Source organism: Quercus lobata, chromosome 10, assembly GCF_001633185.2.
Source record: "Quercus lobata isolate SW786 chromosome 10, ValleyOak3.0 Primary Assembly, whole genome shotgun sequence".
Lineage (NCBI taxonomy): Eukaryota > Viridiplantae > Streptophyta > Magnoliopsida > Fagales > Fagaceae > Quercus > Quercus lobata.
This window is the reverse complement of record NC_044913.1, coordinates 3,720,016-3,864,194: the sequence shown is the minus strand read 5'-3', so window position 1 is coordinate 3,864,194 and position 144,179 is coordinate 3,720,016. Positions and strand designations below refer to the sequence as shown.

The following is a 144,179-nucleotide window of genomic DNA, read 5'->3' as shown; positions in this document are numbered from 1 at the left end:
TACCAAAAGTAAACTGGTGAAAGACGTATATATTTTGATTAGGCTTACTAGTAGTTATTATACCTTTCTTTCATAGTTTGCCTTCTACTTAATCTCATCGTGTGAAGATTTTCTCCATGATTTACTTAGGATTTGAAATTTGAACATTGGCATGTTATTTGGCTTAATGGATGATATATCATTGTGATGATTTGATATGAGAATTTTGGCAATCATGATACCTATATCAGTTGCCTCTAATTCCTAGACCTAACACAACATAAATTCACAATGCCCTAATTTGTCCATGATCTCATAGTTGGCCCATTATAATCTGCAATTTTTTTTTTTTAATAACCCATGTGTGAGGTGGTAGGAAAATTTAAGACTGTTGTAATTAAAATTGTTGTGACCCTAGGACTCTTAAATTTATATTAAATTTTTTAATATATAATGAGAGGCTTTTAAATTGTGTTGTAGCATTGCCAAATAGAATAATGTTTCTCTTTTTAAGTTACGTCGCAGAATTTTAGATGGGCAGTTTTCCTATGTGGCAGCACGACCTTAATTTAAAAAAAAAAAAAAAAAACTTCTACTATTATATATAGTATATTAAATACTTTGTTAACAAATCAGGTCAAAACTGGGTACAAAGTTAGAATTAGATCTGACTAAAACAGTTTATTGTTCCTATTATCCATACCTATCTATTCTTTGTGTGTGGGTGAAGATGGATTAACAAGTCTAATTTTCCCAATCAACCCTTATCTTGCTTTCGATTTAAAGGCGTCATTGTCAACATATTGTCATGAAGGTGAAGATGGCATGGTGTCTAAGAGGGTAATTACCATTTTCAATATTTTGGATGCTAAAACTAGGGTTGTAGGAGAATTAAACCTAGGAATTTTGGATAAGTCTACTTTTGGGGCAATGCCACCTTCGAACTTTCTCCCTTGCTCACATAATTTATTAGACATGGAAAAATTGGACCCAACTCAAAGTCAAAATTTTTTGACCTAAAGTAAAAACAGGTGACTTATGACCCGACCTTTTTTATGGATTGGTTTGGGTCAACCCGTTTCACCTATGGCTCGACCCATTTTTAAAACAAATTTTTTATTTTATTTTATTTTAAATATCACGTGACCTCAAAACCATTGGCCCTTGAATACACATGCATGGTAAAACAAAAAGGGGTGCTTATTAGCTGATAATGTTTAATGCTACTGCAAGTGTGTGTGCATATAATATATGTTATATGTAGACTATAAATAGTGATATAGGGCAAGGTACATATATGAAATAAGAGGATTAGTGATGCTATCTTGATTGATAAATTTAGTACATATGAAAAAAGGAAAATTATTAAATATTCCAGAGTACCATAAATGCTTACTCTCTTCTCTCATATTAATTGTGGGTCTCACCATAAATTAAATTAGTGAGACCCACAGTTATGTGAAAGGAGTACGCATTTATGGTACTCTAGGAATACTTAATAATTACCCATGAAAGAAGCAGAAAGGTAATGAATTTTTTTCCAATTTTGTAATATCTAACTCATAACATGTGCGATCTTCCTAATGAGACATCATTTATTAGTAATGAGACACGCATCATGAAATAAGAGGATTAGTAATGCTATCTTAATTGATAAATTTGGTGCATATTAAAGAAGCAGAAAAGTAATGAAAAATTTCTTCAATTTTGTAATATGTAACTCATAACATGTGCGATCTTCCAAATGAGACATCATTTATTAGTAATGAGAGATGCATCATGAAATTAATTTTTTAGTTTAATTATTTATGGTGATGACATCATGATATCATTACTGAATAGTAAACTTTGAATTGTTTAAATTCAAGAATCATTTTATTTTTTAAATTTTTTTTTAAGTATTTTATTATTTTTATTCATTTATTTATTTATTTATTTATTCTATAAAAAAATAAGCGTCAACCCAACCCGCTTACAACCCATTAAGGATAACCTGTTTTGACCTGAATCTAATTAACCTGACTCATTTGCCTTGACTATAATTTATTAGGTTGGACAATAAGGGGATTTTATTTAATGAAAGAGTACTATTGTTTTTGGACCAACAAATGAGAATAAGCTAGGGGGCCGCAATAATCTCTTTCTAAACCTTGGGCCACAGAGAGTGGAAGACTAAAGATGGGTACCGATCCAGTCAAATTAAAAAACAGACCAATGGGTCACAAGATGGGCAGGAACATCAAATTCTTTAATAAAAGGAAAAAGAGAAGTTATCAAAAGTATCAAAAGAGTTTAAGGTGAGTTAAATATTAGCAATTTAAGCTTTATGGTATGTTAAGATTTGGTAATTCTTGAATAAGTTTGAAATTTTTTTTTTCTTTCAAATCTTTATAGGCAAAAATGAGAATTACAACTAAAATTTTTTTACCTATTCATTTATATTCATACAAATGTTTAGTTATTAAGTTACATGTAAACCACTACGCACATTTAGCATAATAATCACTCTACAAGTACAAAGTTCCCGTGGGTTGGAGGGGCAAAGGCCAAGACTCCTGTTTTATATGTAATTTATAACATATTATGTAATAAATCACATATGTGATTTTTTCCCTTAAAATAATCATATATGTGATTTGTTTTTAACTAAAGGAATAATATAAAAGCAGTATGTTTAGTCACATATGTGATTTATTTTTAACTAAAGGAATATATATATAAAAAAAAAAAAAAACAAGTTTATACATATTATTATCATGCTAACAAATTTAAATAAACATTTCTTTTATATATATACTAGTTTCATCACACGTGTGTGAGGTTTTTTTTTTTTTTTGGTTTAGTGTCATAATTTTCAATGTATAACCAAATTTTCTATAATCCCTTTCATATAGTTCACACATCATACAATGTCATAGAGTTACTAATTCACAAAATATGTAGTTGATAAAGTACAATACATAATATAATTCAAATGCAAACGTAGTATATAAATTTTGTTTATAGGCTTACCAAATTTGAGAAAAATGTTTGACCATTGAGAAGAATTCAGTATATTAAATAGAGAGTGCAAAACAAGATAGTGTCAATTAGAAATAGAATGAAAGAATAAAGAAGAAACTGAAGAAATATTGTGAGTTTTCAGTTAGAGGGATTTAACGTTATTAGAATTTTTCCTTGAGCATTCCACTATGTTGAGAGAGGGAAGAGAGGAACAAATGAAGTAGGAAGTTTTTTTAGGAAGTTGCAATTGGTTTCTCCGTGGGTTATTTATTTTTATTTTTTGAAGTGATGCAGGTAGTTTTCTTTTTATAGAATGTGAGATAGTTGTTATTTTTGATAGGAGCATGGGGTCTTTTTTTATAGGACATGGTTTTTTCTTCTCTTTTTTTTTTTTTTTTTTTTTTTTTTTTGGAACATGGGGTAGCTTTTTTTTTAGGAATTTGGGGTAGTTATCTAGTGGGAGGCTTTTACTCTGTAAGTTTTTTATTTTTAATTTTGAGTTTGGTTTACCTTCAATACTTTTTTAATTGGACATGTTATTTTGTTTTAAATATATAATGGCAAGTGGTAATGGGTTTTAATCTCCATATTTTATTTAGTTATTGGATAATGTGACAATCTCTTATTAAAACAAAATGAGACTCCTTTTAAAAAAATACTGGAGGTAAATCAAACCCTTTAATTTTGTCTATTTATAGTTTTAATCTCATTTCTTATGTTTTAGGAATAATGATAAATTAATTAAATTAAGGATTTTTTGGAAGTCAAAAAATGTAATACATAACTTTCCAAATCCTCTTAATATATAGAGTTATACACACATCACTAGTAAAAAGTGAAAGCTTTTTTTAATTATTTAAATATTAAATAAAATTTCAGATGAAAAGTATAGGATACATTCAACAAACGTATCAATGATGTTTTAGCAATGCTTTCATCCTATGATCACATTTAATAGGCATATTAGGTCGTTAGTTACCAGAAAAACAATATGAAATTGAAATCATTAGCTAATTTGAAATAAAATATGCTGATCATACCACTTCAAGCTTGTCCTTAATGTGTTTGATACAATCCATAGAGAATATCATGTTTGATACCATGATTGGCTGATATTCGACTCCTTCAGCCCCAGACCTTATCGGTGTTCGATCATCTTCGACCAATGTACTCTTTAACATGCTCCAACCAAAATCAGATACAGAGTTAAAGATGAAGGAACAAAGTTGAGACACTCTTCCACAAACACTTTTACTGCCACTTTCTGGCTCTGAGCTTTGGTGTGAAGGAAATGTTAGGGGAAGAGAAGGATTATCAGCCCTTTGAAGACAAGAAAGAAGTGCACCCATGAGAGAGTAGCCATCACCAAGCGCATGGTGAAGCTTGAATATGATAGTACCAGCTGCATTGCTTGTTGGATATTTAACCATGTGAATTTCCCATAGTGGTTTGTTTTGTGGAAAATGCTCCATTGCAATGTTTGATAGATAATCTTCAAGATATTCATCATATGATGGGGGTAACAAGCCAGTAGGGAAAATAGGAAAATTAACGTGCTCTTCAAGCTTCACCTCAACCTTTTTCCATTGTTTCTCACCTTTTCTATCCTTAACCTGTTTACAAATTCTCACTACTTAGTGCCAGTTTTAAAGGGATTAATGTAAGAACCTTAAAAAGCAGCATCTGAATACCCATTTAACCTTCCATGCATTTATGTTTGTGTATTTCATAAAAGAGGAAAAAGAAGACAGAATCATATTATTTTGCAAGAAAAATAAATATTGAGAAAAGTAGATAACATCACCATGATGGAGGAGAAGCGTGTATTGATGGGCAGGAACACATCATTGAGCAATGATATGGCACGCGCTTCGTTGATTTCAATTGGTACCTCACTTTGCATGACACAGATAATAGATACTGACAGCACAGAGCTGTTAAAGTATTGTGCATTAGGACTCGCAGGCTCTAATCCTTCCCTTAGCTCCATTTTAAATTGACAACAGTTTAGTCGCAGATTTGTGGCGTTAAAAGATTAGCTAGAATGTTATATTTATATTAGAAATTTAGAGCACTGACGATAAGTTCCTACAGAAAATAATTTGAAAAAGTGTTTGGCTAAATTACAATTTAATCCTTATATTTCAGTAGTGATTTGAAACTAGGAAAATTCTTATTTTACATTGCGTAAACTTATACGGTAGACCTATCACTTTTTCTACGTTACTTACAATTTGCCACGTGAACATTTATTATTAATAAAAGTTGTTATTTTTTATGTGGTCCCAAATTTTTTAAGAAATATAACCAAGAACAAAAGGAATTTATATTGAAGTTACATCCAACCACCGGATGGGGTTATTGGTGATAATATTATTGAGGTGGGTCTCCCCTCCCTATTATTAGACCCTCCTCCCTCCTTGTTGCTAAAAGAAGCTGATAGGTAGAAATTGTTCCTTGAAGGACCACATCATTAATGTTCAGCGGTGCTCCATTCCAATAATGTTATGCCATGTGCCAAAATTAATTTACTAAGCATCCTAGTCACCTAAGAAAAAGTATAATACTCGTACCACATAAAGGGGCACAACTTACCTACGTGGACCTACCATCACCTCTCTACTACACACAACTCGTTACGTGGACAAATTGTGACACAAGTTATGCCACTTTATGTCTCTAAGAAAAATAGAAACATTGCAGTTCTGAATTCTGATTGAAAAAACATTGTCTTCACCCGCGATATTCCTTAATCGTTTTTTTTTATCAAGGCCTTCTGTTAACAGTAGCCGAGTCAACAAGATTGAACAGCCCTGATTAATTTTTCAGTAGGAATATCGCAGTCATCCAAGAGGGAAAAGTAGTACACGACAATGCTCAAAAGATTCACGAGAGAAAGCACTGGATCCAATTCAGATTTCTCATATCTGGACATGACCGAGAAGGAACTGTTCAGAAGGTTGGATTTTTAGCAATTGGGATTTTTGGATTGGGTAGCATGGGTAAAACCACACTAGTGTAAAAGAAATTTAACAGCCAAAGAGCGCAGAGGCGTTTCTGATACTGGTATGGATTTTCAAAAGGAAGATAAAGATCTACTAGGTAAGATTATGAGTTGCATCATTGGTCACATAGATGTGTTGCCCAATAATTTTGACATCTTAAAGTTTCTACAAAATCTTAAAAGTTTTATTTTAATCTTTACAGAGTACTTCATATTATTGGATCTGCCACAGTCACCGAGGTTCGAATAAAATTTCAGGCTTCAATTGACATCACCGGTGATGGAATTATTGTGAACCTTTTTTCTTTTTTCCTCAAATGACTAGGATGCTTTGTCAATTACTTTTGGCACATGGCAGAATATTAGTTGCAATGGAAGACCACTGGATATTGATGATGTGGTCCTTCAAGAGGACTGAATAACACTGAAATTTCAGTTTTTTATTTTTACCTTTGCTGAATACACCGAAATTTCAGTTTGGACAATAATAATGAAGATAAATGAGAAAAGTGATAAGAGTTGTAATTAGGGGCTGAGTGGTGAGTGGGAGTGTTACCTGTCAACATTAGTGGCAGTTAGTTAGTTGTTGTGTTGATGTCATTGGCTATTGTGCTGATGTCATGTAGTTAGTTAGCTTAGCTGGTAGTTAGTTAGTTGTTATATTGAGTCAAGAATCTTATTAAGAGGGTGGAATTGTAATAGTATAAAGGGGGTAAGAAGGGTGTACTCAGTTTTTGGATGCATAACAAAGAATTACATTCTCATTCCTATCTTCTCTCTAATCCTCATCTCTAACTCTCATCTATCTCTCTAATGTTTTACCTCTCCTCTAGTTTACTCAATTCAATCCATTTCTTCAAAAGTTACTAAAATCTTAACAAAAAGAGAAAAATAGCTTTACAATTATAGAGGTGGTCTTATATAATGATTTAAGGAAAAGTGCTAATCAAATTAATTTGTGTTTATAATCCAAAAGAACTAGTCAAATTGCAATTAGGGTTCCTTGTAATCATTTATAAATCCAAGATCCACCTAATAAATATTACCTATATAGAACTCAGAATATACCCACAACAAACTCAAATAATCCAATCCATACAATTTAAGATATCACATCTTAAATGTCTTTATTTTTTGCCAAGATTACTATAACTCAACTAGAGCTTCCTAGTATTTTGCATGAAGATGTAAATGGTTCAAATTTTTCCACCCTAACTATCAAATTAAAAAAACAGTCTTTGTTTTTATATAAAAAAATAAATTTTATTTATTTGAGAATTATTTAAAAACAAAACTAAGTACATATCAAAGCTACAATACAATGTCTAACTATTTTAGGAAAATGAATAGTTTGTTTTTTTTTTTTTAAGAAAATTATTTTCCTTTGTTATTCACTTTTCTTTTCCTTTCTTCACATATTTTCTCTCTTTACAACTTTTTTTTTCTCTCTTTTTCTTCGATATCATTATATATTAGTGGTAATTATTTTATCCAGCAATGTGTGCTTGGACATGACTTAAAGCATAGTTATGCCTAAGAAAAATAAAAATAATATATATTTTTTTACATAAGCATATAAGATAAAATATTATTCATAAAAAATGTTTAAAAAAAAAACTTTGTTCCCAAACATACATAATAGTTTGCTGGTTTCAAATTAGATCCAATATTTTTTAAAATTTAATTAATTTAAATGTTGGATTATTTTATTTTTTTGGGTTTGAAATCAAGATTTGATTTTTTTTGGTTCAATTGAATGGTTTAAATTGATACTGTGGGAGGACTTTCGTCTCGGCTTCCAATCAGGTATTGTCCTCTTTGGAAATGCATTGAACCTTAGTCCTCAAGGATTTGTTTAATCCCACATCGGAGAGAGACGCCTCTCACTCATGCCTTATAAGCCTTTGGCCTAAGGATGAGCGTACCACTAATACACATGCGAAGTAGAGCAAATCTCAAAAACTGCCACCTCATGTTGTGGTAGTGCACTCCTTCACGTAAGACCTCATTGGCAATCTAAAGGGGGAAGGTGGGGGTTTCCCCTTAAACCCTAAAGATTTGTTTAATCCCACATCGGGGAGAAACGCCTCCCATTCATGCCTTATAAGCCTTTGGCCTAAGGATGAGTGTACCACTACTAAGGAATTGAACAAATTCTTGAGGACTAAGGCTCAAATTGAGATTTGTATAAATGCAATAGATAAGTTCATGCATTCTCAACTATACTACTTTAAAAAGTGGAACATTCTTTAGGAAAGTGAGGTGTGAGAGGGTATGGATTTGTCAAAAGCATTTATAAGAAGCTCAAGGGTGGAAGTATCATTTCTTGAAATGTTTGGAAGGAGTGTCATTTTATGAAATCTCAAGCAAGATTGGTGTAATTTATTCTATAAAATTTCATGGTTCAATTTGAAATTAACAAAACTATAAGATTTAATTTTAAACCATTTTAAAGTTCATGATTTAATTTTAAACTTCTCAAATTGTAGGTTTGACTTTCTCACATATTCCTTTGTACTCACATCTCTTTTATTCTTTCGGGTCACATCATCACCATTGCATAAATAATTTTCTTTTGTGATTCAGTAAACATGAACAACAAACATATATTTTAATTTTTCAATAAAATTTTTAACCAAAACGATTGAAAAAAGTATAAGCAATATAGATTTCCAGGTTGTGGTTTTTGATCATATATTTTAATTTTCATAAATTTTTTATCCAAAACGGATTTTCATGTTGTTGTGATTAGTCATTATCCATATTGTTTATTTTTACCAATTTACTTGTGGCCTTCACTCAATGAAAAGGCGAAAAAATTTGTGTGCTTGGAGATAACACATAATTTAATGGGACTAGAACAAGTTTTGACGCAAGGATATTAGCTTGTAAAACTTGAAAACTCGTTTGATATCAGTTGCGATTTGTCCAACATTATGTGCCCATTTGTTTAAACTTTTTGGGCCCAAAAAGTCACGTTTTGACAACAGCCAACCCAAAAGTCTGTTTGGTGAGTATAAAATGCAACTTTTTCCAAAAAGTTACGTTTTATAATTGTGAAGAGAACGCACAAGTCTAAAATGGAGCACCTGAGGTCCATTTTTGCGAAAAGTCTGTGGGCGTTTTGATATATCCGTTGGGGTGATAGGGAAATTACGAAATTGCCCTTCAATAATCTCAAGCATAATCAAAATACAAACTCAAAGACATAATCTTAAAATTAATCAAACCACAACAATAAAAGCAAAAAAATTCTTGCTCTCATAAAACTGATATAATTTAAACAACAAATCTAAAATCAAAACAACAACAACAGCATATCAAGAACAGAAAATAAATAAATAAATAAATAAAATAGAACAACAATAAATGATCAAGAAAAAAAAAAAAGAAGCCGATATGACCCTTGGTTGCATGCACTCCGTAGTGAGGAGGAGGAGTAGCGGTGGCGGTGTGGTGGAGCAAAGGTGATTTCTCCTTTCTCTCCATGCGTGTCTATGTGTGTTTGAAGATAATGACACCAAAAGGCAAGCAAGATTATGTGAGATGTATCACAGAGAGAGAGCTAGAGAATTTATGGAATCAAGTAGAAAAAGAAAAGAAAAAAAAATGAGTAGAAAATGAGAGAGCTGGAGAAAGAAAGAGTGAGGGAGCTTCTAGAATCAAGTGGAAGTAAAGAAAAAAAAAAGGAGAGGATGTACTAATGATGGGTATACGTGTGCGGTGGACAAAATGCAAGAGAAAAAAAAAAAAAAAGGAAATGCATGGATGAAAGAAAAGGCAAAGACTAAGAAATCACAATTTAAAAATAATACCACAATATTTTCACAATAAATTTTAAGTAATTAGCTAATATTGGTGGGTAAAAATATAATTTCAATGGTGGGTTCAAATTAGAATTAGTAACAACTTTCCATATAAGATTTTGTTATGATTCTTGTGAAAATATTGCAAAAAATATTGTGAATGTAACATTTTTTGTTGAAAAATATAATTGTTGAGAATGAATAGAAAAAGAAAAAATAAAGAATAAAAAAGAATAAATTTGATTAAAAAATAAAGATTAAAAAAGTGGGTAGGTAAAAGGTAAATGTCACTATTGATTGTCCAAACAGTACAAAAATTTGCCTAACTTGCTGGAGATGCTCTTATATATACATTATCCTTTTTGGTAATTTACAATTCAAACAGCAACTTTTATAAATTCTAGCCAAACACTCAGCTTTTTTAAAAAGCATTTTTTAACAGTTTTTACCAAACGCTCAACTTTTTGAAAAAACACTTTTTCATTATGTACTTTTTGAAAACTCAACTTTTTCAAAAAGCACAACTTCAAAAAGCTGAACCAAAGTCACCCTATATTATATGCATATATAAGAGCAATTCATTAACCTATTTCATTCAAGTGATCTCACTAACCTTTTGTATGCATTCACTCACTCGTAAAGAAAGGGTGACTTGAATTTGATGCTTGTAAAATCTGTAAGTTAGGACTGTCTACGAGGAAAATTAATCAAGTCCTTTTGGTTATTTGCACTTGAAACAATAGTTTTAGACCAATATTATATTTTTCTTTTAAAAAAAATATCAATATTATCCAAACACTCATGGATAGAAACAACAGTTTTTCATAGGTTTTACCAAATGCTTAATTGTGAATTTAAAATTCATCTTTTCAAAACGCAAAATTTTTTTTTTTAAACCACACTTTTGCAAATACCTAACCCAAACGAACACATAATCAAGAACTTCTAGAAAATTTTACAATGCAATCACTAAACCATATATCATTATTATTCATAATTTTAAACAATAAATATAATTCTATCACAAAAGTGACAAAAATAATTTCAAGAAAGGAAATATGTCTTAAGAATTAAGATTGGAATGGAAAGCTCTCGTTCTCTCATGCTCTCAACGGAAGAGCAAGACAAACTCTCACGTAGCAACAAAAAAGTGAAAAATGTTGGTCATGCAGGCTTCAAAGAAGGGATGGATATACCCTCCTCGTCAACGGGACATAGCAATGGCTATTGGAATCAGACTGTGACCTTTAAGGGTATACTGGTGGGTGAGGTCCCTGGTGCCTACACCCAGGCTTTCAGTTTTGAGGACTTCATGGAGGCTGATATAGAATCGGATGACGAGGTGGAAGCTCTCCAAGAAGGGCTGGTAGCAGTGAAATTTTCTAAGGATCTCAAGCATGAGATTCGTACCCCTTGGACACGAGCTCTCATTGTGAAGGTTTATGGTAGGTCTGTGGGTTTTAATTTTATCCAAAACAAGCTCCTTGCTATGTGGAAGCTTGCTGGAAGATTAGATTGCGTAGGCTTAGGACATAGGTTCTTCCTCACTCGGCTATCACTCAAGGAGGACTGCGAAAATATTCTCAGGAAGGGACCATGGTTTATTGGAGAGCATTTTTTATCCATTCGACCGTGGGAGCCAAACTTCCATCCGGCGACGGCCAATGTTTCCTTAGTGGCGGTCTGGATTAAACTGAATGAGTTGCCCATTGAGTATTACAATGTGAAAGCTTTGCATCAGATTGGCAAGTCGATTGGTAATGTACTTAGAGTAGACACGCATACAGCCACTTAAACCAAAGGAAAGTTCGCCAGACTTTGTGTGCAGATAGACGTCAATAAACCTCTAATCACGGTCATACTGATAGGGAAATTCGAACAACTTGTATGCTATGAGGGTATTCAAAAACTTTGCTTTGAGTGTGGCAAAGTGGGGCACTACAAAGATCGCTGCCTGCACATTATCCGACAAGACTTACCAATTGAAAGAACGGAGACGACGCCTGAAGGGAGCATGCCTTCCTCTCCATGCGAGATGCATGCACCTGACAAGGCTAAGAAAGGACAAGGTAGCAAGGAGAGCGTGAATGGGAGTGCAAATAAGGAGGCCTCAGCAAGTACGTACGGTCCTTGGATCGTGGTGAATCGTAAGCGCAATGGGACAAGGAATCAGGTGAATGGTGGGACCTCCATGGGTCAGATGCATGGCTAGCCAAGGCATAGTCCAGAGACATATGGGAGTGTGATAACAAATAGCATGAGAAATGTTCAACCCAGTCACAACAATGGGCTTGGGAAGGAAGTAAAGCGAAAGCTCTCGCCCATTAGGGATATTAATGGGCCATTATTGGCCAGCTCCTTGCAGCGGCTAGTGAAGGCACCAAATACTTGGGCTCAAAAGGAAGTGGAGGGACAGTCAGATAGCGTGGGAGTGGATAAGGGTGTAGGCCGGACTGGGCTTGGAAAAGAGAAAAAAGGTTCTAAGCCTAACCAAAGTGATTCGGTCAAAGGTAAAAAAGCACTTGCACGTGCTAGGGCTCTTCAAGCAAATTCCTCTGGCCCCGCTAGAGTTGAAAGGGGAAAATCACCTTCTCTGATTCACCACACTCAAACCCGACCTGCCCAAAGCTATAATGGCGACCAACAACCACAGGTGCCACCGGGTTTTCAATTCACAGCAGCCTCTTGCCCAGAAACGGGCTGTAAGGTTGAAGGGAGTGACCGTCGAGAGTTTAGAAATGGGTCTAGCCGTAGTTCGTGTGACTCCATGCTGCATCGGGGACTGAATCAATATGCAACTCCACAAAGCAAGGTAGAGTTGTGCTGGCAGTGAAGATGGAACAGTGCCTGGTACCGTAGAGCCTAACGGACCCTGTTGTATGCAAGATGAGCCTAGCGGAACTATTATCCGAGCTGATCAGTCTTCATGTGGCTTTGAAGAAGGTGAAGTTGGGGGTGCTGCTATGGAACTTGAAAGAGGAGGCGAAGATGTTGCCGGCCTCTGATGTATGCCTCATCCCAATTTTTATTTTTATTTTTATCATGAATACTATCATATGGAATTGTAGAGGTGCGTGTAAGCCCTCATTTCGAAAACATGTTGGTGAGCTAGTTCGGAATCATAATCCAGCTATTCTAGTAATTATGGAGACCCGTGTTGGGGGCAATAGGGCAAAGGGAATCATTGACAGATTGCCATTTGATGGCTCAATGCATACGGACTCTATTGGGTATGCGGGTGGAATTTGGATGTTGTGGGATTCAGAGAGGGTGGATGTCTCACTACTGGCTAATACTGAACAGGAAAATCATGCTTCAGTTAAGGTACGAAATGCTAACTCTAGCTGGCTTTTTATTGTTGTGTATGCTAGTCTTAGAACTGTTGAAAGACATATTTTATGGAATAACCTTATTAAAACTGCTGAGTTACATAATATGCCGTGGATTTTGGCAGGTGATTTTAATGAACCACTGTCAATGGAAGATAAATTCGAAGGAAGAGCAGTGAGTGTCAATAGATCACTATTATTCAAGGAGTGTCTGGATAAATGTAATATGATTGATATTGGTTTTTCGGGGCCCCGATTCACTTGGACTAATAGGAGAGAAATCCAAGCTTTAATCCAAGAAAGAATAGATAGGGTCTTTGTTAATCCCAGCTGGTGTTTATTGTATCCGGAAGCTCGGGTGGTCCATCTTACCAGATGCCATTCCGACCATTGCCCTATTCTTTTGGAGATGCAATCGAGAATTAATATGGGGAGAAAGAGGCCTTTTAGATTTCAGACCTGTTGGCTGTCTAAACCATCTTTTCCATCTATTGTGTCTCGAGCGTTGAGTGATTCTTCCGCTCTAAGAGATGCAGTTAACAGATTCACTCAGGCAGTAATTCGATGGAATGCTTCCCATTTTGGTAATATCTTTAACAGAAAAAAGAACATCATGGCTAGGATTAATGGGATTCAACGGGCTTTGTCTGTGAGACCTTCTGCCTTCCTTGTAAATTTGGAAAATGAGCTTCTCAAAGATCTAGATAAAGTGTTGAACCAAGAAGAAGAGTTGTGGGCTTTAAAATCCCGTGTTAACTAGATGATACAAGGTGACCGTAACACTACTTTCTATCATGTCTCCACCCTTGTTAGAAGAAAAAGGAATCAGATTTTAGCTATCAAGGACTCTATGGGGGAATGGGTTCATGAGGAGAGTGATATAAAGGAGGTTGTTAGAAGCGGGTTCAATGGTATTTATACCTCTTCTTTTGTCTTGGCCTCTCGGGCTGCTCCCGTTATATCCCAGTGGCAGGCTAGCTTAACTAATGAAGAAAGGGAGAGTATTGGTGGGGTTGTTTATGAGGAAGAGATAAAATATGCCTATGGCCTTTAAAAGCTTTCAAAGCCCCTAGGCCAGATGGGCTGCATGCAGGGTTTTTTCACAGATTTTGGCTGATTGTTGGTGATTCAGTGGTTGATGTAGTAAAGAAGGTTTTTACGGAAAGGGCTATTCCGGAATAGTTAAATAGAACTCTTATTGCCTTAATCCCGAAGATACAAAGTCCTGAAACGTTGAATAACTATAGGCCCATTAGTTTGTGCAACACTATGTATAAGATTATTACTAAGATTATTGTTGCTAGACTTAGACCATACTTGGACAAGCTTATCTCTCCCCTTTAAACAGCTTTTGTCCCGGGAAGGAAAGGCATTGATAATGTGATTATAGTGCAGGAAATCATTCATGAAAGGCATTGATAATGTGATTATAGTGCAGGAAATCATTCATACTCTCAGTAGAAAGAAAAGGAATGTGGGGTACATGACTATTAAGATCGATCTTGAAAAGGCGTACGACAAACTTGAGTGGAGCTTTATAAGAGACATGCTCATTAGGGAAAATAGACCAGCTGACCTAATTGACACTATGATGAGTTGCATATCCACGGTATCAACCTCTATTTTGTTTAATGGGGAAGCTCTGGATCCGATCTATCCTACGAGAGGCATAAGGCAGGGAGACCCTCTATCTCCATATTTATTCATTCTATGTATGGAGTTTCTTGGGCATCTCATTGAAGAGATGTGTAATGCTAATCTTTGGTAGCTCGTGAAGGCCTCGTGTGGTGGGCCGGCTTTCTCTCATTTATTTTTTGCAGACGATTTGGTGCTATTTGCCAAAGCTAATCACATTAATTGCTCGGCTATGAGGGATGTTATTGATGATTTCTGCAGTGCCTCGGGTCAATCAATGAGTGCCGCTAAGTCAAGAGTCTATTTCTCGCCAAATGTGGATAGGGACTCTAGGGAGTCTTTTTGTGATATTCTTGGATTTTCCTCAACTCCTTCACTTGGCAAGTATCTTGGAATTCCTATTAAGCACCCCGGATCTTCCCCTTAAGATTTTAACTTCATTCTTGATAAGGTTAAAAATAAGTTAGCGGGGTGGAAAGCTAACTTGCTCTCTTTGGCTGGAAGGGTCGTCCTCATTCAAGCTTCTTCGGCGGCTATCCCTACATATGTCATGCAATGTACACACATTCCGAACAAAATCCTAGAGGGAGTTGATCGGGTGAATAGAAATTTTCTTTGGGGGTCGTTGGAGTCGTCCAAGAAAATTCATTGGGTTGGGTGGCAAAAGGTTACGAAGCCAAAGGAGGAAGGTGGTCTTGCTTTGCAATCTGCTAAGGGCAGAAACACTGCTTTGCTGGCCAAGCTTAATTGGAGGTTGCATGTTGAAAAAGAAGCATCACGGGCCCAAGTTCTAAGGAAAAAATACTGCAATCAGAGGAGGACCAGCTCTGCCATTGCGGATAGGCTGCCATGTTCGTAAATTTGGAAAGCAGTTAAGAAAGGGAGGGATACTTTCAATGAGGGTAGCATGTGGACGGTTGGAAGGGATAGTAATCTCAGATTTTGGTGGGACAATTAGACGGGAAAGGGGCCTCTCCGCTGTATGATACAAGGTCCACTAATCCAAGGAGCTAAGCAATGGAAGGTATGTGATTTACTTTCATATTTTAGTTGGGATTGGGGGCGGATTCCTTTTGATCTCCCTTCTTAAGTAAAGGCCATAATCCAAGCCATTCCCATTCCTATCACGAGTAGAGGTCAGGATAGGCTTGCTTGGTCAAGTAATCCGAGGGGCACTTTTGATCTTAGGAGTGCCTATTCTATTGCCACGGCTGATGAAGATACTCCTCCCTTCTATGATGGGTGGATTTGGAAGCTTGAAACGTTGCCCAAGATAAAAAATTTCTTCTAGATGTGCCAACATAATAGCATAGGTGTAAAGAGTTGCCTTGCTAAGAGAGGGATGGCAATTGATGACTTATGTCCAATCTGCCAAAGGGTTCCGGAATCAATTAAACATGCCATTAGAGATTGTGATTGGGTTAAGGGAATTTGGATGCAGCTAGGTGTGAGTATTTCTAACTAGGATTTTTGGATGAGTAATCCTCAAGACTAGATCAACCTTAATGGGAAAACCAATTGCAGCCGTGCCCAAGAGAAACCCCCTTGGAAAATTACTTTTTCTTTTGCTGTGTGGTGTTTATGGAAAAACCGGAATATGGTTGTCTTTCATGGGAAAAGGGTGAACCAAAATCTGCCAAAGGAGATTATGAACCAAGTCTTAGAGTTTATCTACTGTGTGCAATCTCCCAGGAGCCCGAATCATAAAATCAGTAGGAACCTTCGTTGGGAAAGGCTTCCAACGGGCTGGAAGAAACTTAATACAAATGGCTCATGCTTGGGAGGGTCGGATAGAGCTGGTTGTGGTGGCTTAGTAAGGGATGAGCAGGGAAAGTGGGTTGCGGACTTTACAAGACACATTGGCTCAACAAGTAGCTTCATAGCAGAGTTATGGGGGCTGAGAGAGGGTCTTTTACTTTGCTGCAATTTAAACATTGAATCCCTTGTGGTTGAATTGGATGCTCAAGCCGTGGTGGATGTATTGAAGAACAATGCTTATGAAAATAACGCTGTTTCTCCCATTTTGGATGACTGCAGACACTTGGCAGTGCGCTTCCATCAGATCCAATTTACCCATTGCTATCGTCAAGTCAACCAGTGTGCGGATTTGCTTGCTAGAATGGGTGCCGTTCAGGAGCTTGATTTTATTTCCTTTGTAAGTCCACCTGTGGACATTTGCAATGTTTTTGAGGATGACTTGGATGGTGTATATTATAATAGGATGTGTGCTGATTCTGTTGTAAGTGCTTAGTTTTGTTTAATGCATCATCTGTTTACCAAAAAAAAAAAAAAAAGATTGTAAGAAATATTGCAAAAATAATTTACTTTTATGATTCTGTAAATATGAACAACAAACCGAACAAAACTGTAATGTATTATGCAAAAAGAATAAAGATTAATTAAATATACTCATAGATTTCTTCTCAAAAGGCTAAATATACTCATAGATTTCTTCTCAAAAAGCTAAATATACTCATAGACTGGATGAATACATAATGATAAATGCAAATTTAATTAAGGCTAATGTTTAACATTATCTCCTTAAGACAAATTTTGTCTCTCACACTATTTTTTCACTGGTGCTTTGTGTTTTTCGAGCATTATTCTTGCAAAATACAATGCAAGGGATTCAATTTCATATTGAAGATTGTTTCAATGTGGTCAAGGGAATGAAATATTTTAGTATTGATTGATACCAGTATACCGTTCTGAGACTCATATGTATAGAGACTCACATATATATACTCACATGTGGGTCTATATGTTTGTGTTTATTTATTTATATATGTATGTATTTATTTATTTTCATTTTTATAAACATATAATTTAAAATCGACATATTTTATGAGTCCAAATATTGGCCTAAGTACATTAACCCAATGTATTAGCTTAAACAATAAGTTTTTAACTTTTTAAATATTTTTTAATTGCATTGGCCGAAACATCAATATCTAGGGATGACAATTTTGCCCCGCTCCGCTTGACCCTCCCCTCCCCTCCTCGCTGCCCCGTGCGAGTTTTTTGTGCCCCGCAAAGGTGGTGGGGCAGGGATGGGGCAAGATTTTAGACCCGCACCACGAAGCGGGATGGGGATGGGTTTACACTTTTTAGACCCACCCCGCCCCAACCCCGCCCTACCTCACTAATATAAGGGTTAAATTGTAATTTTTTCATCCCCTAAAAACTCTACTATTTAAACAAAAATATCATCATCTTATTTTATTCTACCTAACGTGGCTTTCTACCTCTTTTTTCTCTCTAGCAAAGTTGGAAATAAAGTACCAATTTTAACATTTTCCTTTGTCTTTATTAGAAACAAATTTACATACTATTCAATTATTGATTTCATTCATGCGTCTTTCTCAACTTAGATTTCATCATGAATATAATATAATTTTTTTTTTTTAATGAGGTACGAGTCTGAGACTCGGAATGTTTGTGTTTGTGTCGTGTGTGTGGGGGCATTTGGCTGTTATGAGGTACAGGTTTGAGAAGGTAGCTTTAGTCCAGGTCAATGTTATTCATAATATATTTAATGGTTTAATGACGATATTCAGACCCAAACGTCTCATTCTTATAGACTTTGAATAGTCATCTAATCTTTGTTGGTATGGCACAGTAAGGCATCTAATTCAATGCTTTAGGGATTTGAACAAATTGGAATTTGGAACAACTTGTACGGGTCTATAAATATATATAGCTCTAGATTAGGTTCAAATATATAGCTCAAGATTTGATCAAAATATATATAGTCCAGATTTGTTCAAATATATATGATCCTAATCCGGAGCTATAATTTGTTCCAATTTGCTCAATATATAAACTCTTAAAATTTTAAATTCATTTCCCATGTGGGACACAAGGATTTCACCCCTAAAATCATTTTTTTACTTGATATAGAATTCTACTATAACTTAATCTAAATGTATGTCTGTGAAACTCTCTCCTAAATACTTAAATCACGACCCTTGCTCTCCCTCACACACCACGAGCACTTATACTTGTGAAGTGCTTATTTACTACATAATGTTCTTTGGCAAATGACCATATAACATTACTCTCCTCAAAAAATAAAATAGGTTCCAATTTAGACCCATCACATTGGACATACAGGCCCTACTTTAAATTTGGCTAAAAAATAGCCACCCAAAACCATTTTTTTGAACCACCCTTAATTAGGGCTGACCACAGATTGGTTCGGGTTGGGCTTGTGCCTAACCCTCAACCGACCCAACTAGATTGGGTGGGGAGATCTTGAACCTACAGTTGACTAGTAAGATTATCAGGTTGGGCGATTCAAGTGAATATCGGATGGTGGTTGGTTTCGGGTGAAGCTGAAAATTGCGAAAAATTGGCAAAATCTCTTTAGATTCGGCTAGTTCTCACTATATCCATCCAAGATCCTATGAGATCTAGCCAAATCTGGTAGAGATCTCGTCGGATTCAGAGAGATTTCTGCCAAATCGTATGGAGAACTCGTCGAATCTAGTTGGAAAAGTTGCCAGATCTAGCCGGAAAAGTCACCGTACATGATGTTTTTCGGTTAGTTCGGGTTTCATGGGTTTTGGAGTATGAGACCCACAACCAACTCGTTGGCATCGGCTTTTGAATTTCAAGACTCACATTCAATCGCCAGAGCAGTCAGATCGGGTGGCTGCGAGTCGTGTACGATCGGGTTAGGTGGGTTTGTTAGGTGGGTGGGTGGGTTGGACACCCCAAGCCTTAAGCATCACAACCATCATGCAACCTGGATTATTTCCACCATTCCTGACATTATTGTCACCATTGTCATCACCACCTTCAATGTTGTCACATTGTGTCACAATAACTAATGACATCTTGATCAATATCATTTTTATAAATATATATAATTATATGAATGAACTAAAAATAAAAAATAAAAAAACAAATTGTGTGTTTGGCTAATATTTTTGCATCTAACCTATTTGTTTAATTAATGTTGAGAGCTGAGATAAATAAATAAATAAATAAATATAAACAAATAAGTTAGTTTATTTTAAAAATGCTAATTTATTTATTTAAAGTTGTTTTTTTTATTCCTTAATAAAATAAACTAAAAACAAAAAATTGCTGAACACACAAATTTGAGAGAATAATTCATTTTAAAAAAAAATATCAATGTAGGTATAAAATGAAGCATAAAATATAAAGGATAGATATAGTGATATTTTATATTTTCGACTATATAAGTTTTGTTTGAGTTCCTTTGTGGTTATGTAATTTGCTTTGGTAGAGATATGATGATAAGCAATTACTTTAAAATGCATATATTATAAAATATTATTTTTTTTCTTTTAGCATCCACTCGGCAAAAATTCTTTAAAATTAATTTTGTTGTGAATAAATTATTGGTCTTATTTTTTCTTTTAATCCATCTTAATTAATTTTAAATGATATATAGAAAATTAATTTTAAATTAAAAGAGGATGTAATATAGTCGTAATATTTTTTTTTTTTTTTTGCTGAATAATATAGTCGTAATATTGTTTGTATAATAAATTTTTTCTAATTATGATTTATATGTCTTGCACATACTTTAAAATTAATAATAATAATAATAAGTTGAGAATTCATCCTAAAAAAGATTGAGGAAGTAATGTGGTTTTTTTTGGATACCAAGCAAAATAGATCATAGTATTAAGATAGGTGTGCTTATGCCACAACCACAACTTTTTATTTTATAGAAAAGTGCCACAACCACAACTTCGTACTTGGTATCTAAAATGTCTTTTACCATTCAATGGATATTGGGGAGACATCTCTTTAATGAGTAGGGACCCATGTTTTAAAATTTTAATTAAAGCAAGATGGTACACATGGCCTAGGACTCACTTGTTAAGAACAAATAAGTTACCACACACCTATGACTACCCTATAGGGACTCACCACTTCCAACCCCCCGAAAGGGATATTAGTTTAACAATATTACATATATTTTGATGTTATAATTTTTTTCACAATATTTTATGTAGCAAATTGTGATTAATGCAGCATCATATTTATATGGATTATGATTGACATGATTTATAAGTTCCACATAGTTCAACTAGTAAAATCTCTCATTGCCATAAGTAGAATTTCATCATATCTATTAAAAAACTAGTTGACATAATTATTCTTGAACAAAGTTTAGCTACAAAATTGATTATAGTCTAAAACAATAACCTTATTCAATATCTTTTTATTGAAGGTGAAATTTTGACAAATTCACTATTGGATTACATTTTTTTCTTATATTCTCCATGCTTTTAAAATTTCTAGAAAATTAAAAATTAATAGCTATGTAATCAATAAATTGTTTAAATTGCTAGTTTTTGTAATTTAAAATTATGCATAAAATATAAGCTTATAGATCACATAGTAAATAACATTTGATTGACACAAAATTTGACATATGTAATAAAAGTGTAAAGAACATGCAATACATGGTTGAATCTTAAAAAGGAAACTTAAAAAACAGCACTTAAATACTGTGCATAAGCTTTGTCCATATATATATATATATATATAACCAAAACGTATTGCCCAAATATTTTATTTTTGTGATTATGTAAAACATAAACAACAAATAGTTTAATTTTCCAGGTTAGGGTTTTTGAGTTTATACGTGCCTTGCATATGCTTTAAAACTAATTATAAACAAAAAGGATAAAAGTTCAAAATAATACTAATAAATAAATAAAAGTTGAGCAAGTAACGTGGTTGTACTATGGCACAATCATAACTTGTTCAGTTAACGGGTGTTCTTAGGCATTTATTAATTAATTATTTTAAGAAAATTTTAATATTATTTTTAAGATAATAAATAGAAGAAGTTGTCAAAAATCAGTTGCTTTTAAGTTTTATTATTTTTTCATAAAGACTTTTCTAAAATGGTTTATTAATAAATGCTTTTAGTGATTAACAAAATCCAAATATGAATATCAATAAATGAAGGTTGACAATACATTTGTTGTTATAAGGATTTGACAAAGCAATCAATTTCTAATGGTTACTAACGGCAATAAAAGGCCGCATAACTTTACTGGAAATACATGCTACTAGGGAAAAAGGATGGCTATTAGTTGAATTATGAAGGGTTGGGATTGGCTTATCAAAAAAATGAAGGGTTGGGATTGTGTCCAGTGCACTAAGGCACTGGACACCAGCCATGACCCTAAATGAATGGAAACAACATTTATTCTTAGAATATCAAACCCACAAACTCATGCAGCGCAGCACATCACTAGTTTACTGTTGTTGGGTTGGTTAGGGAGACGACTGTGGTCCCATTCCCCCCCCCCCCCCCCCACCAAAAAATATAAATGAACTAAGCCATTTATAAATAGCTCGAGTTCAACTTGAGAAAAAGCTTATGTAAGTTCGTTTTAAATAAGCCAAGTTCAAATATGATAGTGTATTTATGAGTGAGCTCATAAACATGAGACTTGATTTAATTATATATAATACTAGATTTTTCATTGCATACTTGTTTCAATATACAATTTATAAAAAAAATAAAAAGATGTGTCTCCCACATAAATTAATGTAGATTTTTTTTTTTTTTTTAAAGAAACAAACATATACACATAAAGAAGAGGCGAATGATTTGAATATAAAGTCACACCACACATCACAAACTTCGAATGTGTGACAGATGGACAATAACAAGTTATACCTCATAACACATTCACTTATGCAAGTACAATTACACATTTTTATTTCTTGAGAAACAAACGAAACACATATGTAAATGTGAAGTGCCATAGATGCATGGGAGTGAGTCGTAGTTCGGACAGATAGTATGAAGATGAAATAATGAGAGCTGTCTTTGTGCGAAACTAACGTACATACGAGCGTTACGGTCATGCATGCATGGTTCATTGGTTCATCCATAATATATATTATATGTTGTGCACGTGGGAGTATAGGACTGTAGTGTGCTAACACGTGTCTATAGGAAAAATATTAGGTATATTATGAGGTATATATATACAGGAAAATTATTAGGTATATTATGGGTAGAGTGACATATATTGTTGGTGCGTTTTAATATTATACGGAGTAATTGAAAAATAAATTGAAATATTTATTTCTATACTATTTATTTATATTGATTTGTGTGGTAATTGAAAATGTGCACAGGAGTTTCAAATGTAATGAAGAGTTTTTGTATTAGAAATTACATCAATCTTTAATTCTAGAAACTCCTACAATTAAAATAATAAAAGTTATTTATATAATTATTTATATTATATTTTAACTGCAGATCCATCATTTTTAAGCCAAATTCGCATAGAAAAAAAAAAGCTTACAACAAAATTATAATTTGACATTGTTACTTCTATGGAATTAGATTTGGTCAATATAGGAAAAAATTGCCAAATGCCCTTTTCGGGCAAAAATAGCAGCTCTTTGCCTATTTTCCCAAACTAATTAGGGAAATGCCCCTCTTTTAAAACTCGATTTGTGATAAATTGAGTTAGGCCCTATAGCGGCATTTTTCAGGAGTCTATAGTGACGTTTTCAGGACCTATAGTGGCGTTTTGTAACTCGACCTCTATGAAATCGAGTTATAGGTAAAAAAAAAAAAAAAATTAAAAAACTTGCCTATAACTCGATTTCATGGAGGTCGAGTTACAAAACGCTACTATAGGTCCTTAAAACATCACTATAGGTCCTTAAAAACGCTGCTATAGGGCTCCAAAATTTTTTTTTTTTAAACTCAATTTATCTCAAATCGAGTTACAAAAGAAGGGCATTTCTCTAATTAATTTGGAAAATGGGGCAAAACGCTGCTTAGTTTGGGAGAAAAGAGCATTTGCCCATTTTCTCCGGTCAATATACCATTTTTAAATAATCGATGTACATAATGATGCAATATGAAAATCTAATGATTTTTGTATACCAATTAAATTGGTATTTGTATGTGAATAATTTAATATACAATGTCCTTGCATTAGATGTAATCGAAAATTATGAATAAAAAATACCATAAATTTATTTATGAATAAAGTTTAGTTACAAAATTGGTTGTATTTTTTTTTTTTTTGAGTAAATGGTAATACTTATTAGAACACACACAAAAATGGTAATATTAGTGTTTTAAATTGAGTTTATAATATATTATATAACTAGAGTACAACTACAAAAAGGTCTAAACTTTGTAGTTGTAGTTGTAGGCTGAGGTTATAAACAACTGATTGTAGCCTAAAACTACAACCTTATTCAATATCTTTTTATTGAAACTGAATTTTAACAAATCTACCATTGGATTATATATATTTTTTTCTTATATCCTCCATACTTGCAAAAATTATAGAAAATTAACGATCAATAGCTATGTCATTAATAAATTGTTTAAATTGTAATTTTTTATAGTTTAAAATTATGTATAAAATATAAGATTATAGATCACATAATAAATAATATCTGATTGATATATAATTTGACATGTTTATTAAAAGCATAAAGAATATAAAATTCAACGGTTAGATTTTCAAAATATATATTAATGTTTATTTTATTGAATAAGGTTATAACCTAAGTTTACAATTAATTTTGCAGCTAAATTTTGTCTTTTATTTATTATTTCCATCCGAATGTTCTCGTGGGTATTTGGTGATCTATTAGTTTATCAATCATGAGCGACAACCGGAGAAGTTTCATTCCATGTGGTAGCTCATGTTGCTTCCTTTTTGTTTACTTGGGATGAGATAAAAGTTGGATGGCCTAGCTAATGAAATAACTGGTGGATGAAAAGCGAAGCACAGGCCCAAGTTTATGACGTCCACCAGGAAAGTCTAATCTAATTCTTGTTTTGATATTAAAAACTTTGATCGCATGAAGGCAATTATTAAATTTGGTACAAATAAAGTTTAGAAATAACACCTTTTATCATTTTTGTGTCTTGAACATTAAAAATACTATCACTTTTCACGTGTTTTTCGCAGAAGAGTGATAAATTGTTTTAGAGAAAAGTAACTGAGATGTAAAGATTTATTTTTTATTTTTTATGTTGTTTTAGATGTACATATGGCGATATAAAACTACATCATTTTTTGGGTTTGTGATGTGATTAAAACATGCATTTGTGTCATATACCTTCTTTTTTAGATAAATAAGCAATAATCATTAAAACAAAGAACCAAAATACAATAATTAAACCTCAGCAAGACAGCAACACAGTTGCAAACACAATCTGCACCAGAACAAGCTGCTGTTGGCCAAACGTACGTACACAACAGAACTAGAAACGAAGGGACAAAACCATGAGTAAACCCATACCCAGAACTAGCACTGACCAAAAGCAAACAGAAACTACGTATAGCCCTTAAAAACCATGTAATGTATGTCCTAATTAATCGGCAGACAAATTAAGCTTTTGTTTTGAAAATATAAATACATAGGTATGTGTATTCTGTGTGATGTTAGGCATATTATAAAATTTTAAAAAATAATAAGGGCCTTTCTTTCTTGTTACGTCCCTTGTTCCAATTGGAATTCCCAGAATTTCCTTTGCAATTGGCATAGATTGCAACTGCGTCAGGCTGTGGTGAAAAAGAACTTCCATGACCAATGCTCTTGTGTGATTTCTCTTGAAGAACAAGTAAATAAACCTTGCTAATTTGGGGAAAAGGATCAAACATGAGACTCTGTCTGCGAAGAGTGTCAAAATTCTCATTCAACCCCATCAGAAACCTCATCACATAGGCTTTGTCATGTGAGGCACTCAAAGCCTTCATAGCTCCACAAGAAAATTCTGGAAGTGGATCATCATTGAGCAATTGATCCAATAAGCACTTGAACTTTGTGAAATAGTCTGTTGCAGACATCTGATTCTGAGAGATATGAGAAATCTCCCTTTGTAGATTATAGATCTTGGGAGCATTACCTTGTGAGAAACGATTCTTCAATTCAATCCACATTTCCGTTGCAGTTTCACAGTAAATGATGCTACAAGAAACATCTATGTGCATAAAATTGATCATCCAAGAGAGAACCATGGTATTTCAGCTTAGCCAATCCTCATACAAAGGTGAATCAAGATCTGGCGTTGGAAATCTACCATTTACAAAGCCGATCTTCTTCTTTGCAGTGAGGGCTAAAACCATGGCTCTAGACCAAGCGTGATAGTTCTTCGTCCCAAGCAGAGGTTGAGTAACCAAAATGCCACCTGGACTTTCTCTAGAACTGAGAAAATAGGGAATAGGACTAGGCTCATCTCCAGAACTCGAACCTGGTTGCGTGGATTGATTATTGGAAGGATTAGAGGGGTTGTTTGCTTCAGCGAATGCCATTGATGAGCTCTGAAGCTCTGATACCATGCAAAAACTTCTAGAACTCACACTCTCTAAATAGAACTCAGATTTTATTGATTGAAAAATGGAATACAAGCAACTGAGTTAATAGATAGCATCTACACCCTTATATACACTATCCAAGGAGAAGAAAGGAAAATAACAGAATAACAACCTCCCATGTTTTAGCGGGAAAAACTGTTAGATCATCTACCTATCACTGACCAACACGTGGAACTAGTTGTTAACAGAAATTGGTTCTAAACTCTCTAAATGAAACGGCACCGCTTCAATTAAATCCAGCAGCTCCGTACTGACCCAAAACAACCCCGCAGCTTGGTCTCTGTTTAAGCTGTTAACAATGTAAAGTGAGAAAGAAAGACTGAATAGTCTGTATATTTGATGTGTAAAATAATGTACAATAGAGAGCCTTTATATAGGTTAGGTATGTGTGCAGTACAAGTAAAATAAGTAAATTACAAGTACAGTATATTGGGCTAAGCCCAATGGACTAAACTAGACTAAGCTATACACTAACATCCCCCCTCAAACTCAAGGTGGCAAGGAGGAAGCCAACTGGAGTTTGGATATAAGATCTCGAAGACGACCAGGCAGATGAGTCTTAGTAAAGATATCAGCAGGCTGGTCAGCAGAGGAGATGGAGAACAACTTGAGATTTCCTTTCTTGAGATGCTGGCGAGTGATGTGGCAGTCGATCTCAATATGCTTGGTGCGTTCGTGGAAGACATCATTATGAGCAATGTAGATAGCACTACGATTGTCACAATAAAGAGGAGTGGCAGTAGGCTGTGGAGCATCCATGTTAGCCAAGAGCCAGCGAAGCCAAACAAGCTCACAAGTGGTGTCGGCAAGGGCACGATACTCAGCCTCAGTACTGGAACGGGAAACCACATCCTACTTCTTGCTGCGCCACGAGACAAGAGAAGTACCTAACAGGAAACAGAAACCTGTGATAGAACATCGATCAGTCGGATCACCTGCCCAGTCAGCATCTGAATAAGCATGAAGCTCGAGAGAAGATCGAGAAGAGTAATGCAGACCATGATAAAGTGTGCCTTTGACATATCGGAGAATCCGAAGAACAGCAGCATAGTGGACAGAACGAGGTGCATCCATGAACTTACTAACCATACCCACAGCATGTGAAATATCCGGACGAGTAACAGTGAGATAGATCAAACTGCCAACCAACTGACGATAGCGAGTAGCATCGGATATAGGTTCACCATCCAAAGGTGTGAGCTTCGCATTGTATTCCAAAGGAGTGGAAACAGTCTTGTTGTTAGTGATACCGGCTTTAGAGAGAAGATCAGAAGCGTATTTAACCTGGGAAAGATAGTATCCATCAGAGGATGAGGTAACCTCGAGCCCAAGAAAATAGCTGAGAGTGCCCAGATCTTTCATCTCAAAATGCTGACTAAGAAAGTGCTGAAGAGAGCGGATACCTGCAGAATCATCTCCAGTAATAATCATATCATCAACATAAAGAAGAATGAGAGTGATACCAGCAGAGGATCTTCGGACAAACAAAGCAGTGTCATGAGGACTCGAAGTGAAACCCTGCTGAGCAACAACTGAGCTAAACTTTTCAAACCAAGCTCGAGGAGCCTGCTTGAGGCCATAAAGAGCACGGCGCAGGCGGCAAACTTGACTGCCTGAGTGTGGATAGCCAGGGGGTGGTTGCATGTACACTTCTTCATGGAGGTCTCCATTGAGGAAAGCATTCTTCACATCCATTTGATAAAGAGGCCAACGGCGAACAGCAGCCACAGCAATGAGACATCTGACAGATGTAAGGCGAGCAACAGGAGCAAATGTTTCCTCATAGTCAATACCATACTCCTGAGTAAAGCCCTTAGCAACTAGGCGAACCTTGTATCGTTCAACAGATCCATCAGCCTTGGTCTTGATCTTGTAAACCCACCTACAACCTACTACAGACTGACCAGGAGGCAAATCAACCATATCCCAAGTGTGATTCTTATGAAGGGCATCTAGTTCTTCGTTCATAGCTTGCTGCCAAAAAGGGTCAGTATGGGCCTCACGATAGGTGTGAGGTTCATAGAGGGTGGCAAGAGCAAAAGAGCAGTGATAATCAGTGAGATAAGAGGGAGGAATGCTTACCCGAGTGGAACGACGAAGTTCAGGACTAACAGGAGACTCAGGAGAGGGTGGTGCCACAGGATCCAAGACAGGCGGGTCATATGCCGGAGACAGAACCGGAGATGAGTCGTCTGGAGAGGCAGCCGATGTTGAAGAATCCTCCACAAGTTCAGGATAGAGAGAAAGGAAAAGATCAGTAAAAATAGAAGATTCTGAGGAAGAAGATGCAGGAAACTGCTGAAGACTCGTGAAAGGACGATGTTCCCAAAACTCAACATGACGGGAGACACGAAGGCGACGAGAAATGCGATCATAGCAGCGAAACCCCTTTTGAGACACACCATAACCAAGGAAACAACAGAGACGAGTACGAGGTTGGAGTTTTGTTTGTTCATGAGGAGGAAGAGAGACAAAACAAGCACAACCAAAAACCCGAAGAGAGGAGTAGTCAGGAATTTGACCATAAAGAAGCTCAAACGGTGATTTGTTGTGTGTAGTTGGTGAAGGAATACGATTAATGGTGTACACAGCAGTGAGTGCAGCCTCACCCCAAAAGCGCTCAGGAAGAGAGGCAGAAATGAGAAGGGTGCGGACAACATCAAGGATGTGACGATGTTTTCGTTCTGCACGACCATTTTGTTGAGAGGTGTAGGGACAAGACCGCTGAGGAAGAGTACCATGACTGTCTAAAAAGGATAAGAAAGATTTATCATTATATTCTTGGGCATTATCTGATCGAAAGACTTTGACAGTGCGATTGAACTGTGTTTCAATCATTTTATGAAATGTTTGATAAATAGACACAAGTTCAAACCTATGGTGAAGCAGATAAATCCAAGTATATCGAGAAAAATCATCCACAAATATGACAAAATATTTAGATCCCCCCTCAGTGGGAACAAGTGCAGGGCCCCAAATATCAGAATGTACAAGATCAAAAGGGGCAGAAGAAAAGGAGTCACTTTTATTAAAGGGCAATTTTGTTTGTTTGCTAAAATGACAGGAAGTACAATCAAATTTTTGAAACTGAACAGAACCTAAATGACCTTGAGAAGCTAACAACTAAAGACGAGATAAGGATGGATGACCAAGACGAGCATGCCATAGATCAGGGGAGGAGATGGCAATGGTTGCAGCTGTAGAAACGACTTGTGAAGGAATCTTCAAGTCATGAACCTCAAACATGCGACCAACTTTAAGGCCTGTCCCAAGCACTTGACCCGTCCGGGGATCCTGCACATCCACACCATGATTAGTAAACAGAAGATCTAATCCTAATTCACAAAGTTGACCAACAGAAAGCAAATTGAGGGATAACTTTGGAATATGAAAGGTGTCACTAAGGGATAAATTAGGAGAAAATATTGTTCCTTTATGACTAACAGACATAGGAGTTCCATCAGCAGTGTAAATGTTGATTGGATGTTCTAAAGGTGTCTTATCAGAAAATTGGGATTCATCAGGAGTCATATGGTTACAACATGCAATATCAAAAAACCAAGGTTGTTTACCTGAGGTGACAGAAAGGGCAGTGGAAGTACGGGATAAAACCTGTTGAACAACTGCCTCAATATCAGCCGTAATAAGTGAGGAAGTCAAAGATGGACCTGTAGGAACCGATGGATCTGAAGGACATACAGCAGCTGCCCGAGGAAGAGAAGTTTTATTATGCTCTTGCACAAATTTCTGCAGCTTGTGACAAACAGAGATGTCATGGCCTTTGGCACGGCAAAACTTGCAGCGAGTGCCTTTGGAAGACTGAGAATTGGGATGCCCAGAGTTTATTCGTGGAGGAGCAGTGAATGCAACAATGGGAGGCTGTGGAGAGGGTGTAGCCAATACATGATCAGATGATGACATGTGATAAGTAGGTCGACGGTTCTCCTCAGAAATGAGCTCCTTGACTGCAGCATCAAGAGAAGGAGTAGGAGACCGGCTAAGCAGAGAAGCCCTAGTAGGCTCAAAATCCTCACGTAAACCCATCATGAAGTGCATAAATCTACGACGATCCCGATATTTGACAAACAGCTCAATGTCCTTAGAGCACACCAATGGAGGATCTGCAGCAGAGAGTTGTTCCCACATAGTAGAAGTCTGAGAATAAAAATCAGAAATGGACTGACCTGTCTCTTGGCGCATTTGATAGAGTTTTGATTCAATGTGGAACTCCAAGCTTGAATCATTAGTGCAATTATAGCGATCCGCCAAAAATTTCCAAGCAGCCTCAACAGTTTCAAGACGAGGAAGAAGATTATGAATGGAGGGAACAGAGGTATTGATAAACCAAGACAAGATCTTACTCTGAATACTCTCCCATTCCTCTAGACGTTCCTCATCATCTGTTAGAACAGCAGTCTTGGAAGACTCTTCAGCAGCTGTGGCCTTGGACTTAGGGTTTGGTACTGGCTTAGGAATTGAACCAGTCACATACCTCCACAGTTTACGACCCTTGAGAAAGATAGTCATATTCTGAGCCCACGCATGATAACTAGTAGGACCATCCAACATAACAGTGATAGGACGTATGATATCTCGATCATTTTGTTGAGCCATAATGAAGAAAATGACCAAAAAATAGAATTTAGAGACCTCAAATGCAGAAACGGAGCTCAAAATCGGAATCTACGCGAAAAACTGAGCAAAACAGGTGCTGTCGAAAAATTTTGACTTCGGTCAACGGTCAACGGTCAAAGTCAACGGTCAACGGTCAAAGTCAACGGCTGACGTGTGCTGACGTGGCAGTGTGACGTCACTCTAGGGCTGACGTGGCAGCACGTGAAGCGGATCAGGCGCGTGTGGCGCGTGAGAAGCGCGTGAGGCGCGTGTAACTGGCGCGTGTGGCGCGTGAGAATCACTGACGGCGCGTGGCGGCGCGTGGAGCGCGTGCTCGTGAGGCCGAAAACTTCTAGAGGCGCGTGGGGGCGCGTGTGATGTAGTTTCTGACCTTTCTTTGTTGGGTTTTGCTCGGAATTAGCTGTTCTGTCACTTTATGCCTTTGCTTTGGCAGTTGGATGAGCAGAACGATGATATCCGAGAGTTGCAGGTACTGTGGGCGTGACGGCGGTGACTCGCTTCTGCAGTGACCACTGGACGAAGACGAGGGCAGCGGAAAAACGCCGGAGATGTCCACAGGAACCAGAAAATCAGAGGAATGGCTCTGATACCATGTTAACAATGTAAAGTGAGAAAGAAAGACTGAATAGTCTGTATATTTGATGTGTAAAATAATGTACAATAGAGAGCCTTTATATAGGCTAGGTATGTGTGCAGTACAAGTAAAATAAGTAAATTACAAGTACAGTATATTGGGCTAAGCCCAATGGACTAAACTAGACTAAGCTATACACTAACATAAGCAACCACGATACGACCCCGTTTTGTGCTTTGAACCTTCTTCTTCAGTTTCAACAGTCGCATATCAATTCAAGAGTTTAGGGATTTCTTTGTAATTGACTTTGAATTTGCGGAGACTATCCGGGTTTGTTTTGGGTCAAGAGACAGGTAATGTGTTTCTTATTTGTAAATTTTAATTTAATAATGAAAATGATGCCATATCACTTTAAAAATGTCACATTATTAATTCGTCTATTAGTCACCTAGGCAATTAGACTAACATCAGTTAATAGAATGAACAACAATGCTAGTTTGAAACTTTTAGAATTAAAAACGTTCGCTGGGTAAATTTCATGAATCAACAGTGTATTTTCACCTTACTTTTTTCATACCTCTAACAATATGATATATTAGCATGAAATGTTTTTTCAAAATTGTTGTGTTTACAAAGTTTCTCCATATATAACTTGGGTAGGTACGGCACTACTCCTAACTCAAGGTAAAAAACCACTAAAATGAATTTATTGGGTTAGTCTAATGTGTTTGTGCATTGAGCCTTCTCTAATTCAATTGGCCCTTTGATTTTGAAATTTTGAAATTTGTAAATTTATTATATATACATAGAGTAAACCTTTTGAAATTGCATTAAGAACTCTTTGACCATTTCAATAGTAGCATGTGTCCAAGAAAAAAAAAAATCACCGCCGGAAAGTGAAAACGGATTATAAACATTATTCTCTAACTTTGTTGGGTGAATGAAATCAAGGAATAGAACCTGCAGGAAAACCCCATGGCCGGGGAATATGATACATTGATACTGCACAAAATCAAACATGGTTGCACACATTTTGTGTTGAGCATCGTGCACATGGGTTTTAATTTAGTTTTTAGGTATACTTTTATATTTATTCTTAAATTTCAAGATCGATCACAATTATCAAAATCTTTAATAACATATATATAGTATATAATCAAAATAATTTTTTAATAAAAAAAAGGGACAATCTCACTTTTAGTCCCTATGTTTTGAAGTTTTTCCATTTTAGTCCCTACATTTTATTTTTTCCATTTTTAGTCCCTAAAACCAATTTACGCTTTCCGTTTTAGTCCTTTCCGTCAGTCAACCAACGGAAATAGCTGAGGTGGCAGCCGGAACAATTAAAATATTATAAAAAATGCCACATCACCCTGACAAATCAGCATATATATTTTAAAAATTAATTTATTAATTTTAACTAAATAAAAAAAATAAAAACAGAATTAAAAATCAAAATTCACCTTAATTAAGATTGTTCTTCATTTTACAACTTGTTCTTCATGTTCTTCCCAAATCAAACCCAACAACCAAGAACTCAAATCCATCACAAGAACACAAACCCAGCAACCTAAGAACTCAAACCCAGATCATTAAGACATAAATGAAAACAAGAAGAAAAAACCCAAATTCAACACCTTAGAGATCATCAAACCAAGCAAACTATTCTCTCATCTCAACCAACCCAAACAAACATATTCTATTTCCTAATCAACCAACCAACAAAATCTACATCAAAACCTCATTTCCATCAATTTAACAACAAATCAAAATCTACATCAAATACTCATGTGCTAAATGTTAAATCAAACCCCCAAAAATAACAACAAAATCATTTTGCTGGGCTTTCCATCGGCCCACTTGGAGGCGAGTGAGTGCTTCGGTCTTGTGTGGCTCTCCAAAACGGTAAAGCTGTGGTTGATATAGCTGCTGCTGGGGCGAACGATGAGGTAGCCGCCGACATCGAAGATAACTCAACAAAGAGAGGTGCAGAGAGAAAGAGAGAAATATGACAGCTGAGGTTAACATCAAGCAGCCACCATACTAATCACTATGTCTTCCTCCGCCGCCGTTGTTGTCGCTGGAGTTGCCATTTCCGTTGTGGGTTTTAGGTTTCATGGCCATGTGAAGAGCTTGGGTCTCTTCAGTCAGCAAATTTTTCGGGCTTTGATGAGGGAGGAGGCGTGAGGTTTGTGGGTAGTGGGTTGAGAGCACGGCGGCGATAATGGATTGGGAGGTTGAGCTGAGATAGTGAGAGCTGATGTTTATGGGTTTGTTTTATGGAGGATTTGATTTTATGGGTTTGATGTTTATGGGTTTGTTTTATGGATTTGATTTTATGGGTTTGAAATGTATGGGTTTGATGTTCTGGGTTTGCTAGAGATTAAGGGTTGGGTTTGGGTTTGTGTTCTTTGTGTTTTGAATCTTTGAAGGTCTTTGTATTTTGTAGATTTGTGCCCATGTTGGCATGTTCTTGATTTTTTAAATTTCCTCAACAACCTTGAGGAAGAACTTGTTCTTCATGATGGCTGGGAAGAACATATTGTAAAGAAAATTTTTTTTTTAATTTAATTTCTTTTTTAAATGATTCGTTTTTAATTTTTTTTTTATTTAGTTAAAATTAATAAATTAATTTTTGAAATATATATGCTGATTTGTCAGGGTGATGTGGCATTTTTTATAATATTTTAATTGTTCCGGCTGCCACCTCAGCTATTTCCGTTGGTTGACTGACGGAAAGGACTAAAACGGAAAGCGTAAATTGGTTTTAGGGACTAAAAATGGAAAAAATAAAATGTAGGGACTAAAATGGAAAAACTTCAAAACATAGGGACTAAAAGTGAGATTGTCCCTAAAAAAAATTTGTCATGGACTATTTCAAATTGAATCAGCAAAAGGACTAAATGAGTATGAAATAGCATAGTAGTTATTGACTACAATCAAGGTTGTAACTAAAATTTTTCATTATTTAAACATGTCACATGACTCATAAAATAGGTCATGTGAGTAAAAATACACATGAATGAATTTATCAATCGCTATTGTAAGTACTCAGAAAATGGAGGTCCAAGCCCACTAAGAACAATGATGCCTTGTCCTTCAAACCAAGTCCAAAAAATAGAATTTCTATAAAGAGTGGGTAAACAGTTCAAGTGCAATTCAAAGCTAATTTCAAGTCTAAGGCTGAAAAACTCAATGTAATAGAGAGATGTAACTCAAGTAGTTGCTAAAAATAGTGCTCTCCTTGAGTTTGTTAGAGGATTTGTTTCTTATACATGAATATTCCAGATTTTACTTGAGATGTAACTCAATGTTATTGTTTTTTCTTTACATTCTCAAAAACAAGTTTTTGTAAATAGAAAACAAAAACTGTTACCAAACATAACCTAACTATCCTATATCCACTCCCATCCTCAAGTCGGCAAAGTCCTGAGAGCTAATATACTTCTTCGGATAGGATTATGAAAGATATTCCGTGTTCTAATCTTCTTCAATCCTCGGACCTCCCACAACTATGTAGTGGGATGGAGGAATTTCCTCCAAACCGATTTGGAGATAAACAGTTTTCAAATTAATATAACTCCTGAATTAAGTCAAAGTTTCTAAAATAATATTGGGCACAGTACACTCCCCTCCCTTGAGTAAAAACAATATTGGGAGTATAATTTGTCCAATAATATTTTAACATTTTCAAATAACTCACCTACAACACCAAAATATAATGGTTATTATATTTTAAACCCTATAATTTAGTGGTGTTACAAATTAAACCTTATAGTTTTGTTAATAACAAATTAAACATTAAACTACTAAAGTTTTTAAATTAACATATTAATGCATATTTTTATTTTTTAGAAAAACAAACTCACAGACATAAGGGAGAAAAAAAATAGTTCTAACTTAAAAACACACTGTAAAAATAACAGATTAAACCTTCGTATTTAATAATAATAATAATAATATTTTAATATAAAAAATTATAACTCACATAAAACACAAGATTGTGTTAGTAAACAGACACAGCTCGAAAAAGTCAGAATGTGCCAGCCGCGAAAACATGCGCGTGTATATACGAAACTGTTGAAATCTAAGTGAGACAGTTGACAGTTTTGAATTTTGAGTGATTGAGTCACAGAGGACATACAAAAGTGTCACTTATTGCTAGTGAAGTCTAACCTTCAATGTATTAGCCAAAAGAAAAGGGGGTTTAACCTTCAATGAAAGGATTTAAATCTTCTAAATTTTCTAGGGTACACTATAATGTATAGTTCTTTAAATCTCAACATTTCTTTTAAAATAAATGGTTAAGATCAAGATGTTGCCACATTATCAACTTATAAATATAGCCCTAAATTAGTCTTAAAATACAAAAAGTAAGCGTCACTTATTGCTAGTGAAGTCTAACCTTCAATGTATTAGCTAAAAAAAGGGGGTTTAATCTTCAATGAAAGGATTCAGATCTTCTAATTTTTTTAGGATACACTACAATGTATAGTTTTTTAAATCTCAACATTTCTTCTAAAATAAATGGTTAAGATCAAGATATTGCCACATTATCAATTCATAAATATAATCTTGAATTAGTCTTAAAATACAAAAAGTACACTTTTTTTATACAAGATAGAATTTTTACTCTAATCTAATCTAAGTGTATATGTGTGTAAAGCTTCTTCCTGGAGACTTGAACTCTAGCCCTTATCCTCCACACCCCACAAAGCATTGACGTTAGCAATTTAACACCATTCAACTTCTTCTTTTAAATTTTCTTTTTCCATAAAACCACCAACTCAAAAAAAAAAAAAAAAAAAAAAAATCCTTGCCTCAATTGATGATTTACGAGAAATGAAATATTAAAATTAACATTTAATAAGAAATGAAGCAGTGAGGTCAAGGTGGACTCCAAGCTAGAGCAAGTCTTAATACTAAAGTTTATCTTCAACATTGGGATGGTTAAATCCTCCCAAGGATGAAATTAACAGTGAGAATAATAAAATTGCTTGAGCAATTCTGTTTAGTTGGAGATGCAAACACTTTTTACTGGTTCCAGAATCTAGAACCAACTCTAAAGATCTTGTCGCTAACAACGCTAGATGCAAGCTATACCCTTGAAAAAATCATTTGATGAAAAATGATTGGGTTGTTATTTGGTTTTTAAAGATAGAAACGTGGAGATAAATGCTTAAGTTATAATGATCACTGTTTTTTGTTGATGATATTTCTGAAAAAAGAAGTAACAGAGATAAGTCCATAATTTTTTAAAATTATTTTAGAGAGATAAGTATAGAAGTTGAAAGGTGTTTAGGATAAATAGGAGTATTTATGTGTTCTGAAAGACTAATTTAACATTGTATAGGTGAGTTGATGATGTGTCACTATCTTAACCATTTATTTTGAAAGAAAGGTTAAGATTTAAAGAATTCTACATTGTAGAGTACTCTAGGAAATCTAGAAGATCTGGATCCTCAATTGATCAATGAAAATGCATCAAGAACATTAAACCTCTGCTCAAAATGTAACCAAGCGTGGCAGTTGTTAGGGTCCATTTGGTTAGATGGGTGGAAAAGTGAGAGGATAAAAAATGGTAGGAGGATAGAAAAGATTTTAATTTCCCTCCTTTTTGTGTTGGTTGGGAGTGGAAAAATGGAGAGATGAAAAAAGTGAGTTTGTATAAATTTACTCATATACCATTATTAAAAAATGAGGCTCAATTAAAACAGAAAAAAAAAATGATAAACAAGCACACACAAAAAAAAAAAAAAAAAAAAAAAAAAAACACTCACCCAAATTTTAAAAAAAAAAAATCATGTCTAGTAAAAAAAAAAAAAAAAAGCAAAGTATTGTCACGTCCACGCCCCTGTAAATCAAAATAAAAAAAGGAAGAGACAACGTGTCCCAAGAAAACAAAAAATAAATAAATAAATAATAATAATAAGGAAGAGCCAACGTTGCTAGGAAAGCAAAAGCTTAAAAAAATATATATAAATAAAATAAAATAAAAATAAAAAAGGACATTTTTTGTCAATCAGGCAAATTAGACTCTCCCTCTTAGTTTTCTCTCCATTTTAAGAAGGAAAAAAATATTTTAGGGCCCGAGGAGAAAACACCCAAGTCCCACCACATTTTTTTTCCTCTCCCCTTTTCAACTAAACATCTACTAAAACTTCATTCTCTCCACTTTTCTATCCTAAATTTTCCACACTCCCTAAAATCCCTCCAAGCAAATATACCCTTAGAGTGTGTTTGGTGGAGTGGATTTCAAGAAGGATGGAAAAAAAATAGAGAAAATGAGGATGGAAAACTTTTTGAAAGGTGTTTGGTTGGAAAGGGAGGAGGGAAAAAAGATGGTGAGGCTTGGGTGTTTTCTCTCCGAGCCTAGCAAAATATTTTTTCCCCAAAATGGGGAGAAAATGAAGCACTTGGTGGGACAAAAATGCCCATGTGCAAGTGCACATGGGTTTCATCCACGCCCAAATGCATTTGGTTTTTTTTTTTTTTTTTCCTTCGTCCAATTGCTTCTTCTTTTTTTAGTTCACTTGTACATACACAATTTTTTTGCTAAAAAAATGTGTTGCTTTTTGTTTTCTTTAATAAGGACATAATTGTAAATTTATACCAACTTTACTTTTTCATCCTCTCATTTTTCTTCTCAATCAAACAAATAAGTTTTTCATCTCTCCACTTTTCCATCCTCCCAACCAAACACAAATAGGAGAAAACTAAATCTCTTCTATTTTCTCACTTTTCTATCATCTCCCAATTTTTTATTCTCCCACTATTCTACATCTTCAACCAAACGAACCCTTAAGGCAGAAGTAGCACTACTTGTTGGTCAAGGTGGTCACATGACCACCCTAAATTGAAAAAATAAAATTTTAATGTACATTGGTTGTGGACCACCTTAAAAAAATTTTTAACCACCCTTAAAAAAATTTGAGTCCACTTGAAGTAAAATTTGATCCTTCCAAAATCTTGGCTTGTTGAAGGTTGAACAAAAAATTACCCAAATAAATACAAATTAGCTCAAATGATCAAACAACAACACAAAATAGACCAAAAAATTTAACAAAAAATAATATAATATAATATCCCTCCTTGAATTCACGCCAATTTGAAGCAAATATCATGTTTTTACTAACCCAATTTAGGTGGTCAATTTCTCAAAATACCCTCAAGTGATTAAGACAAAATTATACACTTAAACTCTAGAGCATTAGCATTGGAAAATGCTAATACTATTCTATTTTACAATTCTAAAAACTCACTTTATCATTATAACATCCTATTTTACAATACCTCCACATCCCAAACTTCTATTTTCCTCTTTTACTCATTAAAATAATATATTTACAAAATAAAATAATATATATTAAAATTATATCTTTTCTCTCTCATTTCTCTCCTCTTTTTCATTTTCAGCTCTCTTTTAGGCATTTAATCAAAAAGTTGAGAAGCCTCCTCAACCTTGTCATGGTGCAGATAACCAGCAATTACAGAGTTCCAAGAAACCAAGTTTGGGTGAGGCATTTCATCAAACAGCCGACGTGCTTCACCTAGTCTACCGTTCTTCATATAAGCTGAGATCATGGAGTTGTAGCTTACAGTATTCTTTAGTTTCATTAGTGAAAAAAGTTTAATGGCTTCTTCAATCCGACCCGACTTACCCAATTGGGTAATCTTCAGATTCTGGTTAAACACATGGCTTCCTTTCTCACCTATCAACCTGAGCGTCATAGCTCCTTCAGAGTTCAGCCACTTGCACAAGCAATCACTGTGAACATTTTCTTTTTGCCGCCAAGGTCCTCGAGCCTAATCAAGTCATGGATGGCACATAAGGCCACCCATGTTTAAACAACAAGAAACCCACTAGTAATAGGACTCGCTCAATTTTGTTAGCTATAATATTAAGTCCAAAAATTCAATTCGATGTGTATAAAATGAAGTGCAAGGAAACTGATACCAAACTATACAAAGGGTAATGGAGAAGGGAGTAAAATTGGTAAATGGCTAAAAAGAAGCTTTGCCAATCTGACTTCCCAGTCTCACCTCCACGCCGGACCCACGACCCACGCCAGAAAAGCCCACCGTGAGAGAGAGACGTGATGAGAGAGAGAAGCCGTTGTGGTGAGAGAGCCGTTGGGTAGAGAGGAATGAAAAGAGAAACAAAGGGAGAGAGAGAGTCAGAAGAAAGGGAATACAAAATTAATATAACTTATACAATTGTGCTACAGTACTATTCTATCTTTAGAATTGTACTGTAGCACAATTCTAAATATTTTTGCAATACTTCCTTATAGCATTCTCTGATGCAGTGGTTATTTGGTACATTTATGCTAAAATACTCTTAGATATGGCATTAGCATCTTCTGATGCTAATGCGTACCCCTTATCAACTTCTCCGCGAGCTGCACCAAACTGTGTAGAACATCAATGCAACAGAAAGTCTGTTGGTGGCCAAGATGTTGGGTAGGAGGGTCTGGACTTGTGGTTCGCCTGAAGTACGTAACATCGTGATCATCATTTGAAAAATACAAAGTACAATGAGACTTGGAAGTGGTGCAACAACAGTTGTCATTGCGTGAAAGTAGTAAAGTTAGCTACATTAAACTCGTATTTAAAATTCATTACAAAAGACAGTGATCTCTTCATTGTCAGGTGAAGTAAGGTGAATTGGTGAAGTACAACGTGTACTTTTATTTATATATTTAAGTAATTCTATGTTTATAACATTTTTACAATAATTTTAAAACAAATCTTATGAGGCAAGTTATTTTTTGCTAACTAGTTACAGCTTGTCACTTATAATTTATTATGAAAATGTTATGAATATATCATTTTTTTTTCCTTCAAATTGGATACTTTAATTTTATGTTTATTAGAATATTCACATCAGCTCATATAAAAATTTCTGTATTTTTAAGTATATAAACTTTTCTATTTTTATTTTACAAAACCAATTTTTCAAAGAGATTAAATTCTATAAGAATGAGGTGTAAAACTCATGTTTTACACCATCCAATAAGTGATTGCCACATCAACATTTTACTTAAAATTCAATACATCCTACCACACTTAATAACATCTCGATAGATTCCCAATTTGGTTGAATTTATATATTGGTATTAAAATTGATTAAGTGTGATTATGTTTATTATTAAATATGTGATAAGATGATGTGGTATGTTGAGATTAAGGGATAAAACATAGGTTTTACACCAAGTCCTTCTAAAACTTAATCTTTTTTTCAAAACATTCTTATCACTTACACACTAATCAAAAAAGTAAAAACTAAGAAATGAATAACATAATTTTTTTACACATAAACGATACCCGTGTAAATTTACTCTTATACTGTAGATGTGGAAGGAAATGCAAAATTTCAAATGATTAGATGGTGGTTTTTGGGTTTGTTGGCCAAAATTTCACATTTAACCCATTTTACATGAGTTAATGCAACTCATTCAAGTGCTCTTAGGCTCATACATTGATAAATACCAAATATATTAAATGAAATTGTAACCTTAGGTTACAACTAAGTTTGTAATCAACTTTGTCCTTATTCAGATGCACATTTGTGATGTCAATAAAATTCAAGTTTTTTTTTTTTTTTTTTTTTTTAACTTCTTAATAACTTATGAAAAATTCATGGAGCTGCCACTAAGTTAAGGTATCTTGCACAAATACATAACTAGATCACCCTAGAAAAACAAATTCACCCACTTAGAATTCTTTTTCAAACTTTCAAGGCAAAAATATAATAAAATAATAAATTGAAAAAAAAATAATAAATTAAAAAAAAAAAAAAAAAAAAACTTCATCTCTGTAAATGCATGGGGTGTACGAAATTTGCCGCAATTCGCAAATTCCTAAGCCTTTCTCTTGAACCCTCCTCTTCTCTTAAGCGGCTGCTAAAACATTCTAGATTTTTGGCGTTATATCCATGTTCGCCTATAAAAATTACAAATAAGAAAAGTACCAAAATGGGTTCCGAAATTGAATTGACACGCTGTTGAAGAACTCGCAAGAATAGTTTTACTCAAAGAGAAATCAAGTCGCGGAACGTTTGGTATTTGGCTCTGCATTCTTAAAATTCTGGGGTCCAAGATTCCAAATTTGTGACCAACAAACTCTTTTTTGTGTCATTGAAAAAATATTGAAGAACGTCTCGAACTGGACATACAAAGATACAAACCCAAACACGTTAGTGATATGCAGGAACCCATTTATAATATAACCTCTATGTTTTCATTCTTAAAGGAATTTCATGCAAAATTGAAAAAATCCAATCTTGATCTAACATACCTTCTTTGTTGTCAATTCCATAGAAATATTGACAATCGCTGAGGAAATAGCGTGTGACACTTCAATTTGGTTTTGCAGCAGTTAAAGTGAGGTATTTTATTAGTTTCTTCCAATATCCCAACAATTGTAGTTATTGAACACCTCTTTGTAAAACTATCAATTTGATATAAATATAAATATATATATATATATATATATATATTTTAACAACTTTAGCCTTTAATAAATTCGTGTCTTTGTACTAATATCAGTATGATCATGTCAAAATCATGAAATATTAACTATGGTATTGGCATGTTAAACGTATTTCATGCAAAATATGGTCACATTGGTATGAAGTATTCATATACATAGAGTATTTTAAATATAAAATAAAAAGTTTAAAAAAATTTGTAGATTCTAAACTATATTATTTCTATTGAATACCTAAATTCAGTTTCAAACATATTATTTGCAAACCTCGCTCAAATTCACAATTCGCAAAAATAAGGCCTAGTCCAGGGTAGACTCAACACATTTTGGGGCTAGACACAAATGTAATATGTATCATTGCTTAATATTTTATAAGCGATACATAAATTAGCAAAAATAATTCAACATGCTTTTATATAATTTAATACATAATCAGACTATTTTCATATATTTATAAAATCATATTTTAAAACTTTAATTCTAAAAATAACGAAACAATTAGTATTAGAACAAATATCATGTTTTAGATGCTCACTGTCTCTTTTAGCAATGTTGGACTTCAGTTAATGAATAATAAATTTTAGTAATAAATGTGTCTCTAAAACTATTAATTTTAATTTTAATTTTGAGAGAGAGAGAGAGAGAGTAAATTTTTTGGGAGATTGAAAATTTTACACTCTTAAGCTACTGCAAACATTAGCAGAGCCATGAGCCACCCCCCCCAAGTTCTTAAATTTTCTATTAAGATGTGTCAAAATGATCTCTACTGTTAAGTTATGAATGAAAAATGCTGACGTGACTAACAGCTCAAATAAAAAATTATTCTAATGCCACTTAGGTTGCCATGTGGACTGCCACGTGTCTTAAGCTATAAAATAAATAAATAAATAAATAAACCAATCCACATGTAATCAACTCAACACATATCTTCTTTTCTTTCTTTTTTTGAGATTCAATCTACACATATCTTCAATCTCATTTTCTCTCGGTACTTTTTCATTTTTCCAATCAAATTTGATCTAGAAACAATCACTTAACAAAACAATTCAAAATAAAAAAATTAAACTCCAGCCACCAAGAAAAAAATCTCATTTTCTTGACATCCAAATAAAAGCTAAGAAGTGGATTTCAGTTAACTAAACTGTTAGGATCTATTTGGATACAACTTATTTTGCTGAAAATTGAAAACATTGTAGCAAAATAATTTTTAAATGTGTAAAAAATTACTATTCCCTCTGTTTTTTACTGTTCATAAGCCTAAAATCACTAATGATTGAATAAGAGATCTAGGGTTCAATCCCCACACTAAAAACTGATTGGTATCATGATCTATTGATAAATAGCTATCATCAGAAGTGGACGCCATAGATTGAAATTCTCTCAACCAAAAAAAAAAAAAAACTAAGAACCCAAAATAGGCCATTTTATTTTATTTTTCAAAGAGTATAGTGCCTAAAAGTAAAACACACTATAATATACTAATATAATTCAATCTTTATGAAGAAAACAAACAAATTAAAAAAACAAAATAGAAGCTTTGCTGATTTTGAGTTCATCCAAAAATAAAAATAAAAATAAAAAAGTTTATCAAAAAAAGAAGAAGCTTTGTTGTCTAAAGTCTGAATACATTGCCCAGTACAGTGAGATTTCAGATTCATTCATATTAGATGAGAATATAAAAGGGTAAACACTTTTTCAATCTTTCGTGAGAAAGGATTTTCATTGTTGAGTCGAGGGAGCACTTCATGCTAAGGCGGTTGAGGACGCGGTGAATCTCATCGATGGAAATGAGGACATTCTAAATTGGGTCATAGAGCCGGAACGCATTGAGGAGCTTGGAGGCTCCGTCGTATCTGGAGCTAGCAGTTTAGGAGGCTTATCAACCTCTTCCCGATGAAGGCAGCGACTTTCCTCCTCTCTAGAAATGTTTCACACAAATGAAAATGCAAAGAGAAGTGTTATTGCTTTTGGTTTGTTTGTCTTCTGTATAAATGCCAAGATATTGAGATGTTTCCTTGGTGGCTAGCACTTTAATTTTTGGTTGAGTTTCCTTTTTTGCAAGTGTTTGCTTCCAAAGAAAGTGCAAAGAGAAAAGTGTAAAAGAGAAGTTACTTGAGATTTAAACCACGTCAGTCAGTATTTTTCATTCGTAACTTAACAATGTAGACCCTTTTGACACAACACCAAAAAGTTAAGAACTAAATTGACAAATTTGAAATATTAAAGACCAAAACACACTATAATATACTAATATAATTCAATCTTTATGAAGAAAACAAACAAATTAAAAAAACAAAATAGAAGCTTTGCTGATTTTGAGTTCATCCAAAAATAAAAATAAAAATAAAAAAGTTTATCAAAAAAAGAAGAAGCTTTGTTGTCTAAAGTCTGAATACATTGCCCAGTACAGTGAGATTTCAGATTCATTCATATTAGATGAGAATATAAAAGGGTAAACACTTTTTCAATCTTTCGTGAGAAAGGATTTTCATTGTTGAGTCGAGGGAGCACTTCATGCTAAGGCGGTTGAGGACGCGGTGAATCTCATCGATGGAAATGAGGACATTCTAAATTGGGTCATAGAGCCGGAACGCATTGAGGAGCTTGGAGGCTCCGTCGTATCTGGAGCTAGCAGTTTAGGAGGCTTATCAACCTCTTCCCGATGAAGGCAGCGACTTTCCTCCTCTCTAGAAATGTTTCACACAAATGAAAATGCAAAGAGAAGTGTTATTGCTTTTGGTTTGTTTGTCTTCTGTATAAATGCCAAGATATTGAGATGTTTCCTTGGTGGCTAGCACTTTAATTTTTGGTTGAGTTTCCTTTTTTGCAAGTGTTTGCTTCCAAAGAAAGTGCAAAGAGAAAAGTGTAAAAGAGAAGTTACTTGAGATTTAAACCACGTCAGTCAGTATTTTTCATTCGTAACTTAACAATGTAGACCCTTTTGACACAACACCAAAAAGTTAAGAACTAAATTGACAAATTTGAAATATTAAAGACCAAAATAATATATGTTGAAAAGACAAAGGACCAAACATATAATTTACCCTAAGAGTTTTCATAGGAAAAGTTGGAAAATAGAGATGATAAACTGCAAGTTCTTCACGTTTCCACTATGTGAACACAATTTTTTAGCACCTACGTTTTCTATAGAAGGAGAGGGACACTCTTAAAAACTACAAAAATGGCTTGTTGTGATTGGAGTAACATCTCCTTTAAATATGGAAGGTTCACATACCACTTTTATCATGTTGTACCATCACAATAGGCCACGTCAACATCTGAGAAAATGTTATGTCCCTAGACTTATTGGGAAGAGAAACAGGGAGAGGGAGGGGGGCAGTTTATACCTTGTAGAATACAGATACTGCAATGATCAATATAATATTAGTAATAGACACCATTTGCTTCACCGGGACCATAATCCACAACTTAAAACTTAAATTAAATTCCAACAAACAAAATTTGGAATATAAAGATTCAAAATAAAAAATATAAATAACATTAGCCATGCATAAAGGTCTTCAATCCCTGCAAAGACTGCAACATCCCCAGCAACAACACATACAAGCACATCCTCCAATTCTGCAACAAGAATCAGACGTGCCAAACAAGACATCAATATTCCAAAATGAGCAATTAAGCAATACAATATTTCTGTGGTCAAAAGCAGGCAGTGCATACAATGATAGGCTGATCACAAAATAACCCAACAAGTGGCACAAGCATAAATTCATTGGTATAGAAATAATTATTATAACAATACTTACATATTTTGTTGAAGGCTACAATGTCACAGCTCTGGACATATTCATTAATTGGTTCGACTGTAAGATGTTCCTCAATGAGAGTGTCAACAGACACCAAGTCATCCACAATGGTAAGCATTATCGTCATTTTCTTGATACCATACCCAACTGGTACAAGTTTAGCTGTCACAATCAATAAATCAAAGTCAGAACAGAAACAAAAGATATAATTGGTTAGCTACAGTGACAAGACATCAAGGAACAATAACAAAATCAAGAGAAATAGAATGTGTTGCTTCACTGTCAAGATCACAAACGAATAACATAAATAATAAGAGAGAGAGAGAGAGAGAGAAACTATTTCATCATAAACATAAAAACAGGGAAACTTGTAATAAAATTAATGGTAAGAATGACGTGATTATGGAAAATGAAGTTTTTATCAACCATCAGTAAAAAGTTTGATAATTAGTCCTCCCATTAAGATAATTTTTGTAAGAAATGGGAGCAAGACAAAGCCTTTTGCTTGATTACTTTTTAATGTTCAAAATTAACACAAGGAATCACATATAAAAAACATACATGCTCCCCAAAGCAACCCTTCCATCTGAACACTTCTTACTGCTTCCTCAAGCTTTTTCATATCAGTTTCATCATCCCATGGCTTCACATCCAAAAGAACTGATGACTTGCCAGCTGATAACGAAAATCATAATTAAAAAATAGCTCAAGTTAGTGCCAGCGTGAATGAAGATAGGGAGGAAGACACTTCAACATATTTAAAAGCAACATAAGCATCATGAAAATAAGCCAGAAAACTCACACTCTTTCTTTTTGCCAGATGCCTTGACAGCAGCAGCACGTTCCTCAGCAGCCTTCTTCTCCTCTTCGGTCTCTTCACCGAAAAGGTCCACATCATCATCATCATCATCCTCAGCAGCAGCAGCCTGAAAAAAGATATTTTGACAAGTATGAGATCAAACTACTTTAGACAAATCTTGGAAGATGAAAAGAAAATGATTAAGGATAACAAGCACTGGTACAATTGCAAGAAAGCATAAAGGAATAGGATATAAGTATTGACCAAATTGACTCAAAAGAGAATATGATTGAGAGGACGGAAATGTGTGAGTATTAACAGCCAAAAGATGATAGAAGGTACTTGCCTTTGTGTCACCTACAGGAGGGGTTGCAATCGCCTCCTCTTCGATGGGGGCAGCTCCCTCAATAATGACACCACAACCTTCTTCAGAAACACCACTAGAATGGAAAATCAATTGAATGAGAAACAGACATTATGGAAATTACTGCATAAATTAGCCCAAAAAATCCAAGTAATTCAAGACGAATGCAAGGAAACAAGGGACAAGGCAAATACAATGCTGATTTTTTTTTTTTTTTTTTGATAAGTGGTAAATACAATACTGATTTTGAGACAACAATAAACTTATTAATTAACTTACGAGATCCTCAAGAGTGCATCGATGTGATTGTACCACCGAGACACATTAACAAATTCAGCTGATGGAGCCTCGGAGAGTGCTGCATGAACAGTGATATCGTCCTTCGAAGCTTGATAGCTGAAAAGAGCAATAGACATTTTAGAAACTACAAAATAAATCCATAAACCAACCATAATCATCGTCTTTAATTAATCATTCTCAATTAAGAATTGAGAAAACGAGTACAGGAAGAACAGGAAAAACAATGCCAAAAACAAAAGGAAACAAAAGAAAAATGATAGGATGAAACTTACCCTGTAATGTAACTGCGTGTAAGCAGGTAATCGTCAAGCTTCTTCAGGCCAGATGGCGATTTGACATCATAGAATGTGACTGCCATTTTAGCTAAGTATTTGGTTCTACAAGCATATTAAAGGCAGACGACAAAATAAGGGTAAGTGCATATTCACCCTAATGCATCAAACCAAACTTACAGACCAAAAACTAGAAAGTCAAATAAACTAACCCTCCCCACAAAACCAAGCCATCTAACAGAATTCCATAACATATCATAACTCCAAGCAATTGAAGTGTTTATTAACAAGAAAATTTGACAGCCGCAAGCTCACATGCTCCACACAACAAAAATTAGTTAACTGATTATATATAATATAGTTTTATTATACGTAAGTTCTGTTTCCAATAAAGATCCATTTAAACTAAAAGCACATTTGCAATATTTACACACACATATCGAGAGAGAATGATAAAACTTAGTTATAGTTCCTTAAGTGTACTTAAGAATAGGTACCGAAGTTTTGTTATAGATCACATAGTTTTTGATTTGTAAGTTACACATGATAGGTAAGACCCTTTTGAGCTAAAAGTGTATTGGCTATATATATAGACAAGGGTAAATATTAGGTACAGTTCCTAAGGTACTGTGCCTCAGATTACCCAATTGACTTCAATACAAAATTGTTTTTTTTCCTGCAATGACCATGAAGTTGAATTTATTTAATTGCAACACTACAGAATCAAAGAAACTGTACCTGAATTTCACCACATTTATATAAAAATCATTAACCCAACAAATTTTGAATCTGCAAAACTAAATTGAAAGCTAAATTTTGAATCTTTATATCCCCTATGGGCTTTGAAAGTGAGCATTGACGAACACATACAAAAAAAAAAAAAAAACCCATAAACTTACTGATCAAAAAAATTTCAAACAAACACAGCATTTTGATCCCAAAAAAAAAAACCTGACCCATCAAAGTTTATAGGTAGTATATCAGATTTACAATCAACATAAACACAAACACATATATGGGATCTGAGATTACCGGAGATGGAGGAGCTTAGTGCTGTGTGAGAGAGGCGCTGAGAAGATTGAAGAATTTCTAGGGTTTGTAAAGTGCTACAGGAGGGGACGATTTATAGAGTGGTGTTCGACCCGACCCACAATATACGAATCGTTTTAAGGACCTTCGAATATTCCCTTGATTATTTGTGTTTACCCGACCCGACACTAATGGTTGTATGGATTCGAAGTCTTTTTAATGGAGTTGGGCTTGAAACCCGACCCAATTATATATTTAAATTACTCAAATACTTGTAATAATTTGAGTAATGCTACTATATACACACACACAAAAAAAAAAAAAATTTGATAATATTTTTCACACCAATTGATTTTACAAGCTTTTCGGGTTCATCACATAAACCATTTTTTTACTTACTACCTACTACCAATAATCTGCCATATTAGCATGTGTCAAAATTTTGTTTGTCTCAATTTTATGTAATAAATTTATCTTTAAAAAAACTAAGATTTTTATAATAATTAAAAAAAAAATTCATGTGTTTCTCATTCACTCTCTACTAAAAGATTAGGTTTTCTATATAGTGATTTTTGGATCATTTCTTGATTATGTTGTGTTGTTAGAAGACTTAGAAGAAAGGGAGTGGAAGTGATGCCATGTTCAAGAAGGACAAAGTTTATATTTTGAAATTTCCTTTATCCTATAATTTCAAAAACACATTCAAATGACTATTCACATATACTTGTAGGATAAATTTGGTATATTGAGTGGAAATTATATGCAAATATAATATTAATAGATGATATAATTGTCTTTTATATTGTGATTCGTTTGAGTCAAGTATTCACTTGTTATTTAGGTGTGATTTAGCCTAAGCCATTTGGATTGGCTATAATGTGGGCTCATAAGTCATAATATACATGCTTTCCTTCACTAGTAGCGCATATATTTTCAAATTCATTCTAGATCATTCCCTCAAGGTTTTACTTAAATATTGATGGAATAGTTGCTTCGAATTAGTGCTCAAATGGCAGTGACAATTGATACAATTATGACATTTGAGGAATCATGTGCTTCATGACATAGTTAATCAAATTAATTTGCACCTAAGTATCAATAATGTGGGGAGAAGAATCATTGAACACTCCTTAGTTATATAGAATTAAGAAGTTTTCAAAGAGAGAAATTGCTCTCACAAAATAAACCCATTCTCATTGAAGGAGAATATCAAATTTGCATTCAAGCCATCAACAATTATGATAATTTTGCCCACTGGCTTTTGATTATCTACTACGCATAGAGCCGAAATCTTTTTTCTCAAACACTCTGTTTGTTTCAGCAATGATATTTTCTAGTGCTATATTTGTTTTAATAATGATGTTTTCTAAAAATGAGTCATTTTCCAAAATACATTTTCCATAAAACTATCTCATTTTCCTATGTTTGGTAGTAACCTTAAATGAGTTTAAAAAAAAAAAAAAAAATCTCATAACTTCCCATATTTAGCTTTCTGTGAAATAAAGTTGTTTAAAAAAAAAAAATTAGTGGAAAACAATCTCTTAAAATAAACCATACTTTTTATGTTAACTAAAAATAGTTTTCTTTTGACTTATTTATTCTAATGCTATCAAACATTGGAAAAATACAAAAAACTATCTTTACACAATGTTTTCCATCGAAAAAAAACAGAGCATAGAAAATGAGTCATTTTCAAATAAGCATTTTTTATAAAACTCTCTCATTTTCCAATTTTTGGTAACAACTTTAAATTAGTTGAAAAATATTCTCCTAACTTTCCTTATTTAATTTGCTGTAATATAGAGTTGTTTTCTAAAACAATTTAGTGGGGAAAAAAAAAACTCTGAAAATAAGTCATATTTTTTATATTGACCAAATATAGTTTTTCTTTAACTTTTTTTTTTTTATGCTACCAAATACTAGAAAATATGGAAAAACTATCTTTATACCAGATTTTGGACGCATAGATGTTCCTTCTATTGGTGTAAAAAGATAACTCAACCTTGTGGCTCATAATCTGTGTTAATGTGATATTAACAATTTTTTTTTTTTTGTTGTTGTAATAATTCCTCCCTTCTGGTTAATGCTTGGTTTTCTTGGAGGAAAAAATTTGCATTTGTTTTTTTCATTTGGTGTTCGTTTAATGTAATTTTTTTTTTTTTTTTGGGAAACAACACACATAAAAGAGGGAATAGGGTTCTAAGTTCTAAAAGACTCATTATCAAAAAAAAAAAAAAAAAAAAAAAAAAAGTTCTAAAAGGACTCTATTATAAAAAAGCCATGCTTGACAAGAAAAACACAAAAACAAAAATAAAAGATTTATTAAACAACATCTCTCTTCTCACATAGAAACGACGTCGTATTTCTGTGAGTGAACACTGCTACGAGTGCGAGACATAAAAGAAATAAATTATATACTACTACACAGTGCACAGAGAGATCAGATAAGGAAGAAGAATTCAGATTGGAAAGAATGCCAAAGAGAACAACCCACACGTACTCAAGCGAGGACGCAGCACCAGATGGACCTGACTCCGATCTCTTCGTCTATTACTGCAAGCACTGTGCCTCTCATGTCCTCATCACAGGTTCTCCTCTCTCTCTCTCTCTCTCTCTCTCTCTCTCTCTCTCTAAAACCCTCTTTTTATAGTTTTAAATTTCATCAATTTACCATGTAATACTTTCTTCACCATACAATAAAAGAAGCTTTAAAGCTTTAACTTTGAATATTATTGCTAAAGTATGTTTTTTATAAGATACCCAGTTGCAGAAAATGCCCAAAAGGAAGACAGACAAAGCGTATGTGTTGGACAAGACAAAGCATCTTGCTAGGTTGAACATCAATGATGCTGGAAAAGTTCTCTTGAAGCGGTAATTGAATCATCTATATAGGATTTTAGTGTACCCTTTATGTTGTTTTGAACATATCAAGTATTAGTCCTAAACTTTAATGTTAGTTAAACTTTGTTCCTGGGGTGAATGCCACTGGATTGCTATTGGATATGGCGGGTGGGGTCAGTTGCTTGGTTTTAATGGCTAGAGGCAAGTCCAAAGGACTCTTCTTTAAAAATGTTCCCTATGTTGCCAAGAGCCCTATAGCTCAACTGGCACCTCCTAACGTTTCCAATAGAGATGCTTAGGTTCAAATCCCCCTTCTCTTATTGTAACCATTGATTTATCTACAAAAACAAAAACAAAAAAGTTCTTGACTTAAAAAAAAAACGCGGTTAATTTTTGGCCAAATGTTCCTTTAGACTGAGATATCTGATCACTATCTTATAAGGACAAAACTTATGTAGGTTCCCCTATGTGGCTACTTAACTTAAAAAATACACTTTCATCCATGAAAAAAAAGCCACATGGCAAAATCTTTAAGAGAGGAACCTAAGATACAGCGTCTAAGTACTGTATCTAAGTCTTGCTCATCTTATAATACACTATCTTATAATTAGAAATGCTATGTATAAAGTAAATAGGATTGACTTGCAGTTATTGTACAACTGCCCATTGGTATGGTCTCTAACAACATGTGCCAAACCATAAGGTTGGAATGGAAATGAGTGTGTATAGGATTTTCTTTTCATTTAACTCATGTTTCTAAATTTTCTTGTGATAGTTCCTTTTGTCTTGAGCTTGTCTATTGAACATTTTGTGTTATTGAATCAATTGAGCATATATAATTAGCGGTTTTTTGGAGTTATAAGTATATATGCATTAGTACATATGTCATTGTGGATCTTTCTAATCCAGGGGTGAAGGGAAATTGGAGAAGCAATTCCGTATGAACTGTATGGGTTGTGGGCTCTTTGTCTGCTACCGCTCAGAAGAAGATTTGGAAGTTGCTTCTTTCATCTATGTTGTTGATGGTGCCCTTAGCACAGTTGCTGCTGAAACAAACCCACAGGTATAAGAAACAGTAGTATATAGGCTTTTTATCAGCCATCGTCTATAGGCTCAAATTTATAAAATAATTGAACTCTAGACCATTTCTTTGAGAATATGTAATTATGACAAGAAAAGGGATTTCCCTCTCTCTCTCTCTCTCAAGTTTTAACTCTAAAAGTTTAACATTCACTTTTTGGTATTTGCTGTAGGATGCTCCTGTTCCACCTTGTATATCACAGTTAGAAGGAGGACTCGTTCAAGTTGCTATAGAAGTTGAAGATCGTGCCCAACGCTCAGCAATCACAAGTAACATGAATTTATATTATTAACATGCATTGCTTCTGGAGCACAAAGTTAAATAGAGTTATTTATTATTAAAAAAAATAGAGTTGATCTGTTTTGAAGGAAAAACTCGTTCATACTTCTTGCATACAAGTGTTCAATCAAATCATCTAGTTGCTGATAAATAAGAACTAATATTGTGCATGCAGTTTCTAAAATTTTAATTTCTTCATTCAATTCATGAGAATTATATTTCAATGAGTGCCTTCTGGTATGGACACACCTTGGGTTTAATACCTTAATAATATTTCTCACAAAATCAACTTGCAAGAATGATCTTTTATTGAAGTTGAAACTGAAGAAAAGACAGTGATGTAGAGACTCTTTGTTGGACACTTGTCTGCACCAAGCATCATGGCTGGGCTTTTATCTAAAACTTCGAGGCCTTGATAAACATTTTTGACTGTTTGGTGTGACAACTTATCAACAGATGTGTTTTGCCTAATCAGGCACAAACTATACATACCTCCATTTTAGTGTTTCTGTGTTAAGTATGCTTGTACATGTACATGTTTATGTTTTACCTTTGTTCTATATTCATATATATATATATATATATATACACATATATATACAAGTAATAGAAAGAACACCATAATTGTCTTTTCTGTCAGCAAGTGTATCAGCAACTTAGTCTTGTGTTACCTCTTGCATATCTTACCCACTGACGTCTGCAATAAATCTGAAGGATTTGCCTAATTTATGAAAGAAATAATGTATTGCTCTAACATGTAATTCTCATTCTTCATGCCAGGAGTGAATGCTGATGATGTTCGTGTTACCGTAGCTGCACCTGCAGCCCGTGGGGAAGCAAATAATGAACTTTTGGAATTCATGGGCAAAGTATGAGCTGTTTTCAACTTAGGCAGTTGAACTTGATCCTTATTTTAATACTATTTTAAATGTCATGTTAATCCTAAACACGTTTGCTTTTGACCTAGGTGTTCGGTCTGAGATTAAGCCAGATGACTCTCCAACGAGGGTGGAATAACAAATCTAAACTCCTTGTGGTGAGTTAAATCATTTTTCTCTATTGTTTAGGGTGTGGGTCTGTATGCTCATGTGTTAATGTGCTCATATGCTGTTTTGGGATTTCTAGAGACCAAATAATTTATTTTTCTTATTTTACTTTCACATGGCAATATGTTAACATCTTCATACTAAATTAATGTCCTACTTTTCAAGATAACCCTGGTCCACAAGCACCCCTATCCTACATACAGTTTGTGCCCCCACCCCAGCCCACCCCCACTCTCCTGAGTTTGTATTTCAAGTTTTTCTGCTTCTAATTCAAGTAGTAAATTCTAATATTCAAGGAAAAATGTGATAGATTGGCCTTTTTAACCTCCTCTTTTTTCTCTTTTTCCTTTTTTTTCGGATTGTTTTTTTACCCATACCAAATTAACCAAATGTTTTATAATTAACTGAAGTGCATTTATTTAGAAAGCAGCATAGGTGACAATGACGTGCAGTAGATGTTTATTATAGCCACTTCTTAACTACTTGTATGGTTATACGATGTAGACATATTACAACTAAAACTGTCTTATTCTGGGATGTATGCCCTCAATGACCATTTCATGCCAGTACTAGTTTAGACTTAGAAAAGGCTGCAATAGTTGATTTGTTTTAAGTTTCTGTATCTTAACACCTCCCCTCCCCCCGCTTTTGTGTATATCTTGCAATAGGTCACATTTCAAGTAAAACCATATGTTTAAGGTTCTTATCTCAGATGTTGAACCAAGTTCATTAACTTATGAAAAATTGTATCAGGTGGAAGATTTGTCTGCTAGACAGGTATATGAAAAACTTCTGGAAGCTGTGCAACCTTGAAGCTCCTTTTGGATGCATATTGGGTTTGAGTCTTGCAACATTCTTTGTTGCATGGGCAAGTTTTGAGCATGTGTTGTAATTCAACTATACAACGTTGTTATTCAGCTTCATTCAGTTTTAATGATTTTCACTATCCATGTAGGCTTACGATCAAATTAAGTTTTTATGTTTCTTTTACCCCCAAAATGGTGTAGATTTATGAAGGTAACTATCCCACTAAAATTCAACATCACCCAATTATAATTTATAAATAAGATTGTCAAATACTACGTTAAAAATAAGTAGTTATTGATTGTTTGGATCAGCTATTTCAAGCAAAATACCAAAGACGTCTATATTTAAAGTTCATTGATTTATAAGCGATATGATCTATATGTTGTCACATTGCTATGCAAAAATGGATGAAACTATCAGACCGTATTGTCTCCCAGATGATTAGCCATCTTTATTCATTATATCAGGACACTGAATCTGTTTTGCAACTTGAATTTTTGAAATCAATTCCATTGAGTAATGTTAACCAAAGGTTTTTGATTAAATTCATTTCTTGCAACTGCTTGGGACAATGAACCAAGGTTCAATGTTGCAGGACTTGCCTTCTCAAGTTTCCACATTTAGCTGTTATAAAGAATCTAAAGCTCCCTTCTTAAATGGGTAGTTTGTATGGAGAGATTTAAAGTTCATTGATTTATAAGTGATTTGATCTCTCTCTCTCTCTATATATATATATATATATATATTTTTTTTTTTTTTGATAAACAAGTGATTTGATCTATATATTGTCACATTGCTATGCAAAACTGGATGAAACAATCAAACCGTATTTTCTCTACCAGATGATTTGCCATCTTTATTCATTACATCAGGACACTGAATCTGTTTTGCAACTTGAATTTTTGAAATCAATTCTTTTGAGTAATGTTAACCAAAGGTTTTTGATTAAATTCATTTCTAGCAACTGCTTGGTACAATGAACTAAGGTTCAATATTGCAGGACTCGCCTTCACAAGTTTCCACATTTAGCTTTAGTAAAGAATCTAAAGATCCCTTCTTGAATGGCTAGTTTGTATGGAGACATTGATCAATGGCCCTATAAATTGTCTTGCCAAACAGCTACCTTATCTTTACAACCAATTATTGGTCAAAAGCCCCAACTTTTTAACACCATGGATATCTAGAATAACAATAATTATCTCATACATTAAATACATGTAGAGTGCGGGTTCTACAATTATGAGACCCACATGCTTTGAAATAGCTTCTGCTGGCATTACCAAATGAACCTTACTAATTTGGCTTGAATTTGAACTCTAAAAACATTCAGACAGCTCAGCCAGTAACCAGTAGAGGATCAAAACAGTTCAAGCATTCATGATAAACGGGACAAAGACAATTTCAACTGGTTTGAAATAAGCTCCAACACACAATACAAATATCTCCGAAGAGACTCTGAAAATTTAACACTTTCTGAAAGAAGGCAGACAAAAAGGTTCTAATGTTACTGTAGTCAACCAAGAAAAAGACTGCTGACAGACTACAGCTCTGCATCTCAAGAAGAAGCACCACTACGTAATGCTCTAGCCTTCGGTTTCTTAGAAGCCAACTGAGTCTCAGTCTGCAAAATCATTGCAATAAAGAAAATTATGTCATACAGATGCAACACAATATTAAAAAATAAATAAATAAACTACACAAGCAAGTTTTCACAAATACAAAGAGAACAAGCACATTAAATTGGTTTCATTCATCAAGAACTGAAGGAAAAAAGAAAGTAAATCATATAGAATTACCTCCTTCTTAACAGGTTCTTCCTTTTCAGATAAAGTCAACTCAATATGGCATGGAGATGACATGTAAGCTGCGAGCCAGATTTAGAAGTAATTATCAAGTTGACATACTTTAATAGAGAAAAGATACACAACTCAGTGGACAAAAATACTCACGGTTGATTCGTCCATGAGCACGGTATGTCCGACGCCTTTGCTTTTGGGCTTGATTTACCTGGATGTGAGATATGAAAAGCGAATCCACATCCAAACCTTTCACCTATAGAATAGTTGATAATATGCAAATGTCATTACCCAACAGAAACAGAACCAGGATAGGAAAATTTGCTGCTAAAAAATACAAACCTCAGCATTACTCTCAGCATTCTTAAGTAAATCCAGAATAAACTGTGCAGATTTAACAGGCCAGCGTCCTTGTCCATTTGAATGGCGATTCTTAGCTTGTGCAGTTCGCCCAACTCCTCTACAAAACCGCCGGAAGGGAATGGCTTGCTTGTGGGCCAAAACATCCTCCAAATATCTTTTGGCCTTGGTCAAATGCAACTTTCTAATTGCAAAGGCTGTCTCCCTCGTATTCTGAACATCAAGAGAGGAAATGAATCCAATTACATAAACATTAAAAAAACACTAATGATCCACAAAGAAAACAGAATATTATGCAAAGAGGGTACCCCGTACCTGAAAATGGAATTATATGAATTATAGTTTGCACATATAAACATGTTGATGTTAAAACTTCTAAAGGTAAAAAATGCATTACAATGAAGAACATACATTGATACACTTTATCTCAACTTCGAAGTCAACTACATTAATGACTACCTATCATGTCTGAAAGTTAAGGCCTGTATCATGTACCAAAACCATTGACACAACAGTTTCTTTGTGTGAGCATAATTAAGAAAACAGTCAAGAATTGAAAAAGAAAGGTATGACAACAGTGCATAAAAATTATAAACAAGTGTTATGCTAGACATATTTCTCTATAATGTCTCAAAGAGGAAGGAAGATAACCATTCAAAAAACCTTTGAGAAAATGAATGAACAAGATTCTAGATAGGTAATGGAGAGTTGCTCATCTCATCAACAAAAAGAGCCATTTTACCTTTCCATATCATCAAAATGAATAATTAAGAGATAAAGAAAAGCATTAGCACAAAAGGTTCTAATGAAAAACGTTATTTCTGGTCCATGATGCTATGTCAGTTTTCACATTTACATCTCCTTTTCTCATTTGGCTCTCCCCTTTGTGTCCTAGTTTTTAAAATGAACAGATGACATCTCCCCTTCTTTTCCTGGATGTTACTCCGTTTTATTATGAAAATATTCTTTTTTGCATAGGGGGAAAAGCAAGATATATTTGAGCTAAGATTCACAGAAACATTTCTCACCACTTTTTCCACTAGACAAGAAAATGGAATGAGAGCCTCTAAAATCAACTCCAAGAATTTACTATTTTGGCTAACTACAGAATCGGAAGGAGTACAACATATATTGCTAAACTTTTTAGAAAACTCAGACCTTTACCCAACAACCATGCAAGTAGGTTTCCTAAAGTTTAGGAAGAACCCTTAATGAAGGGCAATAGGTCCCTGTCTTTTGCCAGCAGTTTAAACAAAGAAAAGAGACAAAATGATGTTAGGCCACATCTTATAAATGTTAGGATTTTAATAATTTTTTCTATCCAAACAATGCTAGTGACGTGTGCTAATACATGATAATTTATTTTGAATGAAGGTCACAAGGCAAAGCGATTATGATAATACCATCTAACCTACTTCAAATAACCTATGGGTTAAGCCACATGGCACCGCAGCCTATGGGGCAACAGGTTCAAGTTCCACAGCAAAAATGATGAAAGATGATCATAATTTCCATAAATTGAAATAACAAATCAAGCAAAGGTATAATTAAACAAACATATACAACACAAGCACTTACAACAGACTCCACACAATCAAAAGAGAAATTTAACGAAGTTGACCAAAGGGTACCTTGAAATGAACTCGGAGATCAGAACCCCTGGCCTTGCAGGCTGAAAAATGGTCAGACAAATAACAATGTCAAATTTCTATTATATTAAGATTAGTTGCAGAGATTCATCACCCCAAAAATTCAAATCTCATATTTTATATTTATGTTTAGCAAACACACTTTTTTATCTAGTACAAGGTAAAAATGGAAAATCTATAATCAAAATATAATCTTTCTGCATCATCCTAAATTTTCTCAGCTACCAAACAAATACCCCAATAAGATCCAATGAAATTGTAGTAAAAAAGTGCAAAAAAAGCTAAAAATTCACATACACTTGGTGGGGTTGTCTGGCTCCTTCGAGTACTTCACCTGAAAAGTCAAAATAACACATCCCATTAGAAACCAAAATATAAAACGAAAACACTTAAATAGCAAAGCTTTGCGAGTTATGGTTATAAATTTTTTTTTTTTGGAAGTATTTCCAAAATGCTTATGAGAAGCAAATTTTACTTCAAAAAACAAGAAAAGCACTTTCCAAATGCCAAACCAAGCAAAACCCAGATCGATTTTAGCTGAGAAACTAAACTCACCATGGTTGCTGGCTCTGTTGAATGCTGTCTTTCCCAAAATCCCAGCCAAAGAGAAAATGCGGTAAGGCGCTCAGAGATATAAGAGAGCATATGAAACCCTAGGGTTTACGTGTTTAGATTTTGTTTGGGCTTGAGTCAGCCCAATATTGTTTTTGGTATGGGCCTCTTTCAGTGCCATGTTAATGTACCTGGGTCATGGGCTGTCTTTCTATTTATTTCGGCTTTATTTATTTACTATTATTATTATTTATTTTGGAGAGGATTTACCCATCTAATCTTTTTGTGACCATTGGTGGATTCACAGGTTGGTAGAGGCTTACTCTAATCTCTATACACATGTTACGCAACATACTTTTTTTTTTTTTTTTTAATATGGTGACAACTAACGGGTAGTAATGAAGTTGAATTATGGGTTTCTTGTTTTTGTCTAAGGATATGAAAAAACTATGTTAAACGAGAGCGGTAGAATGAAAATAGGGTAAACTGAAGATATTTCATAATTTATAATAAGATAATATGATGGTTCGTTCTCATTAACCTTGGGTTAATCAGGCCCAAACCTCCAATTTATTTGTATCTTAGATTGTGATTTTCCCACAATGGGAGGTCCAATGATCAATTGATGGTGTCATTGGTGATCTTATGGTGGTGTTTCAATACTAGACTGCCTTAGATTCAGCCCAACCATGGATGTTGCCAAATAGTCGAGCTACCTTTCTTTAAGTCCGAGTAGGACTTTCTTCTCTCCAAACAGAGTTCTCACTTTTCTGTAATGTTTCTCTCAGTAGATTTTTTGTTCCAACCCCTTACCTTTCCTACTTTCTCCCTATTTATACTCTTCTTTAAGTGGGGCGTCATAATTAGTGGACCCCACTATTTCGGTAGTATGAGTGGTTTCTTCAATCTAGGCCACTATTTGCTAGTGTCAAATCTTGTGTTAGGGAGATGACCCACCCTCTAGTTGAAATGACCTTCTAGTGACTTGTGTCTAACATTATACTTATGCTCGGTAGGAAACTCTCCCAATGCATTATTTAGGATCCTCAACTACATGAATTCGTGGAGGTATGAGCTGATAAGTTTTTATTCTCAGCTCTTTTCCTTTTAGTTTTCGACTGTATGGGCCATAACAAGGCCGAAGTTATCATGAACATGGGCTCGCAAACCACTTCGGGAAGCAGCCTCAAAACTTTTGAGATTTTTTTTTTTTTTTTTTTTTTTTTTTTTTTTTTTTTTTTTTTTTTTTCTGAATGGAATAAAAAATAGAAAATCAGGTAATAAAATGACAAACTGAGAAAATAAGGGAAAATTTAGCTGCATTCAAGTTAAGAAGCCCACCTCTTTTGGTCAGGGGTGGCGCTACCTTATGGCCAAGGTGGTCCTAGGACCACCCTGACCTGAAAATAAAATAAAATAAAAAAATAATTTATACATAATAATTTAAAATATTATATTTATCTACCTTTAAAAAGGATTTTGGGAACACCCTTTAATTTTTTTTTTATACTAATAAAATTAAATTTTGGTCCATAATTTGAGCAACTTAACAATATATTAGGGTCTTTCAAGCAAAAAGAACCACATGCTTTTATATTTTTTTAAGCCTATATTACGACATTTTAGTTTTTGCTTTACCTGACACACTGTCATTATACGACTACTTTTCCTCAAAAATATTATAATATATATTATACAACTAATTGGTTAAAGTCACATAAATTTAACTTTTTTCATTGTACAACTTCTTTTCTTTTTTCTTTTTCTAATGATTTTGATTAGAAAAAAAAATAGTAGTATTAGTTAATTAAGTGAATAAACTTAAAAAGTTACTTAATTTTTATATAACATAAATTAATTCATTATATATATAAAATAAACTTTTTATTTTTATGATTATAATTAAACATGTGATTGTCTATTCTAAGGAAATTCATTATATATAAAATAAGCCTAGTGAACCCCTATTTTTTTAACCCAAAAAAAAAAAAGAAAAGAAAAATATTGTCCATTATAAGGAAATTTGATTAAATTTACATGAAAAGTGTCACTAAATATTATGTTTCTACATTTTGCTACCATATTATTAGTAATAAACTTATTATATTTTTATTTATATAACTTAAAATTTTATTAATTATATTATTTATGACGTCACTGGTTCGACCATCAGTCAAATCTCGGTCCGATCAAAAAACCAATAACCAGTCTTTTTTCCGGTTCTTTCAGCGTACTGGTTTATAAAACCATGGAAAAACCCCAAAAAAAAAAAATGAACGAAAATTTGGGAAAAAAAATTTATAATAAAACCACTAACAATGCCCAAACCAAATGCCAATAGAAAAGTCCAGTACAAGATCAATCTCATCTTAGACTAAGACTATCACTACTCCAACACAAATACGATTACATTTTTAATTCAACAAATATTAAAAAAAAAAAAATCCTCACTGCCTCAGTGCCTTGCGGATTCACAAGTCATTAAACAATTTAAACTAAAACTAAATCAAATCTAAAGGCTAAAAGGAAATAAGAAACTCACTTACTCTTGCCAGCCATCACTGTCCATCCCTGTTCAGCAACACTAACAATAACAACAACTGAACTCCACAAGCTTTATGTTGTAAAATTTTATGTATTTGCGTGCTTTTTTTTTGTTCTTGTTGTTGTCAATATATAAAATTTTCTTTTTATTAGATTGTGTAATTTATTGTTCTTAAGAAACACCCTGAAAAAAATTCCTGGGGTTGTTTTTGGTACACATCACCAATGGCTCGGGACATAGGAAGTTCAGCATTGACGCAAGGCTTACCCCAAAGAGTGACAACGATACCACCAGCTGCTTCAATTCGAGCTCTTTCATCATCTCTACCTGGACTATGATCTTCTGTTAGTTCAGTAGCTGAAAGACTGGCTGTCAAGTTACCTGTCATTTTCATGTAAACATACAGATATTCAATTATTAGGTTAAAATAAGGTGAAGTTTTATACTCCTTTACTTAATGTACAACTAATGCTTAGGAAAGTCCTATTTCAAGTAAAAGCATTGAGAGAAAGGAACTCTTTTATCATCTTAGCACATATCTAGTAGACACAACTAATTTCAACTCAAATCAGCTAAACCTTTAACCATTCATTAGGATCAATTATCTTCTGGATGCAACTGGTCAAAGAGTCAATAATCAATATCACTACCTAACAAAAAAAGGGAGATATCAGAGAACCAGTACTCTGACCAGACTGGATATTTTCTTTGTGCATAAAAGGGCCTTTGAGTCACCAACATTGGCAATTAAAATCTTCCTGTCAACAAGAAGAGCGACAGTGGCAGTGGATCCTGGGAAAATTCTCTTTTCAAAAGCCTCCTGAATGCATATAGCAGAACATAGATCAATATGTGAAGAAAACTAGGTAAGTGTACTAGAAGTGAACGAATTCTACTTGCCTGAGAAAATTTGAAATCAATGTCACGAATTGTCCTCAACAATGCTTCTTTTAATACTTCCAAATGTGTTATTTCATCCTCAGTTATAGGTACTCCCTCATACTGTTCCATTAGCTCGGAGGTATTGAATAAAGCATGCATGTAAAAGTAATACAGCAAAAGGTTTGAAGCCATTTCACTGGCTTCCTCACCAATATGACCATCAAATACTGCCATAACACCAACTGTAATCTCCCCAAGCCCATTTTTGCCTGCATCCAAGTCAAGCTTCAAACAATAACTTGTCCACATCAATATAAACATCTAATGTTTTCTGTCAGTTTAAGATGTGATGCTCCTAAAGCAGTGTTTCTTCAAGATATGAAACCTTACTTTGAGTGTCTTGTTATTGGATTCATTATAAATTTATATTATTACCCTCTTTCTCTCTCTTTTTTTTTTACATCTGAAATTTTTTGAATGTGAACATACAATAAGGGTCCGTTTGGATACAGCTGAAAACTGAAAACTGAAAAACACTATAGCAAAATAATTTTTAAATATGTGAATAGTACCATGAAACTCATTTTTAATAAAAAAGTTGCTGAAAAGTATAGTTTGTGAGACCTATAAACAGTGCATGAGAGCACTATTCACAGAGGAAAAGTCAAAAAGTTACGGCTGGAAAAAAAAAAAAAATCTGAAATGCAAACGTGCGTCTGGGAAGCGCAAAACTTCCCAAACGCACTCTAAAACCAGTCCTAAAATAATAAGGGTTATTTCAAGAGTGAGGAGAGAGAGAGAGAGAGTAACTAAATGTGGTATCTTCTGAGAGTTCAAAAACGTGTAAAAACACCTTTGAACGTTTAGACCCCCAAATAACAACTTAATCAATTCAAGCAATAAGTCAAACAACTAGTGTGCGGAAACTTAACATATGCTATCATACGAAATTGATTAAATACTATCTAAGCCATAACAAAATAAAATCCACAGCAGATAATTTAAAGGCAAAGATAGAGGAAGGAAGATGCAAACACAAAGACAACACGCGATGTGTTATCGAAGAGGAAACCGAAGCCCTCGGCGAAAAACCTCTCCGCCGCCCTCCAAGCGGTAATCAATCCACTAGAAAATATAGTTGGGATACAAGGACAGCAATAGACCCTCCAAGCCTAATCTACCCAGTGCACCTAAGCTCTCCAAGCTTCTTGCTCCAACGAGGTTGCGCCGAACCTTTTTCTTTTCTAGCTTTCCGGATTCCGCTACTAGACCGTAGCATCAACCAATGAAGATTGGTTCCTTCCTAACTGCTTCCCAGAAATCCAAACAACAGACTCACAATGATGATGATGGTGAGAACCTGGTTTGGTATAATGCCTCTCAAGGATTTGACAATGGAGAGGAAGAGAGTTGAGGAATTTGAAGAGATTCTAAGGTAGAGATTGTGGGTGAAACAATCTGGTTTTTCTTTAGGGTTTCTCTCTCAAAATTCTCTCTGGAAGCTCTCTTTCAATCGTGGGTAATAGGGGTATTTATACTGGAGTGGAGAGGAATGTGAAACGTCAGAATTCTACAAAACAGGGGTGGCTCGCGGCTTGACCTCGCGGCTTGACTAAGTCGCGAGATCCAGTCGCGAGATAACCGTATGGCCAATTGTCCTGTTTTGTCCTGTAGTGCTCCAGCTAGCAGACTGTTCACCTTCCAGCATGCTTGGCACGTGAGGTTGCTTCTGGCGGCTTGAAGCCGCGAGTCACCCGCGAGACCCAGCCGCGACACTCTGTTTTCTTGCACACTCTTGAGCAAACTTCACTCTATCTCACTCACTACCCTTACATCAAACCCACCTAAATACAGGGTTACTAAATACTGAATTACAAGCAAATTTGGCACGGAATAAAGCCAATAAGATGGTTGAATAAATTCAACCTTACATCTTCATATCAAGATCACATACAATACGATCCTCTCGGTATTCCCTATGTCCCTAAAATGTGGTAAACTAGCAGTTCACAGTCTTATTTTGAAGAGATCCAGTGGAGAGATCCCACTCAGAACGTTCAGAAAGGCCACCTTCGTCATTTGCCATCATACGCGACATGGGTACTCCATATGAAGATGGAATCAAGATAACAAAAATTGCTAACCAGAGTGATGAAATTTTAAAGCCTTCCACTATGAATTGGATAATAGAATTTTACTCCTGAGAAAAAGAAACCACAAAAGTCATACAGATAAGATTCTAAACTCCGAAAAAAAAAAAAAAAAAAAAAAAAAAAAAAAAAAAAAAAAAAAAAAAAAAAACACAAACAAACAAACTAACAATGGGTAAGAAATTACATAGGAATCAACAAAAAATTAAGAGCAATAAAAGCTTAGGACTCATTTTGTTCAATCCCTAGTAAAAGTTTCATCAAACAGCAGTCATAGAAGTTTATTTGAGGCAGCATGTAATCATGAGAACATGGCATCCAATGTTCTCAGTCTATCAGTTACAGATTCATGCAAGAAGTAACTCAAACTTTACATTTCTATAGATAATAGATTCATATGATATTTCTGTAGACATGATACAGTGATTAATTAAGAAATGCCAATTGTACTGCTTAAAAAAAGGTATATACTATAAGATGAATGGTCAATAAACACATTAGACCATATTACCATAATAAACATGATGAAAAGTCAACTAATTTAGTAACCACTTTGAGCATACAAGAGAAGACCCAAAACCGTTCCAAAAAAATAAAAGCATTATGTCCTGTTTGGTTGCTAGGAAAGAAACCTCAAATTGTTTTGATTCAGATTTTTCATTATTTAAGAAGTAGAAAAAAATAAAAAAATAAAAAAGGATTTCACTTTATGTTTTGTTTATAACAAGACTGATGGTTTCAATAGTGGAGCTAGGATTTCAATTTAGGGAAGGCAAGATTAAAAAATAATAAAAAAGAGCCTAAAATTATTAATTGATACTAATAATAAAATTAAAAAAAAAAAATAATTGTCATACAAAATCTATTAAAATTTAAATAATTGTAAAATAAATAAACAATTGTAAAACATTCCTGGTGATCAATCATAAATGTAAGAGATTAATCTATATACCTCAAGTTTAGAAATTTAATTTGATTCCCCAAAATAAATTGAGAAATAAAATTTCAACTTTTCTTTCTCTATTCTTCTAATTATTTAAAATTTGGATTTATGATAAAAATCAAAATTTGAAACTATGAAAATGCAAGAAATGGAGGAGAAATAAATAATGGAAGCTTTACTACTTTAGTGCCATACAAGATATTATTATTGTAGGGTCACGATTCGTGGCGGACCGTAACAGTGTCGGGTTCGCACGTAAAACGACCCTAACAATATCATTTGTAGAGCGTGGGTTTGAAAGGCTAGGCCTTGATCGATAGGCGGTGGGTTTTTCAGGGGATTCCTATAAGGTTAAATGATCGTCACCTCTAGAGTATTTCTCATGGAGGTGGGCTGGGAGGCTCTCGTTTCTTGGCCATTTTTCCCAGCCCCCCCTCTTTAGGTTGCTTATTTTTCCTTTTATATTTGCCTGCGTTCATTGTCCTTCGTCCACGTATTGGATCAACCTTTCCTAGATTGATACTTGTCCCATCAGCCCATATTCAAAGTCGTTGGGGGTGGTTGTAAAAGCCAAAGAATGCGGCTTTGTCAGGTTCAGAGTATTGAATGGCAGTAAGGGCAGCTTTCCCTAGATATTTTAGATCTTTTTTCCGAGTTTCAGTTTTATACCATTTTTACCCTTCTTTACGAGGGGGAACTTTGGGTCTGCCGAGGACTGAACTACCCTCAGCGGTACCCAAAGTCTATTTCATTGAACTTGGGCCATAATCCTCCTCGGCTTGGCCCATAAATCATTTACACCCTACATTAGCCCCTCAAAACCCGGCTGTCCAACCCCTGGGCTGGACAGGGGGGTTTTGGTGACGCCAAACTTCTTCCTGTGGCCCAATCCATTCGGCCTATTAAACACGCTGGCGTTTTCTCATATGCCCAAGAGATTCACCGGTCTACGAGATAGTTTTTAATTTCGCGCTTGAGGCGTTCTTATCGCTTGGGGTATCCAAAACGAGCTTTGAATAATCACTATTTACGAGACTACTTTAATTCGACGGTTTATTCTGATGGGGTGGAGAAGTGGAACCGGCGTGTTTGGGTTTGCTGATTCCTTTGGAGATCTGAACCTATTAAATGCCTCCCGCTCTGCCCTCTATATAAGTAGGACAGGAGGAGGTTATTGTTTTTACCAAAAATCCCTTTTCATCCCCCTGTGACTCTGGAATACTTAGCCTCCCTTAGGATTCGGTTTACTCGCTAGTTTATACGCTTAATCGTAAAATACTTTACCATAACAACAAGGGATGCAAAAGCCCCACCCCTCCCAAAAACGCCACGTTCTGATAAAGCTTATCATGGCTCGATCAGGACAAGGATGGCGAAGACTCAAAATCAACCTCATCTTTCTTTCAGTCAAAATCCGAAGCAGGGACTCGTCACGTCAAACTTTCGACGTGACGGAGTCGGGAACACCCAAGACCGTTACCACCCGGCTCCTCACGAGCGTACCTAATATGACACCGGCGTGTTAGGAGTCAGGGCTGAGGCAGGGGCTAAGCGTTTCTGCTTCTCCCTCTTTTGCTCCTTGGTGCCCTCCCCCTCCCTCTTCTTATTGTCTTCCCAGCACCAGTTCCGCCCTGATGCTGTTTCTTTTCTATCTTTTGCTCCTCTCCTTGTCTCTTCATCCCTCGCTCTTCTTCTCCTCCTTCTTTACTCATGTCCTCCATTTTCTTTATTCATCCCCTTCGTCTTCGTCATTGATTTCTTCCTTACTATTTCCTTATTCTTCATTCATTTTCTTTTTTAAAGTGAGTCCCTCTCTTAGTATGAGCAGCAATGAGGCAGAGATTGGAGAAACTTTGAAGACGAGTTTAAAAGACGCTTGACAGTTTACCTTTCTGTACTACAGATGTAATGGTTGCTTAGGCAGTTTACATTTTGTATAGGCTCGTTTGAGCCCCTTTTTGTATGTTGTAGCAATTTTTCATATCAATAAAGATTGTTGTCTACCTTGTTTCGCATATTATGTCTTTATGTTTTCATAAATTTGCAAGCACTGCTCGGCACAATAATATAGCATCTAACTCAATGACGACTAAGACCAAAATATTTGATAATAAAATGATGTCGCCATAGCTTTGATAGAAGTGCTTGGCACAATAAGGCCGACCCGTAAAAAATAGTACTTACCCGGAACTAGCCGAGGAGAGAACCGAAGGCTTGACGCCGTGTGAGAAATATCCGTCCGAGGACATATCCCCTGCCAAATGAACAGCCCTCTTATACGACTAAATGCTGGGGCGTTCCACCACCTTCCTTACCCCCTTATTGGCCTTAACCTTCTATGGTGTTTAAGCCGTAGACGAAGTGACTTGACGTTTTTATCAAGTAGCCCATCTTACGAAATTCAAACCTTTACTTACCCAAGTATTTGGTTTCCCCATAGGCTTGAGTTCGAGGACCATGCAAGACATAGGTTCTGTCCAACACTTGTAATTTTCATCTTTCGTACTTGGTTTCCCATAGGCTTGAGTCTGAGAACCATTCAAGACCTAGGTTCTGTCCCCGGGCCCTTGTGCTAAATCGGGCCTGGGCCGTGAGTTGACTGGGCCCAAAATTAGGGGGTATTTCCGTATTCTCAGGCCACGCGATATTTTCTGGGTGTCCCAGTATTCGAGGTGCGCCTTCTCGAGACTCCTCTAACTTCAGGGTTGCAGATGACGTTGGAAATCGAGCCAGAGACATTTTGTCTGTAGCGTTCCTTGGGACGCTGCGTGAATTAAATGCCACTATCTTATCTTTTGATATAAATAGGAGAGAAAGTTACTTTTCCTACGCACAAATCCTTCAGCTTCCTCCTTTAGGAAATCATGTTTGAGGCGAGGGTTAGGGAAAAAGAATTTTCTCCACCGCGGAGGCGCCGTGTCCTCCCGAGACTCGAAGGAGTGATGCACGGGCCAAGAAAGCATAAATTTAAAGAGAAATTTACACTTCTACGGAGGGGGGAGGGTGTCTCCCCTCCTTTCAGTCAAAATCCGAAGCAGGTTCTGGTCATGCCAGATTTTTGGTATGTCCGAAGAAGGAGTTTCCACCATCAGCACTGTCTACCTTGTAACCGGCAAATTCTTGCGGGGGCTTCCCAACTTCCGGCTCCCTGCGCCTTTTCTGTAGACGGTGTTAGCCTGAGGTCAGGTTCTTTTGCTGCCTGAGTTATGGGCATGCAGAAGTGTCGAGGAATAGTTTCCTTAGACAATAACTTGGCGCAGTAGCCAACCTCTCCTCTGAGCTGTCCCCACGGCCTTATCTCCACTCGCTTGTATTTTCCTTTACTTATGTAATCAGCTTTAGTGTAAGCTTGTTTCAGCTTTTCATTGTACACTGTACTGTTCCTTTGTCTTAATAAAATATGTGTCTATTTCTCCATACATATCTTCCTTCTCCGTAACAACTACTTTACGCATGAATATTAAATGCAAGCTTGCCCTTAAGGATATTCCAGGCAGAAAAAATGCTTTAACACAGGTTCCTTCTAATTTAAACTCACAAATATTATCAAGTATAACAATGGTAACTTTCAATAAATTAAATTCCTGGAACTAACCGGGATAAGCGCTGAATATTACGCGATGCATGCTAGACCGATGTTCGAGAACGATAATCTCTAAATAATTCGTCTGAAAGGGTAGCTAAGTAGCGAGGGACCTTGGTTGTGCTTTTGGGGTAATATGTTGCGCCGTATCGCATCAACCCCTTTGATACTGGGGATCCGAGGGTAGACCGAGGAATCCGCGCAATCAAGGTGTTAACCCGTCTGCTAACGCGGAATTCTCTTCGGAGGGATTTCGAGGTTTACGGGCTGTAGTTTTTTTCTTTAAATAGTTGGTTCCTCATCCAAGTAGTTGGTTTCCCCATAGGCTTAAGTCCGAGGACTATGCAATGCCTTGGTTCTGTCCAAAACCTAGTTTTCCACATCCAGGTAGTTGGTTTCCCCTGAGGCTTGAGTCCGAGGACCATGCAATGCCTTGGTTCTGTCCAAAACCTAGTTTTCCACATCCAGGTAGTTGGTTTCCCCTGAGGCTTGGGTCCGAGGACCATGCAATGCCTTGGTTCTGTCCAAAACCTAGTTTTCATTACATCCAGGTAGTTGGTTTCCCCTGGCTTGGGTCCGAGGACCATGCAATGCCTTGGTTCTGTCCAAAACTAGTTTTCATTACATCCGGGTAGTTGGTTTCCCCTGAGGCTTAGGTCCGAGGACCATGCAATGCCTTGGTTCTGTCCAAAACCTAGTTTTCCACATCCAGGTAGTTGGTTTCCCCTGAGGCTTGGGTCCGAGGACCATGCAATGCCTTGGTTCTGTCCAAAACCTAGTTTTCATTACATCCAGGTAATTGGTTTCCCCTGAGGCTTGGGTCCGAGGACCATGCAATGCCTTGGTTCTGTCCAAAACCTAGTTTTCATTACATTCGGGTAGTTGGTTTCCCCTGAGGCTTGGGTCCGAGGACCATGCAATGCCTTGGTTTTGTCCAAAACCTAGTTTTCATTACATCCGGGTAGTTGGTTTCCCCTGAGGCTTGGGTCCGAGGACCATGCAATGCCTTGGTTCTGTCCAAAACCTAGTTTTCCACATCCAGGTAGTTGGTTTCCCCTGAGGCTTGGGTCCGAGGACCATGCAATGCCTTGGTTCTGTCCAAAACCTAGTTTTCCACATCCAGGTAGTTGGTTTCCCCTGAGGCTTGGGTCCGAGGACCATGCAATGCCTTGGTTCTGTCCAAAACCTAGTTTTCATTACATCCGGGTAGTTGGTTTCCCCTGAGGCTTGGGTCCGAGGACCATGCAATGCCTTGGTTCTGTCCAAAACCTAGTTTTCCATCCGGGTAGTTGGTTTCCAGGCTTGGGTCCGAGGACCATGCAATGCCTTGGTTCTGTCCAAAACTTAGTTTTCCACATCCAGGTAGTTGGTTTCCCCTGAGGCTTGGGTCCGAGGACCAATGCAATAGCCATTGGTGTCCCCTGAGGCTTGGGTCCGAGGACCATGCACCTTGGTTCTGTCCAAAACCTAGTTTTCATTACATCCGGTAGTTGGTTTCCCCTGAGGCTTGGGTCCGAGGACCATGCAATGCCTTGGTTCTGTCCAAAACCTAGTTTTCATTACATCCGGGTAGTTGGTTTCCCCTGAGGCTTGGGTCCGAGGACCATGCAATGCCTTGGTTCTGTCCAAAACCTAGTTTTCATTACATCCAGGTAGTTGGTTTCCCCAGAGGCTTGAGTCCGAGGACCATGCAATGCCTTGGTTCTGTCCAAAACCTAGTTTTCATTACATCCAGGTAGTTGGTTTCCCCTGAGGCTTGGGTCCGAGGACCATGCAATGCCTTGGTTCTGTCCAAAACCTAGTTTTCTCTTTGTATGGGGCCTTGGCTCGCCTTTAGCTCTAGGGGAGCTAGCTCTTCAGCCAAGCCCTTTGAGTTTATCTATACGGTTAACGTTACCAAGCGCCTAGCTTGTTCTGTACGAGGAGCTTTAGCTTTTAGGGGAGTCAGCTCTTCAGCTAAGCCCCTCGTCAAGAAACGTAGCCCCTAGTGAGATTTTATACTTGAACTCTATAACTAACGGTTAGATAATCGAAGAAACTCTATCGACCCACTTCCTATGCCAACACACAAGCCCTTCCCACAGACGGCGCCAATTGTAGGGTCACGATTCGTGGCGGACCGTAACAGTGTCGGGTTCGCACGTAAAACGGCCCTAACAATATCATTTGTAGAGCGTGGGTTTGAAAGGCTAGGCCTTGATCGATAGGCGGTGGGTTTTTCAGGGGATTCCTACAAGGTTAAATAATCGTCACCTCTAGAGTACTTCTCATGGAGGTGGGCTGGGAGGCTCTCGTTTCTTGGCCATTTTTCCCAGCCCCCCCTCTTTAGGTTGCTTATTTTTCCTTTTATATTTGCCTGCGTTCATTGTCCTTCGTCCACGTATTGGATCAACCTTTCCTAGATTGATACTTGTCCCATCAGCCCATATTCAAAGTCGTTGGGGGTGGTTGTAAAAGCCAAAGAATGCGGCTTTGTCAGGTTCAGAGCATTGAATGGCAGTAAGGGCAGCTTTCCCTGGATATTTTAGATCTTTTTTCCGAGTTTCAGTTTTATACCATTTTTACCCTTCTTTACTAGGGGGAACTTTGGGTCTGCCGAGGACTGAACTACCCTCGGCGGTACCCAAAGTCTATTTCGTTGAACTTGGGCCATAATCCTCCTCGGCTTGACCCATAAATCATTTATACCCTACAATTATTATTATTATTATTATTTTGTGTAAAGTTTGAGTTCCGCGTAGTTAAACGGAAATGAAAGGAAAGAAAGTTGATAAATAAAAAGAAAAAGGATTGAAATTGCCAAATTGGTCAAAAGTCTAAACAGTTTTGGTGGCAATGGCATTTATTTTGTGTTAGACTCATTGTTTAAAGTGGGAGGAGTTGTTTGAGTAATACCACAAAATCTCACAATATTTTTACAATAAATTAAAATAACAATATATCATTGGTCAAAATAAAAATAAAATATATCTATTATGAGATGCATCTTAACTAAAAGGGATAATTACATTTTACCCTCCTGTGGTTTACCTCTAATTCTATGTGCCTATCCGTGGTTTCAATTTTGACACTTTACCCACCTGTGATTTCCTCCGTTAGTAATCCGTAACCCACCTCTCCTTCAGCCGTTACTCTAACACAAAATATGTAAAAAACAAAACCTGAAACGGATCAAAACACTCTCATTCCCAAAACTCACTCACTAACATGAAGAACATACACCTAGAAAACTAATACAAATTAAATCAAGCAATACCATCAAAGTACAAACACAGATCTATCAAAATACAACTAAAAACACAAGAGAAATAGAATCAACAATTTCCAGCACTTAATTTCTAAAGTTTTGATTTTCAACATCCAAGATCTCACTCACACAAAACCACTGTATATACATTAGCAGCACCAAGGGGAGGATCGGCAAAGCTTGACCAAGGGAATAGAGATATGAGAGAGGAAGGTTTCAAAGCCAAACAACAAGCCCACCAGAAAAAATCACAACATCATGAACAGTAGAATAAAAATTACTTGATTTGCTGGGTATAATAGAAGTAAAGTGAAAATTTCAAAGCCAAACAACAACCCAGAACCCACAGAATCACCAGATCGGTCAACGATTTCCTACATCGAGCCTGGGTCTGATTGTGCAGAGCCTCCACACCACTGTGGTAGATTGAAGAGTGAGTTTGAGAGTTAGGTTCGGAAAGATTGGGTAGAGAAGTGGAGAGATGGTGGTGGCTGGGGTTTGCCGTGAAGGAGCTTGGAAGCTTGAGAACCACCATCTAAGGTGGTGTTGGAGCGGCGGAGATGAGCTGTGAGCGGTCGGCCATGGCTGGGTTTGGGGTTTGGAGTGGTCGGCCATGGCTGGGTTTGGGGTTTGGAGAGAGATTGTTGAAGAAGAACAGTGGTCGGCCATGGCTGGGTTTGGGGTTTGGAGTGGTCAGCCATGGTTGGGTTTGTTGTGGTCGGCCATTTGATTTTTTTTTTTTTCTTTGAACAAATTAGTAACCATTGTGGTGAAAGAGAGACAACAAGGCAAATATATATTTGTGGAGGTTGATTTGAGTTTGATTTTTCTGGGTCTATGTTCTTCATGTTGTAAATTGTGTTATGCTTTGATTTTAATAAATTTCTTAGTATAGGCACAAAAAATAAGTATGAGGAAGAAGACGAAGAACTCTCTTTCTCTCATGGTTTTGCTTCATTTGATTTGTATTAGTTTGTTCTTCTCTCATGGTTTTGCTTCATTTGATTTGTATTAGTTTTCTGGGTTTATGTTCTTCATGTTTGTGAATGATGAGAAACCAATACTATATTTTAATCTTGTTTTTCTCTCTCGTTTTTCAGCCCAATACCACACGGTGGGTGGGATCTTGGACCGGCGGACCCAATACAATGAATTTGTAGAGAGTGGGTTAGAAGGCTAGGCCTTGATGAACATACAGTCGTTAGTCATGGTGTTCATGATGATCGCACAGAGGTGAACTGAGCTTATCCAAGAAGACTTTCTCCTCGGTACGACCTGGGTGGCTCCGGTTCTTGGACCTTGTCCCCCCTCCCCCTTTTCTGGACTACTTCTTCCTCCTTTTATACTAGCTTTTTCCCTCCCCCCAACGTCGACGTGTAGGTTCAACTTTATAGGGCTGGTACTTGTCCCATCAGCCCATACCCAAAGTGGTTGGGGGTGGTTGTAAAAGCTGAATAGCATGGCTCTGTCAGGTGCAGAGTACTTAATTGTAGTAATGGCAGCCTTTCCCTTGCTCTTTGTCGTTTTAGTACTGTTCCTGTTCGGCGAAATAACCCGGAATGTCATCACCAGGACCGAGTTGCTCCCTTTGCCCTCGGTTACATTTATGGCCGAGGAGGGTCCTTCCCATGGCCGAGGAGGATCCTTCCCATGGCCAAGGGGTGGGCCTTCCTTGGATCGGGCCTTGGGCCCAGCACAGATATTGACATGGGCTTCCTGATTTTATACCCCCACAGGTTTGATTTGAATTTGAGAGGAACGATTCGATTGGGACTGTTGTAGTTGTAGAGCGAGTCAGTGTGAATGACTTGGACGCTTCTCTCTCTCAATAATCTTTCCACATAGAAACCAAAAATTCAAGCTTTACTTACTATTTTCCATCCAAAATCCAAGCAGCACAATCAACCAATAATTCAAGCTCAAATCAAACTAGAATGTACAAAACACCAAGTTCAAAATCCAACACAAATTAATAATTTAAGCTAGAAATTTAAGCAATTGAATATACACACACAAAAAGTCAATTCAATCCCAAAATCCTCTCCAATACATCATTCTTTTCCTACAATTTTTAGACAACCAAACAGATTCTCGAATGAATCAAAGAAATTTAATAGAACTCAAATTTCAACACAAGTTAATGATTAGGGATTCGAGCTAGAAAATTTACCGATTGAAAACACCAACAATAAAATTATAAAAATAAAAAAACTAAAAATTTTCAACCAAAAAAAAAAAAAAAAAAACTCAACAAAATTGATACAATAAAAATTCATTTATTTTCCTACGATTTCTCTATGACCAAACAAATTCTAAATGAGTCCAAAGAAATTTAATTGAGCTCAAATTCCACCACTAAGCTAATGAATTGAGCTAGAATTTCAAAGCAATTGAAATAAATATAATTGTTAAAATAAAATAAAATAAAATAAAAAAACTCAAACAAAGCCTATTCATTTCAAACAATTTCTCCAAATACAAAATCTGAGTAAATCTATAGAAATGTAATGAAATGAAAAGTAGTAGAAGATCGTACCTAGTAGAATCAGATATAAGTCTTTGAGTGAGTGAGAGAGAGAAAAGCTTGTTGTGGAAGCTAATTCAGATTCCGATATTCAAAGTACAAAAGCAATGGAAGTTTGTGAGAGGAGTTTTCTGATATTTGAGTTTCTGTGAGAATTTTCTGACCAAAAATGGAAAATGACTACAATGTGAGAGAGAACGAAAATTTGTGTTTATTCCTCTCTATCTATCTCAAGGGTTGAAAATATTTTAGATATCTATTTCAAGGGTCGGGTTAGGGTTGCGTTGAAAAAAGGTAGATATTTGAAGCCAGCTCACGCGGGAGAGCAAAAACTGTACGCTTTTCTTTAAAATATCGGTTGTATGGAGTAGTTTATTTCAAGGATTCTTCTAAAAATTTGTGACCCACGAAATAAGGTTGCTTTAAATGAGGCCGGGCACATTTAATTAGCATTTATTTCCACGGTGTTTTGTGAACCCTTGAAAAATGTGGGTCGAAACAAATCAAGTTTCTTATAGTGCTACTTGGAATATCAAATTAATTTTTTTTTAATCACATAATTTGAATATCATTCATATGCAATAAATAAATGACAACTCTAAGTGGGCTGATTTCCCAAGAAAATTTGTAACCATATGCCAAATTCCCATCTCATTGAGAAGTCAGAGGGGGAAAAAAGAAGGAAACTCTTATGAGCAGTAAAATTTATACGTTTTACTTATTACTGATTGAACTTTATTTACATGGACATTGATTGATTTTAGGAAAGTCATGGTTCTTCGAAATCAACTACACTACTCGTATTCTCTGAAGATTATTTATGTAGTAGCTCTGGAACCACCCATCTCTTCAAGGTCTTCTGCTTTCACCCAAAGCACAATATATAAACATATAAACCAATGATCAACCAAGCAACTTAGCAATTTGAAGCCAAACACTTTTTTTATTACATAAAAGCAGGCAATGGCTAGATTGACTGTGCAAAGAGGCAGGCTTGGACATTGTTGAGAAGAGGGGACCTCTTTGTGATGCACCAAGCCCGAACAAAAAAGTTGTAGATCCAATTCAGCATTTGTAAGAAAAATTTTAAGTAACTAAAATGTGTACCTTACAATGAGTCATTATAAAACATCCAAGTAAGAAGTAAGGCCATGAAAAACTGCTTACGTCACATCAAAATTCCTAAGGAAAAAAAATACACCAAAAATATATATATATGTATATATATATATATTTTTTTTTAATAGACAAAATTCAATAGTTAAATACATGTATCATTCTTCTAAGTCATAACCCGAGAGTAATGCAATAATGATTGATTTGCTAATGCTAAAGATCCTCTCTATTATCTTGGCAATACTTCTTGAGCTTCATATGTTAACCTTCTCCATTCTAACCAATTTAAAGTCTTTTAGAACATTTAGAAAGTCTATATATTTTTTTTTTCTTGGTTAACAAAAAAGTTTATATAGTTAGTTATAAAGAGATGCATTACATTGATATTTTATAAAAAAGATCAACATGGTCGGTTATTTTTATCACATTTTTTAATATTCCAAGAGTATCAGGAATTGAACAATAATATATCATGTTGCGAGCCTTGTCCAACAATAATAATATATTTTTGAAAGATCCATTACACCAGTTCACTTTCCTTTGACCAGCATTAGCAGCAAGCTATAAGAGGTTTTTATAACATGCAAATCAAAATTTTAATCTTCTACATAATGGGAGAAAATGCAATTTGCACCAAACAAACCGAAGAAGATGGAGGGGGAAACAGAAAAGGCAAAAGTCACCTCAAAAGGACTTTCCAACCCTACTTGTACTTTGGTGACTTCTATGGAGGTACTTCTACAGAGGTAGAGGGAGAATTGGAAATTAAATCTATATATAAAAATAGAGGCAAATGAATAGGGTTTAATTCCAAATGAAGGCATTGAAGGTTTTGATAAGGAGAGGAAGAGCCCAAACAAAAGGGTAATTATTGAATACTCTCGAAGTACCATAAATGCATACTCCCCCCTCTCAAATAACTGTGGGTTTCACTAATTAAATTTATGGTGGGATCCACATGTGAAAAGAGAGAGTACGCATTTATGGTACTCCCGGAGTATTCAGTAATTTTCCCAAACAAAGAGAGTTAAAAGATGGCCAAAATTATGAATTGGATTTAATGGGAGAGTAAATAAAGGGAGAAATGTTAACCATCTTTTGTTTTGATGGGGGAGATGAGGAGTCTTGCGAGTTGGATGAAAAATATATAATAAGATAGGACACTTGAACATAATTAATAGAGAGTATTTATCAAAAAATATATAGAGAGTAGAAGTAATAAATGAGGAAGGGGATTTTATTGGAAATATTAAAGAGGGGGATTAAGATCTTCTAGAGTTCATAAGGTACTCTACCATATAAAGTTCTCTTTATTTTGACTTTTCATTTTAAAATAAATGGTTGGAATTATGCCATATCATTAATGCACCAATAAAATCCTTAAAATAACAGTGCCACATCAACAATTTAAAACCACATTAGATTTTGAGTTTATTAATTCACTTTAGTATTTTCTTTAAAGAAAATAAAACTCAGATCTAAAGTATAGAAAACCCAGAATTTGCATAGCTCATCCCTGCTTCTGCCGTGCCTAATTCTGAGAGCAAAGGTTTCCGTCGATCTCTCACTCCAACTCCACCATCATTATCAATTGCAATGTGCAAGGGAACCAAGCTTGTCCGACCAAGCATGAATCCACATATGACATTGTAGGGTAGGGGATTGGAAATCAAAAGAGATATAGAGGAGGCAACAATGTTGGGAAATTTATGTGTGAAAATAGTGCTAAATGTTCCCCAAAAACTTAGCCCATCGCAAGCCTATCTCTTAGACCCAACACAATTCAGTTGTAATCTTATAAATTCAGTCATAAACCTTAATAATAATTTGTTTTCTTCTAAAGGCAGCCTTGTTTGTTTTTCTTTTTTTAAAGAAAATATTAAAATGAATTACTAATAAACTCAAAATCTGATGTGGTTTTTAATTGCTGATGTCTCAATGTTAATTTAAGAATTTTATTAGTGAGTTAATGATATGGCATAATCCAAACCATTTAATTCAAAATGAAGGGTCAAGATGAATAGAACTCTACATGATAGAGTACACTAAGAACTCTAAAGGATCTTGATCCGAAAGAAGGAGGGCCATGGATTTCTGAATGCATTAAATAATTGTAATTAATTGAAATTCGGGGAGGAAAAGGAGAAGAAGAGGAAAGAGACAATTTATCTTATTATTAAATGATAGAATGTCAAAGTTATTATCAATTCTATAACATCATCTTTACAAATCAATATGATTGGTGGATTTAAAAAATAAATAAGGAAAATGGTAGAGTTCAAATTAGTTTAAAACATTTTTAAAAACTGTTGATTTGGTGAGTAGTTAATAGTAAATAAAAATGTGATATTAGTGGTGGATCTAGATGAGAACAAATGAAAATTTGTCACATCAATAATTTATAAAAATATTATAAAATAGTTTGTAACTATAGCATTACTCAATAAATAAATGATTATTGAAATATATATATATATATATTATTGGTAATTGATGACACATAATTTATAAAGGTTATTTTGTAAAAATTATAGTATTTCTAGCATTACTCTTAAATGAGGAAGAGGAACCCCCAAAATAAATGGTTTTCCAAAAATGGGCGATCCATTTATTGGAACTCGTTCAAATAACCTATGCACTCTGTTATCATTTCTAGTTGGATAATCCAATTCTTTCCCATCTCTTACATAAAAGTTAACTTTTCCATCTTTTCACATGAGTATTGTATTCAAGTAATTATTACAACAAATTCACACAAAAGAAGTAGCAATTGGGTTTCCAAGATTATAAACACAATGTAACTGGAAGTATGGCATTGGCATAGTATTTTTGGATTTTTTTTGGTTGTAAGTCTTTTCTCCCAACTTGCCAAGTATCAACTTAAGGAGGTAAGACTGATATAAATATATATATATATATATATATATATATATATATATATATATAAAGAAGGGGAGGTTCAATTCTTGCCGAATATTGATGGAGTGAGGTTAAAAGTGTTTACTTTTTCAATTTTTATTTTTATTTTTATAATTATTATGTTATCGTTGATTGGATGGTTGGGAAACAAATGAGTCACAAAGTACACACAGAAATAAACAACATAAATATGAAGCTATTGCTTTGACATTTATAAATTAGAGAATAGGGTGCAGTGATAATTTGACTTATAATCTGGAAAAATACCATAATGAAATATTGGACAGGAGTTACCAAGGCAATTTTGAAGGGGGCATCTTTGCATCAAAAGATAACCGTGTGTACATAAGGTCGCACATTTTTATTTATTTATAAACACTAGTTAGGGCAGCATGTGCAAAGCACGTGCTTACCGTGGAAAAAAAGTACTGTAGTAATTAAGGTCAATTCTAGATTTTATTTATATTACAAAACAAAGATATGAATCATTTGATTTTTAAAGTATATAGAGATTTACATTAATCAAAAGAGACATTAATTTTAAGAATTTTGATAATTATGTCGTAAAAAGTTAATTTCATTCGTTTAAGAATTTTGATCAACCACAAAGTTAGGGTAGCTATTTAACATATAAATATTTATTTAACTATAATAGTTTTTTAGTACCTACTTGCTAAAGACAATATATCTATTCTCTAAAAACTTCTAAGAATAATAACGAATATCATCATCTTCCAATAATAAACAACTGAGTTTTGCTAAGAAATTTAAAATAAAAAATAAAAATAAAAAAGATAACAAAAGGCTTGTGTCATCAAATATCATCATTCTAACTTTCTAAGAATTTTTATCATTTAAAACTCAAAATAAGTAAAGAAAATGTTTAGGATGTTAAAATTTAGCAGGAGTAATTTAGACATTACACAATAAGATATTTTAAAAATCATAAGTTATCATTAGGGTTTAATTGAGAGAATAACAATATGACATATTTACTCTTTTCTAAAATATTAAGGGAAAAATTGATTGATTTTAAAGTTTAAGGAAGAATTGTAAACTATCCCAAACATAAAGGATGAAAAATGTTTTTTTTTCTAAGCTTTTGTTTTTGTTTTTGTGTGCAAAACTATGTGTTTTTACTTAAAATAGTGTGTAAAGAAAAAAAAATACAAAAAGTCAACCCAAGAAAATTATGTGGAATAGTGAATTTTGGCTCAACAAAGTTGATTAAACCAACAAAAAATTTCTAAAAACACAATAGAATGACACAACATTTTCATAATACCTTTATAATTTTGTTATATTTTATTTTAACTTGTAAAAAATTGACAGCTCAGCATTTTTGAAAATATTGTGACAACAACAAGATGTCTTAACATTTTTCACACAAAAAATGTTATGTCCATGACATTTTTACAACAAATTATAAGTGGTAGGTTACTACAAGTTGTTATTAATGGGCAAAAAAAGTAGTTTCATTGATAAGTTTAAATTAGAACCAATAACAATTTACCATATTTGATTTGTTATAAAAATGTTGTGAAAATTATTGTGGACAAGCCAAAATAATATAGCAAATATACTACAACTTTATGCATTCACAAAAAAAAAAAAAAAAAAAAAAAAAAAAAAAAGACGGCCAACAAAACAGTGAAAGTTAAACAAACCAAAACTATTGTAGCGAAATTACTGTAACTTTTCTCATTTACTCTTTTTATATATATATATAGAAATATACATTGCACTTACAATGTAAATTTATATTGTAAATACATAAAAATTGGTAAATGTTGTACACATTTGCAAAATTTGTACAATTTTTTTTTTTTTGTAAATGTATATAATATTTGTTACTTTTTGTGTTTATACAATGGAAGCTTACATTACAAGTAAAAAGTAAACATATAAAGATCATTTAAAAGAAAAAAGCAAGCTCAAACCAAGTTGGTGAACTTGAAGGAAAAAAAAAGAAGAAGGAAAAAGGTAAGTTACTAAACCAAAAATACTGTTTATAATACTATTCATGACCCTATTCGCTCTTTTTATATATAGAAAAAAAGAGCACAAATTGATGATTGAAAAAAAAAAAAAAAGCAATGAAAAATACATATTGAACAAACCAAAAATACTGTAGCTTTTACACATTCACCCAACAAGTGTCACAACATTTTCACAAAACATTTATTTTCAGTTATGGTTGGTCACAGTTTCATATTTTATTATTTTATTTTGACTTATAAGAAATTGACATCTCAATAATTGTGAAAATATTGTAAAATTTATTATGTTAGTATAACAATATATATGCAGATTCTTATAAATATTTAAAAGAAAAAAAAAAGTACAAACAGAAGACTGAAGAAAAAAAAAAAAAAAAAAACGCTAGCTACAGTGCCACTTGAATTGGCACTATAGCAACTGTTCAAAACTTGGGGGGGGGGGTAGGGGGATGGCTCACTACACCAAAAGGGGCACCGTAGAGGCATTGCCTTTTTTATATAGTTAGTAGAAAAAAAAAAGCACAAATCGATGACTTAAAAAAAAAATACATATTGAACAAATCAAAAGTACTGTAGCTTTTACACATTTACCTAACAAGTGTCACAACATTTTTACAAAACATTTATTTTCAGTTGTGGTTGATCATAGTTTTATATTTTATTTTGACTTAGAAGAAATTGACATCTCAATAATTGTAAAAATATTGTGAAATTTGTTGTATCAGTATAACAATATATATAAAAGGAAAAAAAAAGTACAAACAGAATACTGAAAAAAAAGAAAAAAAAAAGAAAAAAAGAGACAAAGTGGCTCAATAAACCAAAATGGCACTATAGAGGCGTTGCCTCTTTTTATATAGTTTTTTTTTTTTTTTTTTTTTGATAACAGAACACGTCATCTCACAAAACTACTAGTGGCAGTTGGAGACGCGGAGCTCTAACTTGAGAAAGGTATGCATATTTTATATATTAAATGGATAAATACACCATTTTATTGTTGTAATTAAAGCTACCATGTATAATTGTAGATTATGAAAGATGAAAGAATAATGATTAATGATACAAACATAACATTTTTCATAATAATTGATCGGTTAGTATGATTTACTAGTTCTTATTTGGACTTACCATTAATGTACGGAAGACTGAAAAAAAATAAAATAAATAAAAGCTACTATAGCTATTGTTCAGAACTTTAAAATAAAAAATAATATAAAATAAAATAAAAAAGACAAAGTGGCTCAATAAACCAAAATGGCACTGTAGAGGCATTGCCTCTTTTTATATAATTTTTTTTTTTGATAACAGAACATGCCATCTCACAAAACTGCTAGCGGCAGTTGGAGACGCGGAGCTCTAACTTGAGAAAGGTATGCATATTTTATATATTAAATGGATAAATACACCATTTTATTGTTGTAATTAAAGCTACCATGTATAATTGTAGATTATGAAAGATGAAAGAATAATGATTAATGATACAAACATAACATTTTTCATAATAATTGATCAGTTAGTATGATTTACTAGTTCTTATTTGGACTTACCATCAATGTTGTGTTTTTACCTACTATAATAATTTGATATCTTAACTGTTGTAAACAAAATTTGTGAAATATATATATATATATATATATATATTAATATCTCTAGAGTTTTATTTATTTATTTTAAGTCAGCGCTTGTATCTCCAGACTTATTAAGGATGAAATGTGATATAAAACTTAGGGTAGACTACATATTTCGTAGTTTATCCTAAAATTTACTACTTGGATACAAAAACTACTATTTTGCTGATTTATTTCATTGAGTCTCATTAAAGGACGGACCTAGTAGGGGCTCGCCCCCCCCCCCCCCCGGCGGGCGGCGGCGGCGGCGGGGCCCAATTCTATTATTATTATTATTATTATTGGGTATATTTTATGTTTTTAGTAGTTGGGCTCCCTCTCTTCCAAAACTTTGGCCCCCTTTAGCTAGCCCCACCTAGACAACCTAGACCCAACCCAACCCAAAAAAAATTAAAAACCCATTAACCCACGTTATATACAAATTGAATTTAGGAAAAAAAAAATTAAAGAAGTTGAGAGAGAGAGATCGAGAGACAGAAACTGGAGAGAATAAATACAGCCCAGTCTAGCCAACTCATGTAAATCCTTAACCTAAAAAATAATAAATTTTATTAAATATTTTATCTTGACTTCCTAAAAAAATTTTGAACACCCTACTTTGAACATCTTGGGAAAAAAAATTGTCTTTAGCTTACTTTGGAGATGACTATATAAGGATATTACCAACCTTCAACAGATTAAAGATTTGCATTTGTGAGCCCTTGACTCTTCTAAATTTTTTCTCTATCTATTCGTCTCCCTTATTTCTTAATCTTTGGCGTCTTGAGTCTCCCAACTCGCTAAGTTTGGTCTGTTTGCTCTTGCTTGTTTTCTTCTTTACTTACTGATTAGATTGCTCCAGGAATTACAACCATAATCCACATGTATGGTTTAGATTTACAACCATGGTGCACATGTTTTAGTTCCAGTAGTTTGCTCTCTCTCTCTCTCTCTCTCTCTTTTTTCTTTTGTTTCTCTTTCATTTTACCACCACACACGTGTATGGTATACTAGGATAGGTATGACTTTTCTTGATTTTTATTAAATTAATTATATTATTATATAACATATTAACAATATATATACACACAATAAGCTACTTTTATAATAGATAAAAATATATAATATAAAAAATAAAACACTAAAATGTGCAAATCATTATTTGATTAGATTTTTTTAATGCATTTAATTCAAGAATTGTTTGTCTACTTTGCAATTTTAACTTATTAGTATTTTTTTTATATGTTAGTCATTAAGTACTTAATGGATAGTAATTTAGTTTTGAATCTAATCCCATAAGCAAGTTAAAAACTATTTGATCTATTCATGATGATATTTCAAAAAATAATACTATACTTTTGGATTCTAATGTTGAGTTATAAAATAATTAACTTATATATTGAATAGTATTTACATTATACTTTAGACTATTATATAAATTATGAATATAACATATATATACAAATCTTGTTTTCATTTGGTGCCCCCAAAGACAAGTTCCAAGTTACGTTATTGCTACGATTTTATTCACATAACTTTAGTTTCTTAATGACCACCTTAAAAATATTTCTAGAGTTGTCACTAACTATATGGATGCTTATTTGAATTTTTTTTTTTGGCTTATACTCCGCCCCCCCCCCCCCCCAGACTTGAAATCCTGGGTCCATTCTTAAATTAACTAAAAATTAAGTTTAACTCTAATACAACTCATGAGGCATGTACGTGCGACTAAGTATTAATCCAAAAATGAGTTCCAATTAGCTCGACTAGTAAAGTCTCTAATGATTGAATAAGAAATCTAAGATTCAATTCCTACCTACACCAAAAACTAATTGGTGTTTTGGTCTAATGATAAAAAACTACTATAAAAAACGCCATAGGTTGAATCTCTTTAAAAAAAAAAGTACTAACCCAAAATAATCAAGAGGTTTTTGTTGTGTGTCGGGACTAACCGAGTCATCCCAAATGACCAACCCAAGTTATATATGAGGGCTGTACATTATTGAAAATAATTCTAAGTTTTTAACCCTTTGCTATTTTTTGGCCCTATCATCATATCATGTAGTAATAAAATTATTTTGTATATAGGTATTTATAGACTCGAGGCTTAAGGTTTTAGCTTGCATGTATGGAAGTATCCCCTTCTCGGGATGGAAGTATCCCCTTCTCGATGGAATAATATTTTGAGTTTTCAGATGCTCCTTTTTTAATGTCCCCATTATGGAATAATAAGAAAAAGAATTTGTGGTTTAGTCAAGGAAAGCACCTAGAAATTGTTTAATAAATCCCCAATTAATTCCAAATGCTCCTTTAATGATTAATGCTAAACATGATTCGGTGGGCAAAAAAAGTTAATTTTATTGGTAAGTTTAAATTATAACCAATAATACCTATGATTTATTGCAAAAAATGTTGTCGATGTAACACTTCCTTTTTCACAATAACTTTATTTTTATGTTCATGTCAATGTAACACTTCTTTTTTCACGTGAAATTACTTTTATTTTCAAATCACTCAATTTACGTGTAACAATTTTTTGGTTTAGTTAATTGAAACATATTTTACAAGCTTATTCCGTACAACAGTGACCAATTGACATAAACCAAAGAACTAACTAAGACTGAGGTTTCTACTTTTCTCACCTCCTCAGTCAATTGACTCTCTGGAAGGAAATTATCCATTTCAAAATGTGTTAATTCAAGGATGGTTTTTTTTTTTTTTTTTGGGAAAATTTTCCAAATGCAGCTGTGAGTTTATGAGAGCTTTAATTTAAATAATAAACAAAAAGCACGATAATTCCCATTATACTACATCCATTGAAGGTATGAAATCCTCAAAAAATCTACAATTATATACTGTAATAATAGATAATGCTAATATGTAATAACTACTTTAAACAGTTGCACCATGCATTTAATAATGGATAATGCTTTATTATTGTACTTTTTTTTATTGAACAATATTGTACTTATTATTAAAAGTGAAACTATTGTATTTTTATTACTTTTTGTGTCTTTTTTTTTTTTTTTTGAGAATCAATTAACACCAACTAGTTTCATTCAATATGTGGGACCCACTTTTTTGTGTGTGTGTGTTTTACTAACAAAAAATTTCTTAGGAAATTCATTAATAAAGTAAATCATTTAAAAATAAATAAATAAAAAACTTTTTGTAAGAAAATTAACTAAATTTTTAACAAATTTTACAATTTTTCATAAAAGTTTTGTGAAATTGATGATTATTTTATTTCAACTTCAAAAAGTTAAGTGGTGTCATGCAATGCTACTAATCAAATCAGTTAAGGTTTTAAAATAACTAACTATATCCTATTATTTAATTATTTTACCTATAATAAAAATAACACAGTATTTCAAACTGATTTGACTTGTATGAGTTATTTGAACAAAGTTAAACTAACAAATTATTTATATAATTTTGATTTGTTTACATATAATTTTAAATAAATCGTATGTTGCAAGAGCATAGTACTATCTAGTTGTAAGTCCACGAAATGCATGGTCAATTGCAAATTTTTGTGTCGATATATATATGTATATATTTATATAATTTGTTTCATGTGACCTTGTTTTGTCATATTAAGTATTTTGAGTTCTTGTACTTTTATTAGTTTTATATATGATCATTCTTGTTAGTGAATGGAAAAAACAATAAAGTTATTTATAATGGAATTTCAAAACACCAAAATTTTGTTCAAATTCAAATTATATAATATAAAAACACCAAAATTTTATAATTCACTCAAAACCTAAAAAAGTAAAAAAAAAAAAAAAAAGATTATACCACAAATTATTAAATTGAACAATTAAAAATAACAATATTACTTTTTGTCATTTTAGACCAAAATATATATAATGGACCGAATTAGACCTTAATGGATTGAAGTGGATCGAATTTAAAGGCATGCATCTGTAACAATCCTAGGCATTAATTTATATACAAGTAGATTTAATTTTCATGTTCAAATACATTTTTTTTGGAAGCAAGTGACATAAATTTATTGATTTATTGTATAAAGGATGGAAAATATAGCGTTAGAGTAGAGATTTTTTTTTTTTTTTTTCATTTTTAAGAATTTGGTATGCAATTTTTCAGTTTTTTAGTAGTCATTACAAAGCATTGAAAATACTATAATATTTAAAGTTTCGGCTTGGGTGCAAAATTGTTTTGTTTATGGTGTGTCAACAACTTCAACCAGGTCATAAATTATGGTACAAACAAAGTTGTGTGGGTTTATATATCAACATGTTTTGAGCACCCCATATTGCCAAAGTAACCATTTATAGCCTATTTTGTTCTTCTATCTGGTTGTCGTGGCCATATATTGTTGTGAAAGGGAGATGCAGCGAATTGAGTATGAGTAACGAAGAAAGAGAAAAGTGTGTAATGAGTTCTTTTTAAATTAAAATAGATGAATGTTTAAAATCAATAAGTTAATTTATTTAATATTATGATGACCAAATTAATTATAAATAAATGGTGACATTGCTAGTGATATTAACAATTTGTCCACCTGTGATGAGAGCTGTGGTTTATTTTACACACAAAATAAATAGCAATATAGACAGATTGTTAGGGTTCTGTTAGCAATCAAAAAACATGTTTTGGTTTGGACTTTGGAGTAGAAATAGTTGAAACTTGAAACTAGCAGAGAAACCAAATGATATGTGCATATATAAAGAAATAGGTGGGGCATGCATGTGTGAAATTTGTGCAAACACTAAAGCACTAATCTTTTTGGACCCACTAACTAATTAGAGAGAGAAACCCACTAGCTAATTAGAGAGAGTAATAGAGAAAGAGTTGCATAATTGCCATTACATATACATGCAGTCATTACATCTCTAGTTACTTCCATCGGTCACACTTACACCAAGTTGCACTTAAAAGCTAGAAAGCATGGGTGCAGCTATAGGGTTGCTGCACCCGCACTAGAAACTTGGCAACATGCCGATTCGCACTAGACGCGCCGATTCGCACTAGACGCGCCGATTCATGTTTTTTTTTTCTTTTCTTTTTTCGTTTCCTGATTGGCGCTAGTCCGGGCCGAGTCACACTAGTTTGGGCCGATTCGCGCCGATTCAGGCCAAGTTGCACTGATTCAGGTCAAGTCGCGCCAGTTCAACGCCGATTTAGGCCGAGTCGCGCTGAGTATGGCTGAAATTGGCAGAGAAACTGGCCGAAATACATGTTAAAAAAATAAAAAATAAAATAAAAACTTGAGTTGATTTCTTATTTAGTTATTAACTTATTATATATTTGTCAAATTATCTGTACATTAAACAACTTAAATTGAAATTACAGAATTATTTGTAGTTACCATTGCTCTTAAATTGGTATGTGTTTACTATTATATGAAAATATATTTAATAATTTGTAAATAAAAATATATTTAATAATTTATTAGTAAACGGATCCCGCTGCACCCACACCATACTTTTTCAAAAATTGCCGAGTCCAGTACCCGCACCTGCACCCAAACCCGAATCCGCACCCGTGCTTCATAGCTTAAAAGTTTTTTTCCTTTCTTGGGAGAGAAGTGAGAAAAGAAGAGAAAAAAACTAGCGAGTGAAAGTTTGAGAGAGATATGGCGCAACTTGTAGCACTTTCTGTGTTTATTCTCCATACGAATGGTTTTGTTATATTTTGATTCCCAGGATTTTCTTAGCAACCTCCCAATACCGATGCTGAGTCTTTGAGAAGCATTTCCTCTAAAATGGATGATTACACTACACGGTTTGAAATGTTGAAAGCCCAAACCCAAGTTCCAGATCTTGTTCCTTCCTCTATAGTCAACATTTCCATGAAAACTAATAAGGAAAGTCATAGAGTACAAGGTATGTAGATCTCTTGAATAAATTCTTTAGGTTCTTTCATATTCATTTTTGGGTTTGTTTGTTTGTTTGTTTTTTTTGTTTTTTTGTTTTTGTTTTTTTGATTAAAGTACTTAGGGTCTTTCTAATTCATTATTTGGTTAATTTGTGTGTGTACAGTTAGAGATGAACTTAGGGTATTCTTTCGGCGAAATCAACCATTCTATGCTGGAGATATGTTTGGTGTATTTGACCCAAGACTTATAAAGATGTGGACTGACATTCCCGGTCCTCAACTGAATTTCACAGAAATAGTTAAACTCTTCTGTAAAGTTTTCCAACAAAACGTAGAAGGAGTTGTAAAACCACTCACAGTATATATTTTACTTATTTTAATTCGTATTTAACTTGTTAAATTATCAGGCTTCAAAAAAAAAAAAAAAACTTATTAACTTATCAACTGTTTTTAATTAAACCTATAGGACAACATGGTTATTGATGAAGACAAAGCCGCTGTGTTGGAACATTGGAACATTTTTTTTTTAAAATTGGAACATTTTCTTTCTTAATTCGTGGCTGAGTTTTATCTTGCAGGGTGATTACATTGGTGGCAGCAAGTGGACAATTTCAGTATGAAGTTTTTTTAGTGAAAATTTTTTGAAAATCATATAATTAGTAGGATTTTCATTTCATTTCGTTTCGTTTCTTTTGTTTGAGAAGTTGTTGTTTTGGATATGAAGAATTAAATACGTAGTTGTTTCCCTTATGTGTACCCTTGTATGTGTGTGAAGTAAATAGAGTATCGATTAATCTGTTAATCTTGATCTTAGGAGGTCATGATGGTCGTAGTGAAAAAAAAAAAGTATTTATAGGAAATTTAAATTAGACAGAATAAGTATATAGATTCATTATACTTGGATTCTATAATATTGGAAATAACTATAACTATATAGATTCATTATCACCTTAATTAGTACAAGCATTTTTCCTTATGAAGAAAGTCTAATCTCAATATGTAGGGGCCAATTGCCTCTGCGAAACAAAAATAATATTATTAATTAACTGTCAGGAGAGGATTTAAGGGTGTTGCCATCATTAACAAAACACATAGGAAGAGCCCCTGCCAATTATTTGTGGGCCAGCAAAGGTCATAATTGGAATTTGATTCGATTTTGAGTTCGATGATGGTCATGGTGCTGACTAGGAATTTGAAGGAATGGGACTATTTTTCCGTGTTTATATTATGATGGTATGTAACTCAATAAGGTTGTTTTTGAATTGGGCCGTTTTGCAAACCTTGGTTCATTTCTTGTTTCATTTTGAGTTGCTCTGACTTGATTATATTTCAATTGCTTCATAAATTTGACGTTCTCTTTCAATTTTTAGCAGCAAATTTTTGTTAAATTGGATGAGAAATTTACTTGTGCTTGATCTTATTCTGAGCATATGATTTCTGTGTGTAGATAGAAATTCAAAGTAATTGATATAGATGGGAAATAAGTTGCCAAGAGCTTTGTAACTCAATTGTCATCTCCTAATGTTTTCAACTAGATGTTCGGGGTCCAAGTTCCCCCTCCCCCAATTTTTGAATAATAAAAAAATGAATAGATACAAGATGAGTGAGAGCAATGGTCTTACTTGCTTAGAATTGTTCTTTTATGACGTTGTTGGTTGAATTTTTAATGATATTTGATTTCACGGTTCAGTGCCAATTTGCGTTGGAGTACTCCCTATTCTCTTAAAATTTCTAGGTCTTAAAAAATTATCCCCCTTTCTGAATTTTATATGGCTAGTAGACTAAACTTCAAAATGTGCATTAGATAGCTGGTGTAATCTTGAGTATCTATGATGAATAGGACCTAATTTTCTTGAAAATCACAATTATGCAATTGGGTATCATTAGCTAAATGCCTCAAAGGTAAAACGTTAGAAAGGATGCTTGTATATTAATAAACCATTAGATGTGAGGTTTTGGTTGAATGACAAGTACCTTCCACCTAAAGTGACATAGCACAGGTTTGAATCCGGGAATCAAAGTTTCCAAAATTATTGTGGGTGAGGCTAATTATGATATCAAAGATGATTTCCCATTTATTTGTTTACACTATCAGCATGCAGATATATTGGTTAATACGTATAATCCGTTTTGTCATCATAAGCATGTGCTAGAGGTTGATTGCTTTGGTTCAAGTATGACTTGACCTTTTGATTGTCTCCAATCCATTTAGAAAATAGGGCAGTTTCATAGGTGTAGCTATGTCTACAGCACCAAGCATGAACTTGGCACAATTGAGTTTGAGTATTTTGTGCCAAATTTTTGGGAATCTGTAGAAAATCAAATAAATTATGAGCACTAGGAAGCTTTGCTGATAATCACACCATGAGAATGATATCTATCAAGCTCCTCACCATCGTTCTTGCCTTCCTTAGGTTATATATTTTGGTAGGTCATTTCCCAAACCAAATCAGGTATATTGCTTTGTTTAGATTTGTGTGTTTGTTGTTTACTTTGCACCATTGTATCCTGGTTTTCTGATGGGGGCATCCATGGAATCAAAGGTAGTATGCGATCTGGTGTTGTCAAATTCAGGGAAGGGACTATCTTGTTGGAAGAGTGGTTTTGTATCTAAGGGAGATAAAAGAGTGTCTTACTAGGAGTATTTAGATAATTAGTTCTTTTGAAAATAAGTATAATAAACCTTAGCCATAGTTTTGAGAAGGTTTCTAAGTTAAACTTCACATTTTCAAAAGTTTCAATTTAAATCCCACACTTGCAAAAACATTTTAATTCAATAATAAACTTGTTATGCTTGAAGCCATTAATAGAAAATGGTTAAACAAAACAATATTGTTTGACTTAGAGTGAAAGAATGTTTATATATAGGGTCCGTTTGGATACAACTTATTTTGCTGAAAATTAAAAACTGAAAATATTATAGTAAAATAATTTTTAAATGTGTGAAAAATTACTATTCACTCTTTTTTCACTGTTCATATGCCTCGGTATACTGTTCATGTCCATGAACAGTGCACCAGGTGCTGGTCTTAAAAAACCAAAAAAAAAAAGTTGAAAACGCGCAAGCCTGTAAAAGGTGAACGTGAATGTGTATCCAAATTGGCACATAATAGACACATGTGCTGCAATAACCACTTGGGGGCATAGACTAGCCTAACTTAGATTACTGTAATATTAAAAAATGAAAAAAAAAGAAATGAACTAAACAAAATAAACGTTAAATACATTTACATTTTGTGTGATATGCATCACATTTTTAATAGGGCAAACCAAATGGCCCCCTAACTAATTTGATTCATTTGGCTTTAGATTACCTGATATGACTTGAGATTGAATTTTGGGAAACTTTGTAAAAGTTTGTACAACATAAGATACGGCTATGCATGGTTCAAAAATAAAAAGGTGTGGGTCCCACGTAATTGGATGAATGAGGGATTGAATTACGAATGTTGTAAAAGGAGATTTAAAATTAAACATAAAAAAGTTTCAAATGAAATTATGTGCTAAGAGTATCAGCATCCTGAAATTCCAATTCTACTCTATTTTACCATCTCAAAAAATTATTTTATCATTATATCATACCATTTTACAATACCTCCAGCATTCCAAACTTTTATTTTACAATACAACATATTAAAATAATATTTCTATGTAATAAAATAATATATTCCAAAACCCAAATCATCTCAACTACCTGTTGCCACCGCCGCCACCATCGCCACCACCACAAGAACATACCCAAACCGAAACCCATGGCCATGCCATCACCTCACGACAACCCTAGAAACCTCAGCCTCAAAACCCATGGCCATGCCATCACCCCACGACAACCCTAGAAACCTCAGCCTCGAAACCCATGGCCATGGCATCACCCCCCCCCCTTTACCACCATGAACCCACATATGACCCATAATAAAACCCCCTTCCACCACCACCACCACCACCAATCGAACCCACAAAAAAAATCCATCCCAAAATCAAATCAAACCAATAGCAAATTCCAAATCCAAAAGATGACCCACAAAAAAAAAAAAAAAAAAAATCAAGTCAAAATTTACACAAACCTAGCAACAAACCGATCTCGCTTTTACAAACCACACCAGAAACCCGCAAACCACCATACCACGTTGCTGCATACCTAGAACCCAGAAAACATACCCAAGAAACCTAGAAATCGCCACCATACCACGTCGATCTGACTTCCCTAGTTTCACTTCCACGCCGGACCCACGACCCACGCTAGAATAGCCCACTTTGAGAGAGATGTGATGAGAGAGAGACGCCGTTATGGAGAGTACCAGTGAGATGAGAAACAAACAAGAGCATGAAGTGAGAGAGAGAGTCAGAAAATGTGAATAAAAAAAGGGAAATGCTAACAAATACCCTTAGGGCACTGGTTAAGAATTCAGTTAAAGAAAGTTTTGACATCACTTTTATGGGAAATGAAAAAAGCTGTCAAAACATTAATTGTTTTTTTTTTCTTTTCCATAAAAACTTTCTTTAATTAGATTCTTAACCAGTGTCCTAAGGGCACTCATTAGCATGACCCATAAAAAAAATATTACTCCCACCGTCCCTTTTTTTTGTCCTATTTGAAAAGTTAAACTTTTTAAGGGAACATTATTTATTGTCTTCTCTACCTTTTAAAAATGTATAAGTTTCCAAAACTACCCTTAAAAAAATTTGTCAAAAAATTGAATTAGTAAATTAATAGGGATATAGGCGAAAAACACATTTTGGTCCCTACATTTTGACCCGATTCCCGTTTTAGTCCCTAAGTTTTTTTTTTTACCGCTTTTAGTCCCTCTCCAGAAAAACGGTTCCATTTTGGTCCCTACCGTTACTTCATAAACGGATATTGCTGATGTGGCAAACGGCATTGATAGTCAATAATAAAATAATGTCTACAGTGCCACTGTTAGTTACTCCCGCCCTTACTAGTCACTTGCCACTCACGTGACGGTCCCTAACCAAACAAAACCCCAAATCAGTCAGATGAGATCTAACGGCAAACTTGCTGAAAATCCCTAATCTCTTACCTTACCCGTTGCTCATCACAAGACTGATCAGAGAACCCACAAATCGGCAAGCACAAAAATCCTACAAATCGGTAAGCTTCAGTGTGTTTGTGCTGAGCAGATTGTGAAGGTTGTATTTCTCTCCAACTCTCTCTCTCTTTAGTTATGTTATGAATGCCATTTTAAGTGCTGGGTAATTGTTCTGGGTTTGAATCTCAGTTGTTGGGTTTTGAAAATTTGGGAATTTTGAGATGTTGTGTTTTGTTATTGCTCCGGAATTTCAATCTATCTCTGTTTCTCTCTCGTTGTGTCTCACTTTCACTCTTTCTCTTCCTCTCTCCCTTTATAGGTTTTGTAGTGGACATAATACTGACCGTGATAGTGGAATATTGTTTGGCTGTTGTGTGTTGCTTTTGTTATTTGCGTCTCCCTTTATAGCTTTTGTTTTACTTTTGTTTATCAGGGGCCACATTACTGACTGTATTTTTGTTGGCAATTGCATTGTTTGTCTGTATTATGTGTTACTATTGTTTATCAGGGACCACTATATTGACCTTTGATAAACCATGGAATCTTTGTGTTGGTATTTGCACTGATTGTCTGTATTTGCATTGATTGTTTGTATTGTGTCTTGCTTTTCAAGAAGTGGCTGGGTCCATGTGATCCCTTTGTCGGTATTATATGCTTTTTTATTTGTTTATTAGCCTAACAAAGTATTATTAATATTTGTTTTCATTTTCATTCTGTTTTCTTCCCGTGACTTGCATGCAGGATGAATGAGCTTTTTACTCTGCATGTCCACCATGGTGGGCATTTCATGTGGAACCCTCAAGCGTATGTGGGAGGGACAGTTGATATAGTGGATAACTGTGACCCAGATAGGTGGTCAAAAGTAGAGATTGAGAGTATATGTAGGGATTTTGGCTACTCTGAAGTAGATAAGCTATGGTATAAAATGCCTGGTGTGGACCCAGAGCGGTTAAATTTCCATCAGGTGGTTGATGATGATGCTGCTATGTTCATAACTGACTTGGTGAAGGGATATGGGGAGATTCATGTCTTTGTGGAGCATCCAGTGCATGAACCAGTTGAGTTAGCAATGGAGGATTTTGATCCCTTAGCTGCTGGAGTACCTGGTAGTGAAGTAGAAGGTGTAGGTGTAGAGGTTTTTGCTAGTGACAGAGTACTTCAAAATGATAATGAAGAGTACAGACCTGATTTTTCACAATTTGGAGGCCATGATAATGTTGAATTTGTTAATGTTGACCATGGTGAGCCACATGAGGTAGATGATGAGGAAGTTTGTGTTAGGAGGGCTAGCAAAGCACCAGTTGTTGATGACTAAGTTGAAGAGAGTAGTGAGGGCAGTGAGGGTAGTGAGGGTTGTGAGGATGAGAGGAGTGATTTAGAAGAAGAGCCAGAGCCAGAACCAGAATTGCAATCGATGAATATTGGTGAAGATAGTCCTGATAGTTGAGACAATCAAGCTGAAAATGCTGAGGTTAAAGCAGGACAAATGGGTGGTGGTATCATGAATTCTGACTATGAGAGTGAGGAGTTACTTAGCCTTGATGAATCATCATCAAGCAGTGAGGGTAGTGATGATTCAAGTGATGATGACATCCCTATTGCTGAGGTTGACAATTCTATTAGGAGCAGCAAATATCCAATCTTTAGGCCAGTAGCCAAAGTTGAGAACCTTAGGTTTGAAAAGGATATGTTGTTCATCTCAGCTAAACAATTTAAAGATGTTATAACTGATTATGCAGTCCATGGTGGGTGGGGTATAAAATTTGTGAAAAATAAATTGGTGAGAGTGAGAGCCCGATGCCAGCCAGGGTGCAATTTTGTTGCCTACCTTGCAAAGGTGCCAAGGGAGAAGAGTTTTAGATTGAAAATACTGAACATGGAACACACATGCAGCAGAAGCTATAGAAATCCAAGGTGCACAGCATCATACATTGGGAAGAAGTTAGTGAAGAGGGTTAGGAGACAGCCTGGCATAAAACTTAAGGATATTCAGGAGACTGTGCATGAGAAATATGTGGTTAACATAAGTGCAGGCAAGGCAAGTAGAGCTAGAGAGAAAGCTCAAGATGCTGTTGATGGGACCCACACTGCACAGTTCAACCAACTATGGGAGTACTGTGATGAGTTGAGAAGGTGCAGTCCTGAGAGCATAATATTGATGAAGGTGCATACTTATGAGGATAGTGATTTGGCAGCTGAGCATGGATTGGCAATCGGGTTGCCATATTTTGAAAGAATCTACATCTGCCTTGAAGGTTGCAAGAAGGGCTTTTTGACAAGGTGCAGGCCAATCATTGGTCTAGATGCATGCCATCTGAAGACCAAGATAGGTGGTCAGCTGATGTGTGCTGTTGGCAGAGATCCCAATGATGAATACTTCTCATTCGCATATGCAGTAGTAGAGGCTGAAACAAAGGACAGTTGGACCTGGTTTCTTAATTTATTGCTTGCTGACATAGAATATGACAAGCAATAGGTGTTCATATCTGACTAGCAGAAGGTATGATGGTAGCTTTATTGCTTGTTGAATTATTTGTAGTTAATGGTAGCTTCATTACTTGCTGAATTAAATGATTGTGCTTTGCAGGAGTTGGTGAACACCTTTGTTGATAATTGGCCACAGTACGAGCACAGGATCTGCTGCAGACATTTATACCAAAATTTGAGGAAAAATCATCCTAGTGTCATTATTAGAGACCTTTTTTGGAAAGCAGCCAAGGCTACCTATCGGCAAGCATTTGAGAGGACAATGAATGAGCTAAAGGAGGTGGATGAAGATGCATTCAAATGGCTGCAATCTCAGTCAACAACTATCTGGGCTAGGCACATGTTCAAAAGTGATGGCCAGAGTGACACGGTCTTGAACAACATGTGTGAAAGTTTCACAGCACGATAGTTAAGTTCAGGAGCAAACCTATAATCACCATGGTATGCATGATTCTCCCTTTCATGTGCATTATGATCCATAGACCTATGTAATTCATGAATGATTAATTCTCCATTTCTCTCTATGTGCTTGCAGCTTGAGTGTATTAGGCTATATCTGATGATTAGATTTCAAGCAAACAGAGAAATGATTACGAAGGTGGAATCTGAGTTGTGTCCTAAGATAAGGAAGAGGCTGTACAAGGAGAAGTTGGCATACAACAAGTGGATAGCATGTTGGGCTGGTCGTATGAAGTTTGAAGTGAAGAATGGGCTTGAGAGTTTCATTGTGGACTTGAAAGAGAAGAAATGCAGCTGTAGGAAGTGGGACATAGTTGGCATACCATGTTGCCATGCCATTTCTTGCATATTTTTCAACAGAGAAGATGCTGAAAAGTATGTCAATGCTTGCTACAAAAAGACTACCTACATTGATTGCTATGAACCCATTATAGAGCCCATCAATGGCCAAAATATGTGGGGTCCTAGTGGACTGCCACCTGTGCAACCCCCTATCAAAAGGAGACCTCCTGGCAGGCCTAAGAAGAAGAGGGCACTGGAGCCTGATGAACCTAGAAGTCACAGAAAAAAAAGAGGCCTAGGCATCTCAAAACAATGCAAGTTATATGGGAAATTAGGACACAACAAGAGGAGCTGCAAGGGAGAAGTAGGAGGGAACTCCTCCTTGCCTAGGAGTGCATCCCAAGCTAGTAGGACCACTAGAAGGGTAAGTATACACTTTGACTTAAATATCCTCATTGTTTTGTTTTTCAGTTGGCAAACTATTAATTGTTATTGTGCTTATGCTTGCAGGCAGCCAAGGATGCTCAGCCAACAGTACACAGGGCACAACCAAGCTCTAATGATGATGTGACCACAAGTGCACCTCCACCCCCCACTGATAACCAGTCCAATCGAAGACAAAAAAAACAGAGGAAGAGAAGTGCAGTCACTACTGAAACCTTGAATGCAACTGGGAATGCAGCAAGATATATGGTAGCAATGAGATCTGCTAAAAGATAGCAAACTGAAGCAGAACCTTTTTTTTTTGTTCTGCTATATGTTGAAACACTCTTCATATATTTATGTAACTGCTAGAACAATTGGCATATGTTTATGGGCTGACCAAGTCCTTTTTTGTATGAATGTGTTTTATCCCATATTTTGTAATTATTGTGGTACACCAAAAACTACCATTGGTGTTAAATATTTTGTAATTATTCTCCCATTGTTATGATGATTCAGCTTCCATTATTCAAATTTGCTTTGCTGGTTTTTAGCTTTGGTTTTTAAAATGCTTAAACTCAAATTTGTTGGTTTTTAGCTTTGCTGGGCAGTTTGGTGATTATGCAGATTTGGTGAGCATTGGAGTTTAATGTGTTGGGAGTAGCCACTTTAATGTGTAATGATGTATGATGTATGAATAAATGTGTAATGATGTATGAATAAAGAGCTACTGGTTTGGTAAGTTATGCAGAAATTATGCAGGTTTGGTAAATTATGCAGGCTGCTGGTGATGCTAAATATTTTGCAGCCAGCTCCTTTAATACATAAAGAGCTGCCTCTTTTATTTTGCAACCAGTTGCTCTCTAAATTGCAGTATCAATTTGCAGTATCAAATTGCTTTGTCAAATTGCTATTTCCATTCAAAATTGCAGTGTCAAATTGTTGTGTCAAATTGCTGTGTCAAATTGCTATGTCAAATTGCTGTTTCCATTCAAAATTGCAGTGTCAAATTGACAGTTGATGTATAGTTAATATCACAAACTGCTTTGGCACAAACACTTAACAATAATGTAATAAATTGGTACACAAATCATAGATTAATTAAAAAGACCATATTTCATTGCTAAAGTCCTGGATTGCAAAGAGAATTACACCAAAAAATCAGGCCTTTTCCCACTACTACAAACCAACACATTCCAATACAAATTATGGCATTTTTCCACTAATACATACACCAAAATTCAGGTTTTTTGCCACTAATACATACAACAAAATTCAGGCCTTTTTCCACTAACACCTACCCACCTAATGACCCATTCCCCCCCACCTATTTAGCCAACCAGAAGAAGCATCAAACAAAGTAGCATCCTACTTATCACCAGAGACAGCACCAGGCAAATGAGCAGCCTCTTCTCTCTCTTCCTGTAGCCTACAATGGCAGCTTCAAGGGTCAAAATCCGTTGCCTCTGCTCCGGAATCAGCACCTTCCCATGCTCGCAGATTTCATCATCAAGCCACTGAAAAAATTTACACTTGCGTCCAACTTAACACCCAAGGACCAGATAAATGATGTTAAATGAACAACCAAAATCATGAAAAACAGTAACAAATAGTATTAGCAAATACTACCTTACCAGAAACTAAAATAGTATTAGCACAATGTTCTTGTATTAGCACAATTTATATTGTCAACAACAAGCTGAGTTTTTTTTTTTTTCCTTAAATTTTTTAAAATTTTTATTTATTTAAGAAAAGAAATTCTGGGTTAGACTTAGACTAAAGGGGATTGCAAGATTGAAGCAAGATTGAAACGAAAATGAACCTGAAGTGCTTCCAAAGTTAAAAACCCAGAAATTTAAAAACATTACAAAGAGAGATACTACCTTACCCAGTAATTTGGACAACCGTAGAACCTTCTTCCAGGGTTGTCAGATGTCCACGAAACGACCACAACGGGTCTCTCCGAGTAGAAGCATCGGGCTGGGCCCCTTTTCCTCAAGCTTCCACTCGATGACATCGAGCTTGAATCCGTGGAAAGCAGTTGATTTGAAGATGGTTTTCGGCTATGTGGTGAGCGAGGAGCAATTGATTTGAAGGTGTTTTTGAGTTTGTGACTGGTGAGGGACTTCAATCCATGTGGCGACTGATGAGCGAGGAGCTGAGGAAATTTGGGGGTTAGGGATTTCTATTTGGGTGATTTGGGGTTTTGCTTGGTTAGGGACCGTCACGTGAGTGGCAAGTGACTAGTAAGGGCGGGAGTAACTAACAGTGGCACTGTAGACATTATTTTATTATTGACTATCAATGCCGTTTGCCACATCAACAATATCCGTTTATAAAGTAACGGTAGGGACCAAAATGGAACTGTTTTTCTGGAGAGGGACTAAAAGCGGTAAAAAAAAAAAACTTAGGGACTAAAACAGGAATCGGGTCAAAATGTAGGGACCAAAATGTGTTTTTCGCCTAGGGATATAATAGGAACATTTGTAAATTAATGATTTTTATTTTTAGAAACAGGACAATATTTTGGAACATCTCAAAATGGAATAGAGGACAAAAAAAAAATGGGATGAAGGGAGTATATGTTTTAGAATTGTGCTACAGTGCAATTCTAAAAGTAGAATTGCACTGTAGTAGTATTGCAAAATTTTTTGCAATACTTGGGTTTAGCATTCTCTGATGCTGAGCACTTTGGAACTGGAAATGCCAAATTCTCCTTACATTTGACATTTGCATTCTCCAGTGCTAATGCTCTAATAAAATATGTTCCAATTAAACCATAAATTCGATAGTTGTTACAGTTAAATTGATATTTGAAAATATTAAAAAAAAAAATTTTGTAGTTTAACTTTAAAGTAAAATAATGTTTTTCTATACTACTAATAAGAGAACTCTCTTGTTTTGTTTTCAATTTTTGACGTATCAAAATATCCTTATACAAATTCTAAAATAATATGCCCTTTAGTTTAATTTTTTTTCCTACAAAAAAGCAAAAAATGTTAAAAGATTAATACTATCTCATGTACAAAAGGGGGGAAAAATGTTATTTTCACCACCCATTTGTATTCAAGTGCCACATAAGCTTACCACGCATATTTTGTTCGTCCAATAAAATGATGTCATATCATTTTTTTAGCATAAAAAATTTAAATAATTAAAAAAATTCTAAAAAAAAATATAATAACAAATGTTGCATCATTTTATTAGAATAACTAAACACGTGTGACAAACTTATATGACACTTAAGGGGAAATATGGACAAAAAGCTACTAATGCAAACAAAATATAACTTTAGGAGGTAAAATCCAAAGTATAATATTTTTTAGTGTGCAAAATCTAAAGACCCCCAAATTTTAGAGGGGCAATTTGCACTTTAACCCAATAAAAATATTGTATTAATATCAACCAGTTAAAGTACCCCCAAAATCTAAAGTACTCCCATCTCACCATAGCAAATCCCAACAAACAATACTTGTCTTGTGCATCTAGATATACCCAAAGAAAAAAGGTAAGAAAGTATGAGAAAACAAACCTAAAAAGAAAGCTAAGACTGATCAAAGCAGAACTCAATAACTTAGTCATGTTTATTGTAGTGTTATATAATACAATAGAACATTAAGGACTACTTCAAATATTGACTCTTAGTGTCACATAAGGAATTATGCAATTCAAATCCATCCAAACACATACTTAAGTTCAGAAATACTGTTGAATTGCGAAAGTAAAAGCAAATCACCCTTCTATTTGATTCCAGTTCACAACATTTAAGCTTACTCCCAAGAAAAAATAGCAAGATTTGCCAAAACACAACCAGGACATCCAATATAAACAAATTTCAAGCAATTAAACAGAATAATTGCGATAAAGAAAAATAATTCAATTAGAAAATAAATGATGCATATAAATCACTGTACCAATTTAAACTATAGATATGAATAGTTCATTAACACACAAGTACATACACTTACCCACTCTGTTTTGAACTTAATAAGACTTGGCAACAATTGTCACGTGACTATGATCAGTTCATTCTCTGTTTGATAATTACAAAGAATATTTATTCGTTTCAATCTAATTTTATTTATTATTGAATCCAATCTTTTCTACCCAAAAAAGAAAAAGAAAAAAAAATAATCCAATCCCATTTATATATGATATGAATATCCTCAATATTTGGTCTATAGAGCATATATTCAAGAAAACAGTAGTCCATAATGTTGTAATAATTTGCTATAAAGGAAAGGGCAAAACATTAATGAATGTACCCAATTATTATGGTTAAAAAGGTTATGATCTTTCACCTTGCTGTTTTTGAGTAAATGATTGTATGTGTAGCCAATGCTACAAAAAAAGCAATTACAAACCAATTTAGCTAAAGCCAAGTATGTAATTCTAACATCTTCTTCCTACAAGTTGACAGAAAAACCATCATAATGGAACTACAATAACTGACAAATTGTCCACGCTACCTTTCTCAAATGCTGTATTTACCATGCATTCAGCTAACGAGGATGAGGGCGAGCATGAACTTGAATCATGTATAAGATCACATACATCTTGCGGTGTCATGCTTTCAAAAATACCATCAGAAGAAACCACCAAAAATCTATCATTGGCATCTAGAGTTTGCCAACCTGTCACTTCAGGCTCAGCTATAACACCAAATCTGACCCAAAAAAAGAATGAAAATACAAGCTCCATTATAATTGCAAGTCTATATAGATGTTAACATAAATTAGACAAAAGAACTGATAGTAAATCATAACAAAGCAGTTAAGCTCATTATACTTAGGACCGTTTGGTAACATTATTTTAATAACGTTGTTTGTATTTTTTGAAAATACATGTAGATGAAAAAATTTGTAAAAATACGTGTAATATTGTTTAAAAACTGAAAACATATATTTAAACTCTGGTAGCAAACGCCATTTAGCATGCTACAAATGGCTCCTTTTTGTCTCAGCACTTTTCTTGTGCATTGGGTCAGCGGATTTCCCTAAGGTTTTTCCCTTATGCTTGGGCCATCGCCCCATTATCCATTATAAGCATCTGTTGGGCCGAGATCGTTCTAGTGAGTATCTGGGCCAACATGACTCAGGGAGTGGGCCCGTTATTCTCAGTCCATACAGATGATTTTAGCATTAATGAGATATAAATGAGAACAAATTTTGTATGAAAAGTATAAGGCTTTAATTCTTTTAAAATCAAATTCTCCACAAGAACTAAATTGGCACCCATATCAAAGTGCAAGGATAATATTTACAAAAACCTTTTTTTTTTTTCCTAAAAAAATACTCTTATTCTTTCGATTTCCACTTGATTTCTCCTAATGATATTTAGGGTACAAACTGTTTCATACATTGACACCAATATCAAAGTCCAAGGATAATATTTATAAAAACTAAAAAAAAAAAATACTTACCCTTCAAATTCCCACTTGAGTTCTCCTAATAATGTTTAGGACACAAATATGTTCCCAAATTACTGGTGTGATGTCTTATTGTAGTAATATAATTTTCACATAAGCCCATCAGTAAAACTACTTTTATTACGTACTAATAACAAGAAGCTACGAAGAGGCTATAATAATTCAACTGGCATATTTATTGAATTTAATGATTTATCCCTCAAATCAATATATCCTCTATTTTCCATGTAAGAGAATTTAGAGATTTTAGGGAATTTGGGCTAGCCTAATATTCATTTGGGTTGGGCCTCCTTTGATTACTAACTATACAAAGAATAGCCCAAAATAGCATATTAAACGAGGGTACTTCCGTAACTTTCACAATTGAAAAAAACCACACCCAGTGCGGGAGACACAGAAAAAAGAACGAACTGTAGGAACCCAGTTTGGCTCCGTTGGGAAATCTCCAAACTCTCAGAGGAAAAAAAAGAAAAAAAGAAAAAGAAAAACGAGAAGCAAAGTGAAACGTAATGGACTAGTAAGAAACGTTTCTTTTATTCTGTTTCGTTTCGCTTACTCTAACATGTAAATTTTCCTTTGTACTTTTATGCGTTTCATTCACTATTCCTTTTATTAATTAGCTTTTTCTTCTTCTTTTTTTTATATTTATTTTTATTATTTTTTTGAATTCAAAGCTGAATTTTATATTTTAGTTCTAAGAGTCAATTTTTTTTAGGGTTTATAATGGTTCAGCTTGTGATTTAATTTCTGGGTTTTGCTTCTGAAACTAGGGTTCCTGAAAATTTGTGCCAAAACGACGCCGTGTGAGAGTTTTTGTTAGCTGGTGAAAAATATTGAAGAGGGTTCAATTGGGTGAAAGAAAGTTTGGATTTTTTGGCTTTGGTGTGAATAATTAGGGCTTGTAGAGGCTTAAATTTGAAGTTTTTGTGGGTTTTTTTTTGATGGCGTAGGATTTTGGGGGTTAGTAGATAAAGATGGCAATGAATAATAGTAATAATCCAACTAAGAATGTTGGGGGGCCAATCCCTTTTGGTAATTCTGGGACCGTTTCACAGCCCCCACATCTTCTCTCTCAGTCACAACCACAAACACAAGGTGGGCCTCACTTTCCAGGCCACTTTCAGTTGTCTGAGCCTCAAAGTCAGGCGTTTGCTTATGCGCAAGCACAAGTGCAAGCTCAGGCTGTGCAGGCTCAATTTCAAGCCCAGTTACAAGCTCAAGCACAAGTTCAGGCTCAAACTGTTGCCCAGTTACATGCTGGGAATACTAGTAATGTAGGTGTGTCATCTCCTCCTGTTGTGACCCCTGTTACTGGGAGTGCCAAGAGGAGTTCCCAAAAGCCGCCTTCTAGGCCTCCAGGTTCATCCAATGCCAACACGGGGTCACCGTATAAGACTATGGAGTTGACACCAGCTGCTCGTAGAAAGAAGCGGAAGCAACCTGAGAAGCAAATACCAGATAAAGTGGCTGCACTTCTGCCGGAGTCTGCTCTTTACACTCAAATGCTTGAATTGGAGACTCGGGTTGATGCTGCTTTGGCAAGAAAGAAGACTGACATTCAGGAGTCTCTTAAAAGCCCTCCCCGTGTTCAGAAAACACTCCGGATTTATGTCTTCAACACCTTCACAAATCAGATACAAACAAGTCCTGATAGCACGAATGCAGAACCCCCTTCTTGGTCTCTTAAGATGATTGGGAGGATATTGGAAGATGGAAGGGATCCTGTGGTGGCTGGAATGATGCAGAGACCAAGCTCTTCTTACCCAAAGTTTTCAGCATTTTTCAAGAAAATTACCATATACTTGGACCAGAACCTCTATCCAGATAACCATGTAATCTTATGGGAGAGTGCTCGCTCACCTGCTCTTCATGAGGGATTTGAGGTGAAGAGAAAGGGGGATAAGGAATTCAATGCGATAATAAGACTGGAAATGAATTATGCACCAGAGAAATTCAAACTTTCACAGGCTCTGACTGAAATTCTTGGAATTGAGGTAGATACCCGCCCAAGGATTATCGCAGCAATTTGGCACTATGTGAAGGCTAAGAAGTTGCAAAGTCCTAATGACCCTTCCTTCTTTACATGTGATCCACCTCTTCAGAAAGTGTTTGGGGAAGAGAAAATGAAATTTTCCATGGTAACACAGAAGATATCAGTGCATTTGACGCCTCCACAGCCTATACATTTGGAGCATAAAATCAAGCTTTCAGGAAATTCCCCTGCTGGCAATACTTGTTATGATGTGCTGGTTGATGTGCCTTTTCAATTGGAAAAGGAAATGTCTGCCTTCTTGGCAAACATCGAAAGGCACAAAGAGATTGATGCCTGTGATGAATTGATTTGTGCTTCTATAAAGAAGATCCATGAGCATCGTAGGAGGCGGGCTTTCTTTCTTGGGTTTAGCCAGTCTCCAGCAGAATTTATTAATGCCTTGATTGCTTCTCAGAGCAAGGATCTAAAGCTTGTTGCTGGAGATGCTAGCCGTAATGCAGAAAAAGAGCGCCGATCTGATTTCTATAATCAACCATGGTAAGCTTCTGTTCTGTTTCTTGTTGTTGCTATTTGTGTGTAAATGTGTTAGAAACTGGCTTTTTCTCCCAAAATGAAGCCTGCCAATGGAATATGGTTTTCTTTTTTTTTAGGTTTTGGTTTAATGTGTGCCTACTGCCTACAACTAAGAAAGTTTCAACTAAGAGAGATGAAATTTGAAATATATATATAAGCATTCAAAATTCAATGACCATTGTTTTCTTACAAATCTCTTAGACAATTATTATAAAGGCTTACCTAGCTTCCCGTTGGAATCTGATCCCTATGTCAGGTGTATCTGATACCAGTATTCTCTTTTTACAAATAAAGTTCTCCATGTGAACTTGAGAAATGATTGTAACTTAACAAAATGATAAAAACATGAGAAAGGATTGTAACCCACAATCATATCCCTTTCAGTTTTGCAGCTAAAAGTATATTTGATTGAATGAATTTTAATATCATATATGCATTTGCTCTTCCTTAAAAAGAAAAGAAATTGCAAAGTAAATGTTCTGAAAATTTCATTTTAGAGACTCTGATCAACAAGATAAAACATTGAATGAGAGGTTCCTATGAATATCAAGCTGTGTGTCTTTTTTAACAGAAGTTGTAAATACTTATCAAAATAATTTTATGCCTACTCTATTGTAGTTTGATGGTTGTGCTGAAAAGAATCATTTCGATTGCTGTTTAACAAAAGTTGTACTGTTGTTTGCACTGCCTGTAACTTGTGTAGTTCGAGTTGATAGTTCATAGGTAATAGATGCCAACTGGTCACAGTGCTTGATATTCATCAGTTTATGGTCTCCACACCTTTTGGTTTTCTATGTTTACTTATTCATTCTAAATATAAAATCAACAAATGATAATGTTCTTGTGTTAGTTTACCTACAAAAACAAATCAAATCTGCTTTGACTTATGATATAGCCACAAAGAAATAAGGTTAAATAATGATAAGTAATTTTTTGTGTCTCCACCTGATATCTTCCCTTTTTTATATTTCTTCCATGAAAAGCATTATATAACAGTCTTCTGAATTTCTATTTATGTTTTTGGTGAAATCTTCAGGGTTGAAGATGCTGTTATTCGTTACCTGAACCGCAAATCTGCTGCTAGTGATGCTCCTGGTAGCACTTGAGTGAGGATTTGTTGAATTGTTAAGATCTGGTTTGCATGTCAATACTTCTAACATAATAATTCATCTTATATTTTTTTTTTTTTTTTGTAGAATGGTAATGGATATTCTATCTCTCACTCTCTTCCACCAACCCCCCCCCCCCTCCTCCCCTGCGTTTAATTCTTTTCATTTTCTGCTAGGAATGTATTGGATGTAGTAGTCAAAACTATTCTCAGTGGTTTCTTGGCTAGATAGTATTATCAAATGTATTGGGTTTATAAGGGAGGTGATTATTTAACATGAAAAAAAAGTTTCCTCTTCTTTATACAGCTCAATACTGAAATCCTGGATTGCTTGTAAATTTGGTTCTTTCGGCTGAAGGCTGCAGAAATTTGGTTACTAGTATATTTCTCAGTTGGGTGGTGACTTGGTTACTTTTGAATCTGTTACTTGTTTTGAAATCTAATTCAATGCCCCCACCCTAATCTGTTACTTGTACTCTCCCATTATTCATGGGTTTAGAGTATACTCAAACTCCAGAAAACCCTATTGCAGTAATTGCTATTGGCCAGTCAAATCCTTTCCCCCATTACGATTTAAGGTCAAATCTAACACTCATTCATCGGTTTGGAGTGAGGTTGATGATACTAGGATCTTTCTCGGACCAGAACGTTTATATGTACATCACATGGTTGTATGAGTGCACGCATGCATAGACAGGCCTGTATAAATCAGTAACTGTATGTACATGGATACATGTAGTATTTATTTACTTGCCCTGAAATCTCTGGAACTAATGGATGTGATTGAAGGTAGGTTATTTGATTTGAATTCCTGACCTGAGTACCATTTCCAAATTCCAACCTCCAAAATAGTAGTCCTTTTTTAGTATTGGTAAATCATTACATCTAGCCGCTGGCAATTCTTAGCCGAAGGTAACTTTATTTATGTCTAGAACAGAGCAGAAGAAGATGAAAGGAAGAGTGGAAGAGAGGTTACCTTCGTTTATGTTTAGAACAGAACTGAATAAGATGAAGGAAGAGTAGAAGAGAGGGAAAGGTGCCGGGAAAGATAGTAAATTGAAAGGAGACGGCAATTTTCTTAAAATGTAGTCGTATCTCCAGTACAAAGTAATATGGAAGTTAGGGGCATCTTCAGGCCAAACACATGCTTGGTTGGGATAGGTTTTTTTTCATTGGTTTATTTGTTTTAAAAAATAAACTGAGTAAATTAAGCTGGATTGGGATGTGGGTTTTAGTTAGCTCAATTGGTAAAGTCTCTGATGGTTGTATATGAGATTTGGGGTTCAATTCCCGCCTACACTAAAAACTGATTGGTGTCTTGATCTGATGATAAAGAGCAATCATTAGAAGCGGACGTTATAAGTTGAAATTCTCTTAAAAAAAAAAAAAAAAAAAAAGGCTGGATTGGGATAGTTTATTTTCATTGATTTATTTGGTTTAAAAGATAAACTGAATAAATTTGTACTAAAAAAAAATAGAAAAAGAAAAAAGAGTGAAACTTTACAAAGTTGCATAGGTTGCATCAAGAACTTCTTGACCAATCTTGAGCTTTATCCATAATATGTCCAATACAAGAAAAACTGGTTAGGGCCGATATTCTGTGGCATTGTGGAGATGACAGAACCTAGGTTTGCAATGCATCTCCATAAGTTGACATGACACCTCAGGTTGCATCCTTGTGAGCACAGGACACAAAACATAAACCTTTCTAGGAACATTAGGTCTATATGAATGAGGGGACTTTATTATGGACTCCTGCAATAATTGCATTTTATATCCTATTGTTCGAGGACTGTCGGCAATGTCTTGAGCCCATTGTCATTTGTTATTGGTCTTTTCCTTATCATTGTAGCAATATTCATTATGTGCTTTTCAAATTGTAGGAACTATTTCCCCAAGTCCTAAAGCATAGGGTTTTACTTAGCTTAGGTCTAGAAACGTGGCACCTTTTGAGCTCATCTTCTATGTTTCACAGCTTAGGGGTAGTCTCTGTTAGTAGCAATCAAATTTTACATTTGGTGTAGAATCTTACTTGTGGTAGGCAAAGAAAAGAACTGCCAAATTCCATATATAAAGAAGGGTTTACTTAGCTTAGATTTGGAAACGTGGCACCTTTTTAGCTCATCTTTTATGCTCCACAGCATGTAGTCTTTGCTGGTAGCAATCAAGTTCTACATTTGATGCTGAGTCTTACGTGTGGCATGCAAGGAAGGGAGGAATTGTCAAATTTCATATATAAGAAGGTTTTACTTAAGTATGGAAATGTGGCACCGTCCAAGCTAATCTTTCTGTACCACAACACGCTGTAGTCTCTGCTAGTAGCAATCAATTTCTACATTTGATGCAGAATCTCACATGTAGCAAGCAAAGAAAGGAATTGTCAAATTCCATATATAAGAAGGTTTTACTTAGCATAGGTATGGAAATGTGGCACATTTTGAGCTCATCCTTTATGTTCAACAACACTTTGTGGTCTCTACTAGTAGCGATCAAGTTCTACATTTGGTAAATAATCTTATACGTGATAGACAATGAGAGGAATTGGCAAATTACATATATAAGAAGGCCATTCACATCAATTATTTCATGCTTCAAGGAATTCAATTGCTTTACTCATCAAAAGTGTACACGCACAACTCTATTATTAAGACTAACATTTGTTTTGGACAAACTTTTCTTTCAAACCGGTTTTAAAAATATCCTTTAAAATTGCAACACATCATGTGAAGGTTCATAAGACTTTTCACAAGTATTTTAATTACATGACTAATTAAGTCATCCAACTAAGTTACATACTTACACGACATACTAATAACACTGTCAAGTGATTAAAGTAGTAAATGATAATGTGAAGGTTCATAAGACTTTTCACAAGTATTTTAATTACATAGCTAATTAAGTCATCCAGCTAAGTTACATACCTACACGACATTCTATTAACACTATCATGTGGTTGAAAGTAGTAAATGATCATTTAAGTCGTTGCTTAGTAGATTAGAGGAACTTGTTTCTAATTTGGGGTGGAGAAAAATTATATCCAATTCTTTTTTCATATATGAAAACTTCCTTCATAGTTGTGCATAATGGAGTTGCCAAATCAGACCCAAAAATTTAGAATAGAACAGCTTTCAATGAAGCCTCTTTTAAAGCATTATTCTGGCTTAATTTATCTCTTGACTCTGAGTGGAAAGCACCAAATTATCCTATCCCTGTTGTCACTAAGCAACGGTCCTTTAGGATTCTACAATAGGCAAACATTGCTGTATAGCATTTTACTGCAATAATCCTTAGTAGGAAGAAAGAGAAATTTAATGCACTTTTCATAAAAGAAGCATTCTTTAAACAGGTTTACCAGGCCACCACCTCTATATACATATGTGCAAAAACGATTAACAGCCAACTTCTATACCAGCAGACTTATTAATTGACTGAATCACAGTTTTCATTTACACTGGCTGAATAGATAGCTAGGTAGTGGGACTGCTATGTTTGTTGTTTGATATCAAGGATTCAAGATGAATGAATTTGAAAGGAATTGTCACAGGTAGCACATGTTTGTGTACATTGCCCATACAAGGAAAATCAAGCAATAATATTGCAGCCCTTTGATCTCACATGGGCATGTGGGAAACTGGATCTAGTTATTTTTGCTTACTTGGAAGGCTAATTTTGAAGCTGTAAGATACTACAGTTGAGGACCTATATAGCCTTCTCTTTATCTACATGGTGCGAAATTCATGTCTGGCTTTTCTTGGAATACAAGAACGTGTACGAAACCAAAACATTTATGTGTGCACATCAAGCCAAAATATGCAAGGAGACACTAAGAAGCTAGCTTTTACTTCAAGATAGGAACTTCCTAAAAACCAGTTTACCCAAAAAAAAAAAAAAAATCTTCCTCCTACCCCTGTTTATTATTATTTTTGGGTCTTGAAACCTCTTTCCTTTAATGCTTTGTGAATGCAATTTGAACACGTTTGATTTTGACCTTTGTGTGGTCCATCAACAATGTTTCCAAGGCCAATTATATAAAAAGATAAAGATGGCTATGCTTTGGAGGGAGAGCTTTGGCTAATTTGCTAAATTAAGAAGCCAGTTTCTACTTTCTACTATATGTTATACTTTTTGAATGTGCACTTAGCATGGATGATACAAAACGTGGGCCATTAAAGCTACCCATTTTATACATATGTGTATAAATTAATAGGGAAGTTATTTTGTTTGTACATATAATAAGATGTGAAATTTCTCTTTGTTTGGTTTGTCTCCATGAAGAGTTGTAAAGATGCGTAGATTATTGAAGGATTTTTACCTTTTCATAATTGTCTTAAGAGTTTATTTTGTTGAATTAATTAAAGTAGTGCAATATTATTAGTTTATCATCAGACCAAAAATCCTTATCTTTAATTTGTAATTACGTGACTTTCACGCAATCCCACTACTATCATCATAGTTATTGTATATTAACCAAAACATGTCATTTCAATAATTATGAAAAAATGTGTGAAAATTTTGAGCTATGTTGATGCCACATCAAGTATTTGTGCCATAACTCGCTTATATGGTTAGTTGTAAATGGTAAAAGAGTAATGATGAATCCATGTAAGGATATCTCTCTATCATTCACAATTAATGATGAATCCATGTAAGGATATCCCTCTAAGGATATCCCTCTATCATTCACAACTCGCCACGTGAGCGAGTTGGAAAATTTTTGTGTTACTTTAACAAGTCTACTCTATTGTGTTTGCAGGAGCTTCAACTTAAACGTGACTGCTCTTTTTTCTTCTTTCTTTTTTTGATATCAAACGTGACTGCTCTAAAAACTGCAAAGGATACATCATTTCAGATAAGCACGAAAGTAATATGAGTATGAAAATGAAAGGGATGTCAGTTCAACCAGCTTTAATTATCGACCACATCAAATCCAACTAATTTTTATTAACCAAATCATACTCATATTTTCTTATCTTTTTGACAACTGTTTGAACTTTGAAGTTTGAACCACACAAACTTTGATCTGGGAGTATCTTTTGCAGTAGAAGAATGCAACTTTACAATTTCCATGTGAATGGGTGTCCCAAAAAAATGTGATTAAGAATTAGAAACTGAAAGAAAAAGATTATGGCAGATTTTGCGCATCTTGGAGAACATCAAAACCAGAATATGAGCTGTGAAGATTCTAATATATGTTTTCATGTGTAACATATTGATGAGCATGTTGATAATTATATTACAACATATGGTCATGTGAGCTTTTAGGGAATGAATTTGGATTTTGAGATCTGAATGAACCATATATTAAAGGAACAAATGTGCAAAGGTCCTAATTGTTTGGATTGTGTGGCCAAATCGACCACAATGTACGCAATGGTTAAAAGAAATGATTTCATATGAACTTTGAACAATATTATACATAATATAGTGTATTATTTTTTGAGATAAATGATATAGTGTATTATTAATAATGGCTTCTACCAAAAAAAATTATTAATAATGGGATTGCAGTTTTAGCATTGATTGTGCAGTACAATACTTTTTGCTAGCATTCGAGAAACCCAAACATAAGAAAAGATAAGTTTAGAGTGATAATTCTACATATTTTATTCTTTTTTTCCATTGAGAAACGAACATACAAGAGAGAGGAAACGTAGTTCAAATGCAAAGATACACTATAAACTTGACTAAAAAAGAGTTATATTAACGCAAGGCACTTAGTCACTTACCCCTTCTTTTTAAAAAAAAAAAAAAATTATTTCAGTGGAATGGTGTCCCCAAAAATGTGATTTATAATTAGATACTGAAATAAATTGATACGAACAAGTGGCAAAAATACTGTTACTTCAAAGGCTTAATAATTGATATGAACAAGTAGTTTAGTCTCCTTCAAATTAAGCATTACATAATTGTCATACTGAATAATTAAAAATTGTGCTACTATTCAAGGATCCATGTTTTCAATCTGCCTTATTAAGTTGTAGAAAAGGACTATTCATCGTTTCCAGTGTTGTGTATACGAGCCGTAGATATTCAAGGTTCGTTTAGTATGCGTGTTTAAACAACAATTTTTAATTTTTTTGAAAAAATATCTAGGTGAAAAAGTATATGAAAATATGTGTAATGTTGTTAAAAACATGTATTTAAAATAGTGTACCAAACAGGGTCTCAATTGTAGAGTTTTCCAATTCCAATATAGAGTTTGGATAATAGAAAAGCTCATTAGCATTTAAGAGCTTGAAAAATTATATTAAATTAAACTGTGCATTAAAAATCTATATTTACATTAAATAGTGCGTTAAATATCCATATTTACATTAAATATCTATATTTCAAATTTTAACTTTAGCGGTACAGCTGTTTTCAGATTTTTTGTTTTTAGAGAATCAGTTTATTTCAAATTTAAAGACCCATTAAGCGTGCGTCTGCATTGCGTTGGACTAAAAAATTTTATGCATTTTTTAGTATTATTCATAAGTTTCACTGCACTTTTTTATACTATTTATAGGTCCTATTGTATTATTTCAACTAACTTTTACCTTTATCTACAGTACTTTCAGTAATAAGTTTTTAGTTTTAACAAAATAAGCAGTATTCAAACATACCATAAAACTCTTTAGCAAAATTATTGCATTAATGGTTAACCCCTAAAAGCATTTTTCTCATGGACCCTATGTGTTTTGGCGCAAAATGACTATAAGAAAAGAAGAGAAAATTATTGAATTCTCCGGGAGTATTATAAATGTGTATTTCCTCATCTCACATGAATTGTGGGTCTCACCATAAATTTAATAGTGGGACCCACAATTATGTGAGATGGGAGAGTACGCATTTATAATTACCTGAAAAGAAGAGATCGATGGTCATTGATGTGGAATACAATTTTAATCTGGGTTTGGATTTGCTGTGGTTATTTATAATTTTAGCAGAGAATGATATGAAGATATGTTTGAAAAGGAGCATATAATTTTCTTTCCTGGTTTCAATGTTGAAAAGTTGATAATATGGCAAGAACTCTATTTATATCAAACTTTTGCGCCAATTTTGGCAGGTTGCCAAAGTTGGTAAAATTAGGTAGCAAGAATACAATTGGAAACCATGAGGAAAGTTTTGGTTGTTTGGCTATCTTTCCATACGGAATAATAAGGCTAATTTAATTTTAAAATATTCATCATGAAAGAATTATTAAGTTCAAGAGTAATATTATAGTCACAGATTATTTTACAACATTTTTACAGACTGTTAATACATAACTAGGTTAGGATAGTATATGATACAAACTGTTGATACATAGGTTATAGACTATTTTATAACATTTTTACAAATTATATGAAAATCTCATGTCTAAAGAGATACATAGGTTAGGATGATATATCACTGTTCATCACTTAATAAATATAGAACAAAGTTTAGTTACAAACTTAGTTATAACTTTTTTTCGAGAAGAAACTTAGTTGTAACTTGATTATATATACATACACACACATACATACTTGGTTTTAACCTAAGGTTACAACTCCCAATAAAAAAAATGATAATCTCATATCTAAAGAAATACATACGTCAAGATGGTATATTACCATTCATCACATAATAAACACAGAATATAGTTTGGTTACAAAGATAGTTGTGACTTTTTTTTTTTTTTTTTTTTAATAATCAAACTTAGTTGTAACTTGATTCTAAAATAATTAAAAAAAAAAACTTTATTTATAGTCTAAGGCTACAACTCCCAATAAAAAATTAACATAATTACATATTTTGGAAAATCTAATCGTTGGATTGCATGTTCTTTATAATTTTAACACACATATCAAATTTTATGTCAATTGAACGTTATTTACTATTTAATTTATAAACTTATTTTTTATGAATAATTTTAACTATAAAAGCTTGAAATTTAAACATTTGATTGATGACATAGTTAGTGATCTTTGATTTTCTAAAAATTTTGCAAGTATAAAGGATATAAGAAGAAAATAGAATCCATTTAAAGGTGGATTTTTCACATTCAATAAAAAAAATATTGAGTAGAGTTGTAACTTCAGGCTATTAACTAAGTTTGTTGCCAAATTTTGTACTAAAGATATTGGTTAGCTTTCTTATTAACCTAAAGGTATTTAAATTTTTTTACAAAATTTAGCAACAAACTTGGTTGTAGCCTGAGACTACAGCTCTACTTAATATTTTTTTTATTGGATGTAAATTTTGACAAATCGATTATTGAATTATATATATTTTTATATTTCCATACTTGCAAAATTTTCATAAGATTAAAAATCAATAACTATGTCATCAATTAAATGTTTAAATTTCGAGTTTTTATAAACCAAAATTATGCATAAAAAATAAGTTATTTATATATCGAATAGTAAATAATATCTGATTAGTATGAAATTTGACATGTATGTTAAAAACAAAAAGAATATGCAATTCAACCGTTAGATTTTTAAAATATGTAATTAAGTTAATTTTTTTAGTGAGAGTTGTAATTTTAAGTTACAATCAAGTTTATAGTTAAACTTTGTCCTAAAATTATTGATTAGTAAGTTATTACTAATTCTAATTTAAACTCAATACTAAAATTACTTTTACACGAGTAATAATAAGCAGCATTTTTCTTTAAATCTTTGGTTTTAATAAAAAACCATTAAGTTTATATATTTTAATGTTATTTTGTCTCATATATGCTATCTTTTACGTGAAAGTCAAAGCGATTTTACCCAAGCGGATTTTGTGCATCTTAAGAAATTTACCCATTGGCCCTCGTAAAAAATTTTAAATTGAACATATACAGATCTTTTTTTATTTGGAAGAAAATAGCAGATCTAATAGTTTACCATTGTAGTGATTTGGGATTAAGAGATAAAGCAACAAAGAAAAGATTTTTAAAAGCGAGCAACAAAGAAAAGTTGAGAGAAAAGAATTTAGAGTTTATCTAATTTGGTTAATTTGACGGTTTATATTTACCAAAAAAGAGTAAAATATTTTTATTAATTTCAATAGTTATATAATGGAAAATGAACAATTTGAACCATATATATCTTTATGTTGGAGGCATAAAAAAATACCATTTAGTTGAATTACAAGATTTTTGGTCTCATACTTTATTCATAAATAGTATATTACAATAAAATTTATATCTATAATGAAAATTATACTAATAAGTTATGGATAATTTATCATAATGAAGATTACATACAAAAATCAATCATAATAGATTACAAAACAATATGACATTTGTATTCCAACATTACTAATCATAGAAAATAAGCACAAGTAAGTGGAATGTAATATCAAATTATCAATGTCGTCATTCAAAGATAATCTGTCTTAAACTTTAGTCAAGTGGTTGAAGAGCTCTAAACACAAGCACTTGAAAAGAAAAGAAAAAATCTATCTTAAGCACTAGTCATGGAATCATAACAACCACTCCTTTTCTTGATCATTACCTTGAACCCACCAGCCATTTCTGCAGTAAACAAAGGGATATAAACCGGTTCATCCACCTCAAAAACCGGCTTGATCTCGAACCGCCTCAATATGTCAGCCACCACATACTTCATCTGTATAAAAGCCATCTCTTTCCCAATGCACACCCTTGGACCAGCTTGAAAAACCGGGTACTTGTAGGGACTCACATATTTCAACTCTCCACCAATATCTGCACCACCCGGTTCATCAAACCACCGGTCCGGTTTAAACTCAAACCGGTCCTTACCCCAAAGCTCTTCCATCTTCCCCATTCCATAAGGAAAATAAGTAACTCTATCCCCCTTCCTTACCTTAGTGCCGTCTGGCAAAATGTCATCGGTCGCTGCATGCTTAGAATCCCAAGCAACAGGTGGGTACAACCTCATGGACTCACATAAACAAGCATGTATAAACCTCAACTCTTTCAAAGCTTCAAAATCCAATGCCTTTTGATTCTCTAATACATGATTCACTTCCTTCACAATGAGTTCCTCTTTGTTTCGATGCTTGGTGAGCAACCAAAGCAACCATGTCAAGGCTGAAGATGTTGTGTCACGTCCAGCTATGATAAAGCTTATCACTATGTCTCTTATGACTTGCTCATCGTGCCCCGCGAGTACTAGCCGTGACAATAAATCACGGTTTTCACACGCGGTTTGCCTTTTGGTTTGTATGATCTCCGAGACAAGACCATGTACAGTTGCAATTGATTCTTTGAGTTTTTTCTCTGACCCAAGATTCAGTGCACGCTTTATCTTCCACACCAAATACAAGGGCTGCGTTGCACGCTTAGCACTTATCTCCGATGCAGTTTCAATGGCTTTTGCAAGGACTGGTAAAGGGCTAGATAGGTCCAAAGCACACGGGTCTATGCCCAAAGCGACCCTGCAAATACTATCAAAAGCTAATCTTCTCAACACATCTTGCAAGTCCAAGACTTTGTTACTCTCAGCAGCTGATTCAAGAATTGGAATTAGTCTGTCTCGAACTTCATCTTCAAGAGTTTTGACAACAAAATCTCTTAAGGACTTCGTGCTAAACTCATGGCTAGCGAGTTTGCGTTGCGTAGACCACAATTCACCATCTGCGTTAAATATGCCAAAGCCAAGAAGATCACCGAGGAGTTCAGTGAAAGGCTTGCCTTTTGGGAAGTTTCTGAACTGGGTTTTGAGTATATACTCAACATTGTCTGGATTTGCTGTCACTATAGTGCGTCTTGCACCGAGCCTTTTGACACTGATGGTTTTTGTGGGTGAAATTGACAAGAGATCTGTGTACCAGTCTAGAATACGGTTCTGATTCTTGTAAAAAGACAGTAGGCAACCAAGAATTGGGTATGAAGGAGGGCCATAAATGGTGGAAGAATTGCTGTAATGGTAATGAACTTGTAAAGTGATTGACAATAAGGATGAGAGAAACAAAAACCCTAGTGGGATGAAAACAAGAAGAGAGAGAAACATGGTTTGGTTTGCTTTGATTTAGATTTTTTGTTGTTGTTATGAGTGATGGAATTTGTGTTGAAGAATAGGAGCTTGAAGAGGTATATATAAACTTGAAGAGGTATATATAAAAATATGGGACTTAGTGTAAGTTTATGTGAGACAGAGCGAGGCCTACCATTAGGGTCGGTTAGGCTATAATTTTGCTGTTTTAGGGTTTAGTTGAGGAGGAAAAGACTGCGACACATGGTTCTCGAGCTTTAAAAGGAAAAAAGAAAGAGAAGAAAAAAGGGGCTGAAAAGCCTGAAATGAAAAAGGGGCTGAAATTTCGTCGTCACACTTGGAATCTTTTTGGTTTTTTCTTTTGTTTTTGTTTTTGTTTTTGTTTTTGTTTTTTTGTGAAAAATTAATTTGGTTTTTTATTATTTTTATAAATGTAGAGAAATTTTAATTTATTGAAAGAGCATAAGAGATATATCTCTTTCCCAAGTATTCCTCCATGACAGCGAGAGGAAGGTATACAATTACAAAAATATGAGATATTAAATTATTTTTAGTATACAAATAAATTGATTTGAGTTCAAATTTTAAAGGATTCATTTATAGAAATCACAAGGTAAATTACACTAATCTTTTTTGAGATTATTTATTATTACACTTATATCCTCTTTAGTTTAGAATAATACACTCATCTCCCCTTAAAATGCAAACTAATTATACTATTCTCTGATAGATGACTAAAAAGACATTTTAAAAAATATCTAAATTTTCTATTTTACCATTGGGTTAAACTATCATCCACATGTCCTTTATTAAGATATTCAAAAAAATTATTTAAAAGTTCTTTTTTTTTTTTTATCAATTATTTGGAGATTAGTGTAAATAGTTTGCATTTTAGAGATGATCAATATCTTATTTTAAACTAAAAAGAGGTGAGTGTAATAACATTAAACGTCTGGAGAAGTTAGTGCAACTTTTTTCCACAAATCACATCAGGTGACAGATTTATACACGGAAATTGGAAACTATTATGCAAAATTTATTACCTTCAATGAGTAATTATTATTCAGTGTTAGAGCACAATAAATGCATGTTTTCCATGTCACATAGTAGTGGTTCTGACTCCAACTAATTATTTTTACGATGGGATCCACTATTTATTTAAAAGGGGAGCATGCATTTGTTGAGCACAGAATAATTATACGAATTTAAATTACCTTATATAATGCAATGAACTGCTTTTACATGTTAATCAAAATTCAAAATTGTCGTGTGGGTGTTTTAGATTTTTTTTTCTTTTTTTTAATATGGTTGGCATTCTCAACCACATAATTATTACCTAGCAAGGCTCTTCAACTTGAACTTAAGGGTGTCGAATACCTTCCTAAGCATTCCCAACAAGGGTGTCAAACCTACTCAAAAGCTATTTTTAGCATCTTAAACCTTAAAAATCATGCTCCATTCAAATATGTCATATCTAAAAAAATTTGACATCTTGCTAAATGAGAGCTCATTGTAGCAACTTGTTATTATTTTTTAATGATTTTGTGGTGATTGGTTGTGGTGGTTGGTTTTTGTGGTGATTGTTTTTTATTATTTTAAAGAGTTGTATATATTATTATAAATGAAATGTTAAAAAAATAGAAACTTTGATGTGGGATGAATTGTAAAGTGGGTTGTTAAAATTGATAAAATAGGTTTTTGAGTTGTTAAATACTATATTTTTTGAGATCCTTGATATGAATACTCTAATCACTTCGGAATTTTTAGTATTGAATAAAAACCAGAAAAATGAAAACAAAAACCTTCCATTATATTCATCATAGTAATTAGGGATTGTAGTATATATTCATACTTTAAAAATTTTAGAATTCTATAAAATTAAATTAAAAAATTATAGAATTTTACCTTTTATAAGGAAATAAAAAGTAAAATTCTATACATATTAATTGTAAGTTGAGGATATAATTGACACTGTACAATTTTTTTTTTTTTTTTGGTTATTTAAAAATGAAATAAAGTGAAAAGTGTTATATTAAGAAACAGAGCTTGAATTTGGTATGGATGGGGGGCATAAAACCCATATTTTTCACAATCTAATAGGAGATTACCACATTAGTTTTTTATTTTTTATTTTTTGAGGAACCATTAGTTTTTACTTAAAACTCTATATATCTTATCACTCTTAATAATATCTTAATAAACTCTTAGTTGGGTTGAATTTTCAAATGAGTATCAGAATTGATTGGATATAGTTTTAACAATTCTTTAATATGTGATATGATGATGTGACATGTTGAGATTAGAGAGTGTGTAAAACTTGAGTTTTACATCACATCCTTATAAAATTTAATCTCTAAGAATTTTATACACATTATAAATTGTAACTCTAACGGGTAAGGGGTAGGGCAAATGGTTACTCAAACTCATGATTTCTTATCACGTAGGCTTGTGTAACTCTCCTACCCCGAGCACCAACCAATCCTAAATCATGCTACTTACCTAAAGATTAATTGGGTCAACAATACTACAAACACACCACCACTCAAATTTACAACTTGAGAGGTGTTCGATTTTAGGTGGTAGAAAAAAGTTGTGGGTTAATGTAAAAAATGGTGGGTAGAAAGCTAGAAAGTGCCCACCACTTAAAGTCGACTACTTCAATATATTGTAAAACTGGGAAATATATATGATGTATCCCTATATTTATTCTAAGAAAAATATAAGCTCAAAGAGTTTGACTTTTTGTTGACTGCATAATATTTTGTTGGTAACACCTTATAATTTTACATGTCATTATTCCAATTTATATTTTTTAATTGAATTTAAATTCCATTAGAATATTTCCATAATATATATATTGTGGGGGAGGATTTTGTTCCACGCCTCGCAAGCTGTTTATCCTCTTTGGGGAGCCAAGCCCGCAAGGTTTTGTTCTCAGTACCAAGCGTGGGGTTTGGGATTTTTGGGATGTTTTGACCCTGTGACACCCTAATCCCACATCAGCAAGAGATGCGCCCCGCTCATGGTTTATAAGCCCTTGGAGCAACCATAAGTGTACTACTACTACAGTAGGGGCAAAGGCCCAAAATCATGCAATGGGTCTTGGGCCCCATACAGGATGATCAACCACGTCCGAGGAGAGGACGTGGATGCCAAAAGGGGTCTCAGTCCAGTTCTCGTGGGCTTGAAGTCACTTAAAGGGCAGTTCGAGGAGAAATGTCTCCTCGAACGTGACGAGTATGACTCAAACATGCACTCTGCCTACTAGAAGGACCCACCCCAATGAACATTAGTAACAAGGACGAGTCCCACAGACCCGTGGTAAAGAAGGAAACGTAAGATGTACAAGGAGAGGTTGCAGCTGCCACATTAAATGCGTTGCAGCTACTTTTCTGGCCGCATTAATGTGAAGAAAATCTATGAACAGTACTGCCTTGACTACCACAATTCACAGAAAGATAGAGGGGGTGTCCGATGGGACAAGCACTTAAGTGGGAGTCCAGATAGTCAACAAGCGTAGGGTCATGATGGCTTCAAGGAGACTATATAAGGAAGGAAGTCCTCATGAAGAAGGGACATAGAAAAAGGAACGGAGACTTAGAGAAAGAACCAGCAAATATCCATCTCATCTCCTCAGACTAAGAATATATGGACATTAACAGGATTTACTTGTGTCCAACTGTTGTGTAGTCCAATCTTAGCCACTGTCCACTTCGCTAAGACCCATTTTTGTAGCCCACTCTCTACAAATTCATTGTTTCTGGACCCCTTGGACCAAGACCCCATACCTATTGGGCCTGGGCCCCAAATTGAGACCCTACATATATGTATATATATATATATATATATATATAAGAACACAATATTTTCTTTAAATGCTAGAATCAATAGTTCCATATATAAACCAATCATAAAAACCTTTAATATTTAATACAAAAAATAAAAGAATGAAAAATTTATATTTTGTTAAACTTGCTCCTACATTGCGAGATTTACTGATTAGTTCAACATATAATTGAACCATTTTCTATCTAGAATGGGGGGTAAACATCAAGTCACTTAATAAAAGTACCTCAACAAGCTAGTGTAGGTATTTGACAGCAACAATTGATACATTTATGATTTATCAGCTAAAGATCAATGAAAGTTTTGACACAAGAACAACGACAAAAATGTTTTGTGCAATACATAGTGAATTAGTGATCAGTCACATTACGATTGTCTTTTAAGGATGGCGTTTGTGGGGTCTGAAAAATGTAAAAAGCAATTCAGCAAAAAAAAGAAAAATGTAAAAAGCAAATATGGTTTTTGAGTACTTGGTGTTACCAGCGTAGGGCAAGATTTCTGCTAACAACCAAACCTAGTACTACTATTTAATTCTGCCATAATCATTGCACGCATTTTGATTTCTCTCAGAAATTGGCTTAATTTTAGCGTGCTTTTTTATTTTTTCAAAAGCTTCAAAAGTAGCATACATTTTAAGAGAATAAAAAAAAGTATCATACATGAAACAAGCAATTTGAAGATGCTTATAAGTTGGTATAGGCGCACAAATGTGTTCAAGTGAAGATAGGTCATTTTTTTTTTTTTTTTTTTGGTGTGCGGCTTCATGATGATTGTTCCGCGATACCAATTGGTTTATGGTGTTGACGGATTTTGAACTCCATATAATAGGTGTTAATTTTAAGTAAAAAATAAATAAATACAACCAAAAATTCAAGTATTTGTTTTTCGAATGTCCAAGATCCGTTTGGTACGTGTGTTTAAGTAACAATTTTTAATTATTTTAAAAATATATATGGATAAAAAATTATATAAAAATATGTATAATATTATTTAAAAACTGAAAACACGTGTTTAAATTTATATACCAATAGGTCACAAGTATTTGATATGAATTTAAGCTTTTTATAAGGAATTGTATTCCGTGTGTCAGTGTATTGATGCGTACTGAAAACGTTAGGATGTGGATTGGACACAAGTCATGTCCATAATAATGGACCGAGCTAGAAGCTGAGAACATCACTTACCTCACAATTCGACCAGTTACGCATGACTTGTCATTTTCGCCGTAAATCCAAATCGACATGTGAAGGATTTTTATAGCACACGTTTTTCTCATCATAAAATAGAGCTAGCTCATATGGAATAATTGGACACCATTCATTAAAAAAAAATTGGATTCCATTCAACTGGACCTACCTCATCCTCTCTATAGAGTTTGTTGTCCAATTACGCATGCTGGTTTAGATGACCAGCTCTTATATATGGTCCACTTTCCACACTGACATCTTGCTTTAGTTGGTATGTTTTTGTCTATGGAAACAATTATATATGTAAATCTGGTTTGCGATTTGAAAAGATGGATGGCACAAAGCAATTAAATATTACCTTGTAAGTTGTAACACATAAATTAATTTAAATTTCAAAAATGAAGATACCCAACCAAAATAGAAAAAAAAGTTAAATACGAGCTATGATCCAAAGTCCTTTATTACAATTCCAGATGCTAATAGGCTCAGCAAAGCTATACTTTTTCAGTTCTCACATATCAGCAGCCGTTTTAGCTTTTTATGCAACTTTTATACGAACTTATCTATAAAAAATCTAAAAATTAAGTAATTATTCTTTATTACTGTCCATAAATAGTGTTTTCTTATCTCATATAATAATAAATTCCACTAATTCAAATTGATGGTGAGACACTCATCATTCATGTGAGAGGAGAAAACATTAATTTAACATTGCCTCTAAAATGTTGAATAATTTTTCTTATTTCTCACCATTAGAGGTGTCTTTGGGTCAAGTCAAGTTGGGTTTGTACTTAATCCATACCCGTCCTGATTATATTGGGTGGAGCAAAATTCAACTTCTTGTCAGCTAATAAGGAATTGCAGTTCAGACGGATCGAGCTCTTCACAAGTGGCAATCAAATCAATGGACACTGGCTAACTATGGGGAGAGGCGAGGTATTATATTTATGGGTGGTTTGTCAAATAACATTTCTTTTTTATTAAAAAATAAGTTTACATTGGTTTTCTTATACTATATATAAAAAATAAGAGTTTTCTTAATTTTTGTTTGACAAAACGACCTCAAAAGGGTTAAACGGTATGAGTGTGAAGAAACGGTGGACTGAGTTTTTGTTAAATAAATGGTTGAGAAAGGAGAGCTACTAGACACATTTTTCTTACCAAAAAATGGAGCACCTTTTTTCTTTCTTAAACAAATGGGAGACCATTCTCATTTACGCTTATATGGGACCATAACATCTTTTCGCTTAAAAATGAAAAAAATATATATATAGTATTTATGATTTAGTGATGTAGAGTCACTTTCCAAAATCTGAGTTTGAATCTCCTTCTTCTTGTATAAATGAAGGCGACAAAAATATTAGGGTAAATTATTCTTGTGGTCCTTAAAATTTAGTGTAAGTTCATTTTCGGTCCTTTTCAGTTTTTAATTCCTAAAATTTTAAAAAGATAATCAAGCACATATTTAAGGAACTAAAAATGCTATATTTAAAGGAGCAAGAATGGAACCAATCCCATATTTAGGAAATCATAATAAATATTTTCATAAGTTTCAATGACAGAAATTAATGATTTCTTCTTCTAAAATCTTAAGCAATACATAGGTAAATCCAAACTTTTTAAATTTACAAATTTATCCCAAATTCTAAAATCAAAGATATGATTTTCAAAAGAAAAATAATTATGCCAAACATATTTAAATTTCCATCCCTCTCCTTTAAATATAGCATTTTTTTTTAAGGAGCTAAAAATGCATATTTAAGGGAGCAAGATGGAACCAATCATATTTAGAAAATCTAAATAAAAAATTTCGTAAGTTTCAGTAACAGAAATTATTTCTTCTTCTAAAATTTTAAGCAATACATAGATAAAGCCGAACTTTTTAAATTTACAAACTTATCCCAAATTCTAAGATCAAATATATGATTTTTTGAAAGAAAAAAATTATGCCAAATACATTTAAATTCCCATCTTGCTCCTTTACATTAGCATTTTTAAGGAGCTAAAAATGCTATATTTAAAGGGGGGAGATTATTGTGTATTCCCGGAGTACCATAAATGCATACTCTCTCCTCTCATATAAATGGTGGGTCCCGCTAATTAAATTCATAGTGGGACCCACCATTCATGTGAGAGGAGGGAGTATACATTTATGGTACTCCGGAAGTACTTAATAATTTTCCATTTAAAGGAGCAAGATAGAACCAATTCCATATTTAGGAAATCAAAATAAATTTTTTTTTTCGTAAGTTTCAATGGTAAAAAACTAAAAATTATTTATTCTTCTAAAATCTTAAGCAATATATAGGTAAATCCAAACTTTTTAATTTTACAAACTTATCTCAAAATTCTATGATCAAAGATATGATTTTTCAAAAGAAAAAAATTATGCCAAACACATTTAAATTTCCATCTTGCTCCTTTACATTAGCATTTTTAACGAGCTAAAAAAATGCTATATTTAGAGGAGCAAGATGGAACCAACCCCATATTTAGGAAGTCAAAATAAAAATTTTCGTAAGTTTCAGTGATAGAAATTATTTATTCTTCTAAAATCTTAAGCAATACATAGGTAAATCCGAACTTTTTAAATTTACAAACTTATCCCAAATTCTAAGATCAAAGATACGATTTTCAAAACGAAAAAAAATTATGCAAAACACATTTAAATTTCCATCTTGCTCCTTTAAGTATAGCATTTTTAAGCTCCTTAAAAATGCTATATTTAAAGGAGCAAGATGGAACCAATCCCATATTTAGGAAATCAAAATAAAAATTTTCTTAAATTTAAGTGAAAGAAAGTATTTCTTCTTCTGAAATTTTAAGCAATATATAAGTAAATCCGAACTTTTTATATTTACAAACTTACGAATTTCAAAAAAAGGAAAGTCGTGTCAAACGTATTTAATTTTACAATACGATACAATATGGATCCGTATCTAAACCGTGTCCATGTCTTTATCTGTAAGAAGAAAAGTCATGCCAAACGCATTTAATTTTGCAATACAATACCATATGGATCCATATCCAAACCGTGTTTATGTCTGTGTCTGTATCCATATCGTATTGGAGGTAGAACCTTATCTAGCCATGCAATGTTGGTCCCAAAGTCCAAATGATCCACAGCCGGAATTATGTGCCGTGTGTAAGCTAACATTCACGTGGGACTATTTTAATGTGAAAAAATACTGCTAGTATTCAGTTCCACCACACAAAGTCTAACACCTCCTTACCAATCATTGACTCCTCTGTCTCACTTCGGCGCCCTACTTACGAAGCTATGGCTTATTATGACAGAGAAAGGAGAGGACTAGTGGACAACTTAAAATTACTGAGAGTCAGAGACAAGAGAAGGTTCTAGCCATAACCAACTCGTGCAAGATAACTCCTAGGGACCTCAAGATGATCCCAATTCCCAACCCGAAAGTCCCAAAACCTTGAGGTGACTTGGGCCATAACTCTTAATTGCAATTAACTATCAATCTTTCCAACCACACAGAAACAAACAAACAAATAAATATATAAAAGTCTTTTTTTTCTTCTTCATTACTTTATCTTTATCCAAACTCTTTTTGTTTAATATTAATTTACAATTTACTAAGGTTGTAAATTTTGAATTGATTACTTTCATTTAATTTAGTATTGACACTTTTTTATTATGCACTAATTATAATCTATATATATATATATTTATATATATAAAACATTTGTGAAAATTTTATATCTCTATTATTGGTGGAATTAATAAATTAATACCAATTGCATCTTCTAGCGCGCGCGCACACACACATATATATTATTTTTATGAACAAAAAAGGGTCTTGCACATGTGGTCACTTACCTTGCCCACTTAAACTTGAAATTAACATGGTGTGGAGCATCTTTGGGTACATTAGACTTATTCACATCATAACACAATATTTTTTTGGTTGAAGTGTGTGACTTGAACCAACACACCCTTGCAAGCATCACATGATGCTAGTTCGAAACTTTTTCCAACACACCATGCTTCCAACGGACATATATTAAATCTTCATGGTAAGTGTTGTGGTTTCAATACTAATAATAATAACAATAAATTTCTTTTTGGTATTCTTGTGAACAAAATGCAAAAACACCAATGAAGAGAAAAAAAAAAAAAAAAAAAATCTACCTTTGTAGTTAAGAAGATATGTATTTATCTTGAGAAATATTATATCTACAACATTTTTCACAATAAATTCTAAGTGGCAGGTAATTAATGACTGTTTCGGGTGGGCAAAAAGTAATTTAAGTAGCAGATTCAAATTAAAACCAATAACAACAAACACTTAAGATTTGTTATAAAAATAATGTGAAAATGCTATGGATGCATTACTTCGAATTTATTAAAAATTTTATATTTTGAGAATGTTTTGGACTTAATCTTTTAACTGTAACAATTAACAAAGAGTAGTTCTAAGACTACAAATTATTCTACAACGTTTTTGCCACAACTCTAACATTGCAGATTATGAATGGTTAACTATCACTTACACACAGACCCACCATTTTTTCTTTACCAATCATACTCTGTCATGCCACAATTATAACAAGAAGTTGTGAAAAATTATGTAGTCCTAGACTTTTCCATTAACAAAGGATTTTTTGGTTTCATAATTATTGCTTCCAATTCATTCTTACAAAATTCTAATGATGAGCTTGAGTAGACCCACCAATTTTTATTTTTTATTTTTAATTTAAATCATTGTTGAATCATTATAATGACAAAAGGACTGTTGAGTTTTATGACTCAATAACATTCTATACCATGACACCCATTATATCAAAATTTCCCTTTCATTCCATAAATTTCGTTTCTCAATCACTTTTCTCAAGATTTTTGTGTTACTTACTGCATGTGGGAAAAGGAATTTGAATCCAAGATAACCTTGAATTCAAATTCCTTGCCCCACTTATTATGAGCCAAAAAAAGAGAAGAAAAAATCATGATAATTGATTTAAAAACGAAACAAGGAATTAAAGGGAAAATTTTGATATTTTGGGTGGCATCACATTTCCACAATGTGATAAACAGGCTTAAAGAACGCAGCTTCGTAATGCTGACACGAGTACCACCATCACCATGCTTGTACTATTTAGTCTATTTTGCTATCTACTTCTGTAGAATTAGCTACTTGTCCGCCAGTTGGAGTCATGGGCTGCGGGCCCAAACCTAGATTCCATATCTCAAACCTTGTCTTCACTTCTCAAACATCGTATAGATAGTTTAATGCACGTTATTCTTCAATTTTAATTCTTTCTTATCTTCTTCTCAAAAAAAAAAAAAAAAAAAATTCTTATCTATTGGGATTTTTTTTTAAAATAAAATTTAAAAAAAAAATAGAGAAAGAAGAAGAAAAAGAAAGTCTAAAGGTCTGTTTCGGTAAGATGATTTAAATATAGTTTTTTGTTTTGTAAACTATAAAATGGTGAGTCTCACACTTGAATATATTAGTTGGATGATTTTCTCTAAATACAGTTTTCAGAAAATTGTATCTTATTTTCCTTGTTCAAATCAGGATTTTGAAAACAGGTGAGAAGGTGTTTTCAAGATACAGAAAACGTTTTTAATGGCATAATTGTATATAAAATGAAAACAATGGACCCCACAGATTAGTCCAAATTCTTCTATCTCTAAAATTAAGGAGCTTATCTTTATCACCAAAAAAAAAAAAATCTCATGCTCCAAATTTGAAACTTATCATTATCCCAAAAAAAAATAATAATAATAATACATGAGTTCTATCCTCTTTTCATCATCCAAAAAAAAAGTAATCTACAGATTTTACATGTTACTTTTTGTAAACTTTTTTTTTTTTTAAATATCAAAAATAGAAATGGTTTCCCAAATATCATTTTTTTTAGTATTTTTAAAATTGTTTTTAAAAGTGGGAGTCAGACACATATAATGTAAAAAAATTTATCTGAAAACTAGTTTCAGTTTCAATTTTTTTTAAATTGTTTTCATATTATTTTGAAAACAAAAATAAAACTCCTCCTACCAAACAAAGCTTAAAAATACGTACTTATTCACAAGTACTTTAAGAATTTTACGAGTTACAAAGAAAAATTTTAGACAAATAAAAAATACTCGTAACTATCACATATCTATTTCCCTTTTTTTCTTTTTTAAGGACATGTACTTAATTGCACATAATGTCAAAATTGTACTGTTGACGAAGAAAAAAAAAATCTCATCGATTACTAATTAGCAATCACATGACTATAAGTATATAACATAACATCATGTCATTTTTCATATTGGAACATGCCAATGTTTGTCAATTACTTAATCATATGTAAACGATGGGTTAGATGGTGACTTTCGGCTAGTATTATTTTGTTTTATCACCCAAAGTCTTCATTCTTTACTTGATTGTGTGTAAAGTATGTGAAACTAAACACATTTCATATTGCTCAGTCGCTCTCTTCCAAGATTTTGACCATCTCAACCATTTTCTAGAGAGGAAAGCAAGTTACCATTTCAAGGGGGAAAAGGACCATGATCATGTGGTATTCTAGTGACCGACATAAATGTAAATGTGGGTTCAAGCCTACCTAACGAACACATCCCACAAAACACCACCACACATCCACATAGGGAGAGAGAGAAGACAAATTTGATTAAAAGAGTTTGAAAACTTAAGCAGCTAGGAATTGAAGGTGGTGGTTTAAGATGAAATTAGAACGGGGACTAAAGGCAATTCAAGTAACATTGCAACTTACATGGCGTAATGTATATAGTTTGTGAGCAAAGTCAAAGAAGGTATGTCTTAAAAGTTACATCTCACATTTGCATTATTTTTCTTACAATGAACCAGTCTTGTACATCTTAAAAATAAAATCGAGAATCAAATTTGAGTTAGGGGTGAGCAAAGGCCCAATCAAACCAACCCACCCGTCCAAATGTGTCCCTTAACCATTTGATGTATCAAATTACCATATCTTTATATATCAGACTTCCTTATCAATTATCTCATTTTATAATTTCAATTCTCTCTCTCCACACTTACATGGATGCATCTCTCATCTCTCACTATCTGACGAGAAGACTCTAATACACAATGTGAAAGAGAAGAGCTACTTGAATTTACGCAATACCGGTTCTACCTTTTGGCAATTGAGACAATTATCTAAGTCTCCATGTAGAGGAGGGTCCCATAATTTTGATATTATATTACATAATTATATTGATCTAAAAATTTGAAATAAATTATATCACATACCTGATCTTTTGTCTTTTTGGAAAGTTTCAAAGCCTAGCTAAGTTGAAGAGACATTTTTTCAAAATTTTCCCCTTTATCTCACTTAAAATAGTATTTCATCACCTTTAAAACATGAAATTTTTACATATGTCCATCTAGCGTCTCTTCTTTCCTTATCTTTCAAAAAAAAATCACTCTTTCAACCAATCATTATCAATCAACATATACTTTCTCTAAAAAAATTTCTTCGAGTGGGCCTTGAGTTTTGGAGATATGAATGTGGGCCCTGGGTTTTACCATGGTTCCCCTTGGTCGATCATAGATATTGTGGACTTTGTGATTGTGTCTTTGGATATGCAAATTCGCCCCTATTTTCTTAATTTCTTCATATTGGGGTCTTATATTTCAATGTAATTTTAACTTCCAAGAGTTGAAACAAAAACATCCCATTTTAAATGGGAAGAGGTACTAGTTGAGCGGTCAAAAGCATCAGACTTGGTGATTGCTTGACTTAAAAATAAATAAACTTGAAAATGCTATGATCCAAGTACTTGAAAATCTTCGCACACCTTTTCTATCAATTTGTTTAATTGTCTAAGATAAGATCTCTATGTATCAAATTTCTAGTAAAAACTGAACAAAAAGTACACACATGATAGTTTATACAAAAATATTTGGAATAAAAGCTAAAATACACCACCATTCAAAATGCAATGTCTGCTGATTTACCTTTAGATCAGAACTAGTTCCATCATACGCTAATCCTATGTTACATCGAATAGAACAAACAAGCTACTTGCTCTGGATGTGAAAATATGGAGGGCAGATTTGTCTCCCCAATCTCATCCCTTCTCTCTCCTTCCTACTATGCGCTTATCAACTTGCCCCTTTCAGGCGCGCAATCAGCTCATCCTGCACATGTAATTTCATGCATCAATAAAGGCATGGTTGTATAACCATCAACCAGAGCATGCCATATGATGGGTTCACAACTGCCAATGGAACAAACACTATAAACAACCCATTCTTGCATCCAAGATGAAATTTCAAGGGAGAATTCTAAGCTGGATTCAGACTAAATTGTACTAAAACTTACCTTCTTCCCTTTAGGGGAAAGACCTTTTGACTTCAGAAGGGCACGAAGCCTCTCCACTGTGAAGTTCTGGAAGTCCCTATTAGATGCTTGACTGTTTGATCCTTCTGCAAGTCCAATAGCCATAAAATTTATGATAAGAATGAATAATGAGACCATTAAATTAATATGGAATTCATATAACTTGCCAATATCTAAAGCCACACTGTGTTTTTTATGGTTATAGGGGTACACATATGCAAATCCACCATACATAGATGACCCAATAAAAGAGGCACCAGAGCTTACCTTGTCGAGAACCAACTTGACTATTGGCTCTCTTAGCTGAAGTTCTGCTGTCTGAAGGTCTTTCAGCAACCCTGAAACGATAAAATGAAGACAGGTGATCACACTAAAGACGATCAAATTTGCACACCAGTAACCAGGCATGAGTAAGTGATGCATTGTGATAATCACTAATGTCATTTAATAGCAAAAGTGATTAGTAAAGTATAAAAAAATATCCTACACACACAACATGAGTAACTTTTATCAAGACAGAACAGATATTATTCATCTAAGAGAGGTGGTAGCAATACCTCTTTCTAGAAGCCTCACTTGAAGCTACACCCTTCACATCCTTTGAACTAGCTTCGCCCTTCTGTTTCCTAAGCATGAGTGATCTAATCAATATGTTTTGTTGGTTTGTTTTTATCTGTTGACCCTCTGTATGTCAAGAAAGAGAGTCAGAACTTTCAAATCATGATAAAATCTATCTCAAAATGAAGTAAAATTATATTGACAGCCACTTTTTCAGAGAATCTAGATGTTGATGTGTCAAATGTGGATGAAAACAAGAGAACAATCCAGAGGACTGTAATAAATTTTCAGCATATATTATTTTCTACTTCTTTCAATTTGTTTAAATAAATAAATAAAAAGGCATGGAGAATATAGAAATAATATATGAGATCAAACATCATCTTGGTAACATGTTGTCTACAATTTTCTGTAATTACGATTTTTTATTTTTTTATGGTAAGTTACTAAAGCACCCTTTGGGTCTTGATCACACAACCTCACCCTCCACCTTGCTCTTATAATGGGAGGAGTTGCTGATTGATCTAGAGTTTATTGGCATGGAGCTATAGATATAAGCAACTCTAGTTAGAGCATCCGTTTCTTATTTCTTTTATCTCTAATATTGGTAGAACGAAATCTCCTCAAAATACCATTAATGATTTCTTATTTCAAACTTCTAAAATTTCATCAAACCAATGTAATGTGACATATAGAAAACATGGAGGAAGAAGAGACCTGGGGGTGCTGTGTCATGGTCACAAATATATACTCTCATCCCTCCCTGCACAAAACGTAAAGACAAGTTCAATGCTCCTGAAGTGAGAATCTAATGGATTTAAGAGGAAAATTGTAGCAATGACCAAAATATGTTCAGATAAGAACCATACCAGAACAACAAGAAGTTATAAATAAAAAGACATGAATAATTGCAGAACTGAAAGTACCATCATAATGCATTAACATTCAAATTTATTTATCTTATAATTAAGCGCGGGAAGTACTAAAAAACACATGATTTTACTTGAGAAACAAGCTAGTTCAAGTTCTACTTCTGAACTAACCATCAACTCAGAAACAGGACCTAGAGAGAGAAAATAATTATAAGATGATCAGTTCTAGTGGCAAAAAGTAGACTTTAAAGACTCTTCATTAAAAGGCTTTCTACTAATTTACACATTTGACTATTGGGCAAAACCAAGGCCAGATTCTTCTCCCAGCACCTCAATCATAACCTTATTTAAAATATACTCCTAATATTTAATTCCATTAAAAAAAATACCAAATAAGCAACATCAGGTCCATGCATAACTACACCCCAGAATCCCTTAAAGATCAGCAAACTCTTTAGGCAAGTGGTAACCCCTCCAAAGCCCTGCAAAAAGAAAATGCAGCCTCTCTTTTTTAGCCCAGTCTCAAAATGAACTTAGTTGAAGGTTACCTTAATCAGTCTTCAGAACCTAGGTGGGGAGTGCATTGAGAACTGGGCAAAAGTTTGCAGATTCCTGAAGCAACTCCCCTATAGTGCTATTGGAAATAGCTCAATTGACATGTATTGATTATACAGTGTCCACTTTATAGATGTGAGAAGCTGGTCCTTAAGTCATATAACTTGTGAGCTTCACCGTTGGAATTATCAAGGGACAAGACTCTATTAGCATGGTTTACTTATTTTCATGAATGCATGGTGCTGCCACTTCTTCCCTTATTCTATTTCCCCTCTTCCTTCTAACGCTGAAGTTCTAGATTTTGCGATATAAAAGATTCTATAACATTACTTCCCAACCTCTTATGTTATTTGTTGCAAAATTTAATTGAAACTATAATTATGTTTTCACAACTGGGTGCTGCAGGCCCCATCTTTTTTAAGCTAGAACGACCAAAAATAAATAAATAAAATTCTTACAAGTACCAAATCCAAAAAAATCCAGATAAAGAATGCATAGAAGTCTTAGGACCTGACCAATTCCCCAACTTCTTGAAAGCCTGCTCATATGGTCAAACTGGGAAAGCAACTATGCAGCAAAAGAACCGTGATTGACTGCGCAAGATGCATCTTAGCAAAACATGCTTAGGGAAAAAAATCATATTTACACCTTTCTTGATGGAGGTTCAATCGTGCAAGAATTGCATTCTTCAATAACAAGCCCAATAAAAGAAACAAAACCAACTAATTGGCCTTAAGGCCTCAAGAAACCATAAAAAGAACAAGTGGAGAAAATAACCCTTTCATTCTCTAATTCACCAAGAAGACTATATTCAATCTCTAACATCTCCATTACTCAAAAACTATATCCCATAGATAAAACACTTTTTAAAATCTTCAGTGAAGTTATACCAACAACAATGGCAGCAGAGTTCAATGCTTATTCTATAAAGTCCATGCCCAATTCAATTCACAACCAGATCTTACTTAAACCAATCCCCATCAATTCACAAACATAGCCCCAAATGCTCGCTCATTCTCGCAGACCCATAACTACCCAGTTCTCACAATTTGCACAACACACATTGAAATAACTTGCATTGTTTTCAACCTTCAAGTGTCCCAAAAGATAATCACTTCACCAAATCAAATGCTAAACAAAACAAAACTAAAAAAAAGAAAAAAGAAAAAACCCATTATCCCATAACTATACAAGTAACTAATTTCACACACAACCTAACCAACAAAGTTCCCAAACAGATTTTTTTTCTTAACAAGCAACAAAATAAAATCAAAACTAAACCCTAAACCCTCTAAGTAGTAAATGACTCTCTTTTTAAAATTTCTGGTGGCCTCATAGTACAAACGTTACAAAAATTCTAAAAAATTTTCGGTTATACTTTCTCGGCAACCAAACAGAAATTTAGAACAAAAATTTAAAAAAAAAAAAAAAATTGAAGGGTTTAGAAGGTTTAAAGAGAGTGTTCACCGGATTGGAGGAGATGACGGTGGAGGAGAAGAGGCCACGGGAGGGAAGGCCGGAGAGGAATTTGGAAGCGCCAGGAGCCGTTGGATTCGCATCGGACGGCTGTGAGGTCGAGCCCTCCATAGGCGCCTGAAAAATGAGATTTAAGCCAAAAAAGAAGAGAAAAAAAATCTAATAGCAGAGAGAGAGAGAGTGAGTCCAAGTTTGTCCAAAGTGCTTATTATGGGACAAAATATTTGAGCACACATCTTCTCCACTTCGCTATTTATACGGGAGTGGACTTTCTTTTTTTTTTTAATTAAAAAAAAAATCACATTCAAAATATTTTCATAATAATTTTAGAATTTTATAATGACATTTTAGTTATTAGGATAAATTATAATATATTTATTATATCTTCTAACTTTGATTTATTACCAATTCTCAATCTTTTTCTTTTCTATTTCAATTGTTTAACTTTAATCTATTTTTAATTTATACATTTTATCTATAATTCCATTCAATGTCATTTTAGTATTTATAACTTAATCATGGAGACGGAATGAGGTGGACAAATGACTACATTGAAAATGAATGAAAATTAAAAAATAATAATTGTGGGGCCCAAATAATTTATGGGCTAGGCCCATTTACCCGTGGGGAGTCCAAAGGCCCAAGCTCGATAATATAAAGCACAAGATGGCCTTGGGGTACAGCCGAGGACAGTTCAGTCCTCGGCAGACCCAAAGTCCCACCGGAAAGAGGGGCAAAAACGGTATAGGACTAAGCTTGAAAGAAAATCTAAAATATCCAGGGAAAACTGTCCTTACTGCCATTCAATACTCTACACTTGACAGAGCCGTATTCTTCAGCTTTTACAACCATCCCCAACGACTTTGGGTATGGGCTGATGAGACAAGTATCAGTCTTGGAAAGGTTGACCCTATACGTGGACGAAGGACAGTGGACGCTGGCTAGTATAAAAGGAAAAAGAAGTAACCTAGAGAGGGGCTGGGAAAAATGGCCAAAAACCAGAGCCTCCCAGCCCGCCTCCAGAAGAAAAACTCCTAAGGCGAAGACGACCTAACCATGTATGCATATCACGTAAAACCCACCGTTTGGCGACCAAGACCTAACCTTTCAAACCCACGCTCTACAAATGATGTTGTTTGGGCCTTTTTACGTGCGAACCCAACGCTGTTACGGTCCGCCACGAATCGTGTCCTTACAATAATAATAAAAAATAAAGAAATAAATTGAAAAAAATGTCAAAGTTATGGAGTATAATTATAATTTTAGTATAAATCTTATCTTGGGCAAGTTTAAATAGTCTAAATTGAAAACATGTTAAAGTTATGAATTTTAGTTTTAATTAATCATCCTATTTTATAAGATAATTGATTAATTATCTAAGAAACCTAATTATGTATTGAAATTTCCCATAGTACTCATGTACATTCTTCTTCTTCTTCTTCTTCTTTTTTCTTTTTTTAAGGGAAACACATGTACATTCTTGTTTTTAAGTTTAGACCAACTGGATGTTGATAGGTAACTATGTGATGAGGCTCTTTTTTATTTTGGGGATTTTCCACTCACATGTTGACAATGTATTGCAAAAAATAACACTCTTCCACAATTCCACTCAAATCGTAAAGGTGTATAGAGTGAGTTCTTGAAAATGAAAGAAATGAATACATCAAACCAAATCAACATGAACTTAATATAAACACAATACTATTGGTGGTAATGATTCCTCTTCAACATTTGACTTTAGAATTGTCAACGTAGAAAAGAAATGTACAATTTCAAACCAATTTTTAGGAAAAAATGTGTGTGATATATTTAAATAGATATGGCGTGTACTAATTTTTAGGAAAAAAAAATGTGTTAAAGGTGTGTAAGATATATCTAAATAAAGATAGTGTATGCTAATTTTTTGAAAAAAAGATGCGTCATCAAAATTTATTATAACCGATTATATAGAGGTGATAACTAAAAAGCACAAAATTTCCCTTCCTCTTTAAAACCCTAACGTGAGAGAAAGAGAGTGTAAAAAAAAGTAGTTTTGTTTTATTTATATTAAAAAAAAAAAAAAAGAATAAGAAGTTGCATTATATTTGACTAATGTGAGAGAGAAGGGGAGGAAAAAAAAAACTGTTTGAAACTATCTAAAAAAACATTGTTATATTTTCTTTTAAAAAAAGGTTTTTATTTTTAAATTTGAATTTGACAAAGAAATGTGATTAGAACATTTTTTTTTTTTTTGGGAAGAGTCTAACTCTATTATTTAAGCTTTCTATATGGGTGAATTTGAAGGTATTTTAACTATCTAAATTGAGGATCACAAACAAGAAAAATCTCTTAAATAGTAGTATAAAATCAATAGATAATCAAATATAGTTGTAAATTTCAGTTAACTCAACTAGTAAAGTCTCTGATGGTTGAATAAGAGATTTGAGATTCAATCCTTGCCTACACTAAAAACCGATTGGTGTCTTGATCTGATAATAAATAACTATTATTGAGAGCAGACGTCATAGATTAAAACTCTTTTTCAAAAAAAAAAAAAGATAATCAAATATAATTAACCTTAATTTTAGAATTCATTTCATTCGTTAAACTTATGTGGCATTTGGTATGAGAGAATCCATATTACTCCTGACATCCAGATGATTGAGAATGTGATGTCTTACAATCTAGATGCCTAGGAATGTAACTATTACTATGTTTGATTTAATTGGGAGTCTAATAAGATTTCTAGGAATGTGACATTATAATATTTGCTTTATTCCTAGGAATCTTAATTGAATTATTTATTTTTCCCATTCTATCCTTGATAAAAAGAAAAATTACTAAAGGACGTTTTTTTACACAACAACAGTAGGAAACAAAGGATATAGAGAAAGCAGAGGATAAACTTTTTCTGCATTTTATTGATAGATCTATAGCCTATAAATAGGCTAAACCCAAACGTGGAAATTACTAATTTCCTCAACAATCCTTAGATTTGTAAATCCAATATAAGTCCTTTAAAAAAAATCCCTCTAAATAAATAATGAAAAACAAAATATAAACTATAAATTATGACAACTTTATTAAAACTCTAGTCTAACATTTCAAAATGACAAGTACAATACAAAAAATGACTATTTAAATTCTCAAATGCTTTATTCTTAATAATAATTTTTGAAAGAGCTTAATCTATAACAAAACAACCTAACAACATTTAGTTTTATAAGACCATAGAAGTAGCAATAAAAATAAAAATAGTTCATCAACAATGAAACAAATGCGATCTATTACATATATAATGTATTCACCCCTGCATCTATAAGCACTTGAATAACATAGTCATACCTAAACAAAACAAAACCAAGATTTGAGATAGGAATAGATACATTAACAAATTTCCATGAAATTAGAACCATTAATAATTTGTTGAGCAACACACACAAAATAATAAAAATGAATACTTGGCAACAATGGAGAGTCCCCTTTCAAACTTTTTTTTTTTTTTTTTCACACGGGAAACATAAATAAAATTTTGTTAATGAATATATCAATAGAATTATCTATCCTAATTATGTTGTTTTGGTGGGAAGAGATAATATTGTTTTGGCTGGAAGAGATAAAGACAAAAGAAAAGATATCGATGATTTGTTATATATTTTATTTCAATTGCTTAAATGATAAGGAATAATGGTTAAAATTGTCAATTTATAAAAAATACAATTTCCTTTAAGGTTGGGAATTTGGACACCAGTTTTAAAGGGAATCCACATTCCTACTGAAAGGGGGTTAAATGGAGAATCTAAATTCCTCTAACATTTGATTCCCTAGTATGATTTATAACTAAACATGAGAATTTTTAAAAATTCTTAAAAAACTTAAAACATTAGCCCGTACCAAACATCACATTAATGTGGCTTGATAAATAAGCTTTTATCTTTTTTTTTTAATGGTACTTTTAGCTTTTAGATTTTCACACTCAAGATATCTTCTTGATTGTTACACATTATGATTTTGTTTTAATTAATATTTTGTCCATCTAATGTCAAAATGACAACTTTACCCTTACATTATAAGTTACCCATTTATCCTTAATTTTAAGTTAAACGATAGTTACAAAATAGGGTGTTTACAAAGACATATTTATATTCTATTATCACTACAAGCACATAGATATATGTATCTAAAAGGATTCAAACATGTTGAACCTAATATATCACAAATTCACAACAAAAAAATTATGATCAAATAAATAATTATAATTTTAATGCCACTACTTTGTAATGGATGCAAACACTTTCCCTATTGCGGTCCAAGGGAGCACCGTAACCAAACTCTAGGAGTTTATTGGTCGAAGTTACGAATGTACCCCTAGGGCATTTTGATTGGACATTGGAGCATGGTCAATGCCTAATTGATGAAGATGAGATAAGGTGGGATTAACACCCAAAAAAAAAAAAAAGAATTTGGATTTTGGGCCAAGTGCGCTGGCCCAATGGGCTTTATGTGGTGTGATGGGTTTGGGCCTTGAGGACGACTTCTTTACTCCTTCCATGTCATGTGTAGTGCTATCATGGGTAGAGTTATAAGCAAATTTTACTTTAAACCTCCTATGGGTAGTCTAAATTAAACCTTATAGTTTTAAAAGTACTAAATTAAACCTTGAACTTTTAAACGGCTACAAATTAAAACTTGGTTAAAAAAAAAAATAGCAATTAGGACAAGGATATCTCCTTACTTCCCACCTCATAGCTTCAATTTTATGGGGACTTGACCAAGTATAGCACCCACTCAAAAGGATAGAGCCCTTACTTCCTTTGCATTGGAAGGTTGCCAATCACCACTTGGACTTTCGTCCATAAGATTGAGCAGATTTCTATTAGGTTATTTCAAGTTTTAATATATTATTTGTCACCTTTCCAAATTTCAACGTTTAATTTAATACTTTCAAAACTAAAGAGTTTAATTTAGATTACCTCTAAGGCTCTAAACTATAGAGTTTAAAGTGAAATTTACCCAACAATTTTTTTTTTTTTTTTTTGAGAATGTACCCAACAATCTTTAATTCGGCATAAAAAAAAAAAAAAAAAATTAATGGTTTGACATTAATAAGCACAACCCATGTTATATGTCATTGCAATGGTTGAAGTGTTGCTTGTATGGGTGGATGCTTACCATTATTAAGTATCATATTTCGGGATTTTTTGAAAAATAAATTATATATTAACCAACACCTTATGTTGTGTTGTTCCTAAGAACATAATTTAATAAATAAATTACAAGCATGAGCAAACGACAAATTGATTGGATATTGAAAAGAGTGGTTTCTTACCTTTAAGGCAACAACTACATTTGAAAAAAAAAAAAAAAAAATTGCAACTAGATTAGTTAAGATTGTGAAAGCTAGAGCAAAAGACAAGCATGAGCCGTCTTGATTTTAACAAGTAAGTAATCTACTATTTTTTGGAAACTTGTAATTGTTTGGTTATAACAATACATATAGATTACATTTTTTTATTGTTGAATTATATTTTCTTCTTATTTATTTTTAAGAATTTTACAGTATCTAAACTTAAAAGTGTTGACAATAATGACAAAACTCTATAATAGGAATGATACTAAGAATATATGGATTTTACTAAGTTAGTCAAATTTATGTGTAACAAATTACAAAAAAGGTAATCTTGCCAATTATATATTAGGTTGTTAGAATGACAGCAATCATATTTGATTAATATGTCAGTTTATAAATTTTTCTAATAAGAGAAAATCTAGCGAAAATTAAATTAACATGTTTGAGTTTGAATATAATAAAAATGATATTAGTAGTAAATTCAAATAAAAATTATATAATCACAATTCAGGGAAAAAAAAAAATTCATCACCTCAAAAAAAGGAGGTCTATAATATAGGGAAGGGCAGACACGAGTCACAAATAATAGAAGGGAAGAGAAGAGAAGAGTGCGCAAAACACGTAGCGGTGCACGTTAGAGTAGCACACCAGTGGCCAACAGTAAAAACCGGATAAGGCTTGTCTTTGTTTGTTTGTTTTATAAATAATCATTAAAAAAAGCGAGAAAAGACAAATCGGATAAGCATAGCGAACAAAGCGTGACACAGTTGACCATGCCACTTCATTTTCAAGCCATGTACCTAATCCAAATCTCCCAACTCCCAACGTGTACACAGAAACTCACATCGTGCAAAAAAACTTCATTCAAAGTAAACAACTTCAAAGGCCCAGATTAATAGCTGTGTTTGATACATGTCATGTCGGTCTGTTCCTATATTTCGTAGTTTATTTATGTTATAAAGATCCTGCGCTTGTCGGGTCTGAGTGCTGAGAGAGAGACAATAATTGAGACTTTGAGTTTTACAGAAGAGAGAGTTTGAGAGTGAGAGAAAGAAAGAAAGAGAGAGATTTGGATGATGGGAACGATGGAAGGGAGTCCAAGGAGTGGGTTGTCGAGTCCAGAAGCTAAGTTGGGGATGAGAGTGGAGGATTTGTGGGACATAATGGAGCCACAGCTGAGTCCTACTGAGAAACTTAATGCTTGCTTTGAGAGCATCCCTGTTTCTGCTTTCCCTCCAGCTCCTTCTAATCAAGGTATTCTATATGTTTATGAGTTTATCGGTATATGGATGTAAAATAGAGTATGATTTTGGATAGAATAAAATGAAGGAAAATAATACATATGACCAACCCTGATTAGTTTGTTTAAAATTTTGGGACTATGGCTTGTTTGTTGTTGTTGTTGTTGGTGTGTAGTTGTTAATATTGAACATCTTGCTAGTTGTTTATGTTGAAAATCATGTGTGAGTTTGATATAATGATTTTAGGCAGAGTTTGATGATCAGCTTAGAAAATTTTAATACCCCAGTTGATAAAAATAGGGTTTTTTTTTTTTTTTTTTTTGGGTGGGATTTTAATTTCTCTAGGTTTCTGTTAATGATGAAATACAAAAGAATTGAAAGAGAGGGATTGATAAAGCTAGTAAAGAAGGGTTAACTGTAACTTTGATAGTTCTGTGAATAGATTTTTAAAGTTTTTGGGGAAGGAAAGCGAAGAAATTTCTGAACTTTAATGTTTTATTCTTATTTAGGGAGGAAAAAATAATTGGAAAAAAGGAAAGAAAAATGAAAAAAAACTAGACTAAAGAAAATCTTTTTGTTTGAATTTGATGAGATGTGGTTTTGGGTCTTATGGAAAAAGTTTTTACATTTATTGAGCTTTTCTGGATGGTCAAACAGATCAATTTAACTAGATGAAGTAGAAGTTATAGTGTGCTTTTTTATTGTTTATCATGGTGTGCTGGCTTGATATGCATTTTTGACCCATAATTTGTGAGGGCTACTGCGCTTCCAAAGTTCTTTGGACAATTGGTCCCCAATTGGCTAGTATCAACAGTTTCCATGTTTATATTTGCATTGCAAGTCAATGTTAAATTATGAATGCCTTTGCATATGATATATATAACATGCATTAATTTAATGTAGTGTACTCTTTGTATCCATTATTTTGTACCTTTTTTTTTGTTTCTTGTGCTAAGTATATGATAATTTTTGTGTCTAGCTATTGAGATAAAATCAGACGCCAGTTTAGGTGAAGCTGTTCAAATACTGGCCCAACACAAAATTCTTAGTGCCCCAGTGGTGGATGTTGATGCCCCTGAGGATGCTAGCTGGATTGATAGATACATTGGCATTGTTGAGTTTGCGGGAATTGTTTTTTGGCTTCTGTGTCAGGTTAGCACTTAGCATGCCAACCAACCTATATGATTATTTTTTTGGCCAAAATTGCTTGGCTTTTACAACAACTAATTGGACTGACTTTAACAGTAATGTATAATTCTGAGTTGGCTATCTTCACAGTTTCAAAAATGAAAATATGACAATTTATGTTCTTGACAGTCTGAACCACCGTCTCCTAGGAGTCCATCCAGTGCAACTGCTCTTGCAGCAGCAACTAATGGAGTGAATGCTGAATTTGAGTTCCTAGGCGCTGAATCTGCTGCATCAACTAATGGAAATTTTTTTGAAGCTCTGACTTCTTCTGACTTTTATAAGAACACAAAGGTTTTAATTCTTATGACTTTAACTAGCTTTGGCCATCCCAACTTGTTTTTTCCTTTTTTCCATGTTGCGCATAAAATCCCAGAACACTTATTAACTACTTAGCATACAGGTTCGAGACATCTCTGGGTCATTCCGCTGGGCCCCATTTCTTGCTTTGCAAACATCCAACTCATTTCTGACTATGCTCTTGCTGCTTTCAAAGTACAAAATGAAAAGTGTTCCTGTGGTTGATTTGGGGGAAGGTAAAATTGAAAACATCATCACACAATCTGCTGTCATTCATATGCTAGCAGAATGTGCTGGACTTCAGTGGTTTGAAAGTTGGGGAACCAAGAGATTATCTGAGCTTGGACTTCCAGTGATGACACCAAATCATCTTATCAAGGTGTATTTCTCTTCTCAGTTTATGTTTATTAAACTAGGTTTGTTATGTTCATTCTCACTGCATAATGCTTAACCTTTGCTTGTAAAGCCATAATTATACAAATTTTCATGCATTAAGAGATCAATCTTAAAACATTACATCTATATTTGAAATAAGGAAGTTACATTTATCTTAAGGTATTTGTTGATACATTTAAACTTTAAGTTATATAAATTGTGAAGATTTTAAAAACAGATCAATGTAACTAGATGAGATAGAAATTGCTGTGTGCTTTGTTAGTGTTTATTATGGTCTGTTAGCTCAATATGCATTCATGGGATGGTGTGTTAGCTCAATATGCATTCTTGTCCCATAACCTGCACTTGTCATAACACAAATAAATTGTGAGGATTTTCAATTTTATTTTTGTGCTGACTTGGTCTACAAAAATGCTCCATGGTGAAAAAGGGTTTGATTGCTTGCCTTCATTTGCTAAGAAAATGTCTTTTATGTTTTATCAATGATATTTGAGCTATTAGAAATATTCATGGTCAGGAAACTTGATAATTATTGGGATGAAGATTAGCCTAGACGCATGTTCACATGTTAATAAATTCTCTTATAAGATTAATTTTTAATGTAGGTCCATGAGGATGAGCCGGTGCTCCAGGCATTCAAGCTGATGAGGAAAAAGAGGATTGGAGGGATTCCTGTTATCGAAAAGGGTAGCAGCAGGGCAGTGGGTAATATAAGCTTAAGAGATGTTCAGTTCTTGCTAACTGCTCCAGAAATCTACCATGATTATAGGTTTGTAGCTGAGCTAATTTCCAAAATTGTGCGTCTTTTGTTACTGTTATGTCTTATGTTTGATCCTTGAAATTCTAAAGGAAATATTTAGTGATGGCAATAAGATGGGTTACTTGGATAACTCTACCTGCCCTCTTGCAATCCCTAGAATTAATGACATTACAACAAAATTGATTGCCAAAGTTTTGAAGGAGCTCATAAACAATAAAACTTAGTCATGTTCATGGTCATTGTGGAACCCTCAAAACCAGCCAACCTCCATGATCCTTTGATATATGCGGCATGATTTAGTTTATCCATTTGCGTACATGATTGGCTTATAAATTTGACTAATTGTCTATTTTGTGCATCGTAAATCTTATTCTAATCAAAAGTCCATGTTTAAATCAACATTAATATGAAGTTGTTGATAAAAAAAATTAAGCTAGGAAAGTATGCAATTTCATCAAAAAAATTTAGGCTCTTAGTTCCATGGTCCATACAGTTTTCAATCAATATGACTCTTGTTGCACTCATTTGACATGTATAACAGATCTATCACGGCAAAGAACTTCCTGACAGCCGTTAGAAGCTACTTAGAGAAAAATCATGAGAACTGCCCATTAGTGACTGGCATGGTCACATGCAAAAGGGACCACACAATGAAAGAATTGATTCAGCTGCTTGATTCTGAGAAGATTCACCGGATATATGTTGTCGATAATGATGGGAATCTGGAGGGAGTTATCACACTGAGAGACATTATCTCAAAGCTAGTACATGAGCCCCGTGGCTACTTTGGCGATTTCTTTGATGGTGTTCTGCCACTGCCCCAAAACAGCAGGGTTTAACATCAAGAATAGCATCGATTGACACCTTTTTTGCTAGTTTTGTTTTCTTGTAATGAATCTAATGATCTCTCCTTGTCCTACGGTTTCTTGTTGATGAGTTGATTATGTTGATTGTAACATAGGCAAGCACTTGTAATTAATTTTAACCCAGTGTAACTGAGTTAACTTTTCTGTATATTTTCCCCCAGTGTTACAAATCTAATAAAGAGATCCCTTCTTCATCTACATTTGTCCATTTAATCTCAATACTCTGTTAGATAGTGGATATGTTTGATATTAAAAAGATTATTCCACAGTGCTTTGATGGTTGTCATCAATTGGCTGATCCCAATGATAAACCAAGCATTCAATCACTTGGTTGATATATTTATGTATTTAAGATTATGGGTTAATTGTGCTTTGCCCCCATAGTTAAACTATGGGGTTAACTTCAACCTCCCCACCAGACCATAAA

The 144,179-nt window shown here is 34.1% G+C and overlaps 11 protein-coding genes and 1 pseudogene across 12 annotated transcripts in view; 6 read left to right on the top strand and 6 right to left on the bottom strand.

The window, feature by feature from the left end:
• The window catches only part of LOC115963026 (O-acyltransferase WSD1-like), an 8,438-nt gene extending 3,425 nt beyond the window's left edge, over positions 1 to 5,013 (bottom strand). The window contains exons 1-2 of the mRNA XM_031081910.1: positions 4,787 to 5,013; positions 4,023 to 4,595 (exon numbers count right to left, since the gene is read on the bottom strand). Of these exons, the coding sequence (XP_030937770.1) occupies positions 4,023 to 4,595; positions 4,787 to 4,972 (759 nt within the window). The 5' untranslated portion in view covers positions 4,973 to 5,013. The remainder of the gene's footprint in view (positions 1 to 4,022; positions 4,596 to 4,786) is intronic.
• A 7,665-nt stretch (positions 5,014 to 12,678) lies between these two features.
• Positions 12,679 to 13,881, top strand: LOC115963577. The gene has a single exon (XM_031082630.1). The coding sequence runs from the start codon at positions 12,679 to 12,681 to the stop codon at positions 13,879 to 13,881; it is 1,203 nt and encodes a 400-aa protein (XP_030938490.1).
• A 31,278-nt stretch (positions 13,882 to 45,159) lies between these two features.
• On the bottom strand, positions 45,160 to 48,461 carry LOC115964076 (elongation factor 1-delta-like). Its single transcript, XM_031083380.1, has 8 exons — positions 48,354 to 48,461; positions 47,322 to 47,426; positions 47,029 to 47,145; positions 46,732 to 46,825; positions 46,389 to 46,512; positions 46,148 to 46,261; positions 45,587 to 45,748; positions 45,160 to 45,401 (listed from the first exon to the last, which is right to left on the bottom strand). Coding segments are annotated over exons 2-8 (699 nt in total). The 5' UTR covers positions 47,408 to 47,426; positions 48,354 to 48,461; the 3' UTR covers positions 45,160 to 45,399.
• Positions 48,462 to 50,772: 2,311 nt separating this feature from the next.
• On the top strand, positions 50,773 to 54,642 carry LOC115966028 (UPF0235 protein At5g63440). Of its 2 annotated transcripts, none has more exons than XM_031085360.1 (7): positions 50,773 to 50,938; positions 51,115 to 51,221; positions 52,101 to 52,254; positions 52,445 to 52,541; positions 53,332 to 53,420; positions 53,519 to 53,587; positions 54,351 to 54,642. In XM_031085360.1, exons 1-7 carry the CDS (start codon positions 50,873 to 50,875, stop codon positions 54,408 to 54,410), a joined length of 642 nt encoding a protein of 213 aa, XP_030941220.1. In that variant the 5' UTR covers positions 50,773 to 50,872; the 3' UTR covers positions 54,411 to 54,642. The 2 variants fall into 2 exon arrangements, with proteins under 2 accessions (XP_030941220.1, XP_030941219.1); XM_031085359.1 differs by having other exon boundaries at positions 50,781 to 50,938; positions 51,107 to 51,221.
• Positions 54,643 to 55,583: 941 nt separating this feature from the next.
• Positions 55,584 to 58,869, bottom strand: LOC115965674 (60S ribosomal protein L17-2-like). Its single transcript, XM_031084954.1, has 7 exons — positions 58,765 to 58,869; positions 58,507 to 58,543; positions 58,192 to 58,232; positions 56,543 to 56,773; positions 56,354 to 56,456; positions 56,201 to 56,268; positions 55,584 to 56,025 (listed from the first exon to the last, which is right to left on the bottom strand). The coding sequence occupies exons 1-7, from the start codon at positions 58,852 to 58,854 to the stop codon at positions 55,960 to 55,962; spliced, it is 636 nt and encodes a 211-aa protein (XP_030940814.1). The 5' UTR covers positions 58,855 to 58,869; the 3' UTR covers positions 55,584 to 55,959.
• Positions 58,870 to 61,303: 2,434 nt separating this feature from the next.
• LOC115963575 lies at positions 61,304 to 88,001 on the bottom strand (annotated as a pseudogene).
• A 6,657-nt stretch (positions 88,002 to 94,658) lies between these two features.
• On the top strand, positions 94,659 to 95,648 carry LOC115963573. Its single transcript, XM_031082623.1, has one exon. It carries the CDS (start codon positions 94,659 to 94,661, stop codon positions 95,646 to 95,648), a length of 990 nt encoding a protein of 329 aa, XP_030938483.1.
• A 66-nt stretch (positions 95,649 to 95,714) lies between these two features.
• Positions 95,715 to 97,120, top strand: LOC115963572. Its single transcript, XM_031082621.1, has 3 exons — positions 95,715 to 96,029; positions 96,195 to 96,824; positions 96,911 to 97,120. Exons 1-3 carry the CDS (start codon positions 95,715 to 95,717, stop codon positions 97,118 to 97,120), a joined length of 1,155 nt encoding a protein of 384 aa, XP_030938481.1.
• Positions 97,121 to 102,631: 5,511 nt separating this feature from the next.
• Positions 102,632 to 106,227, top strand: LOC115964083 (SWI/SNF complex component SNF12 homolog). The gene is made up of 3 exons (XM_031083396.1): positions 102,632 to 102,768; positions 103,022 to 104,781; positions 105,854 to 106,227. The coding sequence occupies exons 2-3, from the start codon at positions 103,226 to 103,228 to the stop codon at positions 105,921 to 105,923; spliced, it is 1,626 nt and encodes a 541-aa protein (XP_030939256.1). The 5' UTR covers positions 102,632 to 102,768; positions 103,022 to 103,225; the 3' UTR covers positions 105,924 to 106,227.
• Positions 106,228 to 115,192: 8,965 nt separating this feature from the next.
• LOC115964193 (cytochrome P450 94B3) lies at positions 115,193 to 117,113 on the bottom strand. The gene has a single exon (XM_031083547.1). The coding sequence runs from the start codon at positions 116,854 to 116,856 to the stop codon at positions 115,324 to 115,326; it is 1,533 nt and encodes a 510-aa protein (XP_030939407.1). The 5' UTR covers positions 116,857 to 117,113; the 3' UTR covers positions 115,193 to 115,323.
• A 12,565-nt stretch (positions 117,114 to 129,678) lies between these two features.
• Positions 129,679 to 133,884, bottom strand: LOC115965725. The gene is made up of 6 exons (XM_031085023.1): positions 133,664 to 133,884; positions 131,487 to 131,532; positions 130,769 to 130,895; positions 130,479 to 130,549; positions 130,194 to 130,297; positions 129,679 to 130,009 (listed from the first exon to the last, which is right to left on the bottom strand). Exons 1-6 carry the CDS (start codon positions 133,781 to 133,783, stop codon positions 129,974 to 129,976), a joined length of 504 nt encoding a protein of 167 aa, XP_030940883.1. The 5' UTR covers positions 133,784 to 133,884; the 3' UTR covers positions 129,679 to 129,973.
• A 5,909-nt stretch (positions 133,885 to 139,793) lies between these two features.
• On the top strand, positions 139,794 to 143,902 carry LOC115965532 (SNF1-related protein kinase regulatory subunit gamma-1). Its single transcript, XM_031084779.1, has 6 exons — positions 139,794 to 140,255; positions 141,222 to 141,394; positions 141,560 to 141,724; positions 141,834 to 142,109; positions 142,732 to 142,895; positions 143,428 to 143,902. Exons 1-6 carry the CDS (start codon positions 140,075 to 140,077, stop codon positions 143,723 to 143,725), a joined length of 1,257 nt encoding a protein of 418 aa, XP_030940639.1. The 5' UTR covers positions 139,794 to 140,074; the 3' UTR covers positions 143,726 to 143,902.
• Positions 143,903 to 144,179: the final 277 nt, after the last annotated feature.

Excerpts from the sequence above, each read along its gene's own strand:
- LOC115964193 (XM_031083547.1), bottom strand. The coding sequence starts at position 116,856 with ATGTTTCTCTCTCTTCTTGTTTTCATCCCACTAGGGTTTTTGTTTCTC.
- LOC115965532 (XM_031084779.1), top strand. The coding sequence starts at position 140,075 with ATGATGGGAACGATGGAAGGGAGTCCAAGGAGTGGGTTGTCGAGTCCA. Across the intron at positions 141,395-141,559 it reads TTTTTTGGCTTCTGTGTCAG|TCTGAACCACCGTCTCCTAG; the intron begins GTTAGCACTTAG and ends TGTTCTTGACAG. Across the intron at positions 142,896-143,427 it reads GAAATCTACCATGATTATAG|ATCTATCACGGCAAAGAACT; the intron begins GTTTGTAGCTGA and ends CATGTATAACAG.
- LOC115966028 (XM_031085359.1), top strand. The coding sequence starts at position 50,824 with ATGCCAAAGAGAACAACCCACACGTACTCAAGCGAGGACGCAGCACCA. Across the intron at positions 53,421-53,518 it reads TTTTGGAATTCATGGGCAAA|GTGTTCGGTCTGAGATTAAG; the intron begins GTATGAGCTGTT and ends CTTTTGACCTAG. Across the intron at positions 53,588-54,350 it reads ACAAATCTAAACTCCTTGTG|GTGGAAGATTTGTCTGCTAG; the intron begins GTGAGTTAAATC and ends AAATTGTATCAG.
- LOC115963572 (XM_031082621.1), top strand. The coding sequence starts at position 95,715 with ATGGTAGCTTCATTACTTGCTGAATTAAATGATTGTGCTTTGCAGGAG. Across the intron at positions 96,030-96,194 it reads GTGATGGCCAGAGTGACACG|CTTGAGTGTATTAGGCTATA; the intron begins GTCTTGAACAAC and ends ATGTGCTTGCAG. Across the intron at positions 96,825-96,910 it reads CTAGTAGGACCACTAGAAGG|GCAGCCAAGGATGCTCAGCC; the intron begins GTAAGTATACAC and ends TTATGCTTGCAG.
- LOC115964083 (XM_031083396.1), top strand. The coding sequence starts at position 103,226 with ATGGCAATGAATAATAGTAATAATCCAACTAAGAATGTTGGGGGGCCA. Across the intron at positions 104,782-105,853 it reads GATTTCTATAATCAACCATG|GGTTGAAGATGCTGTTATTC; the intron begins GTAAGCTTCTGT and ends TGAAATCTTCAG.
- LOC115965674 (XM_031084954.1), bottom strand. The coding sequence starts at position 58,854 with ATGCTCTCTTATATCTCTGAGCGCCTTACCGCATTTTCTCTTTGGCTG. Across the intron at positions 58,544-58,764 it reads CAACAGAGCCAGCAACCATG|GTGAAGTACTCGAAGGAGCC; the intron begins GTGAGTTTAGTT and ends TTGACTTTTCAG. Across the intron at positions 56,457-56,542 it reads ATGCTGAGAGTAATGCTGAG|GTGAAAGGTTTGGATGTGGA; the intron begins GTTTGTATTTTT and ends ACTATTCTATAG.
- LOC115965725 (XM_031085023.1), bottom strand. The coding sequence starts at position 133,783 with ATGGAGGGCTCGACCTCACAGCCGTCCGATGCGAATCCAACGGCTCCT. Across the intron at positions 130,896-131,486 it reads CCATGACACAGCACCCCCAG|AGGGTCAACAGATAAAAACA; the intron begins GTCTCTTCTTCC and ends CTTGACATACAG. Across the intron at positions 130,550-130,768 it reads AGTGAGGCTTCTAGAAAGAG|GGTTGCTGAAAGACCTTCAG; the intron begins GTATTGCTACCA and ends TTATCGTTTCAG.
- LOC115964076 (XM_031083380.1), bottom strand. The coding sequence starts at position 47,407 with ATGGCAGTCACATTCTATGATGTCAAATCGCCATCTGGCCTGAAGAAG. Across the intron at positions 46,826-47,028 it reads GATGCACTCTTGAGGATCTC|TGGTGTTTCTGAAGAAGGTT; the intron begins GTAAGTTAATTA and ends TTTCCATTCTAG. Across the intron at positions 45,749-46,147 it reads AGGGTTGCTTTGGGGAGCAT|CTAAACTTGTACCAGTTGGG; the intron begins GTATGTTTTTTA and ends TGATTGTGACAG.
- LOC115963577 (XM_031082630.1), top strand. The coding sequence starts at position 12,679 with ATGAGCCTAGCGGAACTATTATCCGAGCTGATCAGTCTTCATGTGGCT.
- LOC115963573 (XM_031082623.1), top strand. The coding sequence starts at position 94,659 with ATGGGTGGTGGTATCATGAATTCTGACTATGAGAGTGAGGAGTTACTT.